The sequence below is a fragment of the Aythya marila genome (genome assembly GCF_965140915.1).
Source record: "Aythya marila genome assembly, chromosome: W".
In the NCBI taxonomy this organism is placed as follows: domain Eukaryota; kingdom Metazoa; phylum Chordata; class Aves; order Anseriformes; family Anatidae; genus Aythya; species Aythya marila.
The window spans coordinates 12,179,354-12,323,532 of record NC_139081.1 but is presented as its reverse complement, the minus strand read 5'-3'; the positions used below and the strand labels follow the sequence as shown (position 1 = coordinate 12,323,532).

The 144,179-nt window shown below is 42.9% G+C and overlaps 1 protein-coding gene across 1 annotated transcript; it reads right to left on the bottom strand.

The window, feature by feature from the left end:
• Nucleotides 1-25,477: 25,477 nt before the first annotated feature.
• On the bottom strand, nucleotides 25,478-121,865 carry LOC309889507 (very low-density lipoprotein receptor-like; the record flags this gene model as incomplete). Its single annotated transcript, XM_082782356.1, is given in 3 exon segments — nucleotides 25,478-25,706; nucleotides 120,648-120,896; nucleotides 120,898-121,865. Coding segments are annotated over 3 exon segments (1,446 nt in total).
• Between the last annotated feature and the right edge of the window lie 22,314 nt (nucleotides 121,866-144,179).

The window sequence follows — 144,179 nt, the reverse complement described above, 5'->3', positions numbered from 1 at the left end:
ACATATATCCACAGGCACTTAACTGAATTTGCTCTTTCAGAGAATCATTTAGGTTGGAAAAGACCATTGAGTCCAACCTCTGACCTAACACTAACAAGTCCTCCACTAAACCATATCGCTAAGTTCAACATCTAAACGTCAGGCAGCTGACAGAAGTTGCGAAATCATCTGCGCTTGTTCTCGTGGGGGACTTCAACTTCCCTGACATATCCTGGAAGCACAACACAGCCCAGAGAAAGCAATCTAGGAGGTTTCTGGAGAGCGTGGAAGATAGCTTCCTGACGCAGCTGGTTAGTGAGCCTACCAGGGGTGGCGCCCCGCTAGACCTTCTCTTCACAAACAGAGAAGGACTGGTGGAGGATGTGATTGTCGGGAGCTGTCTTGGGCAGAGTGACCACGAAATGGAAGAGTTCTCTTTTCTTGGTGAGGCCAGGAAGGGGACCAGTAAAACCGCAGTCTTGGACTTCTGGAGGGCCGACTGTTCCAGTTCAGGACAATGGTTGACAGAGTCTCTTGGGAGGCGGTTCTGAAGGGCAGAGGAGTCCAGGAAGGCTGGGCGCTCTTCAAGAAGGAAATCTTAATGGCGCAGGAGCGGTCTGTCCACACGTGCCCAAAGACGAGCTGGTGGGGAAGAAGACCGGCCTGGCTCAACAGAGAATTGCAGCTTGAGCTTAGGAGAAAAAAGAGGGTTTACAATCTTTGGAAAACAGGGCGGGCCACTCAGGAGGACTATAAGGGACAAAATTAGAAAGGCCAAAGCTCATCTGGAGCTCCATCTGGCTACTGCTGTCAAAGACAGCAAAAAATGTTTTTACAAATACAACGCAAAACAGAGGACTAAGGAGAATCTCCAGCCTTTACTGGATGCCGGGGGAAACTTCGTTACAGAAGATGAGGAAAAGGCTGAGGGGCTTAATGCCTTCTTTGCCTCAGTCTTTAGCAGCAATACCAGTTGTTCTCTGGATACCTAGTACCCTGAGCTGGTGGAAGGGGATGGGGAGCAGGATGTGGCCCTCACTATCCACGAAGAAATGGTTGGCGACCTGCTACGGCACTTGGATGTATGCATGTCGATGGGGCCTGATGGGATCCACCCGAGGGTACTGAGTGAACTGGCAGAGGAGCTGGCCAAGCCACTGTCCATCATTTATCAGCAGTCCTGGCAATCGGGGGAGGTCCCAGTTGACTGGCGGCTAGCAAACATGACACCCATCTACAAGAAGGGCCGTAGGGCAGACCCAGGGAACTATAGGCCTGTCAGTTTGACCTCTGCCAGAGAAGCTCATGGAGCAGATCCTCCTGAGAGTCATCACGCAGCACTTGCAGGGCAAGCAGGCAATCAGGCCCAGTCACTAGTGACTGGCCTCTAACTGGATTTGACTCCATTCACCACAACTCTTTGGGCCTGGCTATCCAACCAGTTTTTAACCCAACAAAGCGTATGCCAGTCCAAGCCACGAGCAGCCAGTTTCTTGAGGAGAATGCTGTGGGAAACAGGGTCAAAAGCCTTGCTGAAGTCAAGGTAGACCACATCCACAGCCTTTCCCTCATCCACTAAGCGCGTCACTTTGTCATCGAAAGAGGTCAGGTTCGTCAAGCAGGATCTGCCTTTCATAAACCCATGCTGACTGGGCCTGATCACCTGGTTGCCCTGCAAGTGCCGCGTGATGACACTCAAGATAATCTGCTCCATGAGCTTCCCTGGCACTGAAGTCAAACTGACAGGCCTATAGTTCCCTGGGTCTGCCCTCCGGACCTTCTTGTAGATGGGCGTCATGTTTGCTAGCCGGGCAAGGCGGACCAGGTCAGCCACCTGCTTGCACCTCACACACACAGTCTCTCTGCCCCCCCTGCAGGTGGTAACATAAGGCCCAGGCACTCTCTGCATCCAGAGACCTGAACTGCTGCATTTTTGAGCAGGCAGTCAGTCTGGGTGTGTACAGACTTCCTAGAGAGAGCACTGTGCCTGGTGCACACCATTGCAGTTGAGCTAGCGGTAGACTGCCATTAGAGGAGTTGTTCGTATGGGCGGGGGGGGGGGGGAACGCTCTGCCCTTCCTGCTCGCCCTTCCTGCGTGAACTGCCACACCACTCCTTACTAAGGTGCCCCGCCCTGTTTGCCCATCCTGGTCTCTCGCGCTCCCTAGGGGCAGCTTTTGAACGGCCAGGGGTGGGGTGCTGCTGGCTCTGCCTACGCCTCGTCAGCCTCCCTCGCAAGGGCTACCGGGACCTGGTGGCTCCCTCAAGTGTGCTCAATGCCGGAAAAAATAGCCCTGCCTGTCCCAATCCCCCGCTCCACTTCAGAAAGCGTCTACCCCGGAGCCAATTGCCTCAGCAAGGCGAATGGACATCAGGGTTCTTTCAGGATCAAACTGCTGCTACTTTATTGATGACATAATTTCCTTCTCTCTTACTGAGGGCTTAACTTCATTATCCTGATGCATCATCATATTAAGGATAAGCTCCCTTCTTATTACTATTCACCCCTCAGCAGTCCTTTTCCACTAACTATTCATTGGTCAACTTTGTCCAGCACCCCCAAACACCCAGCAACTTCCATGCCTTAACAGCTGGAGAACAAACAACCCAAGGTGGCAAGGCCTTTCCTGAATCACCCTTCTTTGTTCCCTCTAAACTCTTTGCATTCCTGGTGGCCTCATCATTAAGAGTCTGATGTTACCACCAACCAAGGGGCTTGTCGACCCCTATGGCCATGCTCCCACATCGCCCCCTTCTTTATTAACATAAAAAAGCACGACTAACACAAACTAAAACACAGAGAAAAACTACCAGGCATACTAATTCTATCTTTAACAAGCTTTGTAAACACATCCCTTGGAAATGTGAGGAATATGTTTCATATTAGTGTGGTGAAGGGATGAGGGGTGGTGTGTGTGTAAACTGTCCAGCTTGTCGGTGTTGTGATGATGTTATGTTTATTTTGGTGTGGGGAATTCTTTTTCTTTTTGTTGGAAGTGAAGTTTGTGAAGATTGTGATAATTGCAAAGAGTATATTGTGATTATTCTTAAATATGCTTTTCAGTAAGGCGAGGGGTAGAATGTAGTGGGTTTACATGGCAAGCTGTCCTGGTTTCAGTTAGAACAGAGTTAATTTTCTTCCTAGTAGCTGGTAGAATGCTACGTTTTGGCTTAGGATGAGAAGAGTGCTGATAACACCCCGATGTTTTAATTGTTGCAGAGCAGTGCTTATACCAAGCCAAGGACGTCTCAGCTTCTTGCTCTGTCCTGCCAACGGGCAGGCTGGGGGTGCAGCAAGAGCTGGGAGGGGACAGACCCAGGACAGGTGACCCAAACTAGCCAAAGGGGTATTCCATACCATCTGACATCATGCTAAACAATATATAGGGGTGGCTAGCCGGGGGAGGGGAGCCGGTTGCTCAGGCATAGACTGGGCATCGGTCAGCGGGTGGTGAGCAATTACATTGTGCATCACTTGTTTTGTACACATTATTATTACTAGTACTATTATCATCATTGTATTATTGTTATTATTATTATTATTATTTTCCTGTCTTATTAAACTGTCTTTATCTCAATTCACGGGCTTCACTTTCCATTTCTCTCCCCCATCCCAGAGAGGGAGGGGGGATGGTGAGCGAACGGCTGTGTGGTGTTTAGCTGCCGGCCGGGTTAAACCACGACACAAGCTTTTGGTAGCAGGGGGCCATAGGGGTGTCTTCTGTAAGAAGAATCTAGAAGCTGCCCCATGTGAGGTAAGGGCCCCGGTACTGACCAAAGCTGAGCCAATAAGTGACGTTTGAGCTGAAGCAGAAGTCCCCTGCGGCCTGCGGTGAGGACCATGGTGAAACAGGCTGTCCCCCTGCAGCCCATGGAGTACCACAATGGAGCAGGATTCCATGCTGCAGCCTCACTGCCACGGTTACCACCGTGGACACCCTCTCAGCAAGAACCAGAGGGAGTTCCAGAGTGGATGTCTCCACAGTAACAGACACCACTTTGTGGGGTACTCACGTTCATAAAAATTCCATTGAACCTCAAAGGACCAATTGGGAATGACTGTAGTGTATTGCTGTTAGGATGATCAAATACAACTTTGACCAGATTGTTTGTTTTGCTGAGGATCATTGATGCCGATTATAATGGGGAAAAAAAAAAAAAAAAAAGGAGGGACGCAGTGAGACGTGGGATGCGGTGAGACGTGGAACAGAAACGCGGAGAGATGCAGGACACAATATTGTATCAGACTCGCAGTATGCTGAGCAGGACCAGTTTGGGTGCCAAGTCAAGTTGTGGAGGCTGCCCAAGATGTTTCAAGGGATGGGGAAGTTGCTGATGGTGATTCTAATACTGCCAGCAGGGCTTGCGCTTGTGACCAAGATCGAGCCGTGACGAAATCTGTGGGCGACATGGGTGTGAGGACTTTGAGGGAATGTGCTGTATGAATCTCTCTGATCACAGTGAGTCAATTCACAAATCCATTACTTTCCTGAAAGAGCACACGGGAAAGATTCAATATGATATTAATCCTTTCGATCAATGGCTCACTGATTTGTTTGGGACAATGTCTAGATGGTTACAGAGATTAATCAAAGAGGGATTCTGCTTATTGTGGTGTTACTCATCATTGTGTGTTGTGTTGTGATAAATGCGGTTAAAAAGTTACTTGCAAAACTGTTACATCAGGCTTGGATTGCTCAAAAAGAAAAAGGGGGAATTGTTGAGGGATTTTTGAAACAGCAAGGAGGCCATGACTTGCTGCAGCTGAGCAAACCAAGCTACCAGAACGACTATGAGGAGTTCCCATGACGATGTTCTTCTATCGCCTGATTGAGGAATTAAAAATACTGTTGCAAGCAGCCGGCACTTCTTCAAGGACAAGGTCTATGTGACTGCTACCACAAGGGGGTTGTTTTCTTGCAGGTGGGGTTGTTTCCTTGCAGTTTTTTTGTCTGAGTGCTTTCGACCAATAATCTTGTGTGAGAAACTATCTGCCCCTGCTAGATTGCTATAAGAATCAGGCTATTCAGGTAATAAAGGGAGCATGATCTGACCATATTGGTGTGTGTCATGTCTTCGGCCATTCTTCCTGCAACAGGGAGGGAGACAGACATGGGAGTGAATCAGGGAGACCAGGGAGGGAGGAAAGGAGGGAGACCTGGGAGACCTGGGAGGGAGGAAAGGAGGGAGACCTGGGAGGGAGGGAGACATGGAGACCTGGGATGGAGGGAGGGAGGGAGGGAGGGAGACCAACCTTGGAGGGAGGGAGGGAAGGAGGGGTGATTCATGGAAGAACTCTATAACTCAAAGCAAATAAGTTATAAAGTAGTTACGTGGTTTATTTCGGCACCAGGCACATGCGAGATAGCTCCCAAAGACATGCAAACCTTAACACGGGAACTTGCTTTGGTTATATGCAGTAAAAAGTTACATATGCATGAAGTTTCCCAATACGCCTATATGTATTCATAACCTCTCCCTGCTTTGTATTAAAATTATCTCCAAGAAGTCATTTCCATAAACTCCTCCCATTTATGTCTGCGCAGTGCCTTCTGGTGGTGGTCATCGGGGGTTCGTGGGGATGAAGTCCGATAACTCCTCTTCATCACCACTAGTTGACCCCATTCCTTTGTACAGACTCAGCTGCTCCTTGGCTCTTGTCCAAACCACAAGGTTGGTCTCAGCTGTTTTTTGAGACAGGTTCCCCATTTTTGTCAGGAAACATCTTCTGTGAGGGACCTCGAGACTCCTTGTTTTGGTTAATTTGCACAGTAGTAAGCAAAGACACTCAGCAATATCTATTTTAAAGCGGTTAAGTAAGCCCTCATTCTTTCATTCCTGGCTTTAATAATTATGATTGTTTTATTTAGAAATCATTAATATGATTAAGCAAGCCCCCATTCTTCTATCCCTGGCTTCAGGAAGACCTGGGAGGGAGACCAGGGAGGGAGGGAGGGACACCTGAGAGCCCTGGAAGGGAGGGAGGAAGACCTGGGAGAAACTCTGTTATAAAAAGGGCACAAGTCATAGTAAAAAACTAAAGCACCAATCATTGGGAAGGGCCCTACACTCTAATAACTTGGGGCCGAGGTTGTGCTTGTGTTTTGTTATAAATGAAGATACAACTCAATCAGAATTTAGTAATATTTATAAAAGGCAAGTAAACAATGCTGGGTGCATGGGGAGTCTACGCTCTACCAACATGCACGCATAACCGTCAAAGTTTCTAAATATATGGAACATTGCTTTTACATATTCATAAGAAACACGAATATGCCTATATATATGTACAATCAGAAAAGGTATCAACTGAAACATAAACACAGCAAAGTTTTCCGAATTCTGACAAGTGTTTAACAAACAATCCTTTAAGTCTATTACTATTAATGTCCATGACTGGGGGAGCATAGTTGGAGTTGGCAATCCTGGTTGAAGTGCTCCCATGTCTTCCATGACTTCATTAATTTTTCTCAGATCATATAACATTCTCCATTTTCCATTCCTTTTCTTGATTACAAACACTGGAGAATTCCAGGGCTAGTCTTGGAAACTATATGTCTCGCTTTAAGTTGTTAAGCAACTCGGCCTTAGGGCCCTATGTATTCTATTCCTCCTGGATCGAAGGGAAACATATCCATCTCCTTTTCAAGGTCAATAGGGCCTAGATCAAAAGAAATGTTCAAGTCACCAGGGGGCATAACAGCAAAGGCCCGCGATGGCAGTAGAGGTGGGGGGGCTGATGATGTAGAAGAAGGATTGGTGGATGAGCCCTCAGCTCCCTCACTATCTGGTAAACCACGTTTCTGACTGTGGTCCCACATGGCTCTTTAAAGCCTCAGAGACTGCTCGCCAGGGGCCGAGCAATCCCGCCGCAACCTTGTTGTTTTTCATAGCAGAGTCCCACACCTTGACCTCAGTTTGGTCCCATATTTCAGGATCATAAACTGTCTGATTGTTAATAAAGGGAATAAGCTGTTAGGTTACCAGGACAGTCTTTGTTCCTAAGGACGTATGATTCCCCATAATGCACAACTGCTTACCTTCGGCCAGTGAGGGGCAGTTGTGTGCTGGGTCCGCTTCTCTCAGCTCAAGCTTCTTTCCAGCTCCAGTGCACCTATTTCCAGCGACTTTCTATACAAGCTTCTTTGAGCGGTTTGCTGAGTTTGGCCGAATCTATCTTCGTGAGGCGATCAGTGTGCCTGTTCCTGTCCTGGTCCCTGTTCTGCTAGCCTGTCCCTATTCACTTCTTTTTTCTACTTCTTTATTGATGACATAACTTCATTATATCGTGTTGCATTTTCATCTTGAGGACAGGATCCTTTCTTATACTATTCGCCCCTCAGCAGTCCTTTTCCACTAACTTTTCATTGGTCAAACAACTTTGCCTGGCAACAGCAAATACCCAGCAACTTCCATGCCTTAACAGCTGGAGAACAAGCAACCCCATACGGCAAGGCCTCTCCTGAATCACCCTTCTTTGTTCCCTCTAAACTCTTTTACATTCCTGATGGTCTCATCCTTAGGAGTCCAATGTTATCACCAACTATGGGGCATGTTGACCCCCATGGCCACACTCCCACATCCCCTGGCGCAACTTCAGCCCATTCTCCCTCGTCCTATCACAAGGCATGTGGGAGAACAGACCAGCACCCACCTTGCTACAGCCTCCTTTAGTATACCTATAAAGAGTTATAAGGTCGCCCCTGAGCCTCCTTTTCTCCAGGCTGAACAAACCCAGCTCCCTCAGCCACTCCTGACTGGGCCTGATCACCTCGTTGCCCTGTAAGTGCCGCGTGATGACACTCAAGATATTCTGCTCCATTAACTTCCCTGGCACAGAATCACAGAATCACAGAATTTCTAGGTTGGAAGAGACCTCAAGATCATCGAGTCCAACCTCTGACCTAACGCTAGCAGTCCCCATTAAACCATATCCCTAAGCTCTACATCTAAACGTCTTTTGAAGACTTCCAGGGATGGTGACTCCACCACTTCCCTGGGCAGCCTGTTCCAATGCCTCACAACCCTTTCAGTAAAGAAGTTCTTCCTAACATCTAACCTAAAACTCCCCTGGCGCAACTTAAGCCCATTCCCCCTCGTCCTGTCACCAGGCACGTGGGAGAACAGACCAACCCCCACCTCGCTACAGCCTCCCTTGAGGTACCTATAGAGAGCGATAAGGTCGCCCCTGAGCCTCCTCTTCTCCAGGCTGAACAAGCCCAGCTCCCTCAGCCGCTCCTCATAGGACTTGTTCTCCAGGCCCCTCACCAGCTTCGTCGCCCTTCTCTGCACCCGCTCAAGCACCTCGATGTCCTTCTTGTAGCGAGGGGCCCAAAACTGAACACAGTACTCAAGGTGCGGCCTCACCAGAGCCGAGTACAGGGGGACGATCACCTCCCTAGCCCTGCTGGTCACACTGTTCCTGATACAAGCCAGGATGCCGTTGGCCTTCTTGGCCACCTGAGCACACTGCTGGCTCATATTCAGCCGACTATCCACCATCACTCCCAGGTCCTTCTCTGCCTGGCAGCTCTCCAACCATTCCTCTCCCAGCCTGTAGCTCTGCTTGGGGTTATTGCGCCCCAGGTGCAGGACCCGGCACTTGGCCTTGTTGAACTTCATGCAGTTGACCTCAGCCCATCGGTGCAGCCTATTCAGATCCTCCTGCAGAGCTTTCCTACCCTTAAGCAGATTGACACACGCACCTAACTTGGTGTCATCTGCATATTTACTGAGGGTGCACTCGATGCCCTCATCCAGATCATCGATGAAGATATTAAAGAGGACTGGCCCCAGCACCGAGCCCTGGGGGACGCCACTAGTGACTGGCCTCCAACTGGACTTGACTCCATTTACCACGACTCTTTGGGCCCGGCTATCCAGCCAGTTTCTAACCCAACGAAGCGTGCGCCAGTCCAATCCAAGAGCAGCCAGTTTCTTGAGGAGAATGCTGTGGGAGACGGTGTCAAAAGCCTTGCTGAAGTCAAGGTAGACCACATCCACAGCCTTTCCCTCGTCCACCCAGAGCGTCACTTTGTCATAGAAGGAGATCAGGTTCGTCAAGCAGGACCTGCCTTTCATAAACCCATGCTGACTGGACCTGATCGCCTGCTTGCCCTGCAAGTGCTGCGTGATGACTCTCAGGAGGATCTGCTCCATGAGCTTCCCTGGCACTGAGGTCAAACTGACAGGCCTATAGTTCCCTGGGTCTGCCCTACGGCCCTTCTTGTAGATGGGCATCACATTTGCTAGCTGCCAGTCAACTGGGACCTCCCCCGATCGCCAGGACTGCTGATAAATGATGGACAGTGGCTTGGCCAGCTCCTCTGCCAGTTCTCTCAGTACCCTTGGGTGGATCCCATCCGGCCCCATCGACTTGCATACATCCAAGTGCCGTAGCAGGTCACCAACCAGTTCTTCATGGATGGTGAGGGCCACATCCTGCTCCCCATCCCCTTCCACCAGCTCAGGGTACTGGGTATCCAGAGAACAACCGGTATTGCCGCTAAAGGCTGAGGCAAAGAAGGCATTGAGCACCTCCGCCTTTTCCTCATTTCTTGTAACTAAGTTTCCCCCGGCATCCAGTAAAGGATGGAGATTCTCCTTAGTCCTCCTTTTTGTGTTGATGTATTTATAGAAAAGTTTTTTGTTATCTTTAACGGCAGTAGCCAGATTGAGCTCCAGATGAGCTTTGGCCTTCCTAATTTTGTCCCTGCACAGCCTCGCTACATCCTTAAAGTCCTCCCTAGTGGCCTGCCCACTTTTCCAAAGATTATAAACTCTCTTTTTTCTCCTAAGCTCAAGCCACAATTCTCTGTTGAGCCAGGCTGGTCTTCTTCCCCGCCAGCTCGTCTTTGGGCACGTGGGGACAGACCATTCCTGCGCCATTAAGATTTCCCTCTTGAAGAGCGCCCAGCCTTCCTGGACCCCTCTGCCCTTCAGAACCGCCTCCCAAGGGACTCCACCAACTAGTGTCCTGAGCAGCTCAAAGTCAGCCCTCCGAAAGTCCAATACAGCGGCACTGAGGTCCTGACTGCCAGGACTGCTGATAAATGATGGAAAGCGGCTTGGCCAGCTCTTCCGGTAGTTCTCTCAGTACCTTCAGGTGGATCCTATCTGTCCCCTTCGACTTGCGTACATCCAAGTACCGTAGGAGGTCACCAACCATTTCCTCATGGATAGTGAGGGCCACATTCTGCTTCCCATCCCCTTTCACCACCTCAGGGTACTGGGTATCCAGAGAACAACTGGTCTTGCCGCTAAAGGACTCCTCTGCCCTTCAGAACCGCCTCCCAAGGGACTCTACCAACCAGTGTCCTGAACAGCTCAAAGTCTGCCCTCCAGAAGTCCAAGACTGCAGTTTTACTGATCCCCTTCCTGACTTGGCCAAGAATAGAGAACTCCACCATTTCATGGTCACTCTGCCCAAGACAGTTTCCAACCACCACATCTCCCACCAGTCCTTCTCTGTTTGTGAACAGAAGGTCCAGCAGCGTACTTCCCCGGTAGGCTCACCAACCAGCTGTGTCAGGAAGCTGTCTTCCACACTCTCCAGAAACCTCCTGGACTGCTTTGCCTAAATCTACAATATATAGTACCTTTATAAACCAGACAATGCTCAATATGAATCCTCTCTGAAATGTAGTCCGTAAAATTGATATGAAACAGGAATAAAGGCAATGCAACCAAAATATTTATGATAAGTCATTAGGCCCATAATACCTTTTCTTTTTTTTTTCTTTTGTTTATGTGAAATGCTGAAACTGGCCTATAGTAATGAATGAAAGAGTTATAGTAAGGTATATAGTGTTCATGTCACTTTTATTCAGTGCAATAAAATTAAATGAAATATATATTATCTGAATTAATGTTTGCTATCCGAGCTGAAAAGAAAAACGTTTTTCTATAATACTCATGCTATGTTGCCCCATTGTGTTAGCTACTTGTCATTTTTCTATCCTTGTCGTGCTTCTGCTCGAGTGGGCAGCCGAGCTCCACCACAGCCGCTCTCTCACTCCCCCTCCTCAAAGAGGAATGGGGAGAAAATATGTGAAAAGGGCTCAAGGGTTGAGATAAGGATGAGAAAATCACGCAGTAATTATTGTAACGGGCAAAACAGACTCGGCATAAGGAGATAGTAAGATTTATTGCTTATTACTAACAAGCTAGAGAAGTGAGAAACAAAGGAAAGAAACCAAAAGCACCTTCCCCCCCCATCCACCCTCTTCCACCTCCTCCCCGGGGGAATGGGGGATGTGGTCAGTCTACAGCACTTCTTCTCTGCCGCTCCTTCTCAGTCACTCTCGTCCCCTGTGCTGTGGGGTCCCACCCACGGGATGCAGTCCTTGATGAACTGATCCAGCGTGGGCTTCCCACAGGCAGCAGCTCTTCCAGAACTGCTCCAGATATGGGTCCATACCACGGGGTCCATCCCTCAGGAGAAAACTGCTCCAACCTGGCTCCCCCACGGGCAGCAGCTCCTGCCAGGTCACCTGCTCCTGCGTGGGCTCCTCTCCACGGGCTACAGGTCCGGCCCGGAATCTGTTCCGGCAGGGGTCTTCCACAGGCGGCAGCCTCCGTCAGTGCAGGGCCACCTGCTCCACCATGGTCTCCTCCACGGGCTGCAGCGTGGAACCCTGCTCCACTGTGGTACTCCATGGGCTGCAGGGGGACATCCTGCTTCACCATGGTCCTCACCACAGGCCGCAGGGGACTTCTGCTCCGGCGCCTGGAGCACCTCTCCCCCTCTTTCTTCACTGACCTTGGCACCTGCAAGGCCGTTCCTCACTCCTCTCACTCTCCCAGCTGCTGTGTGGCGCAGCGTTTTTTTTTTCCCTGTCTTAAATATGCTCTCAGAGAGGCGCAAAACAACATCGCTTATTGGCTCAACTCTGGAAAACAGTGGGGCCCTTCCCAAACATAGGGCAGCTTCTAGATCCTTCTCACAGAAACCACCCCTATGGCCCCCTGCTACCAAAACCTTGCCACGTAAACCCACTACAACCCTTTTGATCAAAAACATGTGAAAATATCTTACAGAGCTTCTGAAGCCCTGTTGGTCTGCCTGAATTCCTGGATGGATCAGGGTGCAGGAAAATCTAAACCACAGAAAACTTGGTGAAAGGTAGTTCCCTCTCCAGCAGCTGTGTAGGTGTCATACTGCAAATGGAGCCATTAACTTCTGCCCATTGCTCCTGCAGTGTTTGATCCAATGCCTTGCCTGGCTCTGCTGATGTACTGCTGTTTTGGTTCATCTTCTGTGCGTGCATGGGAAGTCATGCTCTATCAGATGTGTTCAGCTAGTTTAGTAGCTGGTGGGAAGAGGTGAGTGTTGAGGGGGGAAATCTATGGATTTTGAGAGCAGACAGTTCCAGCTGTATGAAAATACAGGTGCTATTGGTGAAGTGGATGTATTTGCTTCTACCAGATCTTTATGAAAACTTATTGTCTAGTAACTAGGTTATCAATTATATAACTTCAGTATAAACTAGAAGACTTAAAACAGCATGTTATGATTATTATCTTCTCAGATAAATGGGAGTGCAGTAATAGCAAGTAACAGGGAGCACGCCCAGCACACACACCCAAGGCAATGCTGTGATACTTAGGCCATAACCTCTGCAGTGCTTTGGAGAGCTGTGTTCAGAGACTTGCTCTGCCTAATGAGTGGGGCCAGCGAGGGCAAGAGATCTCTGCTTAGCTTTGTGCTTTGTGAGATAGTGGGAGCAGGACCCTGCTGAAAAGCTTTGTCTTGAAAAGCAGAGTTCTACTAGAATCTGCATTTGAAGCTAGTCAAAAGATGAAGTTCTCACAGGAAAAACAGTTTTGGGGAAACATAATTTTGACACTTTCAGAATTTGAATATTTTTTTGTAAATAACGTTGAAAATATTTGAGTTGTCAAAGTGAGAATGTGGAGATGTTGGTATTTGATTCCAACTTCATTGTTTTTTGTTTTGGTTCAAGGTTTTACATTTTTTTCAATATTGTGTTTGTGTACCACAGTAAGTAAGTAATATGCTTTATATCATTTAGACAATATGTAAACAAATAGTTTTCGTATTTGTGAATAGAACTACATTTCTAATTATTTGTTGCAACAGTGATGCTGATGTAAAGACTTGAAACTACAGCACAGTCTGAATTCTCAGATGATAAGTTTTGAAATGCTGTTCAGAATATAATTTGTTTTACAAGAAAAAGCAGCTTTGTTTTAGGAATTATATTGTGCAAATTTAATGTGCTTAAAGTAACACAAATTAATCCCAGGCTATAGATGTAAATGAGCCTGGGGGAACTTCTTAGCTTCCAGGGCTTTTCTGAGAGTATTTTTCCATATTAATGCACTGCGATCTAGAATGGAAGAGAATAGCATTCAAATTAAATGCATTATTTTCTATCATTTTATAGGTAATAAAAACAGGATTAGAGATTTTTGGGGTAAAGTCAGATTTTTACTAGTGATTACAGCTCATTCCTCTATGGGCTTCTCTTTTGATGGGTGTTTCCTGGGGTGACAGAGATCCCTTGAAGAGGTCAGGGCTGGAACACTGCTGTTTGTGTCTCTGAACACAAATTTGTTTTGCTGTCAGGGTTAAGAAACATAACTGTTCTTAGTTTGCTTTATGGGCAAAGGGGTCTGAGACATAAATTACTCTGCAAAATTCTCAGGGACTTCTGAATGTAGGCTCTTGACGACTTGCAGCCCAGTGGCCTAACAAGATGTCAGTTGTTCCTCTGTTCAGGCCTGTAACATGAGGATGAAATAGGACTCAGAGCCTCCAGTTAACATTAAATTGTTGATCAGCTTTCCTCCCCATAATATGGCAGTAATATACATCTACTTCATTAAATATGACTGTCATGGTTTAACCCGGCCGGCAGCTAAACACCACGCAGCCCTTCGCTCACCCTCCCCCCTCCCTCTCTGGGACGGGGGAGAGAAATGGAAAGTGAAGCCCGTGAGTTGAGATAAAGACAGTTTAATAAGACAGGAAAATAATAATAACAAAATAATAATAACAACAATAATAATAATGATACAATGGTGATAATTAGAAAGTAATAATAATATGTACAAACAAGTGATGCACAATGTAATTGCTCACCACCCGCTGACCGATGCCCAGCCTAACCCCGAGCAGTCCAAGCCCCACTCCCCCCGGCTAGCCACCCCTATATATAGTTTAGCGTGACGTCAGATGGTATGGAATACCCCTTTGGCTAGTTTGGGTCACCTGTCCTGGGTCTGTCCCCTCCCAGCTCTTACTGCACCCCCAGCCTGCCTGTTGGCAGGACAGAGCGAAAGGCTGAGATGTCCTTGGCTTGGTATAAGCACTGCTCTGCAACAATTAAAACATCGGGGTGTTATCAGCACTCTTCTCATCCTAAGCCAAAACACAGCATTCCACCAGCTACTAGGAAGAAAATTAATTCTGTTCTAACTGAAACCAGGACATCTATCCACCCCTTATTCCATACCATTTATGTCATGCTCAGGTTACACTCTTTTCCATACATTCTAATTAGTCACCTATAGTAGTCATGGTAGTGATAACATACAGTATTATATAGTAATTAACATGGTACAATTCAGTTCATGGGCTATTCTCACCCAGTATTAAATCTCCTTGAGGTACACACCGGACCTCTCCGTTCTTTTGCATCACCCACCAAGTGTATCCAGGTCCCTGAGCGAAAACAATTCCACGAATGGGTTTGCCTTTTCCTGAGGCAGGAGTAGCCCAGACTGTTTTACCCAGCATATTTCTTATATGCACTACAGGAACTTTATCCCCATCTACAGTACGTAACAGGTTGGATTGGGCAGGTCCAGCTCGGTTGGCAGATCCCCTAGTATTGACTAACCAGGTGGCCTTTGCCAAATGCCTATCCCAATTTTTGAATGTCCCAGCGCCCATTTCTTTCAATGTAGTCTTTAACAGTCCACTGTATCGTTCAACTTTCCCGGAGGCTGGTGCATGATAGGGGATGTGATACACCCACTCAATACCATGTTCTTTGGCCCAAGTGTCTATAAGGTTGTTTCGGAAATGAGTTCCATTGTCTGACTCTATTCTTTCTGGGGTGCCATGTCGCCATAGGACTTGCTTTTCAAGGCCCAGGATAGTGTTCCGGGCGGTGGCATGAGGCACAGGATATGTTTCCAGCCATCCGGTGGTTGCTTCCACCATTGTAAGTACGTGGCGCTTGCCATTGCGAGTTTGAGGGAGTGTGATGTAATCAATCTGCCAGGCCTCTCCATATTTATATTTCAGCCATCGTCCTCCATACCAAAGAGGCTTTGACCGTTTGGCTTGCTTGATTGCATCACATGTTTCACAATCATGAATAACCTGTGCTATAGTGTCCATGATCAGGTCCACCCCTCGATCACGAGCCCATCTGTATGTTGCATCTCTACCTTGATGGCCTGAGGTGTCATGGGCCCATCGGGCTATAAATAATTCACCTTTATGCTGCCAATCCAGGTCCACCTGAGCCACTTCAATCTTAGCAGCCTGATCCACCTGCTGGTTGTTTTGATGTTCTTCAGTAGCCTGATTCTTGGGCACATGAGCATCTACGTGACGTACTTTCACAGCCAGGTTCTCTACCCGAGCAGCAATATCTTGCCACAATGCAGCAGCCCAGATGGGTTTGCCCCTACGCTGCCAGTTGTTTTGCTTCCATTGCTGTAACCATCCCCACAGGGCATTTGCTACCATCCATGAAACGGTGTAGAGATAGAGAACTGGCCATTTTTCTCGTTCAGCAACGTCTAAAGCCAGCTGAATGGCTTTCACTTCTGCAAACTGACTCGATTCACCTTCTCCCTCAGCAGCTTCTGCAACTCGCCGTGTAGGACTCCATACAGCAGCCTTCCATCTCCGATGCTTCCCCACAATACGACAGGACCCATCAGTGAACAGGGCATATTTCTTTTCATTCTCTGGTAACTGGTTGTACAGTGGAGCTTCTTCAGCACGACCCACCTCCTCCTCTGATGATATCCCAAAGTATTTGCCTTCTGGCCAGTCCATAATCACTTCCAATATTCCTGGGCGACTGGGGTTTCCTATTCGAGCCCTCTGAGTAATCAGTGCAACCCACTTGCTCCATGTAGCATCAGTTGCATGATGCGTAGAAGAGACCCTTCCCTTGAACATCCAGCCTAGTACCGTCAATCGGGGTGCTAGGAGGAGCTGCGCTTCAGTACTGACCACCTCCGAAGCAGATCGAACTCCTTCATATGCTGCCAATACCTCCTTTTCAGTTGGAGTATAGCGGGCCTCAGATCCTCTGTATCCCCGACTCCAAAACCCCAGGGGTCGACCTCGAGTTTCCCCAGGTTCTTTCTGCCAGAGGCTCCAGGTGGGGCCGTTCTCCCCGGCTGCAGTGTAGAGCACATTCTTTACATCTGGTCCTGTTCGAACTGGCCCAAGGGCTACTGCATGGACTATTTCCTGCTTGATTTGTTCAAAGGCTTGTCGTTGCTCAGGGCCCCATTCAAACTCATTCTTCTTACGGGTTACTTGGTAGAGCGGGTTTACAATCAGACTGTAATTTGGGATGTGCATTCTCCAAAACCCCACAACACCTAGGAAAGTCTGTGTTTCTTTTTTGTTAGTTGGTGGAGACATAGCTGTTATTTTGTTGACCACATCCATTGGGATTTGACGACGTCCATCTTGCCATTTTATTCCTAAAAACTGGATCTCTCGTGCAGGTCCTTTGACTTTATTTTGTTTTATGGCAAAACCGGCTTTCAGAAGGATTTGGACTATTTTCTTCCCTTTCTCGAAAACTTCCTCTGCTGTGTCACCCCACACAATAATGTCATCGATGTACTGCAGGTGTTCAGGAGCTTCCCCCTGCTCTAGCGCAGACTGGATCAGCCCATGGCAAATGGTAGGGCTGTGTTTCCACCCCTGGGGCAGCCGATTCCAAGTATATTGGACTCCCCTCCAAGTGAAAGCAAATTGTGGCCTGCACTCTGCTGCTAGAGGGATGGAGAAAAATGCATTAGCGATATCAATTGTGGCGTACCACTTGGCTGCCTTCGATTCCAGTTCGTACTGAAGTTCCAGCATGTTCGGCACTGCAGCACTCAGTGGTGGCGTCACTTCGTTCAGGCCACGATAGTCCCCTGTTAGTCTCCACTCGCCATTAGACTTTCGCACTGGCCATATGGGACTATTGAAAGGTGAATGAGTCTTGCTGATCACTCCTTGGCTCTCCAATTGACGAATTAGCTTATGGATGGGAATCAGGGAGTCCCGGTTAGTGCGATATTGCTGCCGGTGCACAGTTGTGGTAGCGATTGGCACTCGCTGTTCTTTGACCCTCAGCAACCCCACAACAGAGGGGTCCTCTGAGAGACCAGGCAAGGTAGATAATTGTTTAATGCCCTCTGTCTCTAAGGCAGCTATACCAAAAGCCCACCGGAACCCTTTTGGGTCCTTGCAATATCCTCTTCTGAGATAGTCTATGCCAAGGATACATGGAGCATCCGGGCCAGTCACAATGCGGTGCTTTTCCCACTCATTCCCAGTCAGACTCACTTCAGCCTCCAATACAGTCAACTGCTGAGATCCCCCGGTCACTCCACAAATACAGATGGGCTCTGGTCCTTTATAGCTCGATGGCATTAGAGTACATTGTGCACCGGTGTCTACTAAAGCCTTATACTTCTGTGCGTCTGACGTGCCAGGCCATCGAATCCACACAGTCCAATAAACTCGATTGTCCCTTTCCTCCCCCTGGGTGGAGGCAGGGCCCCCCTAATCCTGGTCAGAATCTTCTTCGTTTCTGTGTTTGAAGGACTGTCTGCTGGAAGTTGGAGCAGCAAACTTTTCAGAGAATCCCTTTTTCTTGATTGTTTTCTTTTGCAACTCACGTACCCGTGCCTCTAGGGTCGCGGTAGATTTTCCATCCCATTTTCTCATGTCCTCTCCATGGTCTCGTAAGTAAAACCACAGGGTGGCACGGGGTGAGTACCCACCATATCGTCTTCCTTGTGTGGATGAACGCATACCCCGATAGCTGAGACACTGCTTTGTACAGGTGCGGAGGAGAATAATCTCTCTTCAAGTTGGTGAACCTTTTCAGAAAGTTTCTCCCAGGTGTTCTCTTTTGGTCGGTGGACACTGGTTGGTTCAGGTGGGGAGGACGATAGATTCTCTTCAAGTTGGTGAACCTTTTCAGAAAGTTTCTCCACAGCTGAGATGCAGGCCTGTAAGGAAGAGGAGAGACTTTCTTCGTACTGCCGAAGTTGTTTAGCCACTTCATCCACTGTGGGTTCCTCATCCTCTTTCCAGGCCATTATTGCCAATGAGCTGGCATATGATGATGGTGCACTCCGTACAAACTTCCGCCACATGGGTCGTGTACACCTGACTTCATCTGGATCTTTGGATGTTTGTCTGAGGTCTGGATCCTCATAAATCACTTCCCATACGCCTAATTCCCTCAGGTACTGGATTCCCTTCTCCATAGTGGTCCACTTGCCTAGTAGACATACAAGTTCTTCCTTGAAGGGATACCTTTCCCTCACAGCTGAGAGGAGACGCCTCCAGAGGCTGTGAGATTGTGCTCCATCTGCAATTGCTTTGTCAATGCCTGCGTCTCTAGCAAGGGATCCCAGTCGCTTGGCTTCCCTGCCGTCTAATTCCACACAATTGGCTCCAGTGTCCCAGCATCGGAGCAGCCAGGTGACAAGCTGCTCACCTATACAGCGACCAAAATCTTTTCGCACATCTCGTAACTCACGCTCGTATAGGCTTCGGGTAGTTACTGTTGATTGTTCAGCATCCTCATCTTCCTCTTCCTGAATCCTTGATGGCCCAGCGTCGGCGTCGTCTCCGTTGTCTCTATACCTAGATTTGGCAGAAGACTTTCTGCGTTCTAAACGACCTGAATCTCTATACCATTTTTTCACCTTCTCTGCAGGGTCAACTTGCACTGCTACAGCTCGTTTCTCTGACCCAGCCACAGGAGCTGGAGCGGCTGCAGGAGCTGGGGCAGCTGCAGGAACTGGAGTTGGAGCAGTTGCAGGAGCTGGGACTGGAGCAGCTGCAGGAGCTGAGACTGGAGTGGCTGCAGGAGCTGGGACTGGAGTGGCTGCAGGAGCTGAGACTGGAGTGGCTGCAGGAGCTGGAACTGGAGTGGCTGCAGGAGATGGAACTGGAGTGGCTTCAGGAGCTGGGACTGGAGCAGCTGCAGGAGCTGGGACTGGAGCGGCTGCAGAGTCCACCGTAGGGGTCACAGTGGCCGTTGGATCTGTCACCGGGCTTGGAGTGGCCGCAGGGTCTGTCACTAAGTTGATAGCAGTATCAATGGCAGCTCGATAGGCATGAGCCAGGCCCCAGCATGTCACAATGATTTGTGTTACTTTGGAACTGCCAGAATCATGACACCTTTTTCTCAAGCATTCTGCCAGTTTTTGAGGATTTTGCAGTTGTTCAGGGGTGAATTTCCAAAACACTGGGGGTGCCAACTGCTCTAGATGCCTGCCCATATCCTCCCATACTCCCTGCCACCCACAACTATACTGCCTCCGGGCAGATCTCCGGATGTGCTTCCTAAGTAGTTGTTTAACTTTAAGCAGAATCTGAAGTGCATTCAGGAGGCAGAACAACAAGACTATGCTGGTCTGAGTATCCCAAGGATATTCAATATCTTGGAGAGCTATTGTAGCAAGCTCGGAGGGTAAGAGGGTGGTGAAGGAGGAAGGCAGAGTGATCCAGGAGGATACAGGGGTGGTGAAGGAGAAAGGGAGAGTAATCAAGTAAGAAAAAATATCTTCCCCTTTCCCCTCCACAGATTGACTCCCTAATGGAAAAAAACAATAGGTATAATTGCTAATAGTTTCCAAGATACAGTTTCCAAAGTACAGAGTCGACGATGTTACTGAGTACAAATACCAAGTTAGAGTCATGACCAGATATCTCATCGTCTCATAAGCCATTGCTACAACACTCAGTACCATAATGATCTGAAACCAGGGCCCGGAGAGGATAAACAACATGACAGAGAGCAAATACGGAAAATAATGTGCTATAATACTCAATTTTGAAAACAGGCGCAGCAGAGTTGAGATTAAAGCAATCAGCATTATGACAAGTGACTATTAAGCAGGTCTAATACTTACACCAATTTTAGTTTAACACACTCTGGTCAGATCTGCCGTTATCTCACCCTTTCGAGCCCCACGTTGGGCGCCAAAAGAGACTGTAGTGGTTTAACCCGGCCGGCAGCTAAACACCACACAGCCGTTCGCTCACCCTCCCCCCTCCCTCTCTGGGACGGGGGAGAGAAATGGAAAGTGAAGCCCGTGAGTTGAGATAAAGACAGTTTAATAAGACAGGAAAATAATAATAACAAAATAATAATAACAATAATAATAATAATGATACAATGGTGATAATAGGAAAATAATAATAATATATACAAACAAGTGATGCACAATGCAATTGCTCACCACCCGCTGACCGATGCCCAGCCTAACCCCGAGCAGTCCGGCCCCCTCCCCCCGGCTAGCCACCCCTATATATTGTTTAGCATGATGTCAGATGGTATGGAATACCCCTTTGGCTAGTTTGGGTCACCTGTCCTGGGTCTGTCCCCTCCCAGCTCTTACTGCACCCCCAGCCTGCCTGTTGGCAGGACAGAGCGAAAGGCTGAGATGTCCTTGGCTTGGTATAAGCACTGCTCTGCAACAATTAAAACATCGGTGTGTTATCAGCACTCTTCTCATCCTAAGCCAAAACACAGCATTCCACCAGCTACTAGGAAGAAAATTAATTCTGTTCTAACTGAAACCAGGACAATGACTAGAAATATGTGAATAGAAGAATATCTGACAATATAACCATGAACTTTTGAGGTGGTGCTCTCAGATTGTCATGTGTGTTCTGCATTGATTTAGAGTTTATAATGGAGGACTAGTCTTTTGTTTCACAGGCTTTGCACTTTCAATATACAGTGCATAAGATCCACATATTGCCAAAAACAATCCTTACTTATGGAAGATTATGCTCTTACTTCTGATAGTATGCCCAGAGTCTCAATTTGCTGCATCAATGCTTTTAATACAATATACAAAACGTTACACAAGGAGCAAAACGTATACATTCTTGATTACCATACTTACAGATTTCATAACAGGAACAGAATAGAAGAAAGATCACTGCAGAGCAAAAGAGTGTGGCTTGGGCTGGTCTTTGGCAAATCTAAAACTTTAGCTCTCAATTATTGAAAGATAGCATTGCTGAAGTTCACTGTGGACACTGCTTTTCTTTAATCATTGGAACAGATCCTTAGGAAGAATAATGCATTAGGCAATAGTAAGCCTGAAAGTTAGGATTTAGAGACAAAGGGTGTAGGAAGCCTTCTATTTTTGAGCTTTAGAAGAGGAAAGCATTCATGATAATAATATTCTTTCTCTGCATCTCATCACTTAAACACAAGTACAATATTAAAATGAACTTAGAAACTTCTCAGCTTCCTCTGCTGGCATTCTGCCTGAATTTATAGGAGTGTCTATACATTTGAAGTGTTCCCAGTAATCACAGGGGGCTAAACAATGCCTTTACAAGCTTATTCATTCTTTACCCCCTGCTCAAAGAAGAAATTCTGCAGTAACCCAGCCACCAACATCAGACAGAATAGTTAGGGTAGTCTGCATAAAGCATCAAAAATAAGATGAAATCTTTTCACTTCTGCAAGTGAAAGATGAATCTTCTTACTCATATGCTAGGCAGGTATCAGATGCACTGAGTGCCATTCAGTATGAGAAATAACACTTGGTATTTTAATTAGAAAACCTCATTTTTATGAATTTACAAAGTTGCTACTGATAACAAAAAACACATTTATTTTCCATAATTACACATTTGAAAGGAGATTTGGAAGAATTAACAAGACACTTGGGAAAGCAATAAAAGATGATATTGCAAGGTACCATTGTTTTTAAGAACAGTTCAATTTTTTTCATGCCAGAAATGAATAGCCTAGTAACTTCATTTAGCATGGTGTTCTGACAGAAGAGGTGGCTGAAAAGATGAAAAAAAAAAATGAAATAGTTGCCATTAAGGCTACTTGAATCCTTCATAAAGACAACCAAACCATGTAACTATTTAATTCAATTAAAAGATTGGAATCATAGCATTTCTTTCAGAATATTTAAATACGAGGTAGTAATGTTATGGAATAAAGAAATAATTTCTATCTTAAAATGAATACATTGGATTAACAATATTAAATGCATTAATTAGTTGCAACAGCTATATCTGGATGGTAATTTATTTTGATCAAGCCTGCTGCAGAATAATATTAAGGACCTGTCACGTTAAGGGGTGTAGCTGATTAACCGTTACGGGCCCAGTCGGATTCAGGGTACTGAACCAGTCGGACATTCACCAACAACGCATTAACCGTCTGGGGGGTCTGGTTGGATTCAGAACACTGAACTGTCACGGATAACCACCCTTACCCTAGTTGCATTTAATGAGAGCTATCACAATGCAATCAAGTATGGTTTATTACAGCAACAGATAATCAGGTTCTTTTGGATTGCCGGCGATAGTGACTGTCTGCAAAAGCAAGCTATCATGCATGAAATATTCAGGTGTTACAGGTGTTACAGGTGTTACAGGTGCGTAGCCTAGAAATAAACGTGTTAAAAGGATATAAGCAAGTATTCAGATCTCACCCAAAGGCGTCCCAATGCGGGGGGAAGAGAGGCTCAGCCCGTCGACTGATCCCAGGAGTCAGGAGGTCCTAAGGATGTTATATTTCCTCAGGATGGTATCTCACCTGACGGTGGTATCTTCCCTGACATCCCCTCTCTCTTAGGCCAATTTATATTATTTTCTATCTTTTAGGTGGAGCTTGAGTGATTCTAGTCAAGCATACCTTAGTTATGATTGGTGAAAGTTCTCCCGTCTCCGTTTAAAGTAATATGCTCCGAGAAATTCAGAGTGCATGCTCAGTGAGGGGTGGTCGTACCTTGGAGGTGGGTAGCTTTTGGGATGGAGGTGTGTTTTGGTATTATAATGATATTATAATGAGAAAAAAAGTACACTAGGGTACAGCATTTGTCAAAACATGACAGGTCCTTGGCTCAGGGTGGCAAAAGTGCAGCTTATTGGTCTCGGTGTGCACAAGACCAGGCGAGTCCCCACCTGGTTACAGAGCCTAGCCGTGGTGTCTCCACTCCACTCTATGCTCCGTGCTGTTTCTTAGGCCTAGCACACCAAGTTTCCCCAGCACGATAGCATCTAAGGTTGGGAGCCTAGGGAATGCTCAGGTAATGCAGCTATGCCCTACCCTGAAAGCCTCTTCAGTGCTGTACATTTTCCTTAAAAAATGTGAATGTTAGTTTTATTTTCCTAGTTACTTCAGGCAATTACACCACAGGACCTGATCTAGAAGTTCTTCTGTTCCCTTTGAGTGTGTCATTGGGGTTGCCTCTATCTAAAGCCCCTTTAAACAGAACAGGCATGACATTTAGTCATGCTTAACCAGATTCCTCAGAGGAAGTGACAACAGTGTAATTATGACTTTGAAAGAAAAAGCTCAAGGAAATCAATGGAGTTGTGGAAAGAATGTCTAATACTAGAAAACAAACAAACAAAAAAAAACAACATGGAGGATTATCTAATAAGTATTTATTGGAATGTGTTGCAGGAAGAACGTCTGAAAACACGACAGACACTAGTATGGTCAGATCATGCTCTCTCTTTATTACCCAAATAGCCTGACTTTTATAGCAAACTATTTGTGAAAGAGCCTGCCGGTGGTCAATTGTTAGTGTAATTGTTAGTGTAATCTGCGGCTCTGCAGTCATGCCCCGCAATAAAGGTAGTAATATAGCTAAGGTGTCATTAGTAATCCGTACAATGTGGCAACCCCACTGAATATTATCCAGGAACATTTGTACATCTGTCAAAGTATGTAACACTGTAGTTATATCACCTTTCTGTGGAAGAATATTTTCCATCCCAAGTATATGTCTGATATTTTCCATCCCAAGTATAGCCATGGCTGTTTCCGTTGAACCTTCTCTGGGGCTATCTTCAACCCTTTTGCTTCCAAATTATCCTGAATGAACTTTAAATCTGAATCCTGGAAGCATTCTGGCCTACCAAACCGAATGTTATCCATATAATGGTAAATAATTACGTCACACCACGCTGTCCGAATTGGTTGTAACGCCCAGGCCACATATAATTGACATAATGTAGGGGAATTCCTCATCCCCTGTAGAAGCACTAGCCATTCATAGCACTTTGCCGGGGCCTGTTTGTTAATGGAGGGTACCATAAAAGCAAATCTCTGACAGTCCTGTGCCACCACATCTGGTTGCCTGGACTGATCAGCTCTCTGTACCAACATGTCCTCTACTGCTACGGTTCTCGGCAGTGTAACTAAGATGTTTTGAGTTTTTGGGGTTTGCATTATCAAATGCAAGCATTTTAAACACACTGCTTTTAGACTCCGCTGTTAGATCAGGATGATCAGCAATTGCTGCCCACAACCGACCGATACATTTAGCATATGGTTCCCCAGGGCCCTGTTCTACAGATGTGAATGGGGATGCTTTCTTTTCCCCTGGAAGACTAAGAAGAGCCCTCAGTGCAAGCTGCACAGCTGTTTGGTGAATAATCGCAGGGAACTGCAGCTGAACCTGGGTATTGAGATAAGGACCCGTTCCCTTTAACATCTCTGCAGGAATCCCATACAGAGGGTCCCCCAGTTGACGCAGTTGACCCGCTTCCCCCTGTGGTAACTGCAACCATTCCCTTTCAAATAATAACAATGGGGAAGGAGTTAACAATGAGCGTGACAAGTTTTGACAGTCAAGTGGACACATTAGTTTTGCCTGGAAAACCCATTGAATTACCTGTCAAGCCACCTGGGATTGTAAACCGTAGTCCAAAACCATTTTTCGATCTTGTTGTAAAAGCTTGCAATCATGCGGCTGCCACAACCCGGTGCCTCGCACAGGGTCGGTAATAATAGGGCAGGCCAAGGATGTAGCATGCCAATGCCCTTCTATGATGGCATCATGTATGATGTCAGAGCACCTGTCCCTCCTTGGTGCCAATGGTGTTGTAGCAACAGATAATGAGGGAGTCGGTTCCAGTGGGGCAGATGAGAAAGGAAGCTCCTCCAAATCTGTAATTTTTAAGTTCTCCAATTTCTCTATCAGTTCATGGAACAGCTCCTCCAGTGAAGGTCGATTTTCGCAAGCTGCTGCTGCACCTCTCATTGGCAAAGAATCCTGAGTGGATGTGGATTTATTGCTGCCTGGCAGCGGCACAGATGCAGGCAGTGCAGCTGCATCAAGATTTTCCGGCGCAGGGGGTGGGGAGGGCAGCCCCCACTCCCCATCAGCACTCTGCTCCGATAGTTCCGTAGTTATTTCTGCCGCTGATTGATTTATTGAAGAGGTCATACCCCGAACAGGTGGGTGCAGGAACTGACGAAAAAGATCATGCCAGCCGTGTTCCTGAGGTCTCAGGTTTTGTACTCGGCGGTCTGTCAGTCCCAGACAGTACTGACAAAGATTGTGCCGCCGCCATAGCGAGCTGCTGTTCGGTTTTCATACCGCACAGCACATTAATCACTGTGTGCCACGTCCCACTTACATCTTTATCTAGCTTTCCACTTGAGATGGCTTTATCCCATAAGCGATCTTCTACATGCTGCCACTCATCTGGGCTAAACATTAGAGGGATTTCCTTCAGAAAACCCTCCTTCTGAGCCCAGTGCACCAAGGATTTGATCTTTTTTACATTGCAAGATACACCTGTCTTAGAGAGAATACTAGAGAGAAGCTGGATAGCTGCTTCCTCCTCCGTGGTTACATCAGACGAGCCGCAGGGTCTTGATCTCCACCCCTCTGCTATGTGCCAATTCACCACATGGTGGCGGTCGTCTGCCGTTTCCACTTGACGCCTCCGATCTCCCGTAGCAACTCAACCCCGGATGTCCCGCATCTCACCACGATTCTGCTCCGCGTCTCACCGGGATACCTCTGTTTCCGCATCTCACCGTGATCCCTCTGTCTCCACGTCTCACCGCGATACCTCTCTCTCTGCGTCTCACCTCGTCTGTCCGGGTCTGTGCTCTAAGTCTCTCAGTGTCCCGCATGTAACCGCGTCTCTGTTCCTAGGCTATCTGCGTATCTTTGTGTCTGTCAGTGTCTCTCTGTGTCTCTCAGCGTCTCTCAGGTCTCTCAGCTTCTCTCAGGTCTCTCAGCGTCTCTCAGTGTCTCTGGGTCTCAGTCTGTTCGGGCGCCATATGTTTCAGGAAGAACGGCCGTAAACACGACAGACACTAGTACGGTCAGATCATGCTCTCTCTTATTACCCGAATAGCCTGGCTTTTATAGCAAACTTAACAGGGGTGGCTAGTGTCTCACACAAGATTATTGGCCAAAAGCACTCAGACAAACAACTGCAAGAAAACAACCCCCTTGTGATTAGCAGTCACGTAAATCCCATCCTTGAAGCCAGCTGCTGGCAACAATATTTTTTAAATTCCTCAATCGGGCGATGTGGGAACACTGTCATGGGAACTTCTCATAGTTGTCCTGGCTGCTTGGTTTGCTCAGCTGCAGCAAGTCATAGCCTCCTTGCTGTTTCAAAAGTTGCCTGAGTTTGAACTAAAGAGCAAGTTGGTATAAAATAACCTGCACCGTTCTAAGGATGAGTAGATCCTCTTTATGTGAGTGCAATTGGGATCACAAAAGACAAGATAGTTTTCAGACCTTCCTATGATGTATCACGTTGTCCACTGGACACGCTAGGTTTCTTTTCCTAGCCCTGTGTTGTTCCCCTCCCACACTGAAGGTTTTCAAGATCTTAAGGAGGGGTATTTAGAAACTACATAAAATTTTCTAAAGTGTTCTTACAGGCAGTTAGGATTCAATGTAAATTGTGTAAATGTGATAACCTAATATCAGACTTGTCTGCTGTGAACAGCTTCTAGTGTGTACTCAGTACTTAATTATGATCAACAAAGTAAAGGCACCAGACTAAAGAAGCAGAAGAAGCTGTATCCAGTATGATCCCCTGTGATGGGAATTGGAATTCAGTGACCCTTAAAGGGCCATCCGAAGAAGGTCAAATGAGGTATAATTAAAATATAATTTGACTGGAGAAATTAGTCTCTAAAATAACACAAGTTATTGGTGCTTGAAATTTCTGTTAATTCTACCAATGTGTTGGCACTAAAAGACGTGTCAGTAATAAAATTATGAAATTTGAATTTGCTGAACTGACTTAAGTTCATTAAAAATGATAGGTTCATAGTGGCTTTATGGTAGCAGCAATTTGATATGCAAGAAACTTATTACAGGAGATGACAGCCAGGACTGATTTCTGTAATGAAATCAGAATTAAGCCTTGACTTTATTTGTATGCCTATCTTAAATAGAAATGCTTCTATTGTTCCTTTGCTAGCAATCATAAGACTTAAAAAAAAAAAAAAAAGGTGCAGGAGTAATCTGAAAAAAGAAACAGCACAACAGTATTGTCTCTGGAGAGAAACAAAATTGGTACTGGAATGACCTTTAGAGGAAAATCTGTGAGGCTGTGTAATGCCATTGTCAGATTTTACTGTGAGATCAGGGGCTTGTATTTATATGCTTGGGTAGGTGTTTATGTAATGATTTGGTTTATTAATCTATGACAATACTGAAAATTATTTATGAAAATACAACTGTTTTTGTTCTGTATGAACACTTTAAGTCTGTTGTTCAAAAACCCATTATAACTTGCAAAGAGAACATGTTTATAACTATTGTTTCTAATTTTCTAATGATTAAATGTCCCAATAAAAACCAAACCAAACCAAACTAAAACAAAACAACAACCAAACCTACCAGTATTTTGGCTTGCTACTCAAAACAAAATAATTTTGTGTATTCTATAGCACTGAGGTTAATATCAAAGTTGCGAAGGGTGTAAAGCGATGCTCTTTCAATGAACTATATTAAAACTACCATTTTTATTTTTAACCCTCATGAAGCCATAATGTTCCTCAGCAAACCAGTGAAACAAGTCATTGGAACAGTGAAGAGCAGCTATATTTGTATTAAATCCAAATGGAACCAAACTAAATTGACTTAATTGTGCCTGGCATTAAACTAACACATTATGGATAATGTCTATGGTCTAATGTCATCCTCTTAATGAGCAAACAAGAAGTTTTAGCAGAAGATTTTTGAATTTTTTAAATGCTTGTAATTAACTTTTCAGAAAACTGTAGTCCTATATAACTGACTGGGAAAGGGATATGCATTCTTTTCTTGTGGCTCTTCTCAGTTAGACTGATTACTGGCTCAACAGAGACCTCAGAAAAGTTGGGTAGAATTTTAGTGCTCTGAGATATTTGCTAAGGTAATATTATGTTCCTGCTTTAGTGCAGCTTCGTTAAAGCTTGTGATACATCTAATTGCGTGTGATATTGCATGGTATAAGGATCTTTGGAGGACACGGTGAATTGATGCTGCCAGCAGTTTCCTAGTAAGATCCCTGTCTTCACTATAGAATTGATCAAAAGTCCAAGTTCATTCAGTTCAATCATACTCAACTAGTCTTTCACTAGAAAAAGAAGTATATCTGGTTATTTCTTAGTGGCCCTCTATTTCCTTTAATTATCCATTCCTCTCAGTGCGGTCTGACTTTTTTTGGTTGAGACGGTGAAAGAAGGTTGAGCCTTCACTGTATAGTTCTCTTAATTGGACTCACTGCAGCCTTGCTTACCTCATTGCAATAGGTTGCTTGCCCCAGAGAAAACGTCTGTTTTTCTCCTGTGCACAGGAATCATCCTTCCTGTTTAAAATTTTCTTGTCCTTCGTTATTACCTATCATGCTGGGAAGGAAAAAAAAAAAAAGCTCACTGAATTCAAGTGTCTTCTTTATGGAGAAGAACTTGTTGAAACTTTTTCTCTCTGAATGTTTTCTGGGCTTTTTGTTTTCTGAGGTGTTTTTCTTAAAGCTCAGGAAGAACATCCTAAACAGAACCAAGACAATGCTACGTATACCATAAATGAATGTCTAATGATTTGGAAATCACCTGATTCATTTGACATCTAATGTTCCCTACAGAACTGTTAGTTGGAAACCAAATTGCTTCATTTGGTGAAGCTTTTCAATTCATTCTGAAATATAATGTTGAAAAAGCATTTAAAATATATCTGCTCCAGATCTGTTCTGTTTTAGTTCTGATTCCAATAAAGTGACAATGGAGGAAAAATATTGAAGCATCATATAACTGACTGAAAACCACTGATCACAGACTGTAGGCTTTAAGAGGACAAAAAACAGAACAGAGCAATACTTAGCAGTTCAGTGGTTTTCAACATGTGACCTGTAAGTGTTTTGGGGAAATGGGCAGTATTAAATTATGAAAGAAAAGTAAATAAAGCAAGTCAGTGCAAATCCCAAAATTGATGTAGAACATCTATACCTCTCCTGGAAAGATGCTGAACTCTGGAATTCAAAAAAGTGACTATTTTGATTATGGCCTTTCATTTTAAGCCCTTTCAGTAGAATCTTAAGCTGGTTAGACCCACTGGGATAGTGTCTTTCACTACTGAAAATGGGGTCATCCTCAGAGTCTGTTTAGATGTCTTCATGTGTTTTAAATGACTGAACTCCCATGAAATCTACTCGGTGTACTTGGTTGAGCCTGTGGAGCTAGAGGGCTTCCTGGATGTAGTTGTGGCTTCAAAATGAGCTGGATAGCTTTGGAGGACTCTGGAGCTAATGGTACTGGACAGCAGTATGGGCCCAAGCCAAGTTACATTGTTCATACTGATATTTGAAGCACAATTCTCTCAATTTAATTTGCTGTGGGTTCACTTGATGTCTGTTGAGGAATTTCTGAAACAGCAAGGAGGCCATGACTTGCTGCAGCTGAGCAAACCAAGCTACCAGGACGACTACGAGGAGTTGCCATAACAATGTTCCATTATCGCCTGATTGAGGAATTAAAAATATTGTTGCCAGCAGCTGGCTTCAAGGATGGGATTTACGTGACTGCTAATCACAAGGGGGTTGTTTTCTTGCAGGTGGGGTTGTTTTCTTGCAGTTGTTTTGTCTGAGTGCTTTTGGCCAATAATCTTGTGTGAGACACTAGCCACCCCTCTTAAGTTTGCTATAAAAGCCAGGCTATTCAGGTAATAAAGTGAGAGCATGATCTGACCATACTGGTGTGTGTCATGACTTTGGTCGTTGTTCCTGCAACAGATGTCTTTGTATCTTCATCTTTACTGTGATTGCATCTCTCAGTGCAACTAGCATTTAGATTTGGCTTGTCTAACTTTCCTCCAGTTGAAACCACTTATCCAGTCTTTCTTTTTAAGCAGTGGAGAAATGTAGCAAGTTTTTCTTAGAAATGCACTTTAGGATAGCGTGAGTCCCCTTTGTCATCTATGTTTTGACTAAAGGAAGTCCATCGTACATAGTGCACTGAGGTTCAGGTGAGATAAATCTCAACCACAACCAATTTTTTTTTTTTTCTGAGAAAGATATATGGGAAGAAAATCCTACTGAATGCTATGGTATTGTTCTTAGTTGTCCAGTGAGGTTTTCAGTATAAACTGAGGTGGCAGGGAGGAAATCCCACACCCAGCCTTCTAGCTCTTTCTGAGTAAGAAGTAATTCAATAGAATCTTGACATGAAATTAATTTGCTATTAACATTGTTATATAAAAGTACTAATTATAAGTATATCATTATTAATTATGTAGCTTTTTAATAATTCAAATCTATTATTGCATTCATAGAATCTGATTGCCACGTTTTACTTTTGAACTGATTTTGTGTTCTTGAGTGTATTAAATCTGTTTTTATCTTTGGTAGCTCTTTAAGAGGAAGAAATACAAATCATATTGTTTCACTTAAACATTGCAGCTGGAGAGCTATCAAGATCTGCAGTTACAGTCTGTGATTGTTTGTTACACTTTTGAAACTTGCAGGCTTCAGGCTACAATCTTATAGTGTAGGCTCTGACCCTGTGTTTCTGTTTTTCAGAATCTGAACATAGCAGACAGGTCTCTTACTTTCAAAATTTCAGTATTAAGCAGAGCCCCAGCACACTAAACACTGTCATTGCTAGAAGGAGAATTATTAATAGATCTCGTAAGCAATCTGCATCATACCTCATTCTCCAGTGAGAGGTATCTGTTGCTGCACCTGTACATGCATACCACACATAAGACATAGCCACATAACTACAGACAGTAACTGTGTACAACAGGATTAGATTTTGTTCTGCAAACAATGGATTTTATCAACTGAATTAAATGTTTTATTCCATCTGATATTTTTCTTGGAGAACTTAGTACACCTGTGTGTTTTAGTACCATTGTTAGCAACAAGGAAATACCAATACACAGGACTTAGAGAATTTGTTAGAGTCGAAATGGAGACAAAAGAAACCCCATGTGTAGAACACTTTTTCTCACAAACATATAATGCTTATTGCATATTCCTTGATGGTTTGTTTCCAAATCTGACTTTATGAATCTGAAATTAAATATTCAAATCAGGGGAAATGCTGTGCTATCAGGAACTGTCTAGGATGGATACCTTATTACTATTCACATTCCTGTTTTTATCTAGCTGCTCTGGGATGAGGTGAAAGTGGAAAGGCAGGTATGGAAGGTGATGTAGTGAGTACTGACTTGGGGATATTGAGTAATGCAGAAAACATGGAATCTTCTTGTAGGTGATTCTGTCAGTTGTTACCAACCACATAGGGTCAAGATTTCTGGTCTAGATCCTGCCATATTTGGTAAGCTTCATCTGCCCTGACAAAATAAATTGAACTAACCTCTCTGCAAAATGATGCATTTGTTTTCTTCTTCCTTTGGGCCTTGAAAATAACTTTCTGTCTGAAATGATGTTAGTGTCAGGAGGTTGACATATAATTTAAGCTTTTCAGTTTGTTATATCATAAACCTATGACCTACCAAACTTTTGTCTCACAAATATCTTATAGACTTTATAACTTATATTTTTACCATAGGACAGTGGAGGGGAAGGCGCCAATCTATTCTCTTTAGTCACCAGTGATAGGACCTGTGGGGATGGTGTCAAGCTGAGTCAGGGAAGGTTTAGGCTAGACATCAGGAAGAGGCTCTTCACTGAGAGGGTTGTTGCATACTGGAACAGGCTCCCTAGGGAAGTAGTCACTGCACCAAGCCTGTCGGAGTTTAAGAACCATTTGGACCGTGCACTTAGTCATATGGTCTGAATTTTTGGGTAGACCTGTGTGATGCCAGGAGTTGGACTCAATGATCCTTATAGGTCCCTTCCAACTTGGGATATTCTATGATTCTATAGTATGTATATACCCATATATACCCATTTATCATTATTAAAATGGACTATGCTAGGTTGTCCACTTCAATCCTTTTCAAAGAGGTATATTGACACTTTACTAGAGAACAGCATCAGGTTAATTGCACAGAAGCACTTTTTTTTTTTTTTTTTTTTAACCTACATGGGGATTTATAATGTGTATACTTATACTGAGCCAGAAATTCTTTACTGTAGGAAAACCTGAAGTCTGCTTTTGAATCCTATAGCCTCTTAAGATATAAAGATATACTAGGGTCTGCATATACAATGGTTAAAATACCTCTTTAAATTTAATTAGTAGGTCATTAGTGATCATTTTAATACCAGAATGTTTACAAGGCTAATGAAAACAAGGCTAATGAAATACAGGAAGAAATCCAAGCCAAGAAAGTATAAGTACAGAACGGAAGACCTACTAAACATTGTCCATCATACTAAATGGAATGAAACTGGACTTTCACCAAAATAAGTTGATAGATCTGTCCCACTCTTTCTAAGAGTGTGATCCCCCAATGAAGTCTTCATTTCAATATCCCTGCAAAACTGTCTGTTCACTTAAATAATGTTAAAACAAGTTTGTTTATTTTTTTTAATTTAAGCTGAACTCCCACTCCCCTTCTGTAGAAAGTTAGCTCAGCAGGCTCACAGTTACCAAAATGACAGGATCTACTGTAAGAAATGGATCTGTGATTCCTCTCTAATGATAGAGCTTAAGGAAGTGGAATACCTAGTGACAGCTGCTATATGAAAATAATCAGACTTCAATCAGTGGGAATGATCTCACAGCAGGCTTCTATTATTCAATAGAAAATGTTTAGAATAAAAATTTTATTGGTGCAGAAAGGAAAAAGAATTAAGCAATAAATAGCTTGTCATAAACCCCATAGCAAGTTTGATTAGGGTTGCACTATTACAAACATACTCTAGAGATGGAGAATAATAGTTGCAATTTTTTCATACAAGACTGGAGCACGTTGCCATCCCTGTTGATTTCTTTTTTCTTTTGTTCATAAATGCTTGTGTCCTGGTTTCAGTTAGCACAGAATTAATTTTCTTCCTAGTAGCTGGTGGAATGCTGTGTTTTGGCTTAGAATGAGAAGAGTGCTGATAACACCCCGATGCTTTAATTGTTGCAGAGCAGTGCTTATACTAAGCCAAGGACATCTCAGCCTTTGCTCTGTCCTGCCAATGGGCAGGCTGGGGGGTGCAGTAAGAGCTGGGAGGGGACAGACCCAGGACAGGTGACCCAAACTAGCCAAAGGGGTATTCCATACCATCTGACGTCATGCTAAACAATATATAGGGGTGGCTAGCCGGGGGGAGGGGGCCGGACTGCTCGGGGTTAGGCTGGGCATCGGTCAGCGGGTGGTGAGCAATTGCATTGTGCATCACTTGTTTGTACATACTATTATTACTTTCGTATTATCACCATTGTATCATCATTATTATTATTGTTATTATTATTTTTGTTATTTTTTTTCCTGTCTTATTAAACTGTCTTTATCTCAACTCACGGGCTTCACTTTCCATTTCTCTCCCCCGTCCCAGAGAGGGAGGGGGGAGGGTGAGCTAACGGCTGCGTGGTGTTTAGCTGCCGGTCGGGTTAAACCACGACAGCTTGGTAATAGAAAATGAATTATGAAAACACAAACTTGTAAACTTGCTGACCTGCAACTTCAATACACCATTAAAAATCAGCAACTTTAGCACCAACAACTAACAAGCTTCCGTGGTTTTACTGAAAGTTTCAGGCTTCCTGTTGAGAGTTCTTGATGCCTCTATATCAACTCATAGTTATTGCAATGGATTTAGCAGAGGTCATAATGAGCACAACAAAACAGCTGATGGTATAGAACTGGACACTTACAATGCATGTTTCTGCAATAGAATTACAGTCATTCTAAACTAAAATCATAATATAAATACATTTTAAGTGCTTGGGGAAAGAAAATAAAAACAAGCACAAAGCAAGTTAGATTCTGTGGTATTGCTCATCATCTTGCAACATCATTATTTTAGGTAAATTTACAACAAGAAAGGATGAATTAAGACCTGATTTAAAGTATAAGTATCTTGTACAGGATATAGAATATTTTTTTTTATTGCCTGTAGCTAAGTAGCTAATTACCAAGTAGCTAATTACCAAGTAGCACATACAGAAAGAGTGAGTGTGTGAGAATAAACTGATTGCATTATTTAATTCTTACAGTTTGAAAAAGTAGTAATGGTAATGGCAAATGAGTGAATGGAAAAATAAGATTTTCCCACCTTCTTTCAATTCTCTTTCAGTAACCCTTAGGCACAACTCCCTAATCACTATGGTTCCAGATCACAGTCCTCCTTTATGTGTGCTGGAGAGACTTACTACTCATACAGTTTAGAAAAACAGGTTGTTGGTTAAAATGCCATGCCTGGGGAACCTCACTGAACTCTTTGGTAGAATTAAGACTAGATGTGATCCCACAAATTATGATAGAGTGTACATATATATACTTATGAATGCATGTTCAGATATTACTTTAATAATTTAATTTAATAATTTAATTTTTTTTCCCAGAAAGTACATCCTTCACAGAGGAGCATTTATTACAGTAAAGTATACACTATTTAAGAGTTTGTTCTTTGTCTCATTAACTTTGTCTTATGTCAGCAAAAAATTGTGCTTTAAAAAAATACATGAAAGATTTTCTTATGTTTCTGTTGAATCACTTGATTCTAGACAAGAACAACTGTAGTCAGGCTGACTCTGACTCCCAGTGAATGCTTTTTGAAGAAAGATTTTATTTACTGAATAGCCCTGTTGTGGCTCTGGAATTAAAAGGAGGGTGCAAAGGGAGAGCTGGCTTCCTTACAACCTCCATAATGCTCCTTCCATAAAACCTTTCTAAACCTGACTTTTTCATGTGAGAAGACAAATGTTTTCATTCTATAATACTGTTCAAACTGTTTCACTAATCCTTAAAAACAACCAAACAAAACTTAAACTCTTCTGATTTTTTTGACTACGGCAATTGTGTTCAAGTTGAGGGTGTTTGGATGCCACTCAGAGAAGACATGTCCCAGAGCATTTTGTAACAAAATACATTAGTACATTCTGTTTCTTATTTCAGATTATGAGTTGCCTGAAGGATAAATGGCTCATAAAGTTCTCAATGGTCTAAAAGCAGGACCATCTGTTGGAGTCATCAGTGACTTTGTGGCTAAGCTTAGCAGCTGGGAAACCTTCAACTCATCAGCTCTTCTTTAATCAGGTAGGCATCTCTGAAGTCAGTGGGAATTATCATAATAGATTCTCAAAGAGCTGAGACAATAAGAGCCTTCCCCATTTGGAAATGATATCCATATTTCAGCTCATTTCCATATGCAGATTTTTGGTTGTTTAGGTACCTGGCAGTCATGCTAAAACTACTCCACATCTGCTCATATTATTCAGAGATGTCAGAATACTAGAAAGTGATAAAGAAAGATCCACTGGACCCTTAGTTATGATACAGCTGATAAATTTGAGTACTCAGATTTGGATGTGTGCTTGTGATTGTTACTTATGAATTTCTTCGTGCTTGGGAAGACAAAAACATGAAGGTCCAGGGGCAAAGGTGGGAGCTAATGCTTTGCTGGAGCAAAAGGAGAGTGTCCTTAATGAGTACGACTAAGATCACAAAGTTTGGGTTTCTGTTTCTACTTGACGTGTAGAAATACTATTGTGTATGACCAAACATATATTTTTAGGTTGAACTGCAGACTTGAAGTCACATGTAAGCTCTTTAGGCATTATGTGAGGAAAGGTCTGTAAATCAGAGTGGAACATACAGTAATGGATGCTGAGTGTAGGCTGTTTCAGCTATTTACTAAGGAAATGATGAGGATTGGAGTGTTTTAAATCTACCTTCTCAGAGAGATGGATTGCATACAACTGTAATGATGTATATTTCTGACCAAGAACTCTCCTCAAAATGTAGTAACCTGATCCATTACTTTTTAAATTTATTTCAGGAAATTGGGGAAAAGAGGGAAGCTGGCTGTTCTTGCAAAAAATCTCAGCTATTCTTTTCGGTAGCTTCAGAGAATAAATTATTCATTTAAATAGTTATTAAAAATAAATTATCTGCTTTACCTGACTAAATTTAAACATAGAACTCTTATTTTTATCCAACACTGAGGTTTAGAAAATGTAAGTGACAACAGTTGTTGAATAATACGTTTTCTCTTCATGCATTTGTCACTATTTTTTATGACTTGCTCAAATATGTAGCAAATCAGAGTTTGTACTTTACCTCTGTTACCTGTATATTGTGTACCTGGTAGCTATACAACACAAATCCCCATTAAAATGTTGACAATGGAGTTTCAAAGGAGTGTCCTTAAGATGCAAAATTCTAACACCCTGATGCTCTGATAACATAAATCTGTTCATATAAGTGAAAGACTTTGATGTAAATGTTGAAACAAAGTGCTGCTGAAAATCAAAATTACTTTGGTTTTCATAATGTGCATTTTCACAATATATTAAGGGGAAATGTCATTTCTGATATGTTAACAAAGATGAAATTCTTCAAAATGTTCTTTACCTCTTTGCAACAAAAAGAAGAAAAAATAGCAAATTTGCTTGCATGTCCAGAATAAGAGCTATTAATACTTTGATACATGTTCATTGTAGTGCTTTGGTAAATCAGTTGTCTTCTGAGGCCCATCTCGAAGCCCATGAGAAGCAGAGGGAAGAAATGCATTAACTGAAGGATTTCAGTGCAAGTTTTTCTTTGTATTTCTATGCTTAGTATGCTCCAGCTCAGTACAGAAAGGGTCAAAAAAAAGTAAAAGATATAACTGCCTTTATCTACAATATATTGTTGTTATAAATGAAGATACAACTCAATCTGAATTTAGTAATATTTATAAAAGGCAAGTAAACAGCGCTGGGTGCATGGGGAGTCTATGCTCTACCAACATGCACACACGATGTTTACATACTAAACCCGAGTATGCCTATACATATTTACAATCAGAAAAGATAACAAACAATCCTTTAAGTTCCATGACTTAAAAGTCTCAATTTTCCATTCCTTTTCTTGATTACAAACTTAAAGGATTGTTTGTTACCTTTCCTGATTGTACGTATATATAGGCGTACTCGTATTTAATATGCAAAAGCAATGTTCTGTATATTTAGAAAGTTCAATGTTCATGTGTGCTTGTTGGTAGAGCATAGACTACCCACGCACCCAGCGCTGATTACTTACCTTTTATAAATATTCGTTTTATAAATATTACTAAATTCAGATTGAGTTGAGACTTCATTTATAAGAAAGACAACCGAGGAGAAGCAGGGAAAGAGGTAGAATGATAGAAAACTGATGATTACCCATTCTGACAGTAATGGTTACCTTTCTATTATTCACACAATTGATAGTTTGTAAAATTTGAAAGCATAAGGTAGAAAAACAGTTTAAAGAATTCTAAACATCAGTGCTCTCAGCATTGCTTCTGTCTACAGGAAGCCAAAAAAGGTTTGTTTGCTTTTTTTCCTGGCAAATGGTGAAACATAGAAAAACACCATGAGAAACTGTGAGAAACACTCCATAGCCAATAATTTAGGCTCAGGCAAGGATCTCAGTGAAGTAGTAATTTATTCACAATTGAAATGGAGGGGGACCCACAAGCAGGAGAGCACACCTACTAGTTCCAAAACACAGTTTATATACTTTTTGATGAAAGGACCCTCCCCTGTTTCCCCACTGAGTGGGTAATCCAGGTTCACAGTCTATCTGATGCTTAACAGACAATGCATGGCCTTCAGTTGACGGCCTGTTAAATTTCAAATTTCTTTTGAGTTTTTTACTGTTTGAAGGGGTACTGTTTCTTCACTTATCTGACTTGACTTGACACCGTGATTTTCACCTAATTGTCCTAAGGAGTCTGGTTGTCTGCATTTTACAAGGTCGCCTGCTAAGCTTTCTTATCACTGTAAGCCTATGTCAATACCACATTCCTTTCCTCTAAACAATGTAACTCTGCAAAAACAACATTTCTATTCCCACAATACTACTACTAATAATGATAATAGTACTACTAATAATAATGTGTACAAAACAAGTGATGCACAATGCAATTGCTCACCGCCCACTGACCGATGCCCAGTCTGTCCCTGATCAGCAGGTCCCCGCACACTGGCTAGCCACCCCTATATACTGTTTTGCATGACGTCAGATGGTATGGAATACCCCTTTGGCCACTTTGAGTCAGCTGTCCTGGGTCTGTCCCCTCCCAGCTCCTGCTGCATCCCTAGCCTGCCCACTGGCAAGAGAGAGCAAGAAGCTGAAAAGTTTTTGGCTTAGTATAAGCACTGCTCTGCAACAATTAAAACATCAGTGTGTTATCAGCACTCTTCTCATCCTAATCCAAAACATAGCACCCTACCAGCTACCAGGAGGAAAATTAACTCTATCCTAGCTGAAACCAGGACATATATCCACCTCTTATTCCATACCATTTATGTCATGCTCAGGTTGCACCAATTCCAAAACATTCCAATTAAACGCCATTTTCATCTGTGGTATTGAAACATGGGATTAGAAATTAGAGAGTGATCAATTAAGAATGAATATCTAGGCAACACTCATTGCTTAATATGTGCTACATTTGCGATGTGCTTGTGCTGCGCTTAGGCCTCCAGATAACAGGAGCCCCTGGGACCCCAAGAACCAGATCAAACCAACCTCATGGTTCGGACTGTGACCAAGGGCTTAGAGATAAGGAGGACTGTTCTTAAAAGGACAAGATAAAGAATGTCAAACATGGAAGGCCTCGAGATAATAGGAGCTCCTCAGACCTGGAGAACCGGACCAAACGAACCTTAGGCCCAGATTGTGACCAAGGCCTCAGAGAGCATGCACAAAGAGACGAGGTGAAAAGTTCAACTTTTCAGACGAGGTGAAAAGTTCAACCCTGATGAAGACATCTTACTTCATCCTCACGACCCTCAGCGCCCACCACCAGAAGGCACCACGCAAGCGCAGAGGGGAGGAGTTTATGGAAATGACTTCCTGGAGCTAATTTTAATACTAAGCGGGGACATGTTATGAATATGTATAGGCATACTGGGAAACCTCATGCATATGTAAATCTTTACTGCATATAACCAAAGCAAGTTGCCGTGTTAGCGGCGCACGACTTTGGTGGGACTACCCCCCATGCCACCCAGCGCTGCATAAACATACCTACTTTACAATCTTACTGATTGTGGAGTCAGCTTTCTGTGAGTCATTTTTGCGAGCCAGCCAGGAGACACTCTGCTCAGCTGCGGGATCAGCTGCGGAGCGGATGCCCCTAGGTGCACCCTGGGTATTTTGCTCAGAGGGGACTCCACTCTCAGCCGCTCACCACGGGAGCAGACAAAGACCTCCTGAAGCTGCGGAAAAATGGTATGTTTTACAGTACAGGAAGGGCCTGTAAGTCGTACGCGTGGTCGGAGCAGCTGGTAAATCATGCAGAGACGTCTGGTGTGCAGCATAGTCCCCATAAGGGAGAAGGGTACCCTACAGGCTGACCGATAGAGCGGTCAAGGGAGATTTGCTGACCAATAGAGCGGCCGCTAGCAATCTTGGGAGCAGATTGAGCAAATCCGAGGTTACCGCTGCATCCCGGTTTTGGGAGCCAGGATGGACCTGCTAATGACTGTATAATGACTGGAAAGCTCTGCAGGAGGATCTGGATAGGCTGCACCGATGGGCTGAGGTCAACTGCATGAAGTTTAACAAGGCCAAGTGCCAGGTCCTGCACCTGGGGCGCAATAACCCCAAGCAGAGCTATAGGCTGGGAGAGGAATGGTTGGAGAGCTGCCAGGCAGAGAAGGACCTGGGAGTGATGGTGGATAGTCAGCTGAATATGAGCCAGCAGTGTGCTCAGGTGGCCAAGAAGGCCAACGGCATCCTGGCTTGTATCAGGAACAGTGTGACCAGCAGGGCTAGGGAGGTGATCGTCCCCCTGTACTCAGCTCTGGTGAGGCCGCACCTCGAGTACTGTGTTCAGTTTTGGGCCCCTCGCTACAAGAAGGACATCGAGGTGCTTGAGTGGGTGCAGAGAAGGGCGACGAAGCTGGTGAGGGGCCTGGAGAACAAGTCCTACGAGGAGCGGCTGAGGGAGCTGGGCTTGTTCAGCCTGGAGAAGAGGAGGCTCAGGGGCGACCTTATCGCTCTCTATAGGTACCTCAAGGGAGGCTGTAGCGAGGTGGGGGTTGGTCTGTTCTCCCACGTGCCTGGTGACAGGACGAGGGGGAATGGGCTTAAGTTGAGCCAGGGGAGTTTTAGGTTAGATGTTAGGAAGAACTTCTTTACTGAAAGGGTTGTGAGTCATTGGAACAGGCTGCCCAGGGAAGTGGTGGAGTCACCATCCCTGGAAGTCTTCAAAAGACGTTTAGATGTAGAGCTTAGGGATATGGTTTAGTGGGGACTGCTAGCGTTAGGTCAGAGGTTGGACTCGATGATCTTGAGGTCTCTTCCAACCTAGAAATTCTGTGATTCTGTGATTCTGTGATAAGAAGCAGGAGAAGGGTAAGCGGGCCACTCACAATTGTGCCAAGGTTACCTGGGTAATATTTTCATCTGCTGGAGGGATACTAACTGGAGTGTTAATAATTGTATGTCTTATTCTTAAATGTCCAGGTATTTTGTGTTGAAAGTATTTGTGTAAGGGTATGGGTTTGAAACAAAGTGGAATAAGTCACTCCATGAAGAATACAAACAGAGGCAATACTTGTTTGGTTGGTTATCATTCTAAATTATATATTCTTGTGGTATGAATGAGATGTGCTAGGGGCCTCTCTGTGAGACTGCATGATTGTGCTGTGTGAGTGAGACACAGCATCGCAGCGAAGCAAGTGCGGAGTTCTGACCCACGGTTCCGTATTCTCCGCGAAGGGAGCAGCCGGAGATGAATGAAATGCGTGACAGACTGAAAAGAAGTGCTGTTTTATCCAAGTTTTGATTAGTGGTGCCCAATATATGGGCCTGGCGGTGTATCTTGTGATCCTATTTTTGCTCTTAAATGCTTTGAGTGTGACAAGAAAAAAGGCAAGACCATTATCTAAGTAGCTAACAGTTGAGAAGTGTTGGTGTATTTTCTGTGGTGTTTGGTCAGTTTCCCAAGTACTGGGGGGGGAGGGGGCAGACTGATTATCAAAGTGGTAGAAAGGAGAGAGTCATTTCTTTGGTGGTTCAGGCTTGAGCCCTGGGAATTTGGTAAGAAGGAGGAGAGTGAATTTATTTAGGCCTCAATACCTTTTTAAACCCCCATATTGACGGATACACAGGAGTGATTCCTTGTTTTGTGTAGGCTTACTAACAAAGTGCATGAGAAAAATTGGCATTAAGCTTGAAATTCAGTCCTGTTGAAATGTAAATTTTGTGGAAAAGGTGGCAATGTTTGTCAAGAAGACGGAAGGCTGAGTTCTTCATCTCTTTTTCTGAAGTCCCATGGATTTGTGATTGGAACGGGGCTCGTTAATAATTTGAAATAGTAAAATTTGTATGTGGGAAGAAGAGTTTAATCCCAGAGAATTGGGACATTTGGGAAGAAGATTAGGAAAAGATCATACATACTTGCAGTAAAAAGGTTTGTGTGGAAATTGAAAGAAGGGACAGTAACTAGTAAGGAATAGTAATAAATAAATAAATAAAACGGAATGGGAAATCAAGGAAATGGGTAATATCCAAAACAAAGATGTTTTAAAGAAAGCCTCCTTGGGTACATATTGGTACATTCGAAGGATATTGTTAGAAATGAAGGCACAGAAAGCAAGAGGACTTTAACTAAGTATTGCAATCAGTGGTGGCCACTATATAAGCTAAATGGCCACTTTATGGATCAATCGACTATAACACCGTCTTGCAATTAATGTTTCTGGGGAGAGAAGGAAAATGGGATGAGATGTTGTATATTGATATGTTGTTTCAGTATCTTAGAGGGAAAAAGAGTGGAATTAAGTTGGCCCCTGACTGAGCCTTTGGTGTTGGCATGAGAAAAGTACAGGCTGGAGAAAGATAAAGGAAGTGTTAAAAGGGTTGTTGAGGGTGTTAAAGGTTGTGTGGCATGTAGTATTTGACAGAGCTGTTTGAAGTTGAATGAGCAGGGAAAGAGGATGTAAGAATGTTAATAGTCCCACCTCAACCGGAGGGTGAGATCTCAAAATCATGGGTGTGAGCCCTCTGGGGCAGAGGGACCATGATGGGTCTGAGAGAGTTGTCATGGAAAGAGAAAAGCAGCTAACTCTTAAAACAACCTGAGTTCATGTGTGAGCTCAGATTGCTAATGGGACCGCTCAGGGAACTTTCAAAGAGAAAAAAATTAAAAATATATATATAAATAAAAAATTTGGACCTGGCTTCAGAAAACAAACAGAGGCAAGTGGTTACCCTCTTTCTAGGGCAATCAGCCCCTGATACTGGAAAGAAACTGTCTTAGGTTGCAGGATAAATTTACAACATTCAGGAATGATGGGGACCTGGGGCATCTAGCCTAGCAGGTCATCTGGTTGAAATAAAGCTAGGGAATGAAGAAGTGAGGCTTGAATTTTTTGTTGGTTATGGGAGCTTCTTTCTCTGTGTTAATTAGTCTGTAAATGTAATAGGAGCAACTGGCCAACAGGAAAAGGCTTTTTTTTTTTTTTTTTTTTTTTTGCAGTGCTTGAAATTTAAATTGGGAAAAATGATTGGAATTACAAAATGAGAAAAACGGTCAAGTTTGGTTTATGGTACTAGATTTACAGGATGCCTTTTTCTGCCTGCCCGTGGCAACTGAAAACCAGAAACTCTTTGCCTTTGAATGGGAAAATCAAGCTGTCAATAAATAAATTTTTTCTAAGCAGCTGGATGCTGCTACGAAAGGATGGCCAGGATGCCTCAGAGCCTTTGCATCAGTGGTGCTAAATATCCAGGAAGCATGTTCCTGAAATCAGCAGAAACCAAAGGGATCCAGTACACCATGACTGCCTGGAGACCATTGAAGCTACCTACTCGAGCCGTCCAGATCTGAAGGATGCTCCTTTTGATGATGTGGAAATATGGGAGCAGCTACGTCATCAGCGGAAAACAACATGCTGGGTATGCAGTTACCACTCGCAAAGACGTAATAGAACCTGGACTAAATAATTAGATTATTGGAAGCAATTCAGCTGCCTGAAAAGGTAGCAATCATGCACTTTAAGGCACACCAGAAAGTGAGCTCAGAATTGGAGGAAGGAAATGATCTGGTGGACAGAGAGGCAAAAGAAGCAGCAGAAGGTGAGGTAGCAACTGAGGGAGCCCTGATTCCAGACAGGCAAATTCCCCTTGAAGGTAAGCTTATATATAACAAAAAGGATAGACAATTAATCAAAAGTCAGAAGGGAAAATATAACCAAGAGGTGTGGGCTATTACCAAAGAAGGGAAAGGAAGCCAGTCATCCCCTCTGATTTATTGTGGTCACTGGTAAAGAAAGAACACCAGAAAACACATTGGGGAATAGATGCTTTGTATAACTATCTAATTGGAAAAATTATTGCCAGGAACTTATATGCTACCATCACTCAAATAACTTAACAATGTGATCTTTGTCTCCAGACTAACCCCAAAAATGCCCCCAAACCAAAACTGGGTCAAATTGGAAGAGGTCATGGGCTTGGGCAACAGTGGCAAATTGACTTTTTTGAACTTCTAAGAAAAGGTGGGTGTCGATATTTACTGGTGTTAACAGATACCTTTTCAGGATGGCCAGAGGCTTTCCCCACTAGGACTGCCAAAGCCTGAGAGGCAACTAAGTCTCTTGTAGAGAAAACTTTGAAACCACAGTGGGAAGGACTATACCAGGTGCTCCTTACAACCTCCACCACAATTGAGATCAAGGAACAGAGTGCCTGGATTCACCATTCTCAAGTGAAGAAAGCTCCAGAAGCGCCTTGGAAAGTAACACCAGGTGACGGTGAACTGAAACTAAAGCTCAGTCGAGCAAAATGAGGACATTACAGTCAGGAGTATTTAGTAATATAGTTAGCAGGAATTTAGTTAACAGAATTGTTTTATTGGCTTATAAGTTGTAATTGTGATTCAAGAAGGTACCTCTATGATAACAGAGAATGGTGAGTGGCCTTGGTCCGAAGCTGTAACAACAGAGGATAAGAGCATTAATGGAAAGTTAGCAGTTGTGGTTATTTGGTGAACAAATGGTGACCATTTATATACATTATAAGAATGGCAAAAATTAGGGGAAGAATGGACACACCAAAGAACCATAGGGGACGAAATTAAAATAGGATGCTGAATGATTAATGGAACGACCCACGAGAAAGTAACGGGGATTTTAGTAAAACTGATTTCCAGAAGTGGCCAACAAGAAGGTTGTATATGCCCAGGTAAATCAGATTGCTGGTATAATTTTATATTAACACAGACTGCAGTAATTAGCTGGTTTTGGCTGTACTTCTTACAGCAGTGGGACAAAACTAGATCAGCCCCTACAATCATCCTTATTGGCATTAGGAACTAGCCAATGGCAAGTTTCAAAGGTGTTACCAAGATGGGAAAAGGCGGAAGACCAAGACCACAAACTAATAATAGATGCACTTAGTATGGTTCAAGATAATGTATCTTTAGCTGTTTGTTGTATGCAAGCACAGTTATGGATGCAGGCAATGGCTGCCTTGATTATTAGGGAAGGAAGTGAAGGCATTTTTCTGGCAGAAGTCCGAAAGACTGTTTGGGACAATGCTAATGATTTTGAGAAGAAGTTCCAGTAACTTACCAGAGTAAGACTCTGGTAAATTTTACCTATGACCCCACTGTTAACATGGCTACTGCCTTTGTGCCTACTATAAGCAATGCCACAGTTTATGTTATCCACCCGATCATTGCACTAGGATTAAACCATGAGGAGACAGTGCTTCGGAGCATAGAACATGGGCATGGATGGAGAATGGGAAATGGCAGCCTGTAAATCTAGAACCATGTGTTACCCGGGAACAACAAGGATTTATTTGTGAAAGCAATACAATTGATGCTCAGGACGTATGTCTTGACACGGAGCAAGGGCCCAAAACAAGAAGGACATTGAGGTACTTGAGCGGGCCCAGAGAAGGGCGACGAAGCTGGTGAGGGGCCTGGAGAACAAGTCCTACGAGGAGCGGCTGAGGGAGCTGGGCTTGTTCAGCCTGGAGAAGAGGAGGCTCAGGGGCGACCTTATCGCTCTCTATAGGTACCTCAAGGGAGGCTGTAGTGAGGTGGGGGTTGGTCTGTTCTCCCACGTGCCTGGTGACAGGACGAGGGGGAATGGGCTTAAGTTGAGCCAGGGGAGTTTTAGGTTAGATGTTAGGAAAAACTTCTTTACTGAAAGGGTTGTGAGTCATTGGAACAGGCTGCCCAGGGAAGTGGTGGAGTCACCATCCCTGGAAGTCTTCAAAAGACGTTTAGATGTAGAGCTTAGGGATATGGTTTAGTGGGGACTGCTAGCGTTAGGTCAGAGGTTGGACTCGATGATCTTGAGGTCTCTTCCAACCTAGAAATTCTGTGATTCTGTGTGAAGGTGTTTGCCACTTTGAAGTTCATCCAAATACTAGTCAAAAGACTGTGCTTGTATATATTGGTCAAGGCTGTGTGTTTAAGAACTGCTTATGATTTTGTAGAAGTAGATAAGGAGAACATAACTCTCCGTAGCAAAAATCATTATAACTTTTGTATTTGTAACTTTGTTAGAATCGTCGGGTGTGATTTTCAATATTTGGCACCAGTGGTATCCCACCAGTTGATCGAGTCTAACAACATAATGTATCACAAGTTATTACCTACACCTATTGGGATGAACCTCACATTAGTGAAGCAACTAGTTAAACACCAAGACCTGATCAAAATTTTAAAAAGAATTCAGGAAAATGGAGAGAAGACTCTAATCACTGTCCATCATGATACAAAGGAAATAAGCAGAGTTTTGCAAAGAGTAAAACAAGACACAAATCACAACTGGTGGGATACACTCTTTGGATTGTTGCCAACTACAACTGGGATTTTGAACACACTGTGTCACCCAATTATTGTTTTATTGATATTAGTTGGTATAAGTTTAATATTGTCTTTTGTAATATTTCTTTGGAACTGGAAATTGTTACAACGAATGACTATATTAGCTTCCTTGATAAAAGTACATGGCAAGGCATTGAGGGATACATATCATAGAGACTGTGAAGAAGAAATTTTGTATTAAGTAAAAGAACTTACTAGATTTTCCAGAAAAGGGGGGACTGAAACATGGAATTAGAAATTAGAGAGCGATTGATTAAGAATGAATATGTGCTACATTTGTGATGTGCTGTGCCTGTGCTGCGCTTAGGCCTCCAGATAACAGAAACCCCTGGGACCCCAAGAGCCAGATCAAAACAACCTCATGGTTTGGACTTTAACCAAGGGGTCAGAGATAAGAAGGACTGTTCACAAAGGGACAAGATAAATAATGTCAAATGTGTAAGGCCTCGAGATAACAGGAGCCCCTCAGACCCCAAGAACCAGATCAAAACAACCTTATGGCCCAGATTGTGACCAAGGCCTCAGAGAGCATGCACAAAGAGATGAGGTGAAAAGTTCAACCCTGATGAAGACATCTTACTTCATCCCCACGACCCTCAACGCCCACCACCACAAGGCACCGTGCAAGCGCAGACAAGAGGAATTTATGGAAATGACTTCTTGTAGCTAATTTTAATACTAAGCGGGGACAGGTTATGCATATGTAACTCTTTACTGGATATAACCAAAGCAAGTTGCCGTGTCAGGTGCGCACGACTTTGGCGGGACTACCACCCCGTGCTGCCCAGCGCTGAATAAACATACCTACTTTACAATCTTACTGATTGTGGAGCCATCTTTCCGCGAATCACATACCTACTTTATAATCTTACTGATTGTGGAATCCGTTTTCCGCAAGTCACTCTGAGCAGGATAAAAGCTTGCAATTGTAAACTAACCTTTTATTTTCACAGGTAACTAATGTGTGACTTGTGATTGAGAGAAAGGACTGGCCTATAGCGCTCCCAGCAGGTTTTTGTTCTAGTAGTAGTGTACATCTTATTCTTTGTATTGATAATTATTTGGAAACCTAAGGGTTAAAAATAACGACAGGGAAAAATCAGCTATTAATTTTGTTTCTAGTGATTGTAGGCCTCATAGAAGGCCTTGGTCAATTGGCACATTAGAAAAGGCATGACATAGTTAGATGGGATACCCCATCAAAATACGGGTTAATGTGACAGAGGGTTATGTACCACAGTCCGTCATGTTTGATGCTCGTGAGGTGTTAGCTTGTTGAGATTTAAATGCTCAGCGACAATTGAACAGAAAGAAATAAAATTACTACTTCACTGAAATCCTCGTCTGAGCCTATGTTATTGGCTAGAGAGTGTTTCTCACAGAACTGAGTGGGTTTCTCCACGGGCAGCGAAGAACAGGCGCTTTGGGAGTTGCTCCAGGTGTGTGTCTGTGCCGTGGGGTCTATTCGTCCAGAACTGGTCTGGCTTGGGAGGGTCCCTTGGCCCCCCCGCCCCCTCTCCCCCAATCACCTGATCCTGCACGGGCTCCTCTCCATGGGCTGGAGCATGGAGATCTGCTCCTGTTGTACACCATGGGCTGCGGGGGGAGGGGTCAGGGGGTCAGCCTGCTCCATCAGGGGCCTCTCTGTGGGCTGCGGGGGGGGCTTTGGCTCCGGCACCTGGAGCTCCTCCTCCCCCTCCTTCTGCACTGACTTTGGTGTCTGCAAGAAAGCACCTCGGAAGATGGGGCAGAAGAAAAGCAAGCCTTCTGGCCCCATGGGCGGGGGAAGAAAATTGCCAGACATTCCCCCAGATAGCCCACTAGGACTAATGTTAAAACACTGGAACAATTCCCCTAGAAGAAGAGACAAATCAAAGGAAAAAATGACACATTATTGCATGGAGGTATGGGGAGGGAAACCCATTTGAGGTCCTGGCGTTACATGGCCTATTTTTGGATCTTTCGAAGATTGGGTTTGCATTGCTTTAAGGACCCTCTACCAAGTCCAGAGGAGAGTGAATATGCAGCACTCTGGATTCCCCAGCACTCTGGATTCCCCAGCCTCAGGCGGGACAAACGGCATTAGTGTTTGCCTTAAAGGAAACTAAAATAGAAAAAGAAAAAGCATTTCAAGATTAGCGGGATCGGGGCTCTATTTGCTGAGGACCCCAGGAAAAAAGGAGCCCTTGATAACCCTAAAAGTGGGTCCTCAACGCCAGGAGGTAACCTTTCTTGTAGACACCGGGGCGGAAAGGTCTACCATACAAAGTTTGCCCCTGGGATGTGAAATATCGAAGGAAAGAGTAAATGTGGTAGGATCAAAGGGAGAACCATTTAAGGTACCAGTAATTAAAAATGTGATGTTTGAAACAGACTGTAAGTTTGGGGTGGGTTCACTCCTTTTGGTACCTGAGGCTGATTATAATTTATTAGGAAGAGACATGGTTATTGAATTGGGAATTCGAGTGGAGGTAGAAGGAGATGCCTTGCAAATAAAACTGTGCCCACTTACTGTTAAGGATGAAGGGGAAATAAACCCAGAGGTTTGGTACACCCCAGAAAAAGTGGGACGTTTGGACACTGAACCTTCTGAGGTAGTTATAAAGAATCCTTGTTAAATATGGAGTGGTAATTCGTGTTGAGAAAATGGTTGATATTAATAAAGAAGGGGGAGATTTGGGAGTGTGGCCATGGGGGTTGGAAAGCCCCGTGGTGGAGATAACATTAGACTCTTAATGATGAGGCCATCAGGAATGTAAAAGAGTTTAGAGGGAACAAAGAAGGGTGATTCAGGAGACTCCATGCAGTCTCCGGTTTCTTGTTCTCCAGCTGGTCTCTTGTTCTCCAGCCATTAAGGCATGGAAGTTTCTGGGTGTTTGCTGTTGTTGTTACATTCAAAGTTGTTTGACCAATGAAAAGTTGTTTTGAAAAGAACTGCTGTGGAAAGAAGGTTATAAGAGGGCAGCCTGTCCTCAGGAAGAAGATAAAAAAAAAAAAAAGGCAACACGATGAAGTTATGTCATCAATAAAGAAGCAGGAAAAAGAAGTGAAGAGGAACAGGCTGGCAGAATGGAGACCAGGACGGGAACAGGCACTTTGATTGCCTCATGAAGATAGGTTCGGCCAAACTCAGCAAACTGCTCAGAGAAGCTCGTACAGAAAGTCGCTGGAAATAGGCACACTGGAGCTGCAGAGAAGCTCGAGCTGAGAGAAGCGGACCTGTGCACACAACTGCCTCTCACTGGTAAGAAGTTGCTCATTATGGGGAATCATACGTCCTTAGGAACAAAGACTGTCCTGGTAACATTACAGCTTATTCTCCTTATTAACAATCGGACAGTTTATGATCCTGAAACATGGGACCAAACTGAGGTCAAGGTGTGGGACTCTGCAACTGAAAATGACAAGGTTGCAGTGGGATTGCTCGGCACCTGGTGAGCAGTCTCTGAGGCCTTAAAGAGCCATGTGGAACCACAGTCAGAAGCATGTGGTTTGCCAGATAGTGAGGGAGCTACGGGCTCCTTTACTGATCCAACTGCTATGCCATGGGCCCCTCTGCTGCTACAGCCATCAAAGGCTTTTGCTGTTACGCCCCCTGCTGACCTGGACATGCCTTTTGACCCAGGCCTCATTGGCCTTAAAAAGGAGTTGGATATGCTTTTCTTCGATCCAGGAAGAATGGGATACATAAGGCCTGAAGACCGAGTTGCTTGACAACTTAAAGCGAGACATATTGTTCAAAAGGAATGGAAAATGAAGACTGTTAAGTCATGGAACTTAAAGGATTGTTTGTTACCTTTCCTGATTGTACATATGTATAGGCATACTTGGGTATAGTATGTAAAGCAATGTTTAGTTTTATTTAGAATGTTTGATGTTTGTGTGTGCATGTTGGTGGAGCGTAGACTCCCCACACACCCAGCGCTGTTTACTTGCCTTTTATACCTTTTAGAAATATTTGTTTTATAAATATTACAAAATTCAGATTGAGTTGAGACCTCATTTATAACAGCCTACAAGGGTTAAAGGTTTCAAAATCCAATTTGCAATTTGTAGAGGAAGAGGTGAATTATTTAGGACACTGGATTAGCAAAGGGACTAAGAAATTAGACCCCGATAGGGTAAATGGGATTTTATCATTAATAGCCCCAAAGAATAAATGGCAAATTCAACAGCTTTTGGGACTGTTCGGATACTACAGGCAATGGATTGAAAATTTTAGTGCCAAAGTACGATTTTTGTACCAAAAGTTAACAACAGATGGATTGCTAAAGTGGACCCAAGAGGATGAAGATAAATTAGAAGAGTTAAAAACTGACCTCGTAAATGCCCATTTTAAGTCTCCCGGATGTGAGACTCCCATTTTACTTATTTGTGACCACAGTGGATGGAACTGCTTATGGAGTTTTAACTCAAGCATGGACAGGGAAGAAGAAACCGGTGGGATACATCTCCAAATTGTTGGACCCTGTGAGTAGGGGATGGCCTACCTGTCTACAGGCAGTAGTGGCTGTACCCCTGATAGTACAGGAGGCAAATAAGATTACCTTCGGGGGAGAATTAAAAGTATACTCCCCCCACAATATTTGAGGAGTACTGCAACAAAAGGCAGAAAAATGGATAACTGACTCAATGCTTTTAAAATATGAAGGCATTTTAGTTCTATCCCCAAAATTGGAAATGGAAACTACAAACTTGCAAAATCCAGCTCAATTCCTCTATGGGGAGCCCGTAGAGGGACTGGCCCATGATTGTCTCAGAGCTATAGAAGAACAGACCAAAATTAGACCTGATTTAGAAGAGGAGGAATTAGACCAAGGGGAAAAATTATTTGTTGACGGATCTTCTCGAGTTGTGGAGGGGAAGAAAAAATCAGGATATGCCATAATTGATGGAAATCGGTTGACGGTGAGAGAATCAGGATCCCTGAGCCCCAGCTGGTCAGCCCAAGCATGTGAACTATATGCGGTATTACGGGCTTTAAAACTATTAAAAGGAAAAGAAGGGATAATATTTACTGATTCAAAATATGCTTACGGGGTAATACACACATTTGGGAAGATTTGGGAAGAAAGGGGACTTATTAATTCACAAGGAAAAGGCCTCATCCATGAAACATTAATTACTAAAACCCTAAAGGCCCTGAGAGGACCATTAAGAATCGCAGTAGTACATATTAAGGGACATCAATGGGGTACCTCTCCTGAAATAAGAGGAAAGAATTTAGCTGATCAAGAGGGTAAAGCAGCAGCCTTGCTAACACTATCCACAAAGCAAGATATTGATCCTGAAACAGAAAAGCTTCCCGACCTAAAATTTACTAATTCGAAGGAAGCCAAATTACAAGAAATGGGGGTGGTAAAGAAACAAGGATTATGGGAATTACCAGATGGAAGGCAGGTAGTACTCAAAGCATTAGCTGTAAAAATTATGAAGCAACTGCATTTAAAAACCCACTGGGGTACTCAAGCCCTGGTAGACCACTTTGCTATAAAATATATGTGTATTGGGATTTATAATGTAGCTAAAGGGATAATGGGAGGATGTTTAACATGCCAAAAGGTTAATAAACAGCAATTAAGAGAAAGAATTCCTGGTGGACGAAATTTGGCCTATTGTCCATTTGCCAAAATACAAATTGACTTTACCGATCTTCCCAAAGTGGGGAGATATAAGTATTTGTTGGTTATGGTGTGCCATTTAACCCATTATGTAGAAGCCTTTCCCACTGCCAGTAGTTAAAATACTGTTTGAAAATATTATTCCATGATACGGAATCATAGAAGTCATTGATTCCGATCGAGGTCCCCACTTTGTGTCAAAAGTGGTACAAAAGGCTTTGACCCCCATGGGAACAAAATGAAAATTCCACACCCCTTGGCACCCCCAAAGTTCTGGAAGGGTAGAAAGCATGAATGGGGAAATTAAGAAACAATTGACCAAACTAATGATAGAAACTTAAGATGTCATGGGTAAAATGTTTACCGCTGGCCTTATTAAACATCCGAACACAACCCCGGACAGATATTGGGATTTCACCTTTTGAAATGATGTATGGGATGCCATGTGATATTGAATCTCCTGCTGACTATCCAATTTTAGAAGATAAGAACATTAAGTCATATGTAGTAGAACTGATGAAACGGAAGCAGCAATTATGGAAGAAAGGGTTAGTCACTCAAAGGCCTCCATTAGAAATAGCATTGCATTCGATACAACACGGAGACAAGGTATTAGTAAAGACATGGAGAGAAACTTATCTCACTCCTTGATGGGAGGGACCATTTCTTGTTTTACTTACTACAGAGACTGCTGTTCGGACTGCAGAGCAGGGGTGGACACACGCCTCAAGGATTAAAGGCCCCCTTCCATGAGATCAGTGGGAGGTAGTCGGAACCCCACAGGACTTGAAACTAACGCTTAAGAGGAAGAAGAACTGAGGTCTATAAAACCCTAACTGATGATATTCTGTGAGACACCTGGTTGTATTTGCTATCCTGTTGTACTTTTTGAATGTGTTTTGTGGAAAGAATGCTGGTGGACACACTGTAGGTGGGGGTATCTGCCTATGGATTTCGGTGCCCAATGCTATAGGTCAGAAAGATCTAAAACTGAGCAAGCCCTTTGGGTTGCAGAAATATCAGGAAAAGTAGTTGAACGGTCCCCGGCCTGGTGGGAGGTCTTTGCAAAAGGGGTAAATCCTGAAACGGGGTGTGGCCATCCTAACGAACCCAAACGCTGACCACTGACTAATATTTTTCAAGTACTTTGCAGGATGACAATGCTACACTTGCCGTGTACAGTCCCTCAAGTAAAAGCCCGCAATTGGGCAGCCTTGTGGACAAGGAAGCGCATCCAGGAAGGATATGACTGCTGCCGAGAAGATGGACAACCTTGCTGCTCCCTGCACCGGAGTAGGCGAAGGAGGCAGAGTCGTATGGAATCGGACTCCCAAAAGGAGCGCCAAGTCCAAGGTTAAGAGAATGAGACGTACACCGGTAACTAAGTGGAGGCGAGGGGTTGGGAAATATCTTGACCATCCCGAAAAAGACCCTAGGGGACTAAAGAATTATAACTACTCTCTGTGGCTGGATCAACCAGCATTGTATCCTAGAAATATGGTACTCTAGGGAATAACTGTGGGATGGATTCTGTTCCCTGCCTCAGCCAACCCACACCAACCATTTAAGTGGTCACTAGTCTGCACATTTAATGTTGATTAGAAAACAATATGAACAAATTACTGGGGAGGAAGGGAACACTCCTATTCTTAAAAATGCAAAGGAAGTTCTGAGCCTATTTGATGAACAAAATAATGATAAAAACAAAAAGGGGGGATTGTAATGAATGGGTTAAGGACTTTGTTCATCAAATCGAATGTAGACATAGGAAGCTTGAGCTGTAACCACAAGTATGTGGTAAAGTAAACAATTGCAGGATGTGGAAAATGCTTATACAAGACATATAGAAGCAGTGCATGAGCAGAGGACGGGGTCATCACTAGGATATCTGAGGAAGATGTCAGGCCTTCATCTCCACGACCACCAGGAGGCAGATTACGACCCCCTAGCAACGGGACACGTAGGCGCAGAAACAACGCAGAGTACACCGGAAAGCCGCGTCCACAGGAAATAAGAACTGTATAAATGAAGGACTAAAAGCCAGCCTAAGTTGCGAGCCTTTGGCGGAGCCCCGCACTCCCCAGCCACCCAGCGCTGTTTTGCTCAGCTATTGCTTGCTAAAAAATTCTCTATGGTTAATTTGAACTGGCTCCTCCAATTTGTCACGCTTATTTATAACATTCTCACTCCTCACTCTCCCAGATGCTGTTGTGCATCATGTTTTTTTTTGTTTTTTTTTTTTTCCTTTTCTTCTATGTGTTCTCACATAGGCACAAAACTACATTACTCATGCCTTGGTTCTGGGCAGCGGTGGGCCCCTTTGGAGCTGGCTGAAACTGGCCCTTATCTAACATGGGGTGCCTTGCAGAAAACGGACTCCACAGTCAGTAAGATTGTAAAGTAGGTATGTTTATTCAGTGCTGGGCAGCATGGGGGGGGTAGTCCCGCCAAAGTCGTGCGCACCTGATGCAGCAACTTTCATTGGTTTTATGCAGTAAAGAGTTACATATGCATGAAGTTTCACACTACGCCTATACATATTCATAACCTGTCCCCGCTTCATAACCTGTCCCCGCTTCATATTAAAATTAGTTCCAAGGAGTCATTTCCATAAATTCCTCCCATCTGTGCTTGCACAGTGTATTCTGGTGGTGGTCTTCGGGGGTCATGGGGATGAAGATTGATGACTCTTCCTTGTCACCGCTAGTTGACCTCTTGTCTTTGCGCAGACTCAGTTGCTCCTTGTCTCTTGTCCATCCACAGGACCAGTTTCTTAAGATAGGCTCACACTCTTATTAGGAGACTAACCTTGGTAAAGGGGCCCAATTAATTAATGCTTTAATTAATTTGCACCATCCTAGTTTCATGATGTCAGCACTCTATCTCTACTTGCCCCTAACTCCCTCTCTCAGTTCCCCCTTTTCTAAAGTTAGTAAATTCTTTTCTAAAAGGTCAGGATGAATCCTGAGGACCCAGTAGCCCAAGGGCTCTTTAAAGTTCATTTTGTGATTAAAATCTGGTCAGATATACTGAAAAAACTCCAGAAGGTGGGAGGATGGAGTGAACAGTGCAGGTAGTATGAAGGTGTATGCCAGGACGGGAGATGAAAAGGAAAAGCAGAGAGCGAAACAAATGGTATCCACAGTGTACTGGGTAGTGAGGCAGAGGGGGAGATAGAGGGCCCAGGATGGAAAGGAGAGGAAGAGAGAGGAAGGAATAGCAGACAAGGAAAGCTACCTGTGTTGCAGCCTAAATCCTAGCAGGGACGGGCTTTGAGACGATGTTTTAAGTGTGGCCAGGCTGGCCACTTCAAATAGGAGTACCCGGAGTGGAAAAAGGAGGAGAGATTTCTGTTAAAAATTCAGAATAGGGGAGTCAGGGCTTCTCAGAAAGCTAGGTCACTGACTTTAATAAATGACTGAGTCCCAAATAGGATTGCAATTAAAGTTTACAATTTATTAAATGAATAGAGGTAAGCAAACAGCGCTGGGTGCGCCCGGAGTCTCTGCTCCACCAAGATGCACACCTATTACATCAGGCGGCTGTTTTTTATGCTCCTAGGCAAATACATATTCATTACTACTTCTAAAAAAAAACCAGGGTTATTATAATTAGTTCCCGGAATCCGAACCCTCCTCCTGGCGCATGCGTATCAGTCTCCGGTGGTCCCTCTGGGGGTCTCTCGTGCTGAAGGCTCGTAGTCTTCCTCCCAGGCTTTTCCTTTGTCCTTCTCCTTTGTCCATCTTGGCCGGATGTCAGAGACTTGTGCAGCGTCCCCTGCAAGCTTTGTCTTTTAGTCGTCCTTCATCTTTTTCCCTTCTCCTTAATCTCTTGGCCAGATATCAGAGACTTGCATAGTGTCCCATGCAATAGTCATAATAGATAGCAGTTATTCTGAAACCCCTTTGTTCTCTTATCCCCTGTTGACACGAATTGCTGGACCATTCCTTTGCAAGATACAAGAACTATATACATTAACCACTCTGTTTTTCTTAGACTTGTGGTTATACAAGGGCATGTAAGACAGAAGGCCACATTTCATCATATCATGCGGCCCTAGCATTGTTCCATATTGACACGAATCAGATGAACACATTTCACAATCCCCCATCTCCTTTTTCATGGTATTGATTTGTGTTTTCTTTTCCAATTGAGTCAATACTTGACAAATTGATACAAATTTTGGAACTTTGTTTGTTTTTATTATCATCAGGGAATGGGTTTTCTTTTTCCCTGGTTCTGGGTCAACAGGTTCTGCAGATATTTGCATTCCTTGTATAACCGAGTGTATTAGTCTGGTAATACAAGGTATTAAATATGGAATTATTAACAATCCTCCACATATCCCAATACAACCATCCTTATTTTAGTAAGCCAATCACCACCCATAAAGTCCCCCCATAATCCTCTTATATCAATTCCATTCGAAGTTTGAACTGGGACATGCGCAATTTTCTTTATTTCTTATACAAGTTCATTTACAGCTTTTCCTTCATCATCAATCTCTAAACAGCAATTACTAAGGTTAAATTTTTCACAGACTCCTCTTTCTTGTGCTAGTAAATAATCCAAAGTTAAGTGATTTTGATACAAAGCAGCTCTCATCTTGGTATTTTGCTTTGCAATTAATCCAAGTGCATCTCCAGTTTTATTTACAACTATTTCTACCAGAGCTTGTAACCTAATTATTCTATGAAACTTATATATTGGGGTCCTATAGCCCCAGGATCTGTCTTCTGCCCACATAGCTGGATCATAATAGGCAAACGCCTTCAATCAAGGGGTTGGGCCCGCTTTCAGGGTTGATTCAGGCTTGTGTTACCATTCGGCCTGTCAGGGTGATCCAGCTCCTGGAAAACGAATCACAATTTTATATAGGTTTAAAAAAAGAGGTTCTTATGTTATTTTCTTGGGACAACCTGACCTTAGTGTGGGAGAAGTCCGGTTGAGGCCCTCTCACTCGGCAGTCAATACCCATAGGGGTTGCCTCTCTCGGTAGACCATAAACACCGCAGTGGAGGGTCCTGCCCCGGTCATGCCTTCTCCCTTTCCTCCCTTCAGGCTTGTCCTCTTTATCTGGTGCCCTTAATTCATGCAGAGCCTCGTTGCCAGAATATTAGTTCTTCTTTAGCTTTAATTTCAGTTCCCCAGGAGTGGACTCAACCCTCCAAGCCTCGGTAGTTACTGGTCCTTTTATTCTGGATGCGTGGGTCCAACCCCTTTCTGCTGTTCTCACAGCTGTTTCAGTAGTAAGTAAAACAAGGTACAGTCCCTCCCATTTGGGGTTCAATGATTCTTCCCTCCAGGTTTTTATTAAGACCTTGTCTCCTGGTTATATCTTATGAATAGCAAACCCCAGTGGGGCGTTTTGTGCTAAAATTCCCTTTTCTCTTAATTGTTGTAGTTGTTTCCCTGTCATGATCACATATTTCTGACTTTTATAACTCTCTATCAAAGAATAATCCAATGGCATTCCTTGGGAATACGGCATTCCATATAACATCTCATAAGGTTAGATACCCGTTTCACTATGAGTCATAGTCTTAATATTCAGTAATGCCAATGGCAAACTGTTACAGGAAGAACGGCCGAAAACACGACAGACACCAGTATGGTCAGATCATGCTCTCTCTTATTACCTGAATAGCCTGACTTTTATAGTAAACTTAACAGGGGCAGATAGTGTCTCACACAAGATTATTGGTCAAAAGCACTCAGACAAACAACTGCAAGAAAACAACCCCACCTGCAAGAAAACAACCCCCTTGTGATTAGCAGTCACGTAGACCTTGTCCTTGAATCCAGATGCTGGCAACAATATTTTTCTAAATTCCTCAATCGGGCGATGTGGGAACACTGTCATGGGAACTTCTCATAGTTGTCCTGGCTGCTTGGTTTGCTCAGCTGCAGCAAGCCATGGGATCTTTGCTGTTTCAAAAATCCCTCAACAGCAAACATTTTATCCAAGACAGCTGGGTTTCAATCATTAATTTAGCCAATTGTTGTTGAATCGTTTGGTTCATTCTCTCAACTCATCCTGAACTTTGTGGATTCCATGGAGTATGGTATTCCCATTTAATGCCTGGGTCTGTGGTTAAGTCCCGTAACACCTTAGATGTGAAATGTGTCCCCTGGTCAGTGTACCTGCTAGGGTAGAAGTCCCAGGTCCTTCCTGTCATTCCTGCCTGCAGCCGAAGACAATTTCTTTCTGATATCAGAAAGAAGCTAGCCAATTACCTCTGTTTGTATTCCGAAGACAGGTCCAAATTCTTCTTTTTATTTGTTTGTTTGTTTTGTTATGTGTTTTTTTTTTCCATTGCATTTCAAAGTTGGTCCAAATATTCGATAGGGATTTCTTTTGGACCTTGTTGGAACAGATTCGCAGTTCCCAATTTAACCAGATTTTGGTATTTACCGTTCATTATTTCCGGGGTGATTAGAGTCTCAGTGGGGGGTCAGTCAGGGGAATGCAGTCGTCTACAGTTCCCTGAGCAGTCCCATTGGCAATCTGAGCTCACTCATAAACACAGGTTGTTTTAAGAGTTAGCTGTTTTTCTGTTTCCATGACAACTCTCTCAGACCCATCATGGTCCCTCTGCCCCAGAGGGCTCACACCCATGATTTTGAGATCTCACCCTCCGGTTGAGGCGGGACTATTAACATTCCTACATCCTCTTTCCCTGCTCATTCAACTTCAAACAGCTCTGTCAAATACTACATGCCACACAACCTTTAACACCCTCAACAACCCTTTTAACACTTCCTTTATCTTTCTCCAGCCTGTACTTTTCTCATGCCAACACCAAAGGCTCAGTCAGGGGCCAACTTAATTCCACTCCTTTTCCCTCTAAGATGCTGAAACAACATATCAGTATACTACATTTCATCCTATTTTCCTTCTCTCCTCAAAAACAACATTAATTGCAAGATAGCGTTACAGTCGATTGATCCATAAAGTGGCCATTTAGTTTATATAGTGGCCACTATTGATTGCAATACTTAATTAAATTAAATATACAAGTGGCAGGCAATTCCGTTAGTCCTAACCAGGCTACAGCATACTTGCTCTCTTCCGGATCAACGGGTATTCTATTATTAACATGAATGTTCAAAGCCTGACAGACCCAGTTCTCCATGGACCCAAATATCAGTCAAAATACATGGAGTCTTAAGGGTTCTTTTGGTCATTCTATCATACAATACTGGACCATTTTTAATTTACTCTTTCATTTTCTGGGGCCCCTATCATTCCAATTTGCAATCGTTATTCCTAATGGACTTTCTGGTGGTATGTCTGGTAATTTGCTCCCTTTCTTCTGGTCATTGGTCTTCAATTCTGTCTGACCCATCTAGGAATTTTACTATGGCAATTCCCACAGCCCTTGGTTACCTTAGTAAGATTGTCTTGCAGGGGGTTTAGGACCTATCACCCACCCACGAATCCTATAGGAATCGCTTCGGTCCTTCACCAGCCAAGTCCCTTGTGGGAGATTGGAACTGCGATTAGAAGACCTCCACATTCGCTTTGGAACCGAGTTCCATCTCAGTCACACTCTTACACACACAGGCAACTGAATCCCACCCCACCAAACGGTATACGCCTTAAATACTTATGACTCCGTCGTCTTCGTTCGGATCTTCGCGCGCAGAATTACAGGCAAAATACAGTGCTGCAGCCGGCAAGGGAGGTCATAAAAAATCAAAATCTTTGCTTACCTTTATTCAGGTTCAAGATGGTGCTAGTCCTGACCCAACATGAACAGGAGCCACCAAATGCTGTGGTGCCTCTCCTAGATCAAATCAGAATTCAGGAACCAAAGCCATCCTGGATGAGCCACCAATTGTAAAAAATGACTGAGTCCCAAATAGGATTGCAATTAAAGTTTACAATTTATTAAATGAATAGAGGTAAGCAAACAGCGCTGGGTGCGCCCGGAGTCTCTGCTCCACCAAGATGCACACCTATTACATCAGGCGGCTGTTTTTTATGCTCCTAGGCTAATACATATTCATTACTACTTCTAAAAAAAAAACAGGGTTATTATAATTAGTTCCCGGAATCCGAACCCTCCTCCTGGCGCATGCGTATCAGTCTCCGGTGGTCCCTCTGGGGGTCTCTCGTGCTGAAGGCTCGTAGTCTTCCTCCCAGGCTTTTTCTTTGTCCTTCTCCTTTGTCCATCTTGGCCGGATGTCAGAGACTTGTGCAGCGTCCCCTGCAAGCTTTGTCTTTTAGTCGTCCTTCATCTTTTTCCCTTCTCCTTAATCTCTTGGCCAGATATCAGAGACTTGCATAGTGTCCCATGCAATAGTCATAATAGATAGCAGTTATTCTGAAACCCCTTTGTTCTCTTATCCCCTGTTGACACGAATTGCTGGACCATTCCTTTGCAAGATACAAGAACTATATACATTAACCACTCTGTTTTTCTTAGACTTGTGGTTATACAAGGGCATGTAAGACAGAAGGCCACATTTCATCATATTATGTGGCCCTAGCATTGTTCCATATTGACACGAATCAGATGAACACATTTCACACTGATAAATGAAAAAGTGTACCTCAAGGGCTCCTCAAGTTTACCTAAACGGGGATCACTCCACAGTTATCATCACGGGCAAAACAGACTTAACATAGGAAGATTAATAAAATTTATTAGCTATTGCTGATGGTCTGGAGCGGTGAGAAACAAAGAAAAAAGCTGGGGGCACCTTCCCCCATCCACTCTCTTCCACTTCTTCCCTGCTTTGAGTGGCACAGGGAGGGGGGCGGGAGTGGGGGCTGCAGTCAGTCCGTGGTGCGTTTCCTCTGCTCCTTCCCGGTCACTCTTTCTCCTGCTTTGTTGTGGTGCCGACCTTCCTGGGCTGGTCCTGTGTGGGTTTCTCCACGGGCAGTGAAAAATGGGCTCCTTGGGAGCTGCTCTGGTGTGGGGTCCCTCTTGTGGGGACCCGACCTTCCTGGGCTGTTCCAGAATGGGCTGCAGAGTGGAGATCTGCTCCGCTGCGGTACACCATGGGTTGCGGGGGTCTACCTTCCCCACCAGGGGCATCTCTGTGGGCTGCAGGGGGACTTCGGCTCCAGCACCTGGAGCACCTCTGCACTGCACTCCCCCTCCTCTGCACTGACCTTGGTGTCTGCAGGGAGGTTTCTCACTCCTCGCTCCCCCAGCTGCTATTGTGCAGCATTTTTTTTTTTTTCCTTTTCTTGGGTGTGCTCTCATAGAGATTTAAACTGCTAGACTAAATTGTTGGGAAAGGATTTGATAATGAAATTGGGCATTCAAATAGTAAATTGTTAGGCTGGAATAACCGTGTTATTAATGGGATGCTCTCAGACCCTGAGAGCAAAGATATATTTACCTTTGAGTGGAAAGACCCTGAAATGGGGGCGGAAGCAACAATACAGATGGACAATTTTACCTCAAGGGTTTTCAGGGCCACCAATTTATTCGGGCAACTTGTAGAACAAATTTTGGAGCAATTCCAACCTCTACAGGAGGTGTTACTGTTACAATATGTGGATGATCTTTTATTGTCAGGACAGGAGAAAACAGCTGTGAAGGAAGACACTAACAAGATAATAAAGGTTCTGGTAAAACAGGGCTTGAAAGGATTGAAAATAAATTAAAATTAGTAGAAAGAGAAGTCAAGTATTTAGGGCATCTAGTGTCTGAGGGGGAATGAAGAATAAATCCAGAGAGGATTCAGGGAATTGTTGAGCTACCCCTGCCCAAAACTCAAAAGAAGTAAAAGTTTTAAGTGAAAGAGGTTTTTAAGGAATTAGGAGTCACAAAGTCCAAAGGAAAACAGATACTCCCTGATGGGAGAGAAATGCTGAATGAAGTATTAATGAGGCAAATATTAACTGTTTTGCATCAAGAGGGTCATTGGAGAATTCAAGCAATGTGTGATGTGGTGCTATGGAAATATGTATGCATAGGAATATATATTCTCTGGCTGAACAAGTATGCAGGAGTTGTGTAGTGTATCAAAAGGTAAACAGGAAAATAATCCCCAGTCAGCCTAAAGGAGGGTGAGAACCAGGAATTCAACGCTTCCAAAATGTACAGGTAGATTTAAATACTTATTAATCTTGGTTGATCATTTGTCAGGGTGGGTGGAAGCTTTCCCTTCAGTATCTGCTACTGCGAATATAGTAACTAAAGCGATTCTAGAAAAAATAACTCCCAGGTATGGAATTGTTGAAAATATTGACTCTGATCAAAGAAATCACTTTATGTCATAAATATTGCAATGGCTAATGTGGACTCTAGGAATTAAGTGGAAATTTCACACTCCTTGGCATCCTTCCTCTTCTGGAAGGGTGGAGAGGATCAGATAGTAAGGAAGCAATTGACTAAGTTCTGGAAACTCGGCTTCCCCAAAGTGCTTACCTTTGGCACTTCTCCGAATTCAAACTGCACCAAGAAAAGATTTGGGAGTTTCACCATATGAAATATTATTTGGATTGCTGTACATGGACAAAGGGAATGAATTACCTCAGTTTGAGACAAAAGATGCTTTTCTTAAGAACTATATACTTGGGCTGTCGTCCTCTTTGTCATCTCTCAGGACCTGCGGACTGTTAGCTCAAATCCTACCCTTGGAAGTCCTGATCCATCCATTCTGAGTAGGAGATTGGGATCTGATGTGAACATGGAGAGAAATGAAACTGCAACCTTAGTGGGACGGACTGTTCCAAGTGCTCCTGACTACTGAGATGGCATGAAGAACGGCTGAGAAAGGGTGGACTCATACCTGGGTAAAAGCATAAGTTAACCCTGATACCTGAGAGACTGCATTAACAAAGACTTTTAAGGTTAAAACTGTTAAAACTATCTATTGTGAACCTTTAACTTCTCCTTATATGAATTCTTAATGAATTAATGAGTAAAAGGGATTGAATTACACAGAACTGGAGCGTTTCCAGGGAACACTCTCTGGAAGTGGGAGAAAGGAGGGTGTTTAATCCCCACCAGAAGAATCCTTATTAGTTTGTGATTTTTATTGTTTTTCTTAATTATTATTTCTTAATTATTAGAGGGGTGTATATATACATAGAAATGATGTGTTTTAAGTTTATCTTAGCAATACCTATTCTCAATGGATTAGCGATAGGATGGAGGGAAAAATCAGCATTTCCAATTAATCTAGAACATCTCTCGAGTTCTGTCTCGAAATAATTGTTGGATTTGCACCCAGATGCCTAGAAAGACTGAAAAGGCCTTGTCCCTGATTGCTATTTCCAGCAGCAACCATGTCTGGATTCTCTAGATTTCTAAAAATGACAGATCATACTCAGTCCTGGGAAGGAATAGATTTTAGAGTTGAGTTCCCTACACATAGTCCTGGCTACAACATACTGTGTTCTCAAAGGTGCCTTTTAAACAACATTGATAGAAACTCAGGGGGCAATATTACTGACCCTGGGTGTGTTAATAGTATCCATGAAGTAGGGAATAATCCATAGTGTACCGAATATGGTAGCCACGGGAATGCTAATATACATAGTGCACACCATATGAGAATCCTGTAACTGGATGGCCTGCGCCAAATGGCAAGTGGTGGTACTGGCCATGTGGCCATAAAGCCAGGAAGGTGTTGCCCCTAGGATGGAAGGGAGCTTGCACCCTGGGGGCAATATTTCCAAAAGTAACTATTATTGAAGACCCACAAAGCCAAAGCCCCCTTGAGACCACACACAGAATTAAGTGGACTCCCGATGATCCTCTAGTAAAATTTTCTAGCATTTCACAGTTTTACAAGATGGTTTTTACCGTGGTTAGGGGAGAGTGAATTAGAGAGTGAATGCTATTGTAAATATCTCAGCTATAATTGAAGAACTAGAAAATAAGTTTGATAAGTTTGCAAAAATAGTACTCTAGAATCAAATGGTATAAGATTTATTAATAACCTCATACGGAGGAGCATGTACTGTAATTAATACTAGTTGCTGTATATATGTAGATCAAATGGAATGAATTTGACTGATCTCAAAAATATTTGGGGAAAAAAAAACACACAAGATCCTACATAGAGTAGCTAAAGATGACAATTCCTGGGGATTTAGAAACATTTGGGAGAAACTAACTTCGTGATTACCTGAATGGAATTGGCTCAAACAACTATTTGTTGGCATTGTATATCTGTCATCCCCTGTGACATCTGAAGAAGAATATTGCACCTTAATGTTGGAAAAACTCAAGAGTGTGGCATGTGAAGACATGCAAAAACAACAATAGGAATAAGAAAAGAAGAAAGGGGGAATTGTGATAAATTAAGTTGTGTTTTTGCAGTAGAGAATTACTTTTCTATATTCCAAGGTACTTGTGTAGTCATAATAAGGAGAAATGCTAAGTAGATAAGTGGACAGTAGAAGGCCTCACTGTTCCAAAATAACGTAGCAGCTTGAGAAAAACAGGATGAGCAGTGTGAGAACAGTAAAACAAAGATCACAAGTTCTCAAAACATAAGAAAGGAGCAATTGAAGGGTTGAAAAAAAAAATTGTACATATATGGTATAGAGGAGAGTCGAGTAGCTTGTAAACCTGTAGTTCTCAGCCAATGAGGAAACAGGGGAGGTGATCAGGCATTGGGTAATAGCGAATAAAAGGTTATGATTTGTTTACTAAAAGTCGCTCCTGATTGACAGGATGCCCCCCATTGCAATCACAAATAAAATAGCTTCACAGAAGATCCTGTCTGAAGAAAATTATTTGAGATTTTTCTCACAATATTGCTTTTGATTTTGCTAGGAGTGATTTTAGGTCTCTATTGAGAAGTATAAATGCTTTATCCAAATGACAGAAGTTTTGCTGCTTTGTAAAACTAGGTGAAATCACAGTCATAATCAGTTTGCTCATACATTTTCCAGATGTGCTACTAATGATCTAGTCCTGTGATACCAAGAACCATTTTGTTTAGATTTTATTTTGCAGTTCTAAATGCTGCTCTTTCTCTAGTAAGCAGCACCTTTAACTGGGGAGAAGTCTTGCCTTCTCTTGCATGTGAGAATGAAGGAGTGGAAGGTTTTGATTTTTTTTGTCCTAATCCAAATTTTATTTTATATATATATATATACACACACATATATAAGACTCATTATTACAGTAAAACATCCAAAAGAAGAATTAAAGCTTTGTATTCTTGTGGTTCTGATGTGCCAGGCCATCGGATCCACACAGTCCAATAAATCCGGTTATCCCTCTCCTCTACCTGGCCAGAGGCAGGGCCCCTCTAGTCCTGGCTGGAGCGTCTGCCACTTAATTCTTGCAAATGAGAGGTAGAGGTCCCTTCATCATGGTCAAGAATAACATCAGCTCTTCTACTGCCTCTGGGGTACTGCCCAATAGAAACTGGAGCAGCATTTCTCTTAGGAGCCCCTCTTCTTGCTGCTGTATTTCCTTTCAGTTCACGTACCCGAGCAGCTAGGTTTGAAGTAGGTACACCATCCCATTTCCTCATATCTTCCCCATGGTCACGCAGATAAAACCACAAGGTGCCACATGGTGTACGTCTTGGGTACTCTCTCTCTTGAGCAGGCGAATGCTGATTCTTAGTGGCTGAAGTATCATTCTGTCTAGATGAGGGGGAATATACTTGTTCCACGAGCTTGTCAAGTCCTTTAGACAGTTTCTCCACAGCTGAGACACAGGACTGTAGCGGAGCAGAGAGATTGACTTCATATTTTTGAAGCTGGCAGGAGACATCATACATTGTTGGTCCCATCCCCTCGTCCCAGCGAATTGCTGCCAAGGTACTGGCATGTGCTGATGGTGCACTCCGCACAAATTTACGCCACATGGATGTTGTGCACTGGACTTCATCGGGGTCTTGAGGTGTCTGGGCATCGTCCAAATCACTATAAATCATCTCCCGCACAGCTAATTCCCGCAGATGCTGGAGACCTTTATCCATAGTGGTCCTTTTGCCTACGTGATATACAATATCTTCCTTATGGGGATATCTTTCTCTCACAGCTGCCAGGAGTCGTCTCCAGAGGCTGAAGGCCTGTGCTCCTCTCCCGATTACTTTGTCAATTACACTTTCTCTAGAGAGGGATCCCAGCTGCTTGGCTTCATTGCCTTCTAATTGTTGGCTATTGGCCTCAGCATCCCAGCATCGAAGCAGCCAGGTAAGGATGTGTTCACCTAGGCGTCGACCATAATCCTTTCGTATTTCTCGCAACTCACTCAGGGATAAGGATCGAGTGATTTCTGATTCCTTTATGATTTCCGTCTCGTCTTCCTGCTGTTTTTGTGATGGCTCTGCTTTAGAGGTGCCTGCCAATTCCCCTTCTCCCTCCTTCTTAGGAGAGCCTTCTTCCCTTACTAAACGAGCTGACCTCCATTTCCATTGTTTTGACTTGACTATGGGGGCGACTGATACCATAGTCGGTTGGTCCTCTGGGTCAGCCACAGCATGTGTTACTTGGTCATCAGATTCAGAGACTTCCTCCCGCTCTTCAAATTGCTGGATGATGTTAAACAGTGTTTGATAGGAGTAAGCCAGGACCCAGCACAATGCTGCAAGCTGTTGTTCTCCGGCATTATCAGGGTCAGGACATACAACTCTCAAACATTCTACCAAGTTTTTAGGATTTAGCACTTGCTCAGGGGTGAAGTTCAAAACTATTGGAGGAGACACTCGTGACAGGTATCTGCTAACATCATCCCACACACCGTGCCACTCACCACGAGACTGTTTCGGGACAGATTCCCAAGTAAGTTTTCTAAACAATCGACTAATCTTAGAGAGAAAATGAAACCTGTTATTCAGAATTAGAAATAGCAATACATGGGTTACAGATGGATCTTCAAAATACTCCCAAACTGTTGTAATTAGCTGTCGCGTTAAGGGGTGTAGCTGATTAACCGTTACGGGCCCGGTCAGATTCAGGATACTGAACCAGTTGGACATTCACCAAAAACACATTAACGGCCTGGGGGTCCAGTCAGACATTCACCAAAAACGCATTAACCATCTGGGGGTCCGTTCGGACATTCACCAAAAATGCATTAACCGCCTGGGGGTCTGGTTAGATTCAGAACACTGAACTATCACGGATAACCACCCTCACCCTCGTTGCACTCAATGAGAGTTATCACAATGCAATCAAGTATGGTTTATTACAGCAACAGATAATCAGGTTCTTTTGGATTGCCGGCGATAGTGACTGTCTGCAAAGCAAGCTAGTATGCATAAAATACACAGGTGTTATAGGTGTTATAGGTGTTACAGATGTTATAGATGTTATAGGTGTTATAGGTGTTTACAGATGTTACAGGTGCGCAGCCTAGAAATAAACGTGTTAAAAGGATCAAAGACTCTATAGAGGTTTATAAGCAAGTATTCAGATCTCACCCAAAGGCGTCCCAATGGGGGGGGAAGAGAGGCTCAGCCCGTCGACTGATCCCAGGAGTCAGGAGGTCCTAAGGATGTTGTCCTCGGGATGGTATCTCACCTGACGGTGGTATCTTCCCTAACATCCCCTTTCTCTTGGGCCAATTTATATTATTTTCTATCTTTTAGGTGGAGCTTGAGTGGCTCTAGTCAAGCATATCTTAGTTATGATTGGTGTAAAGTTCTCCCGTCTCCGTTTAAAGTAATAGGCTCCGAGAAATTCAGAGCGCATGCTCAGTGAGGGGTGGTCGCACTTTGGAGGCGGGTAGCTTTTGGGATGGAGGTGTGTTTTGGTATTATAATGATATTATAATGAGCAAAAAGTACACTAGGGTACAGCATTTGTCAAAACATGACAGGTCTTTGGCTTGTAGAGAGGAGCCCATGCAGGAGTAGGTGATCGGGGGCAGGGGGTGGACCCCAGGGGGTCCCAAGCCAGACCAACACCCTCCTGACATATAGACCATGTGGTACAGACTAACACCTGGAGCAGCTCCCAAAGAGCCCATTTTTCACTGCCTGTGGAGAAATCCACACAGGACCAGCCCGGGAAAGTTGGCATTCCACAAGAGGGGCCCCACGCCAGAGCAGGGGAGAGAGTGACTGTGAAAGACCAGTGGAAACGAAGCACTACAGGCTGACAGCAGCTCCCCCGCCTATTCTGAATTTATAACAGCAATCTCTCTTCCTCCTCCTGTTCCAGATACTCCTGTTTAGGATACCTATTTTTGAAGTGGCTAGCATGGACACATCTTCTCAAAGCCTGTCCCTGCTAGGATTTAGGCTGCATCACAGGCAGCTTTGCCTGCCTTCCATTCCCCTCCTAAACATTTTTCTCCAGTGAATAACATACTCAAGATTGACATTCCCCCCTCCCCCTGGAATACATATTAGGCCTCAGAAACAGATTTGACTTCTCTGCTAGTTCTATAGGGTCCTCAATTAAAGACTTTTAAGAAACAACACCTTAAGTTTAAGTTAAAACTCCTTACCTCTCTGCTGGTAAGGAGCGGAGGAGTTCACCTAAGAGGATACATGGTTAGTGTTAGTACCATTAGCATCAGGGAAGGTGAAATTATCAATATAATCCTTTTTGCCCACCCCCTAGGAGGGTTAGAGAAAGGCCCAATGCTGTGCCACTGCTGCTCAGCAGTAGACACAACACTGGTGTGATAACGCTGCTGTTCCATCTACAAGTGCAGAGTACGGCACTGTATGGGCTGCTGCCGGGAAAGTTAACATTCCAGCCAGACCCAGTACAGGTCCCACCCACGGGATGCAGTCCTTGATGAACTGATCCGGCCTGGGCTTCCCACAGGCAGCAGCTCTTTCAGAACTGCTCCAGATATGGGTCCGTACCACGGGGTCCATCCCTCAGGAGAAAACTGCTCCAACCTGGCTCCCCTACGGGCAGCAGCTCCTGCCAGGTCACCTGCTCCTGCGTGGGCTCCTCTCCACGGGCTACAGGTCCGGCCCGGAATCTGCTCCAGCAGGGGTCTTCCACAGGCGGCAGCCTCCGTCGGTGTAGGGCCACCTACTCCACCGTGGTCTCCTCCACGGGCTGCAGCGTGGAACCCTGCTCCACCGTGGTACTCCATGGGCTGCAGGGGGACATCCTGCTTCACCATGGTCCTCACCACAGGCTGCAGGGGACTTCTGCTCCTGCGCCTGGAGCACCTCTCCCCCTCCCTCTACACTGACCTTGGCACCTGCAAGGCTGTTCTCTCACTCCCGGCTGCTGTGTGGCGCAGCGTTTTTTCCCTGTCTTAAATATGCTCTCACAGAGGCGCAAACAACATCGCTTATTGGCTCAGCTCTGGAAAACAATGGGGCCCTTCCCAAACATGGGGCAGCTTCTAGATCTTTCTCACAGAAACCACCCCTATGGCTCCCTGCTACCAAAACCTTGCCACGTAAACCCACTACAGGGGGACACAACGATAGAAAACACCGTCCAGAAATCCTGTAGCCCAGCAGAACATTAATATAAAGAGGCTGTGATATAAATAGAACAACAACAACAATAGCTCCAGCCATATCTGAGAAATGAGTGGGAGAAGTGATTGGAGAGTTTTTTACTTGCTTTATTGCTGAAGATATAAAATTAACTGTGCTTGGGCAGAATGCTTCCAACTAAATACCTGACGTTGAGACTGAACCCCAAATCAGTGTATTCTCTGCTTGATGGCTCAGTGATTTTCTAAAATGGAGCCTGAATTAGGAGCAAAACTAGCTATTGTTCTTGGCCTTAAGGGCTACAGAAAAGTTCCTGCGTTTTTTTGATTCTATAGACATGCAGGGCATGAGGTAGGTTTATAACATTCAACACTGAGATTTATATTCTAACTGTGTAGTTACCAAAAAAAAAAAAAAGTACCTGACACACAAGGTAAAGTGAGAGCTAGGCTTTTGTATCACTCATTGCCAGCTGCTGACATCTCAGCTAAATGTGACCTTCTGCTAGCTCCACAGCTGATTTTGCTAACTGCAATAGCAGAATAGATGCTCTTTCCTTACAGGGATAGGTCCTAAGGCTCAGTTTAGTATTTCTTGTGTTGTTTGTGTTGTGCTTTTTCATCAAAATCTTTACTTAAAGGTAACTTTACATCTTCTTTGTGTGTGTATGTGGGGCTGGGTTTTAAAAATCACATTTCAGTTATTTTTCATCAGGAGATGCCCTGAGTATTCATGGAGAATGGGGTAGAGAAGCCACATTCCCTCCATTCTATTTGTCTTGAGCTAGATGCAGAAACCCCAGTGGTGTTGGTGTGGGAAAAAATAGTTTTCCTCAAAGAATACAGTCATGTATTCTGGTTATCTAATAAATTTGCACACAGAAATCTCATCAGGAATTAATGTATTTTCTACACTAGGTAGTGCACTGTATTTTAGAGCAAAGCAGGACAGGTAATGAAATGAGAATATTTTACCTTAAAGAAACGAGGTATAAAGGACAGGGTTATGACAAGAACAGAATAAATACAGGGCTCCAATGAAGTCAGTTGCCAAATGTGGTAAAATATGAATTAACCAGCACAGTAGAGGATTTTCTGGTCATTCTCAGAGTCAAAGCATCCCTAGCAATAACAGGCAGGCTCCTAATTCCCATGCAGTGTGAAAGAGACTACATCTCCAGTAATTTACTAACCCTATGATCACTAACAAAAAAAAAAAAAAAAAAAAAAATGCACTGCCAGTTCTTGCTGCCCAGCATCAGGTCAAGATTTTGCTATCCATGAAGCATTTTTACTTAATGTACAATCTCTAGGATTATTATCTTTGTGCTGTCTTATAGCCAATAGGCTGTTTTCAATTTATTTATTAATGAAATGTACACCACAATGACCAAGCCTCCTGCTGAAACAAAATCTTTGCATTCTAAATTCTTTCCAATGTATCTAGTTCCTGAGTTTCCATTAAACAAGAAATGACTCTTGTAAATGAAACTATTTACTATGCCAATTACTAACACTATGATATCTTATTTCAGATTATGTTAATCAGAGAAAATGTAACCTTAAGTGCTATTCTCTGTGCTGGAAATCTAATTGTAATGGTAGACAGAACATTTTTATTTCTCTTCCTTTTGAACCTACTCTAGAAACTGCATAAACTTATATAACAATCTAAGCATTAAGCAGGGAGATAACTGACATTTCAGATTTACTAATAAGTAGTTACAAATCAGATAATTTTATATCTCAGCAGATTTATTAATCTGAAAAAAATAATTCGAAGCAGTGTGATTTTAATAATGATATTCACATTAAATTACTTTCTGAGGCTAACCTCTCACTAACGCTATTCTAAATCTTTTTTATTTTTTTAATATGAGAAAGCTACACAGGAAATTAAAAAATAATAATAATCCTTAAGAACGTCACATAACTACAATCTTGCCATTTTTTATGAATAAGGTACACTGTTGTTTTGCCAGGCTGTCTGTGCTATTTTAAGCCCATGAAATATTTGGAACAGATACTTCCAATCACACTGTGCAAATGCCAGGTGTGAAATATAGGTTCAGTTTAAGCCAGTGGGACTCTTTTTACTGACTTCAGTGGGGCTAGGATTTCTCCACATTAATTTCACTTTCAGGATCTAGTTTTGACTTCATATACAGCCAAAAGCAAGATATGATATATGAGTAGCATTTAGCCAGGAACAGCCTTAGGAAGTAACATAACACATCTAAATCATAACGTCTTCCTTATTTCTTCTTTGCTTTCAGGGGTTGTAATTTGCTGCTCATCTACAATGATATTAAATTGCTTCACCCTTCCTACATATGCACTTAAAAACTCGAGCTCTCTACACTGAATAGGGGAGTTACAGACTAGTCTGAAACTTATTTCCAGCCTACTCCTTATACGAGTCTTTTTGCTAGGAAAAAGTGAGCTCTACTTGCTTTATGCTATAAAGACATAAAAGAAATTCTTGCTCTTATCCACTGATTGTCATGATGGGAGATGCAGCCTCATCAGTTTCCTCCAACAAGTCTGGAAGCAAGAAGTATCCTTTACTATCAAACAAGTATTATGTATGCCTTAAAAGTGAAAATATTTTGGTTTTTATTTTTTTTGCTAAAACTCATCAATGTTTTTCCAGTCTCATGTTTTCTTCCTTTTTTCTTTTCTCCAGATATATTCTACAGGAAGGAGAAAGGATAGGAGCTATTTCTAATCAATATTTCTAACAGTGTTTCTAATCAAACTTTGGGTTTATGGGATTATACTAAATTTCTTAGTTAAATTTCTTTAAAAACTTGTGGAAAGCATCCAGGCTGACAGTCCTAGAACTGAAGCTACAAGACTATTAAAATACTCTGACTAGTTTTCAAGCTTTGCTGTATTTTCTCTCTTGTAAGTTTATTGGCCAAATGTTCTATAGTGTACATATACTGGTTTTAAATATCTATTTGTCTAAGTATCAGTCATGTAGAACTCGGTAAGAATATAGATAGAAAGAATGCAAAGTCTTCAGTGCTAAATGAAGAACTGGTTTAAAATATTCAAACAGCATTTTTTCTTTATCATATTGTCAAAAAGTTCCAGAATGTAAGAAAATGATGTGTACCCTTGATGCCATTTGCTAAAAGAAAGCAAACTAACCTTTTATTATAGAAACTCTTGCTTTTACAGCAAATTAATAGAATTGCTTAATATGATATGGAAGCTGCTTCAAAACAGAGTTGATTCTCTCCCCACATCCCCACAGGATTTTTTTTTTTTTTTTTCCCGATAGACTGTCTGAGCTGCAAATCACGAGCCTCACAATATCAGGTTTCTAATTTAGTGTCTAAGGTAAGTCATTAGGATCAATACCTACCATGGCTCACAAACACATGCTAATGTCTGTCTCATTTTAATTCTTTTGCATCTGAAACCTTTCCAGCCTTGAGGACTCCTACAGACAGTGACAGTGCATAACACATAATCTATGCTCATGTTCTGTTCAATATTGTAGCAGCTGTAGCCATATTGAAGGCTATTCTTCAATTTTGAAGAGAGGTAGCTATTTTAATGTTATGTTCATTGAATGCAGTGTCTTAAAGAGAAAAGTAGCAAAGCCATAATTTGAAGTCAACCAAGTTGTGTTCAATAAAGAACTAGTTAGAAGAGCAGACCATTTTGGAGAATGCTGTAATACTTCAAACATTAGGGAAGTCTCAGAGGCATTGCACTACAAACAGACCTAGTATTCCTTAGGCTGTTTTCAATGGCACAGATTTATTACATGTTTTGGTACCTAGGACTGCACTGAAAATAAAGTTCCCCAGTGTTTTATGAAGCATCAGTATAGCTAAAAAGGAATAAACTCTTTCCTCTTCTTCCCCTGTATCTGTTTGTTCCCTGGGTGTTGAGGAAATGATCTGTTCCTCGTGGATGAGGGACAGGTGATGGCCCTCTCAGTGTAAACTACACACCTAACATAATAACGTATTTTTTAAAATAGCTGTAAGCTTACATATGCAGTTTTAGATACTTTCATAAACCCAACACCCTTTGAAAAAACACCATGCTGGGGCTCTGAATCTTGTTGTTGTACTGGGTCTGTCTGGGATGGGGTTAACTTTCCCTGCAGCAGCCCATACAGTGCTGTGCTCTGCACTTGAAGCTAGAACAGCAGTGGTATCACACCAGTGTTGTGTCTGTTGCTGAGCAATACTGGCACAGCATCGGGACTCCCTCTAACCCCCCCAGCGCTGGGGGTGGGTAAAAAGTGAGGAAGGAACATCACCAGGGCAGCTGACCTAAACCATCCAAAGGGATATTCCAATCCATATAATGTCACACTCAGCAATAAAAGGTGGAAAAAGGAAGAAGAGGGGAGGCGAGGGGTGGGCTCTCACTGTGAAAACATCTGTCCTCCCAAACACCGGCTACATGCGTTGAGGCCCTGCTTCAAGGACATGGTCAATCATCGCTCATTTGTGGGAAGCAGAGAGTAATTTCTTTCCTCTGCACTTCCACACAGCCTTTGCTTGTTGTTTTTTTTCCCATTTTTCACTTTTCCCTTTTTTCCCTTTAGTTAAATTATTTAATTAATAATGTTTTTTCCTTAATCATTATTTTTTCTTTTAATTAAATTATCCTTATCTCAACCCGTGAGTTGTTTCTTTTCTTCTTCCCCTCCTCTTCTGAGGAGGGGGAGTGAGAGAGTGGTTGTGGTGGAGTTCAGCTGCCTAGCAAGGTAAAACCACCACAGTTGTATGACAATTTTTACAAACAGTACATTTAAGTCAGTTTGTTTTTCTTGCAGCTACTAACCATGGATAAAAAACAGCCACGGTTCAAGTAAAATAATTCACATATGAGTCATAACACCTTATTGGGATATGACCTTGGATTTCATGACAATGACTACATCATTAAAAATGCCATGTGTCAGTTATCTTACAAATGGCCACACGTTCTTTTCATGCCTCATTACAAATTTTCACCAAGTTTCATTGCCTCCCTGTGTGAGTGGGAGAAATATATGAGTCAGATGTTATTGTACCATAAAATAAAGTTACAATAAGGAATGCTGAAAGACAGAAAATTGCAATAAATTCTCAAGAAAATCCACTTTGTATATTGGGGTGCTGCCAGGTTTTTGCTTCTACTGGGTTTCTTTTGTAGGAATGCCTCTGGCCTGATACATATGTTTAATACTTTGTCCACTTAGGTATGCGCCTGTGCATTGAACAGCAGCTAGCTGATGCCATATTGTATGCAGCACGTCTGAAAAAAAGTCTCTTCACATGTTTGACATAAATTAGTCATATAAAAGGCATAATTGTTAAACTGTCTGAACAGAAAACAAAGTCCACTTAATATTGCTGAATGAGCTGGTCAGGTAAGAGTCCTCTAGATGTCCTTATTCTATCAGTAAATGCAACTAGAACAAGAATTATAGTGAGACATCAGACAAAATGCAAAATGTTTGTCAGCTGAGCAGAGCTTAATGGACCCAATATAGGGTCTGATCCTTCATTTTTGAAAGTCCTTGAAATCAATGGTTGTTTTGGCAAAGTAGGAGTTATCAGACTCTCCAACACTTAACTATGTGAAACTTCTGGTTAAGGCAGAACAGATATATTTATTAAGCAAAACCTAGAACTTTGGAAGGTCATATGAACCACCTACACTGAATTTCTACTTTTGGATTGGTTTACTTGCTGTCTGAACATGTTTACCTCTGACTTCTGTAATCTTACTGTTTACAGAAAGTACCTGCAAGAAATAAATTTGTTTTGCAATTTGTTTTTAAACTTCATAAGAATATGGGGATGAATCCTACCTTAAGCATTTTTAAATTGCTTTCTTGGTATGACAGAAGTGTAAAGCAGTTTAAGTAATGAAGGACAAGGCAGTGAAACTGCACTTTGCAAATGTACAAAGAGCTGTCCATCATTGTAGCCTGATTTTTTTTTTTTCAAAACTACTTAAAGAGCTGAGACATATTCTACTTTGCAGCTCAGTCTTAATCCTAAGAGAAGTTACTAACTGCTGATCTCAGCCACATTGGCTGATTCTTAGCTCCTTTCAAAAACTGTTACAGCCAGGATGTCAGCTGACATCATATATAAACACAGTAACTGGAAGACATTTTCAGTGTAATAAAATCTGGTTTATTTTATAGATGACATTTTCTTCCCTTGAGTAGCTCTGTTACCATGAACTTATTAATCTATTCCCTTTTCTACCTTTTTTACTTGCTAAAGTTTCTGCTTTTTTTTTTTTTTTTTTAATCCTTTTTCAGGACTAATATTATCATTTTCATTAGAGCTCATACTTGTTCTGGATGCCATCTCCAAGCAATTGGAAGAGAAGAAGGTTATGAGGAGTAGTCAGCATGGATTCACCAAGGGGAAGTCGTGCTCGACCAACCTTGTTGCCTTCTACGATGACATCACCAGCTGGGTGGATGAGGGGAGAGCGGTGGATGTCATCTACCTTGACTTTAGCAAGGCTTTTGATACTGTCTCCCATGACATTCTACTAGCAAAGCTGAGAAAGTGTGGGATAGATGAGTGGACGGCAAGGTGGGTTGAGAACTGGCTGATTGGCTGAGCTCAGAGGACGGTTATCGGAGGAGCAGAGTCCGGCTGGAGGACTGTGACTAGCGGTGTTCCCCAGGGGTCGGTGCTGGGTCTGGTCTTGTTCAACATCTTCATCAACAACCTTGATGAAGGAATAGCGTCTGCCCTCAGCAAGTACGCCGATGACACAAAGCTGGGAGGAGTGGCTGACACGCCAGAAGGCTGTGCTGTCATTCAGCAAGACCTGGACCGGCTGGAGAGATGGGCAGCAAGAAACCAAATGAGATTTAACAAGAGCAAGTGTAGAGTCCTGCACCTGGGAAGGAACAACCCGAAGTATCAGTACAGGCTGGGGGATGACCTGCTGGAGAGGAGCTCTGAGGAGAAGGACCTGGGGTTCCTGGTGGACGACAGGTTGACCATGAGCCAGCACTGTGCCCTTGTGGCCAAGAGGGCTAATGGGATCCTGGCGTGCATTAAAAGGAGTGTGTCCAGCAGGTCAAGGGAGGTGATCCTCCCCCTCTACTCTGCCCTGGGCAGGCCTCACCTGGAGTACTGTGTCCAGTTCTGGGCTCCCTGGTACAAGAAAGACAGGGATCTCCTGGAAGGAGTCCAGTGGAGGGCCACGAAAATGATACAGGGCCTGGAGCATCTTTCCTATGAAGAAAGGCTGAGAGACCTGGGTCTGTTCAGCCTGGAGAAGAGAAGACTGAGAGGGGATCTCCTCAATGTATATAAATATCTGAGGTGTGGGGGACAGAAGGATGTAGCCAACCTCTTCTCAGTGGTTTGTAGGGATAGGACAAGGGGCAATGGCTGCAAGTTAGAGCACAGGAAGTTCCGCACCAACATGCGAAAGAACTTCTTCACGGTGAGGGTGACGGAACATTGGAACAGGCTGCCTAGGGAGGTTGTGAAGTCTCCTTCTCTGGAGATATTCAAGGCCTGTCTGGACGCCTACCTGGGCAGCCTGCTCTGAGGAACCTGCTTTGGCAGGGGGGTTGGACCCGATGATCTTTCGAGGTCCCTTCCAACCCCTATGGTTCTGTGATTCTGTGATTCATTGATTCTGAAACTGAACCCAATAGTTAGCAACACCTGACTATTGAGCAAAATGGAAAAGCTTGATCCTACCATCCCACGCTGAACAACGTGTTACCTCTGGCCCATGTATTTAACACCAAAAATCATTCATTCTCAGCAAAACACCCTTTAGACACACTTGTTTTTTGTTTTTTTTTTTTGTTTTTGTTTTTGTTTTTCCGCAGGAGAGTGTTATGTAACAGCAGACAAGGTACATTCAGATAGCTAATGAAAAGTCATATGCTAACTCTGCTTCTTTGATGGGAGTAAGACACACATCAGCTCTGGTCTGGAAAAAACATGTAGCTGTGGGCAATATTTGAAGTTCATCCTCTTTGAAGAGGCATTTGGTTGTACTTTACCAGGTAAAATCGTCTGCCTGTACCTGGTTCTATAGCTTCCCTCTCAGGGAATCAGGAAAGTAGCTTCTCATCCATAGCTGTTTCATGGTAACACTATCTTAAGATACATTCATAGGGCAAATCAAACAGTACAGCTTCATCTTAGGGCTAGAATAACCAAACCATGTGAACCTCTAATGAATCATGATTTATTTTGCTTTGTTTTGTACATCAGCAGTAAATATCTGAAGTGATTTTCAGAGCTCTTTCAACAGAATACTGCATTTTGGCCTTCCTTGAGTAATGCATTCTCATATGATTTGTCATGTCCAAAAGATTCACAAAAGGCATGACATGGCCTTAAAGGAGAAATTAGAAATAACTCAGTTTGACTGACAAGAGGAAAGCAGCTTTTGTCTGCCTGACCCATGTCAAGTATGGACAATGAGCCAATGTAAAGGTCACTGTGAATAACAGCCATGGGGAATTTCAGACTTTCCCCACTGTGAATAACAGCCATGGGGAATTTTCAGACTTTCCCCACTTCCCCATAACTACTCAATCATTCATTAAACCACCAACACTATTACTGTGAACTGCCTGGAAAAGAAGACACTTGAAATTTCATTTGTTTCAGAAGCTATGTGAACATATTCATAGCATAGTGCTAGACAAAAGGCAATCCAGAAATGAAAATCACAGAATCACAGAATTGTCTAGGTTGGAAGAGACCTCAAGATCATCAAGTCCAACCTCTGACCTAACACTAACAAGTCCCCCACTAAACCATATCCCTAAGCTCTACATCTAAACGTCTTTTAAAGACCTCCAGGGATGGTGACTCCACCACTTTCCTGGAAAGCCCATTCCAATGCCTAACAACCCTCTCAGTGAAGTTCTTCCAAAAAAAACATACTCTTTATAAACATACAAACCCACAAAAGAAAATAGCAGTCTGCTGTGATTTAAGCAGCTTTGGATGATGTTTCAGATATGTGCGACCATAAAATGTAAGATTCTTTTGTACATGTGGGCATGAAAATTGACCTAAACACGAAATTCAATTAAAAACAACAGCAACAACAACAAGCACAAGATATTAGCTAATTACTTTTGCTCCCTCCAGAATTGCCTTCTTGAATGTTACCCACATTTGTTGCAATATGATGCCTGAGTGAACTAACTGTATTACAGCTTATCATAAATTCTTTGATCGCCAAAGACAAACTCAGGAAGGATCAGGCCCTGTAGTGCTAGGTTCTGTGAAAGTGAATTGGAAGATATGACCTCTCCCTGGAACAACTCAGTATTCAATTTCAGAGATAGCAGACAAGTGTAACAAACAGTAGCCCCGTCTCCCAGTTTCATCTGTAATTATTTGCTTGTGGAGTGCAGTAATTATTTGTGAACCCACACTTCAGTAGCAAATTAATACTCCCACTCACTGTTCTGGCTCAGCTACTATAACTATAAAACCAGAATTGAAGTTCTGACCAATGTCTTCAAACACTTCCACCCTGCTCACACTCCAGCAGCTTCTACAGGAAGGTAAATTCATTATGCATTCTAAAGAGGATTTGCAATCTGAGTTACAGTCTACCAGTGTCCCAAAGGGAAACAAATAAAAACAGCCTCTCTATGTTGCATTTTTTATACTAATTATTTGCACTTTAGATTTTACCCAGAAAAATATATATCATATTCTTGCAGACTAGCACATAGCAACAGTGGAAATAAATATTCTTTAGACAATTGATAAAGTTGAAGGTTCTTCACAGCTTGTAAACAACTTAAATATTGCATGGTATGTAAAAAGGCACCAAAAAGGAAATTGATTCCAAAACTGAAAATGAGAAAAACAAAATCCCAATAAACTAAATTAACAAAAATCAAGAAGGGCAAGTTTGTACCGGTGACCTTAGCTGACCTCCATTAGAGAGTAATTACTATACAATCAATAGTCCTTATGCATAACTACGGACACAAATGGTCAATGGGAAGTGATAAAAGAATGGTGATCAATAAACATTACAGTTTGGCATACAATGGTCCAAGCAGTGGATGAAAATACATCACTTTTTGACTTTGGAAAGACAATATAAAAAGCAGGATTCACCAAAGTTTGGTATTTGAACAATTTCCATGATATACTAGATCACTATTCCTTTTAAAATCCTTTCTATACAGCTGAATTAAATGACCTGGTTACAACATGCCTGCTTAATTATCAACTTCAGTGTGATCCCATTTTTATGCAATATGGGTGGGCACATTTCTGAATAATCCCTAAAAAACATATACCTGTGAAAATGAGCATGCTCCTCTTAGCTGTTCAAGATCAGAATCAAATCAAATCATTGTTTCTTTGCCACAGTAACAGAAAAGAGAAAGGCTAGACACTCGTTATGATACTGAACCTCCTTCTGTTGATGGTGGATATACAATTTCAGCGGCCTAAACCAAAACACACTGAAATATCTGAAGAAGGGAAGGAAGCAACTCTTATTGAGCTCAAGCAATCTTGAATCTGGCCCATGATGAAGACCCAACTGTAAAAATATAAGTTAGTATTATTCCCTGATCATTGCTAGAAAATCAGTCATAAGCCGTCCTTAAGAGCTGCACTTTATATTTCAGAAAATGAGTTGTAATTTTTGCAGTAAAATTTACATTCCTCACTAAGAGACAGCAGTCAGTCAGCTATATAATATAAATCACATGTTTACCACAGCTTCACACACATACACTCCTCCTGCAGTCAGAGAAAACTGATGAAAATTATCCCTGGGACATGGTTTCAACAGACAGCACATGAATTTTTGCACAGGAAATCATATAATCACAGAATGGTTTAGGTTGGAAGGGACCTCTGGAGAAATGTTTACTGTTCCTTGTGATCCTGGACAGGATCCACTCCTAAGTCTGTGGTTGGTCAAAATCAAAAATAGAAACCAAAGGGATTCATGTAAAAGGACTGTGATTTTGTTAATTTAAAATTGTATTAGGAATTCTTTCCCTGTGAAGAGAAAATATTACAATCTATATGATATAGTTTCCTAAAAAATTTTAGTTTTGGAATTAGATGACCTTTAAGGTCCCCTCCAACCCAAGCCACTCTATGATTCTAAAACCAGTTCATATACACTGCCTTGAAGGGAGTTTAGATGATTTAAAAGTAGACACAATGGTTTAAATCAAGATAATTTGCAAGTTCTCAATTCCCTCAAAAATATAGTTTTAGAAGAATTTTATGGATTCCAATATTAACCACAAATAGCCATAGCAATCAAATGCCCATTCTATTGCTTACTACTGCTTTTAGGCTTCATGCCTTTGGATGCATAGAGCATATTACTCTGATTCTTTAGCAACACCTTTCTAGGGCCAATAAGATATTCCTTGCTGAAGTTGGTGAATGCTGACCCTCTATCATGGTTCCAAGAACTTCATCAGGATTAATTGCTTTCAGTAGCTGTTCTGGGATAAGATTTAAAATGTTCCAGCATCACACCAAGCAAAATAATGTTACTTTCCTTTTTCCATTTTTTTTTTCTACACATTTTTCACTAAGCAGGATGATTGTTTGAGGTTGTTTGGTCAAAATGGATGGATTTGGATTTCTGAACACAACACCTTTGGTTGCTTTCTCCCCACCCTTTTGCCTTCCTATGATTAAGTGGTTATTACAAGTAGTCAGGTTACATCTGGACATGAAGCTCTGAATGACACCAGTCTCTGAATGATTTTACCCTCGGGTACTGATATTATCTGTTCCACCATTGCCCAAATTATCTAAATTACTTCAACATGTTTATGCACAGCTAATGGATTGTATTGTAAGGAATAATGTTTTGACTACCCATAAATCTGTGTTAGACCTTCTAATTCTATGATAAATGTGTTAATATCCTTTACAAATAATTTGTTTCTATTTCCATGCAGGACACAATTGGCAGACAGCATCGTGGGGGACTGATAGTATCTTTATAATATTAGATTAAGATGATTGTGGGTTTTGATTAAAACCCATTAAACTTTCTGCATGTTCTATTCACTTGCTTGGGACTGATTAAAGAGATGACAACGATCTGTTTTCCTTTGTAGGGCTGCATGACTAATTACAGGTGGTTGTACTCGGAAAAAACTAATTTATGATACTGATTGTCTACACTACTGATTGACCCCAGTTCTGTGATTTTTACCTTGTAAAATAGTGCTTATTTCTGCAAAGCCAATAGGACTGCTTCCATGAGCAACTTCAGAAAGCTTATCCATTCAGTGTACTCTCTCCAGTTAAAACCTGGCAAAAGTTCATGTGAGATCAACATACACATGTGTATGGTCATTCTGGTGTCTGCAAGATTTCTCCAGTGCATTAGCTCAGTCTACTAATGGAGACCAGCAGATTTGCATGAACTGGCCTCAAAGCCAAAGACCATGGGGTCTGTTTTTTCCTGATATAGCTCTGTTCTTAATCCCTCATTATGAAAATTTCTGCTTCTAGCATAGAGGTCCCCTGTACTTCATGTGTGTCTACTTGTGGTGGTTTTACTTGGGTGGGCGGCCGAGCTCCACCACAACCACACTCTCACTCCCCCTCCTCAAAGAGGAACAGGGAGAAAATACAATGAAAAGGATTCAAGGGTTGAGATAAGGATGGGGAGATTACTCAACAATTATTGTGACGGGCAAAACAGACTCTGAATAGGGAGATAGTAAAATTTATTGCCTATTACTAACAAGCTAGAGAAGTGAGAAACAAAGGAAAGAAACCAAAAGCACCTTCCCCCCCCATCCACCCTCTTCCAAATCCTCCCCCTGAGCGGTGCAGGGGAACGGGAGAATGGGGGTTATGGTCAGTCTATAGCGCTTCTTCTCCACTGCTCCTTCTCAGTCACTCTCGTCCCCTGTGCTGTGGGGTCCCACCCACGGGATGCAGTCCTTGATGAACTGATCCGGCGTGGGCTTCCCACAGGCACCAACTCTTCAAGAACTGCTCCAGATATGGGTCCGTACTGTGAGGAACGTTTTAACAATTCGTGTCAATAAAGAGCTTGAAGGAAAATGTCTATTCTTTCCTTGAAGTCTCTGATATCTGGGGGTTTCAGAACAACTGCTAACAACTGCTAATTATTATGACTTCTGAATGGGACACTATGCAAGCCTCTGATATCTGGCCAGGAGATTAAGGAGAAGGGAAAAGCTGAAGGACAGCTAAAAGACAAAGCTTGCAGGGAACGCTGTGCAAGCTTTTGACAGCCAAGGAGTACAAAGAAGAAGGACAAGAAAAAAAGCCTGAGAGGAAGACTATGAGCCTTCAGCATGAAAGACCCCCAGAGACCCCCAGAGGGACCACCGGAGACTGATACGCATGCTCGAGTAGGAGGGTTCAGATTCCGGAACTAATTATAATAACTCTGTTTTTTTTTTAGAAATAGTAATGAATATGTAAGTCTAGGAGCATAAAAAATCAGCATCTTGATGTAACGGGTGTGCGACTAGGTGGAGCGGAGACTCCCGGTGTACCCAGCGCTGTTTGCTTACCTCTATTCTTTTAATAAATTGTAAACTTTGATTATAATCCTATTTTGGGACTGAGCTATTTATAACAGTTCCACAAGGTCCATCCCTCAGGAGAAAACTGCTCCAACCTGGGTCCCCCACGGGCAGCAGCTCCTGCCAGGTCACCTGCTCCTGCGTGGCCTCCTCTCTATGGGCTACAGGTCTGGCCCGGAATCTGCTCCAGCAGGGGTCTTCCACAGGCCGCAGCCTTTGTCAGTGCAGGTCCACCTGCTCCACCGTGGTCTCCTCCACAGGCTGCAGCGTGGAACCCCAGTCCACCGTGTACTCCATGGGCTACAGGGGGACATCCTGCTTCACCATGGTCCTCACCACAGGCCGCAGGGGACTTCTGCTTCGGCGCCTGGAGCACCTCTCCCCCTCCTTCTTCACTGACCTTGGTGCCTGCAAGGCCGTTCCTCACTCCTCTCACTCTCCCAGCTTCTGTGTGGTGCAGCATTTTTTTATTTTCCCGTCTTAAATATGCTCTCACAGAGGCGCAAAACAATATCGCTTATTGTCTCGGCTCTGGTCAGCAGCGGGGCCCTTCCCAAACATGGGGCAGCTTCTGGATTCTTCTCACAGAAGCCACCCCTATGGCCCCCTGCTACCAAAACCTTGCCACGTAAACCCACTACACTGCTATGTTTTAGTATCAACTGAAACCCCTTGCAGTGAGTCAAGGAGGAAAATTATAAACAGTAAAGTGCAAGATGTGAGTTTATTGGTGAGCCAACATGATTTTGAGCTCCTCTGTTAGCACTAGCTGGTATAGTGTGATTCCATTACATTTCTGTGATTGCAGTCTACAGTATCTTCATTTACACTGGGGCTGCATTTTTTCTTTGTACCCTAGAAGTTAATTATTAGCAACACATAAAAGATCCTTATGATTTATTTATCGATAACCTTAATGTAATGGCCATTATTATCATTACTAGAAGTACTGATGAAAGAAGATTATGATAATACCTGTAATGTGTAATACAGAGGAATGTTCCTTGAACATTTATAAGGGAAAACTAATCCTCCTTTCCTCATTCCCTAAATATTCAAAATAATAGTCTTAGCTGTAGATGAGTGATAAGGTTAAAATCAAAACATACAGATGGTTAAAATGTTCCATATGCTTTCTGCTGTCCCTCTTTCCTAGATATTGTAATTAGATGATGTTCTGGGAAGTATTTGATAGCAGCAGCAAAGTAGAAGGTGATGGTCCTCTTGACCTATGACCTTATCAGAAAATCATCAAATAGTAACGTTTCTCCTGAGGAGTAATACCCGCTGTATTTGCTAACATTTTCAACACAGAAGCAAAGAACCAAATGCATCACAGAGAAACAACATCCTGGAAGTCAGAACTCAGGCAAGGTAAAAGTACTTTGTCCTGGTTTCAGTTAGGTGTACTGGGTCTGGCTGGAATGTTAACTTTCCCGGCAGCAGCCCATACAGTGCTGTACTTGTAGCTGGAACAGCAGTGTTATCACACCAGTGTTGTGTCTACTGCTGAGCAGCAGTGGCACAGCATCGGGCCTCTCTCTAACCCTCCTAGGGGGTGGGAAAAAAGTGAGAAGAGAAACATCACCAGGGCAGCTGACCTAAACCAATCAAAGGGATATTCCATACCATGTGATGTCACACTCAGCAATAAAAGGTGGAAACAGGAAGAAGAGGGGAGGGGTGGGCTCTCGTTGGGAAAACGTTGGTCCTCCTCTTGAACACCGGCTGCGTGCGTTGAGGCCTTGCTTCAAGGACGTGGTCAATCATCGCTCATTTGTGGGAAGTAGAGAGTAATTTCTTTCCTCTGCACTTCCACATAGCCTTCATTTATTTTGTTTGTTTGTTTTCCTCCCTTCTTTTTATTTTCCCTTTCCCCCTCCCTTTTCCCCTTTCCCTTTTTATTTCCCTTTAGTTAAATTGTTTAGTTCATAATAATCTTTATTTCATTATTATTATTATTTCCCTTTAATTAAATTATCCTTATCTCAACCCGTGAGTTGTTCTTTGCTTTACTTCTCCCCCTCCTCATCTAAAGGAGGGGGAGTGAGAGAGCGGTTGTGGGGTTTAGCTGCCCAGCACAGTAAAACCACCACATTAGGACAGAGTTAATTTTCTTCCTAGTAGCTGGTAGAATGCTATGTTTTGGCTTAGGATGAGAATAGTGCTGATAACACCCCAATGTTTTAATTGTTGCAGAGCAGTGCTTACACCAAGCCAAGGATGTTTCAGCTTCTCGCTCTGTCCTGCCAAAGGGCAGGCTGGGGGTGCAGCAAGAGCTGGGAGGGGACAGACCCAGAACACCTGACCCAAACTAGCCAAAGAGGTATTCCATACCATCTGACGTCATGCTAAACAATATATAGGGGTGGCTAGCCGGGGGGAGGGGTGCTGGACTGCTTGGGGTTAGGCTGGGCATCGGTCAGCGGGTGGTGAGCAATTACATTGTGCATCACTTGTTTGTACAGATTATTATTAGTAGAACTATTATCATCATTAATGTTATTATTATTACTGTTATTACTTTCCTGTCTTAATAAACTGTCTTTATCTCAACTCACAGGCTTCACTTTCCCATTTCTCTCCCCCATCCCAGAGAGGGAGGGGGGGACAGTGGGGTGAGCGAACAGCTGCATGGTGTTTAGCTGCCGGCCAGGTTAAACCACAACACATCCTGGAGGTCAGAACTCAAGCAAGGTAAAAGTAATTGCTTTTATAAGGCAAATGTTTAAACTATGCTAAGCACTTCTACATGCAACCACAACTTGCAATATTAGGTGGTTTTATTTTTATTTTTATTTTTATTTTTATTTTTTTTCCCTTTAAATTTGCAAGACTCCTGTTGAGGGATTTTTGAAACAGCAAGGAGGCTGTGACTTGCTGCAGCTGAGCAAACTAAGCTGCCAGGACGACTATGAGAAGTTCCCATGACAGTGTTCCCACATCGCCCGATTGAGGAATTTAGAAAAGTATTGTTGCCAGCAGCTGGCTTCAAGGACGGGATTTACGTGACTGCTAATCACAAAGGAGTTGTTTTCGTGCAGTTGTTTGTCTGAGTGCTTTTGACCAATAATCTTGTGTGAGACACCATCCGCCCCTGTTAAGTTTGCTATAAAAGTCAGGCTATTCGGGTAATAAGGAGAGGGCATGATCTGACCATACTAGTGCCTGTCATGTTAAGGCTTGAAATTCGGTCCTGTTGAAATGTAAATTTTGTGGAAAAGGTGGCAATGTTTGTCAAGAAGACGGAAGGCTGAGTTCTTCAGCTGTTTTCCTGAAATTCCATGGATTTATGATTGGAACAGGGCTCATTAATAGTCTGAAATAGTAAAGTTTGTATGTGGGAAGAAGAGTTTAATCCCAGAGAATTGGGACATTTGGGAAGAAGATTAGGAAAAGATAGTAAAAACTTACAGTAAAAAGCTTTGCATGGAAATTGAAACAAAGGACAGTGACTAGTTAGTAATAGTAATAAATAAATAAATAAATAAACAAACAAACAAATAAAAGGGAACGGGAAATCAAGGAAATGAGTAATATCCAAAACAAAGATGTTTTAAAGAAAGCCTCCTTGGGTGCATATTGGCACATTCGAAGGATATTGTTAGAACTGGGGGCACAGAAAGCAAGAGGACTTTCACTAAGTATTGCAATCAGTGGTGGCCACTGTATAAGCTAAATGGCCACTTTATGGATCTAATTATTGCAATCCATGGTGGCCAGTATATAAGCTAAATGGCCACTTTATGGATCAATCGACTGTAACGCTATCTTGCAATTAATGTTGTTTTTGAGGAGAGAAGGAACATAGGATGAAATGCAGTATACTGATATGTTGTTTTCAGCATCTTAGAGGGAAAAGGAATGGAATTAAGTTGGCCTCTGACTGAGCCTTTGGTGTTGGCATGAGAAAAGTACAGGCTGGAGAAAGATAAAGGAAGTGTTAAAAGAGTTGTTGAGGGTGTTAAAGGTTGTGTGGCATGTAGTATTTGACAGAGCTGTTTGAAGTTGAATGAGCAGGGAAAGAGGATGTAGGAATGTTAATAGTCCCACCTCAACCGGAGGGTGAGATCTCAAAATCATGGGTGTGAGCCCTCTGGGGCAGAGGGACCATGATGGGTCTGAGAGAGTTGTCATGGAAACAGAAAAACAGCTAACTCTTAAAACAACCTGTGTTTATGAGTGAGCTCAGATTGCCAATGGGACTGCTCAGGGAACTGTAGACGACTGCATTCCCCTGACTGACCCCCCACTGAGACTCTAATCACCCCGGAAATAATGAACGGTAAATACCAAAATCTGGTTAAATTGGGAACTGCGAATCTGTTCCAACAAGGTCCAAAAGAAATCCCTATCGAATATTTGGACCAACTTTGAAATGCAATGGAAAAAAAAAAAAACACATAACAAAACAAACAAACAAATAAAAAGAAGAATTTGGACCTGTCTTCGGAATACAAACAGAGGCAATTGGCTAGCCTCTTTCTGATATCAGAAAGAAATTGTCTTCGGCTGCAGGCAGGAATGATAGGAAGGACCTGGGACTTCTACCCTAGCAGGTACACTGACCAGGGGACACATTTCACATCTAAGGTGTTACGGGACTTAACCACAGACCCAGGCATTAAATGGGAATACCATACTCCATGGAATCCACAAAGTTCAGGATGAGTTGAGAGAATGAACCAAGCGATTCAAGAATTGGCTAAATTAATGATTGAAACCCAGCTGTCTTGGATAAAATGTTTGCTGTTGAGGGATTTTTGAAACAGCAAAGATCCCATGGCTTGCTGCAGCTGAGCAAACCAAGCTACCAGGATGACTATGAGGAGTTCCCATAACAGTGTTCCCACATCGCCCGACTGAGGAATTTAGAAAAATATTGTTGCCAGCAGCTGGCTTCAAGGACAAGGTCTATCTGACTGCTGATAATATGGTGATGTTTTAATTGTTGCAGAGCTGTGCTTACACCAAGCCAAGGAAGTTTCAGTTTCTCACTCTGTCCTGCCAACGGGCAGGCTGGGGGTGCAACAGGAGCTTGGAGGAGGGCCGGACTGCTCAGGGTTAGGCTGGGCATCGAACAGTGGGTGGTGAGCGATTGCATTGTGCATCACTTGTTTCGTACACATTATTACTAGAAGTACTATTATCATCATTATTATCATTATTATTATTGTTATTTTCCTGTCTTTATCTCAACTCACAGGCTTCACTTTTCCTTTTCTCTCCCCCATCTCAGAGAGGGAGTGAGGAGTCTGAGTGAATGGCTATGTGTTGTTTGCTGCCAGCTGGGATAAACCACAACAGAAAGAAAAGCTGTATATGAACTTGTAAAAGAAATGAAGAAAATTGTACATGTCCCAGTTCAAACTTGGAATGGAATCAATCTAAGAGGATTATGGAAGGGGGCTTTATGGGTGGTGATTGGTTTGTAAAATAAGGATGGTTGTACTGGGGATATGTGGAGGATTGTTAATAATTCCATGTTTAATACCTTGTATTACCAGACTAATACACTCGGTTATACAAGGAATGCAAATGTCTGCGGTATCAGTTATGGCAATAGAAATGTTGTTTTTGCAGAGTTACATTGTTTAGAGGGAAGGAATGTGGTAGTGAGATATGCTTACAGTTGTTATATATGGAGTGGTAGTTCGTGTCGAGAAATGGTTGATATTAATAAAAAAAGGGGGAGATTTGGGAATGTGGCCATGGGGGTTGGAAAACCCCATGATTGAGATAACATTAGACTCTTAATGATGAGGCCATATGGAATATAAAAGAGTTTAGAGGGAACAAAGAAGGGTGATTCAGGAGACTCCATGCAGTCTCCGGTTTCTTGTTCTCCAGCTGGTCTCTTGTTCTCCAGCCATTAAGGCATGGATGTTTCTGGGTGTTTGCTGTTGTTGTTACATTCAAAGTTGTCTGACCAATGAAAAGTTGTTTTGAAAAGAACTGCTGTGGAGAGAAGGGTATAAGAGGGAAGCCTGCCCTCAAGATAAAAAAGGCAGCGCAATGAAGTTATATCAATAAAGAAGCAGGAAAAAGAAGCAGGAAAAAGAAGAAGAAGGAAAAAGAAAATGAAGTCTCAACTCAATCTGAATTTTGTAATACTTATAAAACAAATATTTATAAAAGGCATAAAAGGCATAAGAGTTATAAAAGCTATAAAAGGTATAAAAGCTATAAAAGGCAAGTAAACAGTGCTGGGTGTGCAGGGAGTCTTCTCTCCACCAACATGCACACACAAACATCAAACATTCTAAATATACAGAACATTGCTTTACATACTAAACCCAAGTATGTCTATACAATCAGAAAAGCTAACAAACAATCCTTTAAGTTCCATGACTTAACAGTCTCCATTTTCCATTCCTTTTCTTGATTACTAACAAGTCTCCATTTTCCATTCCTTTTGAACAATATGTCTCGCTTTAAGTTGTCAAGCAACTCGGTCTTCAGGCCTTATGTATCCCGTTCTTCCCAGATCAAAGAAAAGCATATCCATCTCCTTTTCAAGGCCAATAGGCCTGGGTCAAAAGGCACGTTCAGGTCAACAGGGGGTGTAACAGCAAAAGCCTTCGATGGCTGTAGATCAGTAAAGGAGCCCTCAGCTCCCTCACTATCTGGCAAGCCACACGTTTCTGACTGTGGTCCCACACGGCTCTTTAAGGCCTCAGAGACTGCTCGCCAGGTGCCGAGCAATCCCACTGCAACCTTGTCATTTTCAGTTGCAGAGTCCCACACCTTGACCTCAGTTTGGTCCCATATTTCAGGATCATAAACTGTCCGATTGTTAATACGGAGAATAAGCTCTAAGGTTACCAGGACAGTCTTTGTTCCTAAGGACGTATGATTCCCCATAATGAGCAACTGCTTACCAGTGAGAGGCAGTTGTGTGCACAGGTCTGCTTCTCTCAGCTCGAGCTTCTCTCTAGCTCCAGTGCCGCCTATTTCCAGCGACTTTCTGTACAAGCTTCTCTGAGCAGTTTGCTGAGTTTGGCCGAACCCATCTTCATGAGGCAATCAATGTGCCTGTTCCCGTCCTGGTCTCCATTCTGCCAGCCTGTTCCTCTTCACTTCTTTTTCCTGCTTCTTTATTGATGTAACTTCATTCTGTTGCCTTTTTTATCTTGAGGGCAGGATCCCCTCTTATACCCTTCTCTCCACAGCAGTTCTTTTCAAAACAACTTTTCATTGGTCAGACAACTTTGAATGTAACAACAACAGCAAACACCCAGAAACATCCATGCCTTAACAGCTGGAGAACAAGAGACCAGCTGGAGAACAAGAAACCGGAGACTGCATGGAGTCTCCTGAATCACCCTTCTTTGTTCCCTCTAAACTCTTTTATATTCCATATGGCCTCATCATTAAGAGTCTAATGTTATCTCAATCATGGGATTTTCCAACCCCCATGGCCACATTCCCAAATCTCCCCTTTCTTTATTAATATCAACCATTTTCTCAACATGAATTACCACTCCATATATAACATCAGGTTGTAGGAACTGATCTAATAGTTCAGCTAGCCTGATGGGGTCCTCGAATAAGGACTTCCTCTCCTTCTTAAAAGTCCTAACCTCTCCGTTGGTAAGGAGGGGAGGTAGTTCACCTAAGAGGATACACAGTTAGTGTTAGTACTGGTAGTATCAGGGAAGGCAAAATTCTCAATATATCTTCTACCTTGTTCTAATTCTTGCCAGAGCCTAGAGTACGATCCTTCTTTAGGGACAGTGTTAATTACAGTCCCTGTCTCCCTTCCCGGAGTGACTGCTGCTGCCACGGGTACAATATTAGGATTATAGGGAGCATAACTTGGCTCCTTCTCCGAAAAAGGAATCTTATTGTTTACACATAAATTTAAACCTGAATTTTCATCAGAGCCGTATTTTGGCCAAAATACTGCTGTTTCCTTAATTGGTTCTTTTGTCCAGACTGATACACAATATTTAACCTTTTTTTTTTTTTTCTTTTACAATCTCCTCTAATTTTGGGATTATGTTTCCAATTTCTTATCATTCTTCAGGAAGAACTGTTGGTAGGCACTCCCGCAGGGATATCTCCCTGTCCCCTGGAACTCATATTTCCCATTTTTGCTAGCCCTCGTTAGTATGTTGCTACAGAAATTTCCCTTCTGCAGTGTACCACACACTAATGTTCAGATTCTGGAAAATGGGGGTGTACTGCCAAGCACTTCCCCGTGCAAGGGTTACCGCACACCTATGAGATGTGGAAGTGTGGTGATGAGGGTCGGAAAGCCTCCTGGTTGGTGATAACATCAGACTCTTAATGATGAGGTCATCAGGAATGTAAAGAGTTTAGAGGAAACAAAGAAGGGTGATTGAGGCGACGCCCTGCCGTCTGGGGTTGCTTGTTTTCCCCTCTGTTAAGGCACGGAAGTTGTTGGGGGGGTTGCTGGTTAGAACTGTTAACATTTATTGTTTAATGTTATATGATAATAATATTATTAGTGTGATTTCAAGGGTTAACAAAAGGCGGGAAAAGCAATCACATTTTGTTGCTTTCGGGAACCTTGTGGTGGGCAGAGCATGTGCAGAAGAAGAGGGAGACAGTCAAAGCCGCTCCTGCAGTCTGGAGCAAAAGGTTGCTAATGGTGATGGGGAAACAGTGAGCCCTTCACCCACAAGGACCACCACAAAGAGAATTATAATATGAAGCGGGGATAGGATATCCATATGTATAGGCATACTCGGGTTTCTTGTAAATATGTAACAGCAATGTCCTATATATATTTGGAAAGTTCGACGGTTGGGTGTGCATATTGGTAGAGCGTAGACTCCCCGCGCACCCAGCGCTGTTTACTTGCCTTTTATAAATATTCTTTTATGTTACTAAATTCAGACTGAGTTGAGACTTCATTTATAACAATCTGATGCTTCACAGACAATGCTCGGCCTTTAGTTGCTGGCCTGTTAAATTTCAAGTTTCTTTTGACACTTTTACTGTTTAAAGTGGTAATGTTTCTTCACTTATCTGACTTGACTTAACATCATGATTTTCTCCTAATTGCTCTAAGGAGTCCAGTTGTCTGCATTTTACAAGGTTGTTTGTTGAGCTTTCTTATCACTGCAAGCATATCTCAATACCACATTCCTTCCTCCTAAATAATGTAACTCTGCAAAAACAACATTTTTATTCCCACAACATGAATCAGGTGAACATATTTCACAGTCCCCCATCTCTTTTTTCATGCTACTGTTTCGTGTTTTCCTTTCTAATCAAGTCAATACTTGCCAAACTGGTATCAATTTTGGATCTTCGTTTGTTTTTATTATCATCAGGGAATGGGTTTTCTCTTTCCCTGGTTCTGGGTCAACAGTGTGAGAAACACTTCGTAGCCAAAAACTTAGGCTCAGGCGAGGATCTCAGTAAAGTAGTAATTTGTTCGCGATTGCAATGGTGGGTGCCCCACAAGCAGAATAGGGCACCTACTAGTTCCAAAACAGTTTATATACTTTTTCTTGGCAGGACCCTCCCCTGTTTCCCCACTGAGTGGGTAATCCAGGTTGACAATCTATCAGATGTTTCACAAACAATGCATGGCTTTCAGTTCCGGCCTGTTAAATTCCAAATTTCTTTTGACTTTTTTACTCTTTGAAGTGGTAATGTTTCTTCACTTATCTGACGTTATATATGGAGTGGTAATTCCTGTCGAGAAAATAGTTGATATTAATAAAGAAGGGGGAGATTTGGGAATGTGGCCATGGGGGTTGGAAAGCCCCGTGGTTGAGATAACATTAGACTCTTAAGGACGAGGCCATCAGGAATATAAAAGAGTTTAGAAGGAACAAAGAAGGGTGATTCAGGAGACTCCATGCAGTCTCCAGACCGGTTTCTTGTTCTCCAGCCATTAAGGCATGGAAGTTTCTGGGTGTTTGCTGTTGTTGTTACATTCAAAGTTGTCTAACCAATGAAAAGTTGTTTTGAAAAGAACTGCTGTGGAGAGAAGGGTATAAGAGGGGATCCCAATACGATATCATGAAGTTATGTCATCAATAAAGAAGCAGGAAAAAGAGGTGAAGAGGAACAGGCTGGCAGAATGGAGACCAGGACGGGAACAGGCACATTGATTGCCTCATGAAGATGGGTTCAGCTAAACTCAGCAAACTGCCCAGGGAAGCTCATACTGATAGTCGCTGGAAATGGGTGCACTGGAGCTGTGAAGAAGCTCAAGGTGAGAGAAGCGGACCCAGCAAACAACTGCCTCTCGCTGGTAAGCAGTTGCGCATTATGGGGAATCATACATCCTTAGAAACAAAGACTGTCCTGGTAACCTTACAGCTTATTCTCCTTATTAACAATCGGACAGTTTATGAGCCTGAAACATGGGACCAAACTGAGGTCAAGGTGTGGGACTCTGCAACTAGAAACAACAAGGTTGCAGTGGGATTGCTCGGCACCTGGCGAGCAGTCTCTGAGGCCCTAAAGAGCCATGTGGAGCCACAGTCAGAATCATGTGGTTTGCCAGATAGTGAGGGAGCTGAGGGCTCCTTTACTGATCCGACTGCTATGCCATGGCCCCTTTGCTGCTACAGCCATCGAAGGCTTTTGCTGTTATGCCCCCTGTTTACCTGAACGTGCCTTTTGACCCAGGCCTATTGGCCTTGAAAAGGAGATGGATATGCTTTTCTTTGATCCGGGAAGAATGGCATGCATAAGGCCTGGAGACCAAGTTGCTTGACAACTTAAAGCGAGACATATTGTTCAAAAGGAATGGAAAATGGAGACTTGTTTGTAATCAAGAAAAGGAATGGAAAATGGAGACTGTTAAGTCATGGAACTTAAAGGATTGTTTGTTAGCTTTTCTGATTGTATAGACATACTTGGGTTTAGTATGTAAAGCAATGTTCTGTATATTTAGAATGTTTGATGTTTGTGTGTGCATGTTGGTGGAGAGAAGACTCCCTGCACACCCAGCACTGTTTACTTGCCTTTTATACCTTTTAGAAATATTTGTTTTATAAATATTACAAAATTCAGATTGAGTTGAGACCTCATTTATAACACTGACTTATACTCTTTGGGAAGGGAATTATGTCTATAAGTATGTTGTTTACAGGGAAAGAAATGGGAATGATCAGGAGGAGAGCTGCTATACAAGAATGGGAAAGAGCTCATCCTCCAGGACCAGGGGTAATACTGGTAGGGCAGAAATACCCACTTGCCAATCCTGGCTGGAATAATAATAGTGTGCAACACAGAAATCATATGAGAGACTTGGGGTCGTAATGAGAAAGTACTCGGGGATGAGTCCCAAGGACCCGGTATCCCAAGGGTTCTTGAAAGTTCATTGTGTGATTAAAGCCTGGCAAGATACACAGAAAATGCTCCAGAAGGTGGTTGGATATAGTGAACAGTCACTGGGGGACCCTCCTGCGGGAGGCCCTGGAGGTGTGTGTCCGGAGGGGAGATGAGAAGGAAAAGCAGAGGAAAACTAATGGTATTGACCATGCAGCAGGTAGTGAGGCAGAGGGTTGGAGAAAGAGGAAGAAAATCTTCAGGGGGGGTCAGGGCTAGGATGGAAAGGAGAGGAAGAGAGATGAAGCAATGGCAGGCAAAGAACGCTGCCTGTGTTGTGGCCTGAATCCTAGCAGGGACAGGCTTTGATAAGATGTTTTAAGTGTGGCCAGGCTGGCCCCTTCGAATAGGAATATCTGGAGTGGAAGAAGGAGGAAAGAAGGAAAATGGGATGAAATATGGTATATTGATACGTTGTTTCAGTATCTTGGAGGGAAAAGGTATGGAATTAAGTTGGACCCTGACTGAGCCTTTGGTGCTGGTATTAGAAAAGTACAGGCTGGAGAAAGATAAAGGAAGTGTTAAAAGGGTTGCTGAAGGTGTTAAAGTTGTGGCATGTAATATTTAACAGAGCTGTTTGAAGTTGAATGAGCAGGGAAAGGGGATGTAGGCATTATCTAAGTAACAGTCTAAAAGTTTTGGTATATTTGCTGTGGTGTTTGGTCAGTTTCCCAAGTATCGGAGAGGGGGATGGGGGGGGGAAAGCCTGCTCCACCAGGAGCCACGGGCCGCAGGGGGGCTTCGGCTCCAGCGCCTGGAGCGTCTCCTCCCTCTCCTTCTGGGCTGACTGATGTCTGCGGGGAGGTCTCTCGCTCCTTGCTCTTCCCGCTAGTATTGAGCAGCAGGTTTTTGTTTGTTTATTTGTTTGTTTGTCTTTGTGGATGTGCTCTCACAGAGGCACCGACTGTGTTGCTCATGGCTTGGCTCTGGGCAGCGGTGGGCCCCTTTGGGGCCAGATGAAATTGTCCCATATCTGCCATGGGGAGGCTTCTGTATTCTTCTCATGAAGAAGAATATTCTCTTCCCCACTCCCACCTCCCGCTCCGAACCTTGCCATTGAACCCAATACACTGGGGCAGCTAGGTCGTTACTGGCTTGTAAAGTATCAGGGATTAAATTAACTAATGAAACCCTAAAAAGTGATGGGGGTAGAAGGGGCTATAAGTGCCAGTTTTGGGGGATACCAAGCTGAGACTAGGGGATAAAATGATCACTGGGCAATTATTGCATGTACCCAAGGCAGGGACTAACTTGTTGGGAAGGGATTTGATGATGAAATTGGGCATTCAACTAGTAAATTGTTATGGTGGAATAACAGTTAATGGAGTAATTATTAATGGAGTGCTCTCAGGCCCTGAGAGCAAAGATATACTCACCTCTGACTGGAAAGACCCTTAAATGGGGGCAGACGCAACAATACAGATGGACGGTTTTACCTCAGGGGTTTACAGGGCCACCTATTTATTTGGGCAAGTTCTAGAACAGATTTTGGAGCAATTCCAACCTCCCGAGGAGGTGTTACTGTTACAAATATGTGGATGATCTTTTATTGTCAGGACAGGAGAAAACAGTTGTGAAGGAAGCTACTAACAAGCTGTCCAACTTTCTGGGAAAGCAGGGCTTGGGAGTATTGAAAAATAAATTACAATATGTAGAAAGAGAAGTCAGGTATTTAAGGCATCTAATGTGTGAAGGAAAACAAAGAATAAATGCAGAGAGGATTCAGGGAATTGTTGAAAATTAAGAAAGAACTAAAAAGTTTTAAAAGAAAGATTTTTTAAGGAATCAGGAGCCATGAAGTCTGAAGGAAAATGGATATTCCCTGATGGGAGAGAAATGCTGAATAAAGTGATAATGAGGCAAATATTAACTGTTTTACATCAAGAGAGTCATTGGGAGGTGCAAGCAATGTGTGATGTTGTGCTAAGAAAGTATGTCTGTAGGAATATACACTTTAGCAAAGCACATATGCAGAGGATGTACCATATGTCAAAAGGTAAATAAAAAGATCTTCTGTAACCCATCTAGAGGGGGACAGGAGCCAGGGATTTGACCTTTCCAAAGTATACAGGTAGACTTTACTGAGTTACTTGTTTGTCCTAATTGACCACATGACTGGATGGGTGTAAAGCTTTACTGCAAGGGTTAAAGCAGGCCTTAGAGATTGAGTGGGATTTTCACACCCCCTGGCACCCCTCCTCTTCTGGGAAGGTGGAGCAAATGAACCAGACATTAAAGAATCAATTAACTACATTAGTGTTAGAAACCCAACTTCCTTGGGTAAAATGCTTACTCCTACAGGTTCAAACAGCACCAAGAAAGGATATAGGAATTTCACCATATGAGATGCTGCATATGAGATGATTGCCCTATCTGGGCAGAAAGGATGAGATACCACAATTCAAAACAAGAGAGTTTTCTTAAGAACTGTATTCTGGGGTTGTCCTCTTCTTTGTCATATCTCAGGACCTCTGGGTTGTCGGCTCAAACCCCACCTTTGGAATTCCCCATTCATCACTATCAACCAGGAAATTGGGTCCTGATCAAGACCTGGAAAGAGTCAACCGCGGCCTGAATGGGAAGGACAATTACTAACCACTGAAACAGCTGTAAGAACTGTGGAAAAAGGTTGGACTCACTATACTCGAGTGAAGGCATACGTCGACCCTAGTACCTGGGAAGCTGTTCCTACAGAAGACTTGTTGGAAGTTGAAATAAAAGAGAAAAATCTCATAGTGGACTCTGAGCCGGATAAAAGCTTACAATTGTAAACTAACCTTTTATTTTAACAGGTAACTAACAAGTGTGACTTGTGATTGAGAGAAAGGACAGACCTATAGTGAATTGCAGTGCTCCCAAGGGGGGGGGGGGGGTTATTATAGTGGTAGTGCACATCTTATTCTTTGTATTGATAATTATTTGGAAACCTAAGGTTTAAAAATAATGACAGGGAAAAATTGATTGCTAATTTTGTTTGTAGTGATTCTAGGCCTCAGAGAAGGCCTCGGTCAATTGGCAACTTGGAAAAGGCATGACTGTGGAGGAATGGTTAAGTGAAATAGGACACGTGGATGTTGGGCAGTTAGGAGGCAATGGGCTAGTGAAGTACCGTACTCAACTCACATGAGTCTGGCATGTACGCATCTGGCTGAGAGCCAATCAGGCTCAAGGACACGATGCCCTTGAGCGATGGGGAAAGTCCCTAAGGCGGGATGGTGGCTAAAAGAAGGAGGAACTACCTGAAAAGAGCGGGAAATGTTAGCCAATCCTGAGCTTAGTTTTTGCAATATGTATGAGTTGATTATGTTCAAACTAGATAAAAGGCGACTGAGCTATCCATTAAAGTTGAAGTTCATTGTTCACTCATATTGAGTGTCTGTGTCTTCCTTCCGTTGACAACACATGACCAGATAATAGCAAAAATGGGATACCCCATCAAAATATGGGTGACTGTGACAGAGGGTTATGTACCACAATCCGTCATGTTTGATGCTTGTGAGGTGTTAGCTTGTGGAGATTTAAATGCCCAGGGACAACTGAGCAGAGAGAACAAATAACTGGGAGAGACCCAACAGCCAGATTGAGAATAGCTGTATAGAAACAATCCTCTATTGCCATCAGAGAAAGGGAGAAACTCAAGGAGAAAACAGGAGAGAAAACAGGAGGCCTTCTGAAATGTGGCAGTTCAAACATTTGAGATTGAAACAGGGTATGGGGATGTGAATGCCTGGATAGAATGGGTCAAATATACTATCCAGAGTCTCAACCATAGCTATTTCTATGCTTATGCCTCGGGATGACCGATTGCCCAGATAGTGCCCTTCCCATGGGGGTGGACCAAGGATTCCCAGGGGATGTGATGTATGATTGCATTGTACCAAAAAAAAAGACTGCCTGGGGAAATGAGGCCTGTAAGTCTCTCTTTGCTGTTCCTTGCATGATAGCAATATCAGGGTTCCCCCTGCATTCTCTACAGCTATAGGTAACCATACAGCTTGCCTCTCACAGCAGGGTGTGAGTGCTACCCAGCATCTGGGAGAATTTCCCTTGTGCTACCAAGGACTTGATGGGAAACTGCTCAAGACTTGAGATCCCCAGGGCAGATCTCTGATGGTACTGTGGAGGGAAGACCTTACGGTCCACCCTACCATCTAATTGGGGAGGCACTTGTGCGCTTGTTCAATTAGCTATACCCTTCACCCTGGCATTTGAAAGAGAAACATCACAAATACCCAGAAGAAGTAAAAGAGGCTTAGGAATATCATTTGATGATAGAGTATACATAGATTCTATTGGGGTACCTAGAGGAGTTCCGGATGAACATAAAGCCAGGAATCAAATTGCTGCAGGGTTTGAGTCACTGTTCTGGTGGGTAACAATCAATAAAAATTGGATTAATTATATCTATTATAATCAGCAGAGATTCATTAATTATACCTGGGATGCGATAACAGGAATCGCTGAATAACTAGATGCCACCAGCAAAATGGCTTGGGAAAACAGGATAGCATTAGATATGATGCTCGCGGAGAAGGGTTGATTATGCGTGATGCTGGGAAACCATTGTTTTACTTTCATCCCTAACAATACTGCCCCAAATAGCACAGTAACAAGAGCATTGCAAGGGCTTACCACCCTCGCCAATGAATTGGCAGAAAATTCGGGAGCAGACACTTCCATCACAGGATGGTTGGAATCTTGATTCGGTAAATGGAAAGGGATGGTAATGTCCATATTTACATCCTTGATTGTAGTAGCAGGAGTTTTGACAGCCATTGGCTGTTGCATTATCCCCTGTGTAAGGGGACTTGTCCAGCGGTTAATTGAAACTGCATTATTGAAACAAATGACCATGGATCCACCACCCTACTCAGATAAAATGATGATATTAGAGGAAATGGAGAGCAAAGAAAGTGAAGAAGAGGCAGATATTTACCAAATTACACTTAAAAAAAAAAAGTTTAAAAAGATTTTTTACATAAATCAACAGTTTATAAAAAAGGAAAAGGGAGGAACTGTGGGAATATAAATGTTGTTTTTGCAGAGTTACATTGTTTAGAAGGAAGGAATGTGGTACTGAGATATGCTTGCAGTGATAAGAAAGCTCAACTAACAACCTTGTAAAATGCAGACAACCAGACTCCTTAGAGTAATTAGTAGAAAATCATGATGTTAAGTCAAGTCAGATAAGTGAAGAAACATTACCACTTTAAACAGTAAAAGTGTCAAAAGAAACTTGAAATTTAACAGGCCAGCAACTGAAGGCCGAGCATTGTCTGTGAAGCATCAGATAGATTGTGTACCTGGATTACCCACTCAGTGGGGAAACAGGGGAGGGTCCTGTCATCAAAAAGTATATAAACTGTGTTTTGGAACCAGTAGATGCGCTCTTTCCTGCTTGTGGGGCGCCCGCCATTGCAATCGCGAATAAATTACAACTTCCCTGAGATCCTCGCCTGAGCCTAAGTTATTGGCTACAGAGTGTTTCTCACAATGTCAATATGGAACAATGCTAGGGCCTCATAATGAAATGTGGCCTTACATACCCTTACATATATTTACATAGCCTTACATATATTTATTTATTTATAATTCATATATCCATGTATATATTTATATAAATATATTTTATATATTTATTATTCATATATTTATTTATATACATACATATATACATACCGTTACATGTATTTATACAAGGTCTTATATACCCTTGTATAAATAACCACAAGTCCTCCTCTCCACGGGCTACAGGTCCGGCCCAGAATCTGCTCCGGCAGGGGTCTTCCACAGGCGGCAGCCTCCGTCGGTGCAGGGCCACCTGCTCCACCGTGGTCTCCTCCACGGGCTGCAGCATGGAACCCTGCTCCACTGTGTACTCCATGGGCTGCAGGGGGACATCCCGCTTCACCATGGTCCTCACCACAGGCCGCAGGGGACTTCTGCTGCGGCGCCTGGAGCACTTCTCCCCCTCCTTCTACACTGACCTTGGCACCTGCAAGGCTGTTTTCTCATTCCCTTGACTCTTCCGGCTGCTGTGTGGCACAGCGTTTTTTTCCCTGTCTTAAATATGCTCTCACAGAGGCGCAAAACAACATCGCTTATTGGCTCAGCTCTGGAAAACAATGGGGCCCTTCCCAAACATGGGGCAGCTTCTAGATCTTTCTCACAGAAACCACCCCTATAGCCCCCTGCTACCAAAACCTTGCCACGTAAACCCACTACACATGCAAGACTAAAGAAATCACTTTTGCAGAACTATATGACATGGCCTTGATCTCCAAGTAGTCTTGGAGGAAGGCTCTTCCTGTGCAAATTATGGGTGCACACTGTGGAGGTTTTACTTGGGTAGGCGGCCGAGCTCCATCACAACCGCACTCTCACTCCCCCTCCTCAAAGAGGAACAGGGAGAAAATACAATGAAAAGGACTCAAGGGTTGATATAAGGATGGGGAGATCGCACAGTAATTATCGTGACAGGCAAAACAGACTCAGAGTAGGGAGATAGTAAGATTTATTGCCTATTACTAAAAAGCTAGAGAAGTGAGAAACAAAGGAGAGAAACCAAAAGCACCTTCCCCCCCCATCCACCCTCTTCCACCTCCTCCCCCTGAGCGGCGCAGGGGAACGGGGGAATGGGGGTTATGGTCAGTCTATAGCGCTTCTTCTCCACTGCTCCTTCTTGGTCACTCTCGTCCCCTGTGCTGTGGGGTCCCTCCCATGGGATGCAGTCCTTCCCGAACTGATCCGGTGTGGGCTTCCCACAGGCAGCAGCTCTTCCAGAACTGCTCCAGATATGGGTCTGTACCACGGGGTCCATCCCTCAGGAGAAAACTGCTCCAACCTGTCTCCCCTACGGGCAGCAGCTCCTGCCAGGTCACCTGCTCCTGCGTGTGCTCCTCTCCACGGGCTACAGGTCTGGCCCGGAACCTGCTCCGGCAGGGGTCTTCCACAGGCGGCAGCCTCCGTCAGTGCAGCGGCCTGTGGAAGACACATACACCAAAAAAGGGATTTTATACCATTAAATATGGCGTGTAAGTAATAAGAAGAATGAAGTAACATGGCCTAGGTAATTGCATAGTCCCTTTCCAGGTGAAGATTTAAGTATGACTCTCTACATTCTGTTTCTGTAGATTTTTTTTTTTTTTGAATTTACAAATCTTGTGGTTTTGACCACAGTTTATTCAGGTTTATCAGACTTCACTTAAAACTCATGAAACTTGGACCTATTAGTAAGAAGTCATGAGACTAAGGTGAACCTGAAATACAGGTTTTCTACTGTTCACATTTATGTCTACCTAATAATTTTTTATACAAAATATGAATACCAACCTATTACAGATTCAGATTAAAACCAGAATGAGAATGATAAAATAATTGCTCATTTTGGAATAAAACCAGTCACAGATTTTTGCAAATTGAAGAACCTGAAACAATTGGAAGGAGGAAGAAAAATCCTCTTTTCCTTTTCTCAGAACAGAAAACAGAAAACTCAACTGTGCTTGGAGTAAGGTCAGTTCAGGAGACCAGTTATTTTCCTTTTGAGTGCAAGTGTGAAGAACAGAACTTGAAAGAAAGAATATAAAATAAGGCCAGATAGTGTACTACAGCATCTTCTGTCTGGGAAAAACTGATGGTAACAAATTATAAATCAACATAACCTCACTCTCATCTCTGAATTACTGAGCACAAAACTAAAAACTTTGAGAGGCTTAAACAATATGTCACTTGCTAAGTTTTCATTAGAACATTAGCTCATGATATGTGGTGATCTTGCCTATACATTTTAATTGCTTTTAACTGTTTAAATAGAATTTGAGTAATAGCTTCTTAATGTTCACCACAGAAGGTAACTAAATCTTTAATGGACTCCTGGTGCAACCAGTTTAATATTGTAATTTAATTGAGGCTTATGCAAAATAGAAAAAAAAAAGAAAACAGAAGAAAAATACCTTCCTTTTTAATATGTAAAGTAACTACTACATTTTGTTTTATAAAAAAATAAAATAAAATTGAAGAAAAACATGTTTTCTAGATCTTCAAATACTGTAGCTTTAGTCAAGACATTTTGCAAATCTCTATTTCAAAATGTTCTGCTTTCTTAGAATTATTATTTATATATATATATTTAGAATAGAATATGTACTCTAATTAAATTCAGACTATTATTCTTGTAAGCATAGCAAACTTTCTCCCTCATCTTTTCACAGACACCATGTTTGTTATTCTCTGGCCTTCCAGTATACCTACATTTTAATGTATTTACTAAAAACCCTGTGAATCAGACTTGCAATTCCATTTTCCATTTAATTCTAAGTTCAAGGGTGTATATTGTCTAATTCTTCTGATTTAAGGATATTTCACTTTTATTCTGACTCTGGCTACAGAATTCAGCAGTGTGCTGTGTCAGTCACAGCCTCTCTGAAGGACTGATGCCACGTCTTCCTTTTGCATTGTCTTGTTATTTATCTCGGATTACTATTTTTCACTGTTTGTTTTATTTTTATTTTTATTTTTATTTTTATTTTTATTTTTATTTTTATTTTTATTTTTATTTTTATTTTTATTTTTATTTTTATTTTTATTTTTATTTTTATTTTTATTTTTATTTTTATTTTTATTTTTATTTTTTTAAGATGTTACAACATATGGCTTTTGGCTGTTCTCCTTCTATCTATTTGCTTTTTGTCCTCTTCTCACTGATTCTAGAATAGATTCTAATTGCTGAATTAGTTTTTATCCAGGAAATTCTCTCCTTGCTTCCCATCCCGACACCCCCATCACTCCTTGCTGAAGAAATGCCAGGCTTTCCATGGGTCTTTTAGCCAGCCAGGTTTGTTATTTAGCTTTCTCAGCACACAGTATTGAGGTAGCTCACAGAAACCCAATAAATCAGCATGTCAGAGGGCAAAGCATTGCAGAGACACTGCAGATAGTGAAGCAGATGCTTATTTAGCTCTAACAGATGAAGGCACGCACCTCATTTCTTAACACCCGCCTAAGTAGTTTTTCAGGAATAACTGTAGCTATACCTAAATCCTAAGGTTTTTGTGTATCCACAACTTAGGTGATGACCCACTGAGTGTAAAACTCTCTGTAACATTGCCTTTCAAAGCCCTCATAGCCTATCTCATATTTTAAATTTTATAGATCAGACTACCTGTTAAACAAGCCTGTGTGATTTCTTATAAGCCATGCCCAATGTTCACTGGAGAAATCAGAGAGAGGTTTTTATAGCTGCAACTCATGCTCCCATTTCACTCTTCTGATGCAGTAAACTTTGGCATGAAGTCATCAACCATCATGCTCTGATCGGTATGGAACATGTTGTTCACCTTTCTTGTCTAAAGATTACATTGGTCCTGGTCCCTAGCACATGAGCACACCTTGTCAGAGGCATCACAAGCTCTGATTTATATCTAAGGTGTTTAATGATCCATATTCGTGATATCTGAAACATGAAACATACCTGAAGTGCCTAAATGAGGACTCTGGCTGATAATGCCTCAGATGCAAGAGAGATTTTTAAACAACCTTTAAGTACTTCTCCAGCAACAACAGTGTTACCCAAAGCTTTCTTAAAATCATCTCTAGGAATTACCTCTTAAATGATTTAAGACTGAAATGTCAAACTGCAGTCCAAGATCAAGATTCTTTTCCTTTAACCTAATTTTTCTAAGATGAATATATAACAGAATGTATTTAAAAATTCAAATAAAACAAAATATTGCCAAAACAAAACACTTAGATGATCATACATCACTCCTCCTATGGTTAGGATGAGCCACATGTGACAGATGGTGAACATTTTGCTTATTGTACTATAGGAAACCACTCAGACAATACACTAGTGACAGTCATGTAAATATGTAATCGGAAAGGAGAGAAATTAAATAATATTACTTAGGAATATAAACTCCAGCCAGTACATATTTCTACTGGAGTAGAAATAGGTCAAACATGAGTAATCCTCACATCTAATACGTGTTATTGTGAGGAATGTTTTAACAATTCGTGTCCATAAAGAACAATTCTGTTTGAATCCTGTCTGCCTCTGGGCTCTGCACTGGCAATTTAATTCTTGAACCACAGATGCAGTGTGTCCCAGTCTCCCCCTCATTCTAGTCAATTTATCAAGTCTTCAGAAAATACTCCTTAAATTTATGAACCTGTTTGCTTTTGTTATTCCGGACTTCTATTTCTAACAGTTACAGCCTTTTTTCCTGTCTTCTTCGAGATTAACTTAACACTGCTATAGATGTGTCTGTGAATGGCTGGGGAAGAATGTTTTAATTACTCGTGAAGCGTCAAATAAGAAAGCTGTTTGTGTTTGATGTCTGGGAGTTTCAGAACAACTGATAACAACTAGTGACTGTTACGGGATACTATGCAGATCTTTGGTATCTGGTTAGGGGGGCCGAGAGATTAAGAGGAAGGAAAAAGAAGCTGAAGGACAGCTGGGAGACAAGACCTGCAGAGAATGTTCTATAAACTTGGCATGGTGCCAAGTAAGTACAAAGGGGGAGAGGAAGACTACGAGCCTTCAGCATGAAAGACCCCTAGAGACCCCCAGAAGAGACCCCCAGAGGAGACATGCTCCAGTAGGAGGGACTGGACCCCGGAAGCTAATTATAATAACCTGTTTTTTTTAGAAGTAATAATGAATATGTATTAGTCTAGGAGCATAAAAATCATCTGCTTGATGTAACTGGTGTGTGTCCTGGTGGAGCGGAGACTCCCGGTGCACCCAGCGCTGTTTGCTTACCTCTATTCCTTTATATTCTTTTAATAAATCCTATTTTTTTATTTAATCCTAATTTGAATCCTGAGCCATTTATAACATTATAGAATAACCTATTTCTTATGATTATTAAAAATTGTATGTAGCTTCTGATTCCTAAAATAGTTATTCTGAGGCTCATTTGAGGCTCAGAGTATATCCTGGTAATAGAGCAAACCCTGTGACCATTTTGCCCCTGTGAAAAGTGTGAGATTTTGGGGTTTTGTTTGGAATTAAATGATAACAAAAGAATCTGAATACAGATCACTGATATTTAAGAATTACCAGCAACAAAGGGGACAAGAGGAAGGTGGAAAGAACACTGATGTATCCATAGCTTTTTTCTCTCTCCCTCTTTTTTTTTTTTTTTTGTAAATGCTATAAAAGTGAATTTTTATTTTGTTTAGAATGTCTTATTTGATATACATCTTTGGTTGGAAAAAATCAATAAATGCTTCAGATTACTCTAATGAACTTTTTTACCTTCAATTAGGACACTGAAAAAAAGAAACATAATTGTTACTGGCACAATTTTATCACAAACAGTTCAGAGAAGAGCAAACTTTGTTATTTAAAAGTGAGGTTTTGGCTAAATTCTAATTAAAAGACCAGGTAAACATCAGACTGTTCAAGGGTCACTTTAAATATTAACAGATAAATCTAATGTTTTTCTGCTTGACCCATAAGATTTCCTAGTTCTATTATTCAACTTCCTTTCTGTAGTTCTGAAAGTTTTCACTGTATTTTTGATGTTCTTGTAATTCCCAAATGCTAGACTCAACATAAGTATACACTGCTGTTATTATTATTCTCCACATCTGTAGAGCTTTTCTTAAAAAATAGCTGTCTCCAGATGGTGATTGAGTCCTTAAGAAAGTTCTGTAGGAAACAATTAATGAATAGCATTTTCATCACTGTCCTTCTTAAACTAGAGATGCACCTGGTAGGAAATTAGCCACAAAGGATTACACTTTACCATGTTATAATTTCTGAACCTATTTAACAGATTTTTTTCTGTATACCATTCACAGTCTCCCTAATTTTTCTCTGTCTATTATGGATGCTCTTGATTAAACACCTATTGTGCTGTGTTCTTACAACTGCTTTGTTTAAACACGCCACGCACACCATCCAAAAATACAAACACAAAGCCCCATGAGGATGAATACAGCACTTTCTACCAGTAGACTCTGACAGATGGGCTGCTGTGAATTTCATCTTCACTGGGGTTTTATATGGACATATCCTAGCTTTAGAGAATAGTTAAGATTGATGAGATTTTCAGCTGCTGTAAGCCATAATGATCTGAGTTAGTCATCTTGACTCCATTTTCTCTTTACCAATAAAAAGAAATCAGCATACTCATATATGGTTCATTCAGAGATCCCCTTTAGGAGTCTACCCATCTTGCTGTGGAACTTTACATTTTAGATTTCCAAAACTAGGTGAGATTAGTTTCAAACTTAATGATGAAATGGATAAGAACTTAAGATTTAAGAATTTAAGATCTGACCCTGTGAGCACAATGTAGGGGATATGTCTACTTGGGCAGACCTGAGCTTCCAGATGCATATAGGGAGAGAAGAATAAAGAGTCACCCGGAAACTAAATACATATGTTAACAGAAATGTGTTTTGTAAAGGTAACTTGAAAAGCTTCAGAATGCTTTTCTGTATTCCCAGCAAAATTCCACCTATCACTCTCACAGTATTTGACACTGAATGAAAATAAAATCACTGCTATATAAAACAGAAGTTACAGCTTCTTAGCAAAGATTTTGATTCAGACATAGGTATTAATTGCCAAAAAAAATGGAAACTGTCCAAAACATTACAAATGTTGAAAGCATAGCCATAATGTTTGCTTTCAACAGACCTGCTTATTATTCAGTCCAGTTGCCCCAGTACTCACATTCTAGATGAGTACTTACTGTAGCTAGAATGTACAACTTGGACCATTCACAGTCAACTGTATTAAATAAGTTTAAAAACAGAGAGGAGAAAGATGATCTAACTTCAAACGGTTAGGATTCTTTTACCAGCTGAAATCTAACTGAGGTACAGCTGCTTATACAATGCTCTAAGAAGTGTCCTCATCTACAATACTTGCACATTAAAAATCTTCATGAATTGAAAGTGGATATGTAAAATGATAAAACAATCTGCTTCTAATTTTACATTCATTGAAGAACTACAGAACTTCAAAAACTGATCAACAAGTTGGGATTGGTACATTATCCCCCCTTGGAATCTGGTTTTACCTTTAAAATTATCCATAATTTGTTGATACAAGACTTCCTATTAGATTGTTTCAGATATCATACAGAAGATGCACTTTAAATGTTTGTGAAACCACAAAATACTACTAGAATAGGCCTGATCTTGCTCCTTTTCATGTGTGAACAAGTGCACTATATAGTGACTTTGTCTCCAATAAATTTAGAAGTGTTAATACATTGATTGTTGCTCTTGTTTACTATACCAGAGATCTGAAATGCTATCACTGAGTTCTGCCTTGTCACTGTCAGGTCCCTAAGTACATCTGTCTTCATTTCTGGGGTTGCCTGGGTACAGAGCTAGGTTAGAAAATATCATAGACACCCAGCCTTGAAGATTGCTCTTCCATGAAGCTGTGCTAAGAAGCTTCAGAGGGTTCTCCCCTGACCAACGCTCAGAAATGGCTTTTAGGCTGGGGTTCTCACCCTGGGTCCCTGCCTGAGCTGTGCTGCAGTGGTGTGGCAGCCATGTCCATGCCCGGAATGTCGCATACTCTGCTGATCTTAATCTCGGACCTGCCTCATCTCTAAGGGCTTGCCTGACCACTGGACTGTGGTTGATGGTGGTTGCTGCCACCAGACCTGATTCTGACTTGCTGGCTTGTCTTCCTGGTTTCACCTCAGACTCACCTCTTTACCACGGACTCACGTGAAGGCCTGGACTTATCCAGTCCTTTTTCCGGTCACTGGCTCTGCTCTGCTCACCTCCCTCAGGTGCTGTAGGACTACCCCATGTTGGCAAAGCCGCTCTTCTGCAGCCTTGTTATGATGCTTGGCTCCTGGCCCCCCTGCCCTTACAGAGTAAGGTTGGAAATTAGGAAAAAGTTCTTCTCAGAAAGAGTGGTTAGGCATTGGAACAGGTTGCCCACGGAAATGGTGGAGTCACTGTCCCTGAAGGTGTTTAAAGAAAGGGTAGACATGGTACTTAGGGACATGGTTTAGTGGGCAATATTGGTGGTAGGTGAATAATTGGACCAGATGATCTTAGAGAACTTTTCCAACCTTGATGATTCCATGGCTCTGTGATTCTATTCTGAGCAGCCAGCCCCCCTGTGCTCCCTGGCAGTTCCACCAGCAACCAGCCCAGTGCTGGTTTTCACACTGAAGGCACTGATGTACGTAATGATCTTTCATTTACTTCAATAACAAGAATTTGTTCATGGGTGAATACTTTCCTTGCTTTTAGAAAACGTATTATCTGAATCCTCATCAGCTTAGAAAACAGGGGGAATTGGCTGGTAATCTCCATTGTGAGGCTTCCCAAAATGAGACGGGATCCTGATAGGGCAGTATATCCCTCAGTCCCAGCAGTAGGGACATGCATGTCTGCATCTGCTTCAGCTCCTGATTATCAGTCTCTTAAGGGGGAAATAAACAAGGAGCAGTACCAGAAACTTGTGAGTGATGCAAACCATTGAGCAGCATTGTCGTGGTTTAACCCGGCTGACAGCTAAACACCACACAGCTGTTCGCTCACCCTCCCCCCTCCCTCTCTGGGATGGGGGAGAGAAATGGGAAAGTGAAGCTCGTGAGTTGAGATAAAGACAGTTTAATGAGACAGGAAAACAACAATAAGAATAATAATGATGATAATAGTACTACTACTAATAATGTGTACAAACAAAGTGATGCACAATGCAATTGCTCACCACCCGCTGACCGATGCCCAGCCTAACCCCAAGCAGTCCCGGCGCCCCACTCCCAGCTAGCCACCCCTATATATTGTTTAGCATGACGTCAGATGGTATGGAATACCCCTTTGGCTAGTTTGGGTCACCTGTCCTGGGTCTGTCCCCTCCCAGTTCTTGCTGCACCCCCAGCCTGCCCGTTGGCAGGACAGAGCAAGAAGCTGAGACGTCCTTGGCTTGGTATAAGCACTGCTCTGCAACAATTAAAACATCGGGGTGTTATCAGCACTCTTCTCATCCTAAGCCAAAACATAGCATTCTACCTACCAGCTACTAGGAAGAAAATTAACTCTGTTCTAACTGAAACCAGGACAAGCATGAATTGCATATTATGATGAGCCAGTATTCTTTATAATAGTCTTGGAGCAAAACTGATGAACAATCTCTAAAATAAACTACATTCTTATCTTTATGGAAATTTTGAATAATAAAGAGATTCATGCAAGGAAAAGCTTGTTTGCTGATAAATTACAATGAGAAAAGAGGGATAAAACTGCTGGAAATTCCACTGTTGATAAAAACCGAGGACATTATTTATTGTGAAAGTTATATAGGAAACAAATGTACATACTCAGTCAAAGCAACAATTAAACTAAGAAAACAGGCTCTGTCATCTCTATCAGTCAGGGGATGGGGCAAGGATCTCTGCAGAATGGTCTCTTTAGGGACCATTTTATTTGGGCAAAATGTCCATCTAGCCAAATTGTTCTGGTAATTAAACATATATGATTCTCAGAATATACAATGCTTTCAAATATCAGACTCCTTCACAGTAGATATCCCTCAGGATTTACTTGTAAGCCAAAATGTTTTTAATTTTATTTACTTTCTTCATTTCATCGACTATTTTTGTTCTATTTCCAAAATTATAAGCTGGAAAGAGAACCAAAGTCCAGTACACTTTGAAGCCCAGGTTCTACGTCTGGATGCCAAGTGTAGGGCACTAACAGCTAGGTATAATCCAGATGAAGGAGTATGAAGCAGCATGAAGGAGGTTTTCTACTAACCAATCTTGCAACACATGATTTTATCATACATCAGTGATGAACCAAGTGGCTGACCTTTCTGGCTCCTCTGAAATATGTGACATTCCTTTCATGCAGATGGACTGTATAAAGTGTCTAAAAGCCAGTAAGACTGAACCAGTCGTGCATTTTATAATCATCAAGAAGAAACAGTCATTGTCAGATAGGTATTTACCAAACGCCAAGAAAAGATTCTTAAATAGGATAGATGATTATCTGATTGCACAAAACATTTGCTCTCGAACAACAAAGGAATGGGTGACCAGATCAGATTTAGACAACTGAACTAAAGCTATCTTAGGTTAATCAGATGAGGTGAATCTTACACATCCTACATTGGTAGTGATGTGCTAATGCAACCAGCTCCAACTCTTCTCTTATTGTTCTTCAGTGGTGGGAATTTCTCTAAAGTTCCCAGTTTGCATTCAAACGGCTAGTACATGAAATAAGTTTGCACTCAAGACTGGTATCCAATTTGTGCTCGGAATACAGCTATATCCATCCTCTGTTTCTCTCTGGTAATTACTGGTTTAATGAGGATATTTTTTTCAATCACGTTCTTGCATTATGACATACATGAAATACAAGTTTGCTTAACACTACTTACATGATAAAAACCTGGAATAAAAGTGGGGACTTTTGTAGCATTGCTTCTTACAACCTAGCAACATTTTTCATTTCAATTTTGAAGAACTCTTTGAGGAGTATGTGATTTTTTAAATGAAAAATAAATGTCCATCCTGTTCCACGGAAGCACAATGACAATGTAACAGCTAATATTCATTTATACAAAAATGAGCCCAGCCCAAATAATTTTTGTTTCAGCCAATCGTCTCTGTACTATTAGCCATAGGATAATTAGAATACAAACTATCTTAGTATTATAATTACTTTCAGCTTAATTCCTACATTAACCTGATATTGTACACCACTATTGCTCATTACACTTGTTTTATTAACATAGTCTACCAAAATTATATTAACATTCTTTCTAGCTACAACATTATCTTCTGGTTCACCCACACACAAAATAGCCTCCATTAAAGGTGAAATAATAATAACAAAAATATCACAGTAAAACTTAAATGCTTAGTTAACCTCTGCTTTCCAAGAATAACAACAATTTACATAACCGTTCAGATATTTTTCACTGCATATCCCTAACCAGTTCTGTGTAGAAAATTATATTTATATATGCTTCTGCAGCATTCAAATATACTTTATTGTATGACAGCAGGAATTGAAATAAAATGAGTTCGTAAAATCAGTGATGCCAGCGTATTAGTAGTTTGTCCTCAATATTTTGCTATAATGGTTATTGAAAGTGAATTAATCTTTCTTATTAAAATCTATTTATATACCCCTAACTACCATTAAAATGTTATTTTGTCTTCAGCACAACAAATTAATCTTATTTTCTACTAAAAATAAATCAATTTTTTTTGTTTGTTTGTTTTTTGTTTTTTTCAGGCTTAGCCTGTTCATGATGCTTCTGTGAAGCAAACACAAAAGAAAGCTCAAAGAAAAAATAATTAAATGGAAAAATGAAAGGAAGAACTAGAAACTTATCAATAAAAATTACAGGCAAGGTTTATCAGTTTACACTTTAAAGACCTATTGTTGCAGAAGTGTCTCCCCCATCTCAGGGGGGGAGGGGGAGGGGGAGCAAATGGCTGTGTGGTGTTTAGCTGCCAGCTGGGTTAAACCACACAACAGTTCTTTTTGGCAACCAACGTGGGGCCCAAAAGGTTGAGATAATGGCAGATCTGACCAGAGTGTGCTAAACCAAGATTGGTATAAGTATTAGACCTGCTTAATAGTTGCTAGTCACAATGTTAATTGCTTTAATCTCATGTCTGCTGTGCCTGTTTTCCAAATTGAGTTTTATAGCACGTTACTTTCTGTATGTGCTCTCTTTCATGTTGTTTATCCTCTCCAGTGTTATAAATTAGACCACACAATTTACTGGTCTATTGAAATTATTTTATTAATCAAGTAAGCAGACACAAGCAAAACAGCGCTGGGCGGCTGGAGAGTCTCCGCTGCGCAACAGCACGCAACTTCCCTTTCCAGGGTTGCTGTTTTATAGCAGTCGAATTCCGGCTTATCGGGACTTGTTGAACTGGCTGAGGCTGCGCAGTCTATTGTTGAGAGGGGGGTCATTGTTCCTCTGCTCCATGTTCAGGTGGGGGAAGTGAAGCGGCAAAAAGGATGCCTTGTGGTAAGGAATTTCACAGAGTCTGGTTTCACTCAAGGATGTTTACCCAACACCCCCTGCTGCTATCTGCTTGCTTAATCCTCCCCCTTTATCAAGGCCATTAAATTGTACAACCTTATCTCCTCAGCAGATTCTCCAAGTTCCTCAATGACAATGAACAAACCCCCACTAATTTATCACATCCAAGCCCTGGTTTAAGATCATTATGGTACTGTGTGTTGTAACAGTGGCTTATGAGACGAAATATCTGGTCATGACTCTAACCTGGTATTTGTACTCAGCACTGTCGTCAACTCTATACTTTGGAAACCATATCTTGGAAACTATTAACAATTACACCTATTGCCTTTTTTTGTCAGGGAGCTAATATGTGGAGGGGAAAGGGGAAGATATTTTTTCCTACTTGTTCACTCTCCCTTTCTCCTTCACCACCCTCTTATCCTCCGAGCTAGTTACAATAGTTCTCCAAGATTTTGAATGACCTTGAGATGTTCAGACTAGCATGGTGTTATTGTTATGTCTCCTGAATGTGCTTCAGGTTTTGTTTAAGGTTAAACAACTACTTAGGAATGCCATCCAGAGATCTGTCCTGAGGCAGGATAGTTGTGAGTGGCAGGGAGTGTGGGAGGATATGGGGAGGTTTCTAGAGCAGTGGGCACCTCTAGTGTTTTGGAAATTCACCCCTGAACAACTGCAAAATCCTAAAAAACTGGTAGAATGCTTGAAAAAAAAAGGTGTCATGACTCTGGCAGTTCCAAAGAGACACAAATCACTGTAGCGTGCTGGGGTCTGGCCCATGCCTATCGAGCTGCAATTGATGCTACTGTAAACCTAGTGACAGACCCTGCGGGCGCTCCAACCCCTACAATGAACCCTGCAGCTGCTTCATCTCCCGCAGCCGCTCCAGCTCCCTCAGCCGTTCCAGCCCCTGCAGCTGCTCCAGCCCCTGCAGCCACTCCAGCTCCTGCAGCCAGTCCAGCTCCTGTGGCTGGATCCGAGGAATGAGTTCTAGCAGTGGAAGTTGCCCGTGCAGAGGGTATTCCAAACCCTGTGGCAGGCCCTGTGGCTGGGTCAGAGAAACAAGCTGTAGCAGTGCAAGTTGCCCCTGTAGACTAGGTGAAAAAAATGGTATAGACATTCAGGTCATTTAGAACACAGAGAGTCTTCTGCTAGGTCTAGGTAAAGAGAAGATGGGGCTGGGCCATCAGAGATGCAGGAGGAGGAAGATGAGTATGTCAAAAAATCAACAGTAACTACCCGAAATCTATACCAGCGTTAGCTATGAGACGTGCGAAAAGATTTTGGTTGCTGCATAGGTAAGCAGCTTGTCACCTGATTCCTCCGGTGCAGGGACACCGGAGCCAATTGTGTGGAATTAGAGGGCAGGGAAGCCAGGCGGCTGGGAGAGACGCAGGCATTGACAAAGCAATTGGAGATGGAGCATGATCTTACAGCCTCTGGAGGCGTCTCCTGTCAGCTGTGAAGGAAAGGTATCCCTTCAAGGAAGAACTTGTATGTCTACCAGGCAAGTGGACCACTATGGAGAAGGGAATCCAGTACCTGAGGGAATTAGCCGTACGGGAAGTGATTTATGAGGACCTAGACAACGGACAAATATCCACAGATCCAAATGAAGTTAAATGTACACGACCCATGTGGCGGAAGTTTGTACGGAGTGCACCATCATCATATGCCAGCTCATTGGCAGTAATGGCCTGGAAACAGGATATGGAACCCACAGTGGATGAAGTGGCTGAACAACTCCGGCAGTACGAAGAATGTCTCACCTCTTCCTTACAGGCCTCGTCTTGGCTATGGAGAAACATTCTGAAAAGGTCCACCAACTTAAAGAGAATTTATCTTCCTCCCCATATGAACAAACCAGTGTCCACCAACTAAAAGAGAATACTTGGGAGAAATTGTCTGAAAAGTTCCACCAAGTTGAAGAGAGATTATTTTCCTCCGCACCTGTACAAACCAGTGTCTCAGCTATCAGGGATAAGTGTTCATCCACACAAGGAAGACGATATGGTGGGTACTCACCCCGTGTCATCCTGTGGTTTTACCTACGAGACCATGGAGAGGACATGAGAAAATGGGATGGAAAATCCACCGCGACCCTAGAGGCACAGGTACGTGAGTTGCAAAAGAAAACAATCGGGAAAAAGGGGTTCTCTGAAAAGTTTGCTGCTCCAACTTCCAGCAGACAGTCCTTTAAACACAGAAACGAAGAAGATTCTGACCAGGACTAGAGGGGCCCTGCCTCCAGCCAGGGGGAGGAAAGGGACAATCGAGTTTATTGGACTGTGTGGATTCAATGGCCTGGCACATCAGACGCACAGAAGTATAAGGCTTTAGTAGACACCGGTGCGCAATGTACTGTAATGCCATCGAGCTATAAAGGGCCAGAGCCCATCTGTATTTATGGAGTGACAGCAGTTGACTGTATTGGAGGCTGAAGTGAGTCTAACTGGGAATGAGTGGCAAAAGCACCGCATTGTGACTGGCCCGGATGCTCCGTGTATCCTTGGCATAGACTATCTTAGAAGAGGATATTGCAAGGACCCAAAAGGGTTCCGGTGGGCTTTTGGTATAGCTGCCTTAGAGACAGAGGGCATTAAACAATTATCTACCTTGCCTGGTCTCTCAGAGGACCCTTCTGTTGTGGGATTGCTGAGGGTCGAAGAACAGCAAGTGCCAATTGCTACCACAACTGTGCACCTGCACCAACCGAGACTCCCTGATTCCCATTCCATCCCATTGGTGGAATTGCTTTTGCTCAGGGACCTGGATGCACTTGGTGGGTAATGCAAAAGAATGGGGAGGTCTGGTGTGTACCACAAGGGGATTTAATACTGGGTGAGAATAGTCCACGAGTTGAATTGTATTATGTTAATTATTATATAACACTGTATGTCATCACTACCATAATTGCTATATACCACAGATGAAAATGGTGATTAATTAGAATGTTTTGGAAAGAGTGTAACCTGAGCATGACATAAATGGTATGGAATAAGGGGTGGCTACCAGGAGGAAAATTAACTCTGTCCTAAATGAAACCAGAACACTGACCAAAACTGGCTAAAGGGGTATTCCATACCATCTGACATCATGCTAAATGATATATAGGTGTGGCTAGCTGGGGTGGGGGAGCCGGTTGCTCAGGCATAGACTGGGCATTGGTCAGCGGGTGGTGAGCAATTGCATTGTGCATCACTTGTTTCGTACACATTATTAGTAGTAGTACTATTATAATTTTGTTTGTGTGTGTGTGTGTACATGTATTTTAATAAACTGCCTCTATCTCAACCCACAGGCTTCATTTTCCTGTTTCTCTCCTCTATCCCAGAGAGGGAGAGGGAAGGATGAACGAACAGCTATGTGGTGCTTAGCTGGTGGCCGGGTTAAATCACAATTATAGGTAATGTCCCCAGAATTTAACAGCAGACCTAGTGATCGTGTATCTGAGCAACAGAGCATATTTAGATGGGGTCAGGCTGTTTCATCAGTGAAGAAAATACTGCCGTTCCCAGCAGAGGAAGAGTCAAAGAATCAAAGCTTGAGCTTAGAATGGACAGACCCCAGTTATAGGAAAGAACTGAGACTGAAACGTTGAGAGGTGATCAAGCTGTTGTTAATTTGTTCTTCAGAGTGGTAACAACCAGCTTTTCAAATATTTCTTTCCTAGCGAAATGGGAATATTGGGTGAGCTTTTGGGGGATTATTTTTTTTTCTTTTAAATAAAATTATTTCCATCACAGAGAGAAAGATCTGCTATGATTTTCTAGTCTCCATCCTCTGTGGCTTCAAAGAATTTCTATTTCCCTTCATGTCAGGATGTAATAACAGCAGTAAGGAAAAGGTACTTCATTGCCTTATCGAAATCTAAACTAAATGAGCACTTCTTTTTTCTCTTCATTTCTTTAAAACTACATTTCTTCATTTCTTTAAAACTACTCCCTTCTTTTCTATTCATGACTCTTTTTCAGTATTCCAGTGGGAGCACCTGTGCTGCTTCCCTTCATAACAAAGATTCTGCTTAACAAATCCCACTGTCCATTTCCCTCCTTTCACTGCAGGACAGCTATCTATACACCCAGAAATATCATCAGGATCTCTGAAGACCCTTGTTCTTACAGGCTGTCATGGAAGGTACTGTAATTCAGATTCAGGCACCTACATTTAGACAGCTACAAAATATGCATCGACATTCAAGGTACCTAAAATCTCCTTACACTTAATAGTACTATAGAAGCTATTCAGTTGCCCACATGTAGATGACCCTTGGTATTTGATGTGCTCTGAGATATTTTGCCTGGCACTCGACTCCTAGACTAGAAAGTTTCTGCCACAATTCTCTCAACAGAGAATTGTGGCTTGAGCATAGGAGAAAAAAGAGGGTTTATAATCTTTGGAAAAGTGGGCAGGCCACTAGGGAGGACTTTAAGGATGTAGCGAGGCTGTTCAGGGACAAAATTAGGAAGGCCAAAGCTCATCTGGAGCTCAATCTGGCTACTGCCGTTAAAGATAACAAAAAACGTTTCTATAAATACATCAACACAAAAAGGAGGACTAAGGAGAATCTCCATCCTTTACTGGATGTGGGGGGAAACTTAGTTACAAGAGATGAGGAAAAGGCGGAGGTGCTCAATGCCTTCTTTGCCTCAGCCTTTAGCGGCAATACCGGTAGTTCTCTGGATACTCAGTACCCTGAGCTGGTGGAAGGGGATGGGGAGCAGGATGTGGCCCTCACTATCCACGAAGAACTGGTTGGTGACCTGCTACGGCACTTAGATGTGCACAAGTCGATGGGGCCGGATGGGATCCAACCAAGGGTACTGAGAGAACTGGCAGAGGAGCTGGCCAAGCCACTATCCTTCATTTATCAGCAGTCCTGGCTATCGGGGGAGGTCCCAGTTGACTGGTGGCTAGCAAACATGACGCCCATCTACAAGAAGGGACGGAGGGCAGACCTGGGAAACTACAGGCCTGTCAGTTTGACCTCAGTGCCAGGGAAGCTCATGGAGCAGATCCTCTTGAGAGTCATCACGCAGCACTTGCAGGGCAAGCAGGCGATCAGGCCCAGTCAGCATGGGTTTATGAGAGGCAGATCCTGCTTGACGAACCTGATCTCCTTCTATGACAAAGTGACGCGCTGGGTGGATGAGGGAAAGGCTGTGGATGTGGTCTACCTTGACTTCAGCAAGGCTTTTGACACCGTCTCCCACAGCATTCTCCTCGAGAAGCTGGCTGCTCTTGACCTGGACTGGCGCACGCTTCATTGGATTAGAAACTGGCTGGATAGCCTGGCCCAAAGTGTCGTGGTAAATGGAGTCAAGTCCAGTTGGAGACCAGTCACTAGTGGCGTCCCCCAGGGCTCGGTGCTGGGGCCGGTCCTCTTTAATATCTTCATCGATGATCTGGACGAGGGCATCGAGTGCACCCTCAGTAAGTTTGCAGATGACACCAAGTTAGGTGCGTGTGTCGATCTGCTTGAGGGTAGGAAGGCTCTGCAGGAGGATCTGGATAGGCTGGACCGATGGGCTGAGGTCAACTGCATGAAGTTCAACAAGGCCAAGTGCCGGGTCCTGCACCTGGGGCGCAATAACCCCAAGCAGAGCTACAGGCTGGGAGATGAGTGGTTGGAGAGCTGCCAGGCAGAGAAGGACCTGGGAGTGATGGTGGATAGTCGGCTGAATATGAGCCAGCAGTGTGCTCAGGTGGCCAAGAAGGCCAATGGCATCCTGGCTTGTATCAGGAACAGTGTGACCAGCAGGGCTAGGGAGGTGATCGTACCCCTGTATTCGGCTCTGGTGAGGCCGCACCTCGAGTACTGTGTTCAGTTTTGGGCCCCTCGCTACAAGAAGGACATCGAGGTGCTTGAGCGGGTGCAGAGAAGGGCGACGAAGCTGGTGAGGGGCCTGGAGAACAAGTCCTACGAGGAGCGGCTGAGGGAGCTTCAGCCTGGAGAAGAGGAGGCTCAGGGGCGACCTTATCGCTCTCTATAGGTACCTCAAGGGAGGCTGTAGTGAGGTGGGGGTTGGTCTGTTCTCCCACGTGCCTGGTGACAGGACGAGGGGGAATGGGCTTAAGTTGAGCCAGGGGAGTTTTAGGTTAGATGTTAGGAAAAACTTCTTTACTGAAAGGGTTGTGAGGCATTGGAACAGGCTGCCCAGGGAAGTGGTGGAGTCACCATCCCTGGAAGTCTTCAAAAGACGTTTAGATGTAGAGCTTAGGGATATGGTTTAGTGGGGATTGCTAGCGTTAGGTCAGAGGTTGGACTCGATGATCTTGAGGTCTCTTCCAACCTAGAAATTCTGTGATTCTGTGATTCTGTGATTCTGTGGTCCCCCACAGGTCCTGTGTTACATCCAGGGGGGCAGATGACAGTGACACAAAATCTGTAGGAAACTCACAGCATTCTGGATCAGGAAATTGAAATGAGGCAGGATATTGTGAGATATGTCAAATGGTTCCAGAAGCCTGTAATAAGGGAATTAAGCAAAGACCTAAATCTCCCTTAATCCCACATAACCAGAACCAAGATACACAGATCACATGTAGACACTTTAGGTTCCTGAATCTGGAGCTCAGTCCCAGCATAGTAGGCATAATTTCTGTTTTCCCATCTTCCTCCATGTAACTAAAAATGCTTTATACAGAGTATTAAAACCTTACTGTGACACATTATGCAGATAATACCAACAGACAGAAAAATAAAACTAGTAATAAAACACAAGTTTAGGAATATGGTTCAAATGCATGCACCAGTATTCTTATATATTCTCCATTTGTCATTTTATATGATGATGAATATGGAATACAAACATAGGTTATTTAGATAGGTCTACACAATCAGTTTGAGTACCCTTGGAGACATCTTTGGAGACAAATTGTACTAATTCCAGATCATTTTAAATGAGTTGTTTATCCAGTCTCAGATATGGCTAATAAATCTATGGAAAATGATGAATGACAGACTATGATGACTATTTAGCTATTAATCATATGAATTTTCCAAAAGAAAAAATAATTTCAGAGCTCAAATGCAATTACAGCTAGCTCAGTCCAATCCGGACATTTTACCTTCCATGCAAAAGAAAAAAAAAAAAAAAAGAAAAAAGAATGAGAAAGAAATTAGGGATGGAGTATAAACATATACTTGTTTTAGAAATGATCTATCACTGTATATGTACCTGTTGCAGGAAGCACGGCCGAAAGCACGACAGACACCAGTAGAGTCAGATCATGCTCCATTTTATTGCCCGAATAGCCTAACTTTTATAGTGAACTTAACAGGGGTGGACAGTGTTTCACACAAGATTATTGGTCAAAAGCACTCAGACAAACAACTATAAGAAAACAACCCCACCTGCAAGAAAACAACCCCTTGTGATTAGCAGTCACATAGACCTTGTCCTTGAAGCCAGCTACTGGTAACAATATTTTTCTGAATTCCTCAATTGGGCGATGTGGGAACACTGTCATGGGAACTTCTCATAGTTGCCCTGGTAGCTTGGTTTGCTCAGCTACAGCAAGCCATGGGATTTTTGCTGTTTCAAGAAATCCCTCAACAATTCCCCCTTCTTCTTTTGAGCAAACCAAGCCCGACACAGCAGTTTTACAAGTGACTCTTTAGCTATACTTACAACACACAATGATGATTACCACCACCATAAACCAAATCCTTAATCCCCTTGTGACTAAACCCAGCAATCATCTATACCTTGTTTCAAACAAGTCAGTGAACCACTGATTGAAAGGATTGATACCATATTGAATCTTTCTCATGTGCTCTTTCAGGAAAGTAATGGATTTGTGAATTGACTCATTATGATCAGAAAGGTTTGAACAGTACATTCCCTTAAAGTCCTCACACCCATTCCTTTGGGCCAAAAGCAAGATGTCAATAGCAGCTTGATCCTGTAAAAGCAGATGTCGCAGACTATTTTGATCTGGTAACATCTCCTCAAGTATCTCTGTCGTGGCATAGGCTTGCCTCTTGGCCCAGCATACCAATTTTTCTAAGTTGTTACGTGCGGCCGCAGATGCCACTCCAGGCACTGAAATTGCTAATGCCGCTCTAGCTGCAACCCCACACAATTCAACATTATCATTGCAATCCAATGCAAGCAATGCCCATTTATGTCTGGTGATCTCACGCAACTGTAACAAGCTAGGAGCAAATACAATGAGTTTATCTAAGTAACATGGACATCTGATAGCATTTGCAGGGATACCTTGCCAGGCCCTATCACCACAAATCAGAAGTACATCAGGAGGTAAGGCCAAAGCTGTACAATTGTTCCAAACACTGTAGTTGTTACCCGTTGTCTCCATGCTATAAACCCCTAAACCCTGCTTAGCAGCGTCATTGTAATCACAGGTGTTATTTGTATTTCTATACCAGTATGGCCCTTTCCAGGTTCCTGTAGCAGGATTCATCTGATACCCACGGCTACATTCACATTTGTAGCCACCCTTCAGGTTGATACAGATTTGACTACAGATACCAGGGTTTTGGCATTCATCGATATCTCCACAGTTTCTCTTGTCTATAAACTCAAACCCAGCTGGACAGTCACATTCATTTATGATGCATTCCTCCAGGGGCTCATCACCCCAGTCCTTGCAGTCTCTCTGCTGGTTACACACTATTGATATCTATGCATTCTCCACTTCTGCACTTGAATTTGCCAGGTCCAGAGCACTGAATAACATTGTTATAGTTTGCTTCATCAGTGCCATCCAGACAGTCTCTCACACCACTGCACTGCCTACTCCCATGGACACAGTTCCCATCTTCACATCTGAACTGGTCTGGCCTGCAGGTCCGAGAAGGGCAGTTAATTTCATCACTTCCATCCTTGCAATCAGGATCTCCATCACATCGCCACTTCTTGTGGATACATTCACCTGAGCCGCACTGCACCTCACTCGTAGAACACTTCACTGGAGGTGCAGGCTGGCGGACACACTGCTCCAAAGATTCATCCGAGTGGTCGGAGCAGTCAGCATCATCAACACACACCCAGCTGATAGGGATGCAGGTAGAACTCTTGCACTGAAACTCATGAACACCACAGGTAGGAGGTGCACACTCCAGCTCATCGCTACCATCACTGCAGTCATCTTGAACATTGCAGACAAAGCTTTTGGAAATACATTGCCCACTACTGCATGTGAATTCCGCTGCACTACAAGTCACAATGCCACAATTCTCTTCATCTTCACTGTCACAGTCCTTTTCACCATCACATTTCCAGGACACTGGGATACGCTGGGTTGACTGAGGACCACAGCTGATTTCATTTACCCGGCATGTTCTCGTATGACACAGCTCAGCACTCTCATCAGACCCATTTTCACAGTCCGGATCCCCATCACACTGCCATCTATTTGGCACACACTGACCACTGTTGCACACAAAGTCAGATTCAGCACACGTCTTCTTCACACAAGCACTCTCATCACTGCCATCTAAGCAGTCTTCACATTTTGCTCTAGCACCGTCGGCAGCAGTGCACAGGCCGGCGAGGGCGAGCAGCAGGCAGAGTGCCCCGCAGCGCAGCAGCACCCACCGCCGCCCTGCACCTGTGTCACTTATACTGCTCCTATTACCCATGCTGTTAGTGTCAGTGGCATCCTCCTGGTACCGTTTCTGTCTTTGTCGCCCCTTACTCTCCCCCTTTTCTTTTTGCCACTGACCATTCACCACAAATGGATGAGACACATGATTACTAGTTAGGAAAGAGAGTGTAACGTCTGCTTTACGGCTGCAGGCCGTGCCAGCTGCAACCCTAGAAGCTGTTTGTGAACGAGCCTGACGGTGGTCATTTGGCAGTGTAATCTGCGTCTCTGCTCTCCTGCCCTGCAATAGAGCTAAATCATCATTAATAGTCTGTAGAATGTGGCAACCCCACGGAATGTTATCCAGAAACATAGTTATAACACCGATCTGGGGACGAATAGTCTTTTTTGCATTGCAAGATAAACTTCTTATAAAAAGAATGCCAGAGAGAAGCAGCACAGCCGCTGCTGCCGCTGCCTCCATGGTTCCGTCAGACAGGCTGCAGGGTCCTGATGTCCGTCCCTCTGCTCTGTGCCGACTCGCCACACCGTGAGGGTCGGCTGCCACTGACGCCTCTGGTCTCCCGTAGCAACTCGATCTCGGATGTCCCGTATCGCACCGCGATTACTTCAATTTCATGCGATTACTTCAAATTTCCCGCGTCCCCCCGCAATTCCGCGTCTCTCCACGATTCCGCGTCTCTCCGCGATTCCTTTTTCCGCGTCTCTCCGCGATTCCCTTTTCCGCGTCCCCCCGCGATTCCGCGTCTCTCCGCGATTCCTTCTTCCGCGTCTCTCCGCGATTCCCTTTTCCGCGTCCCCCCGCGATTCCGCCACTGTCCGCGATTCCCTTTTCCGCGTCTCTCCGCGATTCCGCGTCCTACCTCGATTCCTTTTTCCGCGTCCCACCGCGATTCCGCGTCCCACTGCGATTCTGTTTCCTGCGTCCCCCCGCGATTCCGCGTCCCGTTTCTCACCCCGAGGCCATTGCCCAGGTCGGTTAGTAGGGTGTTTCAATGCTTCTCTCTGTGTGGTGGTCGGCTTGTCGTGTGCCTCGGATCTCACGGCGCCGCTCCGATGTCCCGGCGCCGCTCCGATGTCCCGGCCTCAGCCTGTTCGGGTCTCAGCCTGTTCGGGTGCCATATGTTGCAGGAAGCACGGCCGAAAGCACGACAGACACCAGTAGAGTCAGATCATGCTCCATTTCATTGCCCGAATAGCCTAACTTTTAAAGTGAACTTAACAGGGGAGGACAGTGTTTCACACAAGATTATTGGTCAAAAGCACTCAGACAAACAACTATAAGAAAACAACCCCACCTGCAAGAAAACAACCCCTTGTGATTAGCAGTCACATAGACCTTGTCCTTGAAGCCAGCTACTGATAACAATATTTTTCTGAATTCCTCAACTGGGTGATGTGGCAACACTGTCATGGGAACTTCTCATAGTTGCCCTGGTAGCTTGGTTTGCTCAGCTACAGCAAGCCATGGGATTTTTGCTGTTTCAAGAAATCCCTCAACATGTACCCTAAAAAAAGAATTGTACTAGTACTTTTGTAGCAAGATGCCCTTCTCCTGGTACAATAATTGTACCCCATCTTTGTCTTCTTTTACTCTGCCATTACTAATGAGGTTGTATTTCCCTTGATTTATACTTTTCCATTACTGTACCTTGAAAACAGATATATTCCTTGTTATACATTTTTTCTATGCATTATATATAATACTTTTCAGTCACATCATATCTTCTTTCCCAAATTCACCCACACATTTCCCACATATTTCTATCATCTTATTAAAGATGAGTTTAAATGTGTTTTATTTAATGCTTTGGTGAATGCATTACTTTGTCAGGAAACCTCATGGAAATTCATGTGCTTAATGATAAAGTGCCTCCCATCCCACACCCATTTCAATTAAAGCGTGACATTGACACAGCTTTAATGCCCTCAACTGCTCATTTGACACAATCTCATGTGGTGATATCTCACCAAAACAAGAAGCTGCTTTCACATCTCTTTTGCATTATGTATTCATTTTAAGATTAGTCATGTAAGGAACGACCATGACTTGGAATTTATAACAATTTGGTGACCCCAACATGATCCTCTTGGGTCCCGAGGCTGTGAACGGCTAAGGGAGGTGCCCCCACCCTTGTTTCATTGTCGCTCTTTGCTGGGAGCAATACAGAGCCCAGCAGGATTACTAACATAAGAGGCAAGTAAAGAACAAAGAGCTCTCCCCTCCTCTGGTTTAAACCCGTAATTCTGCACGCGAAGATCCGAACGAAGATTTATCATTTCATGAGTATGCCGTTCTGTTGGGTGGATTCAGTTGTGTGACTGTGTGTAAGGATGTGATTGAGATGGAACTCAGTTCCGAAGCAAGTGCGGAGGTCTTCTAACCGCGGTTCCAATATCCTGCAAGGGACTCGGCCGGTGAAGGACCAAAGTGATCGTTCTAGGTATTCGTGGGTGGAATAACACTCACAAGACACCTTTAGATACAGGCACAGACAGGAGTTCGGAAATTTTTTTGTATAAGAAGAAGTTCCAGGAATGGGTCAGGGACAAAGCAGATCCTTAGACTCGGGATGTTCAAGGAGGGGCCTCTGGTTTAAAAAGGGGGAAAAAATTACCAGATATTCCATTGGATAGTCCCTTAGGGCTAATGCTAAGATATTGGGATAGTTTTAGAAGCACTAAACATAAGAATAAGGTGAGAATGATTCAATTTTGTATGGTTAAATAACCAAAAGAACCCATAAGACCTCATGTATTTTGGCCTATATTTGGGTCCACAGAGGACTGGGTCTGTCAGGCTTTGAACATTTATGTTAATACTAGAATACCCGTGGATCTGGAAGAGAACAAGTATGCTGCAGCCTGGTTGGGACTAACAGAATCGCCCGCCAATCGTATATTTAATTTAATTACAAAAAGGAGGATGAAGAAGATAAGGAGGAGAGGGAGCCCCTTGATAATTTACCTCCTCCATATAACCAACCTTAGAAAATGTTTAAAGAAGATTAGGGGTGTCAGGGGCTATACCTTCTGGGGACTCAAACATCTACAGAGCCCTTGATAAAGTTATTAATAGGTCCCCACAAAGAAGAAGTTTGGTTTCTGGTAGATACAGGGGCCGAAAGAGTGACTATTCAGAATATACCAAGGGGACTCAAAAAAGGGAAAAAACAAATGTCTGTGGTAGGGGCAAAAGGGGAGTCCTTCCCTGTGTCAATACTAGAAAATGTTGAGGTGGAATCTGAGAACTGTGTGGGTCTTAATGATCTCTTGCTTGTTCCAGAAGCAGAATATAACCTACTGGGGAGGGATTTGATTATCAAAATGGGCTTAAAGCTTATAGGGGAAAATGGGAAAATCTGGTTATATACATTAACAAAAGAAGATGAGGGCGATATAGATCCCCGAGTATGGTATAAGGAAGGGGAATTGGGAAAGTTGGAAATGGAACCCCTTATGGTAGAAATAACAGAACCCCAGAAACCTATAAGAGTAAACCAGTATCCCATTCCATTAGAAGGAAGGAAGGGATTAAAACCAGTCATACACCGGCTATTACAGGGAGGGACTTTAGAACCATATATGTCCCCCAATAATATGCCTATATTACCTGTAAAGAAAGCTGATGGGACATACCGATTGGTCCAAGATCTAAGGGCTGTAAATCAAGGAACGGTGACTAAATTCCCGGTAGTGGCAAATCCTTATACGCTATTAAATCATTTGACCCCACAACATATTTGGTATAGTGTAATAGACCTGAAGGATGCTTTTTGGGCATGTCCATTAGAAGAAAAATCTAGGGATTATTTTGCTTTTGAATGGGAGGACTGAGAAACAGGAAGGAGACAGCACCTACGATGGACAGTACTACCACAGGGGTTTACTGAGTCTCCTAACCTGTTTGAACAAACTTTGGAAAAATTATTACAATCTTTTGAGCAAGAGGGAGAAAAGTGGATCCTGCCGGATGGCAGAGAGATACTGCCTAAGAGTTGAGCAAAGAAGCTGTTATTTTGGATGCATTTGCAAACCCATTGGGGAGCTCGAGCACTGAGCAATCAGTTTTAAAATTTTACGGGTAAACTGGGATATATGAGATTGCTCGGCAAATTACTCAAGGGTGTCTAATATGTCAGAAAGTAAATAAGAGAAGTGTGAGGCAAGCACCTACTGGGGAACGGAGGATCACATATTTGAAAGAGTACAGGTTGATTTCACCGAGCTACCGAAAATAGGACGATATAAATATTTGTTGGTGATAGTGGATCAACTAACCCATTGGGTAGAGGCCTACCCTGTGGCGAGGGCAACTGCCGCTATGGTAGCTAAAATTTTGATGGAAAATATAATACCACGCTTTGGGTTGGTAGGGAGTATTGACTCTGACCAGGGGACGCATTTCACATTTAAGGTGTTACGGGACTTAACCACAGCCCTAGGCATTAAATAAGAATACCATACTCCATGGCATCCACAAAGTTCAGGACGAGTTGAGAGAATGAATCAAACGATTAAACAACAATTGGCTAAATTAATGACTGAAACCCAACTGTCTTGGATAAAATGTTTGCCATTGGCATTATTGAATATTAGGACTGTGCCCCATAGTGAAACGGGTATCTCACCTTATGAGATGTTATACAGAATGCCGTATTCCAAAGGAATGCCATTGGATTATTCTTTGATAGAGAGTTATAAAAGTCAGAAATATGTGATCATGACAGGGAAACAACTACAACAATTAAGGGAAAAGGGAATTTTAGCACAAAACGCCCCACTGGGGTTTGCTATTCATAAGATACAACCAGGAGACAAGGTCTTAATAAAAACCTGGAGGGAAGAATCATTGAACCCCAAATGGGAGGGACTGTACCTTGTTTTACTTACTACTGAAACAGCTGTGAGAACAGCAGAAAGGGGTTGGACCCACACATCCAGAATAAAAGGACCAGTAACTACCGAGGCTTGGAGGGTTGAGTCCACTCCTGGGGAACTGAAACTAAGGCTAAAGAGGGACTAATATTCTGGCAACGAGGCTCTGCATGAATTAAGGGCACCAGATAAAGAGGTGTAGTGGGTTTACGTGGCAAGTTTTTGGTAGCAGGGAGCCATAGGGGTGGTTTCTGTGAGAAAGATCTAGAAGCTGCCCCATGTTTGGGAAGGGCCCCATTGTTTTCCAGAGCTGAGCCAATAAGCGATGTTGTTTTGCGCCTCTGTGAGAGCATATTTAAGACAGGGAAAAAAAACGCTGCACCACACAGCAGCCGGGAGTGAGAGAACAGCCTTGCAGGTGCCAAGGTCAGTGTAGAGGGAGGTGGAGAAGTGCTCCAGGCGCCAGAGCAGAAGTCCCCTGTGGCCTGTGGTGAGGACCATGGTGAAGCAGGATGTCCCCCTGCAGCCCATGGATTACCACGGTGGAGCAGGGTTCCACGCTGCAGCCCGTGGAGGAGACCACGGTGGAGCAGGTGGCCCTGCACTGACGGAGGCTGCCGCCTGTGGAAGACCCCTGCTGGAGCAGATTCCAGGCCGGACCTGTAGCCCGTGGAGAGGAGACCACGCAGGAGCAGGTGACCTGGCAGGAGCTGCTGCCCGTAGGGGAGACAGGTTGGAGCAGTTTTCTCCTGAGGGATGGACCCCGTGGTACGGACCCATATCTGGAGCAGTTCTGAAAGAGCTGCTGCCTGTGGGAAGCCCACGCTGGATCAGTTCATCAAGGACTGCATCCCGTGGGTGGGACCCCACAGCACAGGGGACGAGAGTGACCGAGAAGGAGCGGCAGAGAAGAAGTGCTGTAGACTGACCATAACCCCCATTCCCCCGTTCCCCTGCGCCGCTCGGGGGGGGAGGAGGTGGAAGAGGGTGGATGGAGGGGGAAGGTGCTTTTGTTTTTTTTTTTCCTTTGTTTTCTCACTTCTCTCGCTTGTTAGTAATAGGCAATAAATCTTACTATCTCCTTATGCTGAGTCTGTTTTGCCCGTTACAATAATTACTGCGTGATTTTCTCGTCCTTATCTCAATCCTTGAGCCCTTTTCACATATTTTCTCCCCATTCCTCTTTGAGGAGGGGGAGTGAGAGAGCGGCTGTGGTGGAGCTCGGCTGCCCACTCGAGCGGAACCACAACAAGAGGACAAGCCTGAAGGGAGGAAAGGGAGAAGGCAAGACCGGGACAGGACCCTCCACTGCGGTGTGTATGGTCTACCAAGGGAGGCAACCTCTATGGGTATTGAATGCTGAGTGAGAGGGCCTCGACCGGACTTCTCCCACACTAAGATCAGGTTGTCCCAAGAAAATAACATAAGAACATCTTTTTTAAAACCCATATAAAATTGTGATTCGTTTTCCAGGAGCTGGATCTCCATGAAAGGCTGAACGGTAACACAAGCCCAAATTGACCCTGAAAGCGGGCCCAACCCCTTGATTGAAGGTGTTTCCCACACCCTCAAGATTGGACGGCACAAAGGATAAGAAATGCTATACTTCCTGGTATTGTTTTTACATGGGCAATTGAACCATGGGCAAGAATGGAGGAATAACTTTTTCATTCTGGGGGAGGAAGTGGCCAAGGCCTTTAACCGCAGTAACCGCTGGGTTTGTGGAGGACGGGGGGAACTGAAAGTTGGCCTTGTGTAGCTGGCCTGGTCGAACCCAAGTGGTGGGTTAGTAATTTGAGTGAAGTTCATAATGGGACACAATTTTGGAAAGAGGAAGGAGGCCTGTGGCAATTGCACTCGTTAGATCGGGGTATATACTGTTTAAACAGAACAGGAATGGTAACGGTAGGAAAAAGCATTTGTAATTGGACTCTGTCTCCCGGATATGATTGTACTGATCCTGAATGTAGACCTATAAACTGTACCGCATTTAGTGGGAAATGGAGCACCACACATGTCCAGCCAAGAAACGGGACTTGGCTGAAATGCTCATATAGGGAATTTTTTGGATCTGGATGTGAAACCATGGCAAGAACACAAGCGGGGGGACAATTTGACAGTCAAATCTTGAGCTGTCAGCGTGATAACACCACTAGGGAACAGCATGTGGTAAGGGTCTACTGCTGGAGATGGCAAAATGAGAATGGGAGATGAGTGTTCTTTAAACATTTCTGGTCATCTCGTAATATGACAGGCCACCAAGGAAAACTTGATTGTAATTGTAAGTGGGAATCCAATGCAGGAGCTTGGAGGTGTACATATATGAGTACTAATGGGCAGACATTGTAACAGGACCACTCGGTAACAAGAACATTCTGTATTTTCATGCTCCAAAGAATAAAGAAGGATGGGATGGTTCTTTTCCAAATGGGACGTGGGCCCTAAAGAGACATTATTGGGCATGTGGCAAACATGCCTACAAGAGGCTACCCAAAAACTGGTCGGGAATATGCTATGTGGGGTACATAAGACCCTTGTTCTTTTTATTGTCACAAATACAAGGAAATCATTTAGGAATAAAATTATATGGTGATCTGAATAGAGTAAAACGATCTATTGATGCTTCCTTAGCCGGGGGTAGTGCCCAAAAATGGGGAGAGAATGAATGGCGTCCTGAAAGAATCATACAGCAGTATGGACCAGCTACCTGAAACCCGAATGAGGTAGTATCAGGGGCCCGAGAACCTATTTATAATTTGAATCAAATAATTAGGTTGCAAGCTGTCCTCAAAATTGTAACCAATCAAAGAGCGACAGCTTTGGATCTTTTGGCTGATCAGTCCACCCAGATGAGGAATGCTATCTTTCAACATAGAATGGTTTTAGACTATTTACTAGCAGAAGAAGAGGGAGTATGTGGAAAGCTGAACAATTTTAATTGTCGTTTAAAAATTGATGATAATGGAAAAGGGGTTAAACAGATAACAAAGAAAATTAGCTCAAGTCCCAGTACAAACTTGGAAGGGTATGGATAGGGATTTGTCCACACGGCTGCCCGGTGGACCATGGGTTAAAAGGATGTTATTTTTATTTTTATGTGGTGTGATGATGTTATTATTTATACCTTGTATGATACCTTGCTTTACATTATTGATACGCCGAATAATAAATAGTACCCAATTTGTGATGACTTTGGTGGAGAAGAAAGGTGATGTGTCAATAATGATGCTTAAGAATTGGACCCCCCAAGAACCGACTGATGAAATCCAGTTGTTACTGGCAAAAGTTGAAGAAGAGACACAGAATATTAAAAAGATGAGGGATTGTAAGGAATGTTCCAGCAGTTCATGTCAATAGAGGGCTTGAAGGGTAAACCTTGAGTCTCTGATATCCGGGGATAAGAGAAAAAAAGGGTTTCAGAATAACTGCTATTATGACTATTGCATGGGACACTATGCAAGTCTCTGATATCTGGCCAAGAGATTAAGGAGAAGGGAAAAAGCTGAAGGACAACTAAAAGACAAAGCTTGCAGGGGACGCTGCACAAGTCTCTGACATCCGGCCAAGATGGACAAAGGAGAAGGACAAGGAAAAAGCCTGGGAGGAAGACTACGAGCCTTCAGCACGAGAGACCCCCAGAGGGACCACCGGAGACTGATACACATGCACCAGTAGGAGGGTTCAGATTCCAGAAACTAATTATAATAACCCTGGTTTTTTTTAGAAGTAGTAATGAATATGCATTAGCCTAGGAGCATAAAAAACAGCCACCTGATGTAATGTGTGTGTGTTGGAGGAGCCCAGACTCCCAGCACACCCAGTGCTGTTTACTTGCCTTTTATTAACCCCATAAATAAATCTTATAACGTTAAATTGATCTGGAATTTATAACAGTCGCATGGCTAATGAGCATCTTGGAGGCTGTTCAGTTTGCCACACTATGTCATGCTTCCTTTCCTGCCACTTTATTTGCATTAACTCTCTGTGATATTGCCAAAGACTGTACAGAGTGTAAATTGCTCTTATCCATTTGTTCCAGGAAATGATCATATCCACTGCCACTTGGAAACTGTTCTCATTGTTGACTACAATTAAATATTAAATGTGCATTGAAATCATTTCATTTTCATGAAGTGCTAATGTCTGAAACTTTGCCCACATATGGTCTATCTAATACTGAAAGAATTTCCTCCTTTTACTTACAAAAACACTGTTTCTGTATCAAAATTCAGAACTGGAATGTTTCTGCCAAGCCTAAAATACAATCATTATTCCTGCTTTATCTTGAAGTGGAATTAAATTCAAAGTGATAGCATTAAAATTATCACTTCAGATACCATTTAACTTTTTAATCAAAGTTAATTCTGTATTTTAAACAAATAATGACAAACCAATTTGGATATTTATGCGTATGCAAATTTATTTATGCCTGTATGTGTCTACAGTTCTAGTTTCTTACCGTCTTATAAGCTTTTCCAAACTAAGACAACCAGCTTATAAAACAAAAGGCAGTTTATATATTAGAAGGGATTATTTATTGTGATCATTTATTTTGATATTGACCTGAGGACTTCTCTGAATAAATTCCTATTGGAACAAAAATGTACCACTCATATAAACAGAACAAAACGTAGCCTTGTCTATCAACCAAAACCATACTAGTCTTTAAAAAAATATTGGAATGTCCATCACACCATCCAGTAAATTCTTCAGAAGTACAGCTACATCTATAAGTGACAAACACAGGTGAATGAAAAACATGGAAATGATTCTACTTCTATTTGCATAGCTCTTTCAGGATCAAAATTAGCATATTTGAAATATATATGTATTTGACATACAAATCTATGAACACATACATGTAATATTGTATAATGCAGCAACTGAAATATCCTTTATCCCAAATTCTTCATCACCTTACAGTACCAGCAACATTCTGTGATCAACTCTTGTTGATCCCCAATAATATTTCAAAAATGTCAGCGGATAACAGAAGAAAAGTCGTAAGTACAAAGCACTATTGTATTCTAATTGTGTATTTCTACAAGGGGTATGAGTCACTGTAGAAAAAGAGAACTCTAATATATTACTAACATAATCTCAAACCGCAATGAAAATAAATTATATGGAAAATCTGTGTTTCCGGAGATTGTTGCAACAAAGGGGAAAATTATGCCTTTTTTTTTTTTTATTAGTACTGCACAATGTTTAGGACAAGTTACTCAGTGTGTGTTTGGAGGGAAGCAGAAGTGGAAAAAAGAAAATTTGGCACCATATTAAAATGAAAGGACTCCATATTCCCTCTCTTGTCAGTAACATTAAGCAGTTCTCAAAATAGTCTCATGTAGAACTAAACAAAACAGAAATTCATTCTTATCTGTAGACTCTCCTTAAAGTTCACTCTCTTATCAGTTTACAAATGAGATATAAAATAAAAATAAAATAAGGACAAAAATAAAATCTTCCAAAAGCTTTGCAGTACAATTCAGTTGCCCATAGGTATGCCTGTGTGGAGCCAAGCAGTAAGTCAAGACATAAAATGTGTTCTCTATACCAGAAGAATTTAACTTCAACATATTTCTTAGGATTGAAAAATATGAACTTTTATGACATAAAACATGAAAATCAGTTGGCAGCCATTTCTTTTTAAGTCAAAGCAAAAACTATTGTAGTTTCAGGTTTTTAATGTGTTCCTAATAATTGCAAGCTGATCATACGAGATATTTTTGTGGCTCTAAGAACAGACTGAACCTGGTGTGTTTTTGCTCTTCACCTAGATTACCAGATTATATCAGTTTTGTGCTCATGTGCTTTGGGAAAGGTTTATTATCCCATTTTTTTTACCTATACACAAGTGTATTTCCTAAGAATCTACAGAAGTAAGAAGCAGATGAAATTATTCCACTCCCATGTCAATGCTGAAGGTGGACAGAGGAAAGTTAAAATGGACAAAGTGGTTATAAGGACTTAGTAACCCCAGGGGCCTTTGAAGTCTTTCCTGTAAAACTGAAAGTGATAGACTTCTGGGATGTCAAATACAACAGTGTTATTTACAAAGGTTCCTCCAATTCACAACCCCCCATCCACAGTATTTCTATTAGGACAACTCTTAGAAAAGGCCCCATCAAATGTAAGGCAGTACAATATCATTTCTGTCTGTACTACCTACTTAAATCATGGCTAAATTTGCACAGATCAAAATAACAATTGCTGCTACCACAATCTCACTCCATAGGAAACAAAAAGAATGGTGAAACTAGCTGAAGAACTTTATGAAAAATATGTAGGTATTTGTTAGATCTGTATGTCCATGTAAAACATAAGAAACATAGAATCATAGAATATCCTGAGTTGGAAGGGACCCATAAGGATCATCAAGTCCAACTCTTGGAAACCCTGGACCTGATTGTAAAGTTTAACTGCAGCATAGGATACTCAGCAAGCTGGTTAATACTGGAAATATGTGGCTTATCATTTAACCACATTATAGATCTTTTCTTGTTATTTCCATAGATTATCACCCTCTCAGTGGCACTGGTTGTGTGTCACAAAAACTGTTATTCCTTTAAATGCCCAAAGACAAGTAAAACCACAGGTAAGCAAAATATGTTATTTTCAAAGAAGTACACTAAAATCTAAAGTCAGTACATCCAGAGTTCAGGAGAGCTCATAAGTTCCATAAATAGGATACAAATTTCTGAGGAATAAAAATGGCCTAAAATGTATAACACAAAAAAGGCAATATTTTGATTTCCAAAGACATCCTTTATTGCAAACAGATGAAAGCTATGTTCAGTTTTCTGCTTTGCCATTCTGCTGGAGTGAAGGTACATTTCATACCTGGCCTGTTTTTTATTTCTTGGACTTCTGCTGCTGGGTTGCTGCAAGAAGCAGAACTCTGACTGGACAGACAGGCTCTGACTGCCTTAAAGGGCTACCTTCCCTGAAGGTACATGAAGTTTTGGTTTGTGACAAGCATCTCCTTGAAACCTTCAGGGAATCACTTCCCCTCAGGCAAGTCCTGTTATCAGCACAGCCTTGGCCCTGGATATGCTCATTTTGGATCATCTTTCTTTCTGACACCCCAGAAAATTCTCTGGAACTATAAAATCTTAGTAGATTGATGGAAAACAGTTAAAGTGTGCCTACCAGCACATGTACAAAAAGCAGTGAGATGAATTCTGTGACTTGAGACCTGGGCCTTGTGAGATATGTTCATCTGATTTGTGTCACTATGGAACAGTGGTAGGGCCGCATGGTATGATGAATGTGGTCTGGGTCAAAAGGCACGTCCAGGTCAGCAGGGGGTGTAACAGCAAAGGCCTTCGATGGCTGTAGCACCAGAGGGGCCCATGGTGTAGCAGTCGGATCAGTAAAGGAGCCTGCAGCTCCCTCACTGTCTGGCAAACCACACGTTTCTGACTGTGCTCCCACACGGCTCTTTAAGGCCTCAGAGACTGCTCGCCAGGTGCCGAGCAATCCCACTGCAACCTTGCCATTTTCAGTTGCAGAGTCCCACACCTTGACCTCAGATTGGTCCCATGTTTCAGGCTCATAAACTGTCCGATTGTTAATAAGGAGAATAAGCTGTAAGGTTACCAGGACAGCCTTTGTTCCTAAGGACGTATGATTTCCCATAATGCGCAACTGTTTACCAGCGAGAGGCAGTTGTGTGTACAGGTCCGCTTCTCTCAGCTCGAGCTTCTCTGCAGCTCCAGTGCGCCTGTTTCCAGCGACTTTCTGTACGAACTTCTCTGAGCAGTTTGCTGAGTTTAGCTGAACCCATCTTCATGAGGCAATCAATGTGCCTGTTCCCGTCCTGGTCTCCGTTCTGCCAGCCTGTTCCTCTTCACTTCTTTTTCCTGCTTCTTTATTGATGTAACTTCATTCTGTTGCCTTTCTTATCTTGAGGGCAGGATCCCCTCTTATACCCTTCTCTCCACAGCAGTTCTTTTCAAAACAACTTTTCATTGGTCAAACAACTTTGAATTTAACAACAACAGCAAACACCCAGAAACATCCATGCCTTAAGGGCTGGAGAACAAGAGACCAGCTGGAGAACAAGAAACCAGAGACTGCATGGAGTCTCCTGAATCACCCTTCTTTGTTCCCTCTAGACTCTTTTATATTCCTGATGGCCTCGTCGTTAAGGGTCTAATGTTATCTCAATCATGGGGTTTTCCAACCCCCATAGCCACATCTCTAAATCTCCCCCTTCTTTATTAATATCAACCATTTTCTCAACACGAATTACCACTCCATATATAACAGCTGAAACATTGGAATTAGAAATTAGAGAGCGATTAATTAAGAATGAATATCACAGAATCACAGAATCACAGAATTTCTAGGTTGGAAGAGACCTCAAGATCATCGAGTCCAACCTCTGACCTAACGCTAGCAGTCCCCACTAAACCATATCCCTAAGCTCTACATCTAAATGTCTTTTGAAGACTTCCAGGGATGGTGACTCCACCACTTCCCTGGGCAGCCTGTTCCAATGCCTCACAAGCCTTTCAGTAAAGAAGTTTTTCCTAACATCTAACCTAAAACTCCCCTGGCGCAACTTAAGCCCATTCCCCCTCGTCCTGTCACCAGGCACGTGGGAGAACAGACCAACCCCCACCTCGCTACAGCCTCCCTTGAGGTACCTATAGAGAGCGATAAGGTCGCCCCTGAGCCTCCTCTTCTCCAGGCTGAACAAGCCCAGCTCCCTCAGCTGCTCCTCGTAGGACTTGTTCTCCAGGCCCCTCACCAGCTTCGTCGCCCTTCTCTGTACCCGCTCAAGCACCTCGATGTCCTTCTTGTAGCGAGGGGCCCAAAACTGAACACAGTACTTGAGGTGCGGCCTCACCAGAGCTGAGTACAGGGGGACGATCACCTCCCTAGCCCTGCTGGTCACACTGTTCCTGATACAAGCCAGGATGCCATTGGCCTTCTTGGCCACCTGAGCACACTGCTGGCTCATATTCAGCCAACTATCCACCATCACTCCCAGGTCCTTCTCTGCCTGGCAGCTCTCCAACCACTCATCTCCCAGCCTGTAGCTCTGCTTGGGGTAAATATGTGCTACATTTGTAATGTACTGTGCCTGTGCTGCGCTTAGACCTCCAGATAACAGGAGCCTCTTGGACCCCGAGAACCAGATCAAAACAACCTCATGGTTTGGGCTTTAATCAAGGGGTCTGAGATAAGGAGGAGTGTTCACAAAGGGACAGGTTATGCATATAGATAGGAATGTTGGGAAACTTCATGTATATGTAACACTTTACTAGATATAACCAAAGCAAGTTGCCACGACTTTGGCGGGACTATCCCACCCCCCCCCCGCCCCATGCTGCCCAGAACTGAGTAAACATACCTACTTTACAATCTTATTAATTGTGGAGTCAGCTTTCTGTGAATCATTTTGGCGAGCCGGCCAGGAGACACTCTGCTCGGCTCCGGGATCGGCTGCGATCCTTAGGTGCACCCTGAGTGTTTTGCTCAGAGGGGACTCCACTCTCAGCCGCTCACCGCAGGAGCAGACAAAGACCTCCTGAAGCTGCAGACAAACGGTATGTTTTCAGCTGCTGGAGGGATACTAACTGGAGTGTTAATAATTGTATGTGTTATTCTTAAATGTCCAGGTATTTTGTGTTGAAAGTATTTGTGTAAGTGTAAGGGTTTAAAACAAAGTGTTACAAATCACCTCACAAAGAACACAGTCAGAGACAATACTTGTTTGGTTGGTTATCATTCTAAATTATATTCCTGTGGTATGAATGAGATGTGCTAGAGGCCTCTCTGTGTGATTGCATGATCGTGCCGTGTGAGTGAGACACAGCGTTGCTGCAAAATGAATGCGGATTTCCAATCTCTGTATTCTCTGCGAGGGGACTGGGTAGAGACGAACGAAGTGCGTGACAGACTGAAAAGAAGTGCTGTTTTATCCAAGTTTTGATTGGTGGTCCCTAATATATGGGCCTGGCAGTGTATCTTGTGATCCTGTTTTTTTTTATTTATTTTTTCTTAAATGCTTTGAGTGTGACAAGAAAAAAGGTAGGAGCATTATCTAAGTAACTAACAGTTGAGAAGTGTTGGTGTATTTGCTGTGGTGTTTGGTCAATTTCCTAAGTACTGGCGGGTGGGGGAAGGGGGCTGACTGATTATCAGAGCAGAACTGAGAGAGTCATTTCTTTGGTGGTTCGGGCTTGAGCCCTGGGAATTTGGTAAGAAGGGGGGGAGCGAGTTTATTTAGGCGTCAATACCTTTTAAACCCCCATATTGACGGATACACAGGAGTGATTCCTTGTTTTGTATGGGCTTACTAATAAAGTGCATGAGAAAAATTGGCATTCGGCTTGAAATTTGGTCCTGTTGAAATGTAAATTTTTTGTGGAAAAGGTGGTAATGTTTGTCTAGAAGACAGAAGGCTGAGTGCTTCAGCTGTTTTCCTGAAGTTCTGTGGATTTATGATTGAAACAGGGCTCATTAATAATCTGAAATAGTAAAGTTTGTATGTGGTGTTATAAATTAGACCACACAATTTACTGGTCCATTGAAATTATTTTATTAATCAAGTAAGCAGACACAAGCAAAACAGCGCTGGGCGGCTGGGGAGTCTCCGCTCCGCAACAGCACGCAACTTCCCTTTCCAGGGTTGCTGTTTTATAGCAGTCGAGTTCCAGCTTATTGGGACTTGTTGAACTGGCTGAGGCTGCGCAGTCTATTGTTGAGAGGGGGGTCATTGTTCCTCTGCTGGTGATCACGCCTTGTGCTCCTGTTCAGGTGGGGGTAGTGAAGCCGCAAACAGGATGTCTGGTTTCACTCAAGGATGTTTACCCAATACCCCCTCCTGCTATCTGCTTCCTTAATCCTCCCCTTTACCAAGGCCATTAAATTGTACAACCTTATCTCCTCAGCAGATTCTCCAAATTCCTCAATGACAATGAACAAACCCCCACTACTTTATCACAATCCCTCCTTTTTCTTTTTCTAACATATTTTGTTCACTGAATTTTTGCAATATTTGCTTGCTGAGCATCAAAGTTTCTGCGTCGTCCTCCTCCTGCTCAAGAGATTCATACTTAGCACGCACAAGCATAAGATGAGCACCTTCTAATCGACTTTTCACAATTGCGATTACTCGATTGAATATACATGGTCCAAAAGTCAGTGCTAATATAAGTAACAACAAGGGCCCCGCTATAGTTGATAGCAGGGTAGTAAGCCAAGGTGAGTAATTAAACCAGGATTCGTACCAATTCTGGCGGGCTTCATTTTCCCTTTTTCGTTTTTCTAACCCTTCCCGTAATTTGGTCATTGTGTCTCTCACTACTCCAGTGTGATCAGCATATACACAACATTCCTCTTTCAGGGCTGCACACAGCCCGCCCTGTTGTAAAAAATACCAAATCTAATCCCCTACGATTTTGTAACACTACCTCTGAAAGCGACCTGATAGATTTTCCAGGGCCGAGATGGATTGTTCAATTTGGGTACATATAATCCTCAAGGTGGTATAGAATCCTTGGTATAATTATCACCTGTTATACAAAAATCACGAGACACATTAAAGAGTTTTAGTGATAGACAAGGAGTTACGCCCACTGACGAACAAACCCACCTAGCGTTGTTGGCTGGTATTAACCACTCAGCTGATTGTTTTCTATTCTCCGTGATATTACATAGGTGACACGCATAATCAACAGTGTTTTGTTACATTTGGGTTTGTTTTGTTTAATAATTGGTAGCTGGCATTCATGACCCCCCCCATATGTTATTCTCAGCTATGTTATCATTCTCGGCTTTACCTGAGCTTGCAGGGCTGCCGAGGGTTGACACTGTAGTATTTTCCGCAGGCTGGATTCCCTGGACATTTTCTGACAATACCTCATTTGGTCCTACTGCCTGGGGCCTATCAACATCCTCCTTTTTATTAGTATGAGTCCTCCCCTATCTGTTCCGTGTTCATAAAATCTGACATTTTTCCTAGTACCCAGCTAGTATCGTCCGAGTTTGTTATATTTATATATAGAACCTTGCAAATGTCTTTATTTCCATGGAAGGTTCCTGTATACCCTATACCATGCCCTCACCACCTGTAACAGGGATCCACTTGTCGGTTACAACCTTGCAGCCCATATCCCACTTGTAAGAATTTATCCAGCCCCGAGTGTCCACTCTGTAGCAATGGTTTCACACCCCCGGTATGCACAATAATACACGTTCGGGCATTTACAGCACCCCTTTCCCGGGTTAGAACTTGGGCAGAAATAAAATCCTGATCGGTTAAAGCATGGCTGCACTGACACCAGGTCACATAATGTGATGCAGAAACTGGGGGCACCTGCTGTCATTGTTTGCTGGATGACGAATTGATCCTTCCATCTGATCAAGCTCCATTTAAAAGGATGCACAGACCCATAGCTGACCAAAACGATGATACTCTCCTGGGTGTTTTTAAATTGTCAGCCCCTCAATCCCCCACCGTTTTCACTTCCCTGCCTCGCTTGTCAGTTCGGTTGCAGCGAACTACAAGGTATCGGTTCTTCTTGGCAGCAGCAGTGTTCTTCAGGGGAACCTACTAGGGAGCCTTCGAAACAGGGCCTCCTCCCCTTCCCACGATACACAGATAATACACAATACTTATCGAGTCCCTCTTAGTGTCAGCTTCAAGTCATGAGGGCCCGGAGCCGCCTCCCATTTACCTTCCCAGATTGGTCCTTTCACACGGCTGCCATGCGTCCATCCTTTCTCTGCAGTTCAAATAGCCGTTTCTGTGGTAAGCAAAACAACATAGGGGCCTTCCCCATCGTGGTGTTAAAAAAGTCTCTTTCCAAGTCTTAATTAGAATCGAGGGTGATCAAGTGGCAATTCCAAGTCATAGGGCATACCATATAGCATTTCAAAAGGAGAAATTCCTACATCAGTTCTGGGCTGCGTCCATATGTTTAACAGTGCAAGGGGGAAGCATTTTACCCAAGAAGCCTTAGTTTCCAGCATAAGTTTTGTTAGTTGTTTCTTAATTTCACCATTCATTTGCTCTACCTTTCCAGAAGAGGAGGGGTGCCAGGGGCTGTGAAAATCCCACTCAATCTCTAAGGCCTGCTTTAATCCTTGCAGTAAAGCTTTACACCCATCCAGTCACGTGGTCAATTAGGACAAACAAGTAACTCAGTAAAGTCTACCTGTATACTTTGGAAAGGTCAAAGCCCTGGCTCCCATCCCCCTCTAGATGGGTTACAGAAGACCTTTTTATTTACCCTTTGACATATAGTACATCCTCTGCATGTGTGCTTCCCTAAAGTATATATTCCTACACAGACATGCTTTCTTAGAACAACATCACACATTGCTTGCACCTCCCAATGACTCTTCTGATGTAAAACAGTTAATATTTGCCTCATTATCACTTTATTCAGCATTTCTCTCCCATCAGGGAGTATCCATTTTCCTTAAAATGATCCACATATTTGTAACATTAAATATTAAATATTAAATATAAACATTAAAACTCCTCCTTGGGAGGTTGTAATTGCTCCAAAATCTTTTTTAGAATTTACCCAAATAGATAGGTGGCCCTGTAAACCCCTGAGGTAAAATTGTCCACCTATATTGTTGCTTCCGCCCCCATTTCAGGGTCTTTCCAGTCAGAGGTGAATATACATGTATGTTTGCTCTCAGGGCCAGAGTGCACTCCATTAATAACACTGTTATTCCAGTCTAACAATTTACTATTTGAATGCCCAATTTAATCTTAAAATCCCTTCCCATCTAGTTAGTCCCTGCCTTGGGTACATACAATAATTGCCCAGTGATCATTTTATCCCCTGGTCTCAGCTTGGTATCCCCCAAAACTGGCACTGTTATCCCAGTCCCTTCTGCCCCCATCACATTTAGGGTTTCATTAGTTAATTTAATCCCTGATGCTTTACAAGTCAGTAATGAATTAGCTGCCCCAGTGTACTGGGTTTGCTGGCAAGGTTCGGGGGGGGTGTGAGGGGTGTAGGAGTGGGAAACTGCAGTGGCAGCCTCCATGAGAAAAACCCAGAAACCTCCCCGTGGTAGATAAGGGACAATTTCATCTGGCCCCAAAGGGGCCCACTGCTGCCCAGAGCCAAGCCATGAGCAACACAGTCCGTGCCTCTGTGAGAGCACATCCACGAAAACAAACAAAGAAACGAACAAAAACCTGCTGCTCAACAGCAGCTGGGAGAGGGAGAAACCCCCCCGCAGACACCAAAGTCAGTGCAGAAGGAGGGGGAGGAGGCGCTCCAGGCGCTGGAGCCGAAGCCCCCCTGCAGCCGCTAGAGAGGCCCCTGGTGGAGCAGGCTGTTCCCCCCTCCCCGATGCTTGGGAAACTGAACAAACACCACAGCAAATATGCAAATATAACAAAACTTCTAGACTGTTACTTAGATAATGCCTACATCCCCTTTCCCTGCTCATTCAATTTCAAACAGCTCTGTCAAATACTACATGCCACATCTTTAACACCTTCAGCAACCCTTTTAACACTTCCTTTATCTTTCTCCAGCCCGTACTTTTCTAATACCAGCACCAAAGGCTCAGTCAGGGTCCAACTTAATTCCATACCTTTTCCCTCCAAGATACTGAAACAACATATCAATCAATATACCATATTTCATCGCATTTTCCTTCTTTCCACAAAAACAACATTGACTGTAATATGGTGTTATAATTAATAGTTCCATTTAGGGGCCACTCCGCTCCATCCTCTAGTTTATAAAGTGGCCACCATTGATTACAATATTTGATAAGAGTTCTTTTACTTTCTGTACCCTCTCACCCCACTATATCCCTCCAAAGTGTTAGTATACACCCTAGGGGGCTTTTCCTCGGGATTTCTTTGCTTTGAACTTTTCCTATTGTAATCTACAGTGGTTAATATTCCACTGTTTTCCTAGAAGCTCTTTACTAGTCAATCCCAATCCCTCCAAAATCCACAATATATAGATACACAAGTGTACTGGGTCTGGCTGGAATGTTAAATTTCCCGGCAGCAGCCCATACAGTGCCGTACTCTGGGGGGTTCTTCACAGAGAGGGTGGTTGCACACTGGAACAGGCTCCCCAGGGAAGTGGTCACTGCACCGAGCCTGTCTGAATTTAAGAAGAGATTGGACTGTGAACTAAGGCACATGGTCTGAACTTTTGGGTAGACCTGTGCGGTGTCAAGAGTTGGACTTGATGATCCTTAAGGGTCCCTTCCAACTCAGGATATTCTATGATTCTATGATTCTATGATTCTATAATGTTAATAGTCCCGCCTCAACTGAGGGTGAGATCTCAAAATCATGGGTGTGAGCCCTTTGGGGCAGAGGGACCATGATGGGTCTGAGAGAGTTGTCATGGAAAGAGAAAAGCAGCTAACTCTTAAAACAACCTGAGTTTATGAGTGAGCTCAGATTGCCAGTGGGACTGCTCAGGGAACTGTAGACGACTGCATTCCCCTGACTGACCCCCCACTGAGACTCTAATCACCCCGGAAATAATGAACGGTAAATACCAAAATCTGTGTAAATTGGGAACTGCGAATCTTTTCCAACAAAATCCAAAAGAAACCCCTATGGAATTTTTGGACTGACTATGAAATGCAATGGAAAACAAAACAAAACAAACAAAAGAAACTGGAGAAAATAGGGGCTAAATTAGAACAAGGAAAATGGACACTGCCAGACAGGCGAGAGATATGGCCAAAAGTTTATGCAAAGCAAATATTGGGACGTTTGCATTCACAAACACATTGGGGTACAAAGGCGTTAAGTGATCATTTACTTAAACAATTTGGTTGCATTGTTTTTTTTTGAAATAGCAAAGCAAATTACATAACCGTTGCTTAACTTGTCAGAAGATAAATAAGAAAGAGTTTCAACAAGCAGCCACGGGAGGGAGATACAGAAACAAACAGCTTATAGGCCTTTTGAGAAAGTACAAGTTGGTTTCACTGAATTGCCCAAAGTAGAGAGGATAAAATATCTATTGGTAATAGTAGATCATTTAACACAATGGGTAGAAGCTTATCCCGTAGCACGAGCTACAGCACAAATGGTGGTAAAAATTCTATTAGAATACCTGATACCTAGATATGGGATAATCCAGTATATTGATTCTGATCAGGGCACACACTTTACTTCTAGAATAATAAAATTATTATGTCAATCATTAGGTATTCAGTGGGAATACCATACTCCGTGGCACCCACAAAGCTCAGGGAAAATCGAAAGACTGAATCAAACAATAAAACAACAATTGGCTAAATTATTGATCTGATTTGATTAAATGATTTGATTAAAATCAAATGCCCTGAACGAAATGCTTACCATTGGCACTTTTAAACATAAGAACTAAACCACACAGTGAGACAGGATTATCACCATTTGAAATGTTATATGGTATGCCTTATTCTCAAGGGATGACCCTAGGGAATGTTAGGAATGTTCTAATCTCCTGGGGGGGGGGGCTTGGCCAGTGAAGGGAGTGATTCTAGAGAAGTGGTTCCTATAGAATTCGGGGATACATGGGTGGGTGATAGGTCCTAAACCCCCTGCAAGACACTCACTGGGGGCAACCAAGGGCTGTGGGAATTGCCACAAGTAAAATTCCCAGATGGGTCAGATAAAATCGAAGACCAAGGACCAGGAAGAAGGGAGCAAAAAGTCCATTATGAATAATGATTAGAAATTGGAACAATAGGGGCCCCAGAAAATTAAAGAGTAAATTAAAAATGATCCAGTATTATATGACAGAATGACCAAAAGAACCCTTAAGACCCCATGTATTTTGATCCACGGAGGACGGGGTCTGTCAGGCTTTGAACATTAATAGTGGAATACCCGTGGATCCGGAAAAGAGCAAGCTGAAACATTGGAATTAGAAATTAGAGAGCAATTGATTAAGAATGAATATGTGCTACTGTGCTGTGCTGTGCTTATACCTCCAGATAACAGGAGCCTCTTGGACCCTGAGAACCAGATCAAAAACAACCTCATGGTTCGGACTTTAATCAAGGGGTCTGAGATAAGGAGGACTGTTCACAAAGGGACAGGTTAGGAATATGTATAGGAATGTTCATGTATATGTAACTCTTTACTAAAGCAAGTCGCCACGTTAGGCGTGCACGACTTTGGTGGGACTACCCGCCCCGTGCTGCCCAGAACTGAGTAAACATACCTACTTTACAGTCTTACTGATTGTGGAGTCAGCTTTCTGTGAGTCATTTTGGTGAGCCAGGCAAGAGACACTCTGCTCGGCTGCGGGATCGGCTGCGGCGCAGACGCCCCTAGGTGCACCCTGAGTGTTTTGCTCGGAGGGGACTCCACTCTCAGCTGCTCACCGCGGGAGCAGACAAAGATCTCCTGAAACTGCAGACAAACAGTATGTTTTTGGCTGCTGGAGGGATACTAACTGGAGTGTTAGTAATTGTATGTGTTATTTTTAAATGTCCAGGTATTTTGTGTTGAAAG